The 102051-nt window shown below is 36.5% G+C and overlaps 1 protein-coding gene across 1 annotated transcript; it reads right to left on the reverse strand.

Annotated features, from left to right (window-relative positions):
• Window positions 1–18840: 18840 nt before the first annotated feature.
• On the reverse strand, window positions 18841–101799 carry RSU1 (Ras suppressor protein 1). Its single transcript, XM_014059613.2, has 9 exons — window positions 101685–101799; window positions 99325–99460; window positions 90150–90200; window positions 75213–75333; window positions 74307–74425; window positions 71553–71635; window positions 70936–71050; window positions 57664–57796; window positions 18841–19314 (listed from the first exon to the last, which is right to left on the reverse strand). The coding sequence occupies exons 2-9, from the start codon at window positions 99431–99433 to the stop codon at window positions 19212–19214; spliced, it is 834 nt and encodes a 277-aa protein (XP_013915088.1). The 5' UTR covers window positions 99434–99460; window positions 101685–101799; the 3' UTR covers window positions 18841–19211.
• Between the last annotated feature and the right edge of the window lie 252 nt (window positions 101800–102051).

A 102051-nucleotide genomic window follows, 5' to 3' on the forward strand; every position in this document is an offset into this window, starting at 1 on the left:
CTGGGCAATACCAGTTATAAGATACACAGCTGGTATAGTTAACTGGACACAAGCTGATTTGGACCTTTTGGACCGAAAAACCAGGAAACTAATGACAATGCACTACAGTTTACATCCACGTGGTGATACTGATAGACTGTACCTGCCCCGAAAATCAGGTGGCAGAGGATTATTACAAGTGAAGCAAACAGTTGAAGAAGAAAAACATGCACTGGCTGATTATTTAAAAGAAAGTCAAGAACATCTATTAATCGAAGTAAAGAACAAAAATCTACTGAAGGCCCAACAGACGAAACAAGAATACAGAAAAGATGTGATCAAATCAAGAATGGAAAGTTGGCAGAACAAAGCACTGCATGGCCAATTTCTGGAAAAAATAAAAGATAAAGTGGACAGTGAACAAACTTGGTTATGGTTGACAACAGGTACATTAAAGAAAGAAACAGAGTCACTAATCCTGGCTGCACAAGAACAAGCTATCCGCACAAATGCCATCAAGGCCAAAATCGAAAAATCCTCTGATGATGCCAAATGCAGACTTTGCAAAGAAGCTGATGAAACTGTTGATCACATACTCAGCTGCTGTAAAAAAATCGCGCAGACTGATTATAAATTGCGGCACAATTCAGTAGCACAAATGATCCATTGGAATTTGTGCAAAAATTATAATATCAAAACAGCAAAAAACTGGTAGGAACATCAGCCTGAAAAAGTCACCGAAAATCAGATGGTCAAGATCTTGTGTGATTTCCGTATACAAACCCACAAAATACTGGCGCATAATACACCAGACATCACACTGGTTGAGAAAAATAAGGTCACAATCATAGACATCGCAATACCAGGTGATAGCAGGGTCGCCGAGAAGGAACATGAAAAAAAATCACAAAATACCAGGACTTAAAAATCGAAATTCAACGACTATGGCACAAACCAGCAGTGGTAATTCCAGTGGTAATTGGCACACTGGGTGCTATTCCAAAAGCACTGGAATTACATTTAAAACAGTTAAAAATTGACAAAATCACCATCAGTCAAATGCAAAAAGCCGCACTGCTTGGATCTGCACGCATATTAAGAAAATACGTTATGACGTCCTAGGCCCCTGGGTGGGGCCCGACTAGTAACCAATGCCAAATCCGGCGAAACAACTGGCCGCTGTGATACAATTGTATAATAATAATATCATCATCATCATCATCTGCATATCCCAGATTGTTGGTAAGAACGAGATAGGTAGACAAAAATGGCAAACCCAGTCTGGACATCTGGCTGGCTGTGTGATAATCAATAATAATAATTAATAAATCATCACAATCATCATTACCATCATCATCTGGAATAATTGATTGGACTCAGCTAAAACTTGATAACTTAGATTGAAAGACAAGAAAACTAATGACAATGTACCATGCTCTGCACCCAAAAAGTGATGCTGATTGATGGTACTTACCAAGATCTCAGAGTGACAGAGATCTCTTAAGAGCCTCTGTAGGGGCTTGAAAGGGAAATCTCTTGAAAGAGAAACCTCTTTAAAACAACAAGATAGACTAATGAAACTATTGAAAGAAACAACGGGGCTTCAGGTTTTTAACTAGAAAAGGAAGCCTATGCACAGTCACTACCTGAAGAACACTGAAGGAAAGATAGATACAAAGCTAACATGGAACTGATTGAGATCAAGAGTGCTGAAGAAAGAAACTGAAGGTTTCATTTTGGCTGCTCAAGAACAAGCCCTGCAGATCAATTCCATGAAAGCAAACATTCAACATGTCAGCAACAAATGTCACTTGTACATGAAAGGTAAAACAGTGGATCACCTTCTCAGTGGCTGCAGCAAAATCTCACAAACTATTTACAACATCATGATCAAAATTGCAAAATCATGGAGACAGGAGCTAAAGTTGCAATGGTACGATGTGCCATACTTTGATACTTTTGCCACTGGATGAGGGATATTGTTAAATAAATGATTGATAATTATAATAATGTAATATTTGTATTGACATGATAAAAGGGAAATTGGATATAAATTGTAAACAGTGATTAAGAAAGGAGGTCTAGAAACTTTGTTATTAAACATAATTAATTTTTATTTAGAAAGTATCATAAAGATGTAATGTTGCTGGATGATATTGAAATAGATAATGGAATGCCATCATGTGGTTTGGTTTAAATTTTGGAATATTTCATATAAAGGGACATAAAAACAATTATATGAAGATTGAGGTATATGAGGTGATGACTATGGAAAGGATGCACGAAAGCTCTGTAACCAATTGACACACTCTTTACAATTTGTAATGGAAGATATTTTTGTGATGTTTGTTGTGTTTTGTCTATTTGTGTTTATTCAAAAATAAAAAAAATATTAATAAAAAATGCAAAATCATACATTGGAAGCTTTGTCTGTAGTTTGGGTTCAAATGAAGCAAAAGTCACTGGGAGCACTAAATTAACAAAGTTCTTGAAAATGAGCAACTCAAGATCCTAAGACACTTTTGGATCCAAACATATGGACATCTGGCCCAAAACATACCTGACATCTCTATTGTGGAAAAGAAAAAAAGTTTGGTTTATTGATATTGCAATACCAGGTGATGCATGAATTGAAGAGAAACAGTTAGAAAAAATAAAAAAAATGTTGTGATTTGAAAATTGAAGTTGAGCGACTATGGAGGAAGAAATCAATGGTTGTACCAATAGTAATAGGAGCCCTTGGAGCAATACCCAAATGGTTGCCTAGATTCAGGAAATGTTGAACTTATTAGACCTGAAATTCCTGACTCTGTAAAAAGCACCATATTCAGAGCTGTCAATATACTGAGACACTATCTTAATAGTTCTTAGGTCCTTGGTTAGGATTTGAATTGTTAGTTTTTTTTACCAGTCTGATTGTGAATCAAAGATTGAAGATGAAATCTATAACAACAGCAGCAGCAGCAACAACAACAACAACAACAAATATTCTGGTAAATATAAAATACAGTGGTTAGCAAAGCACAATACTCCCTAGATGGCAACTATAGAACCCCAACAAAAATATGTGTGTTTGGGGGGGGGGAGTTAAAATGACTAACAAATACAAGATTTCCTAATCTTGTGAGATGTTCATGCTTTGCTGAGATCTCATGGGAGTTTGATGAATAGTCATAAAGCCTCATGTGAATACAGAATTTTCATAGGTAATTGGTCAGGTTGTCAGGGTTTGAACTCTCAATTTGGTAGATTTAGTAACCTGGTGAGATATGAAGTATCCTTTTTTTTTTAAATGATATATTCTAGCACTGGATCATATCAAAGAAAGTCACTTGCTACTTGAATTCTGGATCAGGCCAAAATCATTTTATATGGGATTGCCTTCTGAGATGTATTGGAAACTTTAATTGATAGGGAACTTGAATTCTGACTTATTGACCTCTATTACATTGAAAATTCTGTTGCCACCGTAATTGCCAAATGGAAATAGAAGTGGAAGTCAAGCATCTTTTAATACCTAATTGGTATTGGATCAAATATCTGAAGTTCTTCCTTTCATGAAGTTCAATTCATGAACTGAAAAGATCTCAGGAAGCCTTTCAGCTATAAGTATTATGTATTTACAAAGCAAAAGCCTTCAGAATGATTATGTTTTTATCCTAGAATTCCATCCCAAAGGAAATTCAGCCCCGGCCAACTCTTCCTGGTGCCAGAGTTCAATATTTTTAAATATATGGACATCTGAAAATAATTGTAACTTGCTGAGATAGATACATCTTCTCTTATTAAAATGGATTCAATTGCTGTGGGGGAGGGAAATTGTGTATGTTACACATTTATTGTATGCAAGGGTTGTGACCCAAGCTTCCCCAAAAAGCCTGAGGCAGAGTCCTGGTTTTGACAAAACCTCTTTTATTAAACAAATGTGAATTCTTCTCATTCACATTCAGCAACAGTCTGTCAAGGGAGCATTTATGACTACAGACCTTATCTATCTTGGAAAGCTGCCATGTATATATTTTCCAAATGAGGTGCCCTGCAAGGAAAGACTGGGCACAGAGTCTCTGAGATTCACGGACAGATCTTCATACTCCTGAAATGAATCTAATGACCAAACACAATTGTTTCCTGCAAAAGCCTACTCCCCTTTCGCTCCTCTTTTATTTCTTATGGGAGGGACCAATCACCTTCCATCTGTGACTTTATCCCAACTCTACCCTGATTTCTAAGTTATTCTTTTCTTTTGGCAGCTCTGCGCATGCACACACTGGGAACAGACTCTAGCTGTTCCTCTGCCTCACTGCTGTCTAGCTCCGTAGGCACCTGATCACTGTCAGACGGCCTTGGCCCACTCTCTGCCTCTGATGTAGAGTTCTCACCGAGCCTTTCCCAGCCTCCAGGTGTCAGCATTCCAAATATCATGCAGAATTAAATCAGAGTCAAGGCAGAGCTATCCTTAAAGTTCCAATTTAATAAGACAGACGTGTTGGCAATGGCTGTGGAATCCCAAATCTGAAAACTTCCTGGGATTCCACCCAGTTGAAAGTTCATGATCTTATCCCCACACCCATAAATCCATCACATGGTCCAATCTTCTTCAGCCATGCTGGCATCTCCACCCAACTGGTTCCGGTCAGTGCAGAGGTGAGGAGACAAAAGATGACTTTGGGCTTCTAGAAAAGAATGACAACAACACATTCCACAATTCTACTCCTTTCTATTCCCCCCTCCCAACTACTATACTAATGAAACAGCATAATGAAATAATAGAAAGTGTGGCAGCCCAAAGATCCTAAAAGGAACATAACTACAGGCCTGACACCAGGATTGGCCCATACTCCTCTCCAACCTCCTCACTGTCCGATTCTGCTGCCACCTCCGCTGGCTGCTGGTGGGCCACAACAGCAAGTATGTAAAATATCACTCTAATTGTCAATGATGTGAGGGAAGGAGTTTGCATTATTGAAATTACAAAACCTCCAATTAGTCTCGTATGAGATTCTGCACAATTTTTTGTTCTCCTCTTCCTGACAAATATAGGGCAGTGTTTCTCAGTGGGAACAAAAGCGTTTAGCCACAATACACAAAAGCTAGTTGCAGAATTATAATGTGAAATGTGGCTATCCAAATGAAGGGAACCTCCGCTTTGTTATTCTGAGAGGCTGTTAGCTACAGTATTCTCATGTGTCAGTATTCACATCCCAGAGCAAAATATAAGGGCTCTTTTGAGCTGATATATAATCCTAGAAATCAACAGAAAATCACATTAGAAGGAATTTTTATCTGTTCCCTTTTCCAGTCTCATGCCAATAAAATTCAGGTCAGCGGCATCTTGCTATGATTCTTTTTGTTATTGTTATAGTTGTTATGCATGACTATGTTAATATTCTGTTTCCTAGTGAGCTTAAAGGAGAACCTCACACCTTATTGTGAATATGGTGGACAGAAATGTCAAATCATGCTCCCGTTTGTGGATTTTTAAAAAAGGGCAAAATTAAATGCTCTAATTGACTACTTGCTTGTTTTTAAATAAGGCTGCGAACTGTACTGCCTGCTACCTTAATTAAACTTAATGTAGAACTGCCCTTTCATAAAATGACAGGCACAGGAAAAATAAGTTTGTATATTTATATAATGGAGATCAGAGAAACTAGTTTTGTACAAGTGGAAGGCAGGGGTTTAAAAAACAGGATATGGAACTGGTGAGTGTGCTGATGGACCCAGACCTATATCGGATTCACTCTGGGTCCCTCCTCCCCCCGCAGCAATTCTGGCAGGTAGCACATGACCTTCGAGATCACTGTAGCTTTTTGTAGTTTGATTTTACAGTTCCCAGCCCACCCCCACCCCCACGTAGCCATTTTGGGGCTATCTTGTACCTCAGGGTGGACAGTGTGCAATCCTGTGTAACACACATCCTTCAGATGTTTTCGTCACTGTTTTTAGAGTTCACTCTAGCAGATATTGCTGAAAACAAGTGATGGCACAAATTCCCAACATTTTCACATAGGAAAAAAAAGAGAGAGAGAAACCTATTGTAAGATGAAAACAGGTCTGGCAGTGTTTAAAATAAAAGGAGAAACTCTAAATTCTGTTGGGCTAAGCAGCTTTACATGCACATCAAAAGGTTAATTGTAGCAGCTAATAGTTTGTTCATATGTGTAAGGCCTCTGATGGTTGTGAGGTTCTGGAAGATTCTTTTGATCTGGCTCTTTTGTTGTTCCTTTTTATTGCTCCTTTCTTTTCCTCTTCCTGGCATGATTACATAGAATAATATCTTTTTTGTCCCATTTGTTTATAAACTTTGACAGTAAATAAACTGAAATGTAAGTAGTTTATATGAAGATGGTGTAATTCTTTACCCAGGCAAATGTTTCAAGAAGGAAGAGAGAAAGATCAGAAGAGAAATAAAGACAAAAAGCGAGTGAGACAAAAAAGTGAGACCAGTTGTACTCACAAGAGTGTTTAGTTTCTGTTTTTTATCATGTTTTTGCTGCACCAATTAACTGATACCACACAAAAAATTCCTACTATATTGAAACATTCTGCACCTGACACATTAGTTCAACTCTTGCTTTCCCCAGAGGCTGAGAAAGTATGGCCCATCATCAAAACTAATATCAGTCCTTGGACAAGGTTTCTCCTTCTTGTTGGACTGTTACCCTGAGGAGAGCCAGCAAGGTGTCAATCTAGGATCTACTCCATTCTCAACATAGAAATTCCTGAATGACTTTGGACCATATATCCATCCATATGGTAAACTCACAAACTAGACTGTGTTGTTTCTCTGTGTCATTTAACATTGGTGTCCATATACATAATTGTGTATTTATTTATTTCACCATGTTCATGTTGTGTATATTAGAGATGGAGAGTCTTTGAGAGCTGTATGCAATGAAATTTCATTTTAATATATGCTGATTAGTGTTCATTCAAAGTGACAATAAAGTTAGTATTCTATTCTATTGTATTCTATTCTATTCTACTCTACTTTCCTCTACTCTACTCTACTCTCTTCTATTCTCTTCAAAGAACTACTTCAGAATGTTTTGTTATGAGGAAAAATGGGCAAAACGAATGCTACGTAGATATTTTTTTTGCTCCTAAATGAAAAGTTGGATACAAATCTAACCAATCATATACATTCAAAATTTCAGAGAGTCAGTTTTGTTAGAGATATTAGACTGGGAGCAGGTCAACCCAAATTATAGTGCCCTTTCAGGTACAAAAGCTCCACTCTGAAAATAACCTTGGGTGACAGGAAAGAGTCATAGCCAGGAGAATGGTCAGATAAGAGACAGCTTAGCCCACTGAAGGAATGGAAAGCATCTCAAAGGGATCCACCCTACTTACTTGGATTGCAATAGCAATGGAGAGAAAAGTATTTTCAGATTTGCAAGATTCTTTTAATGTAACTTTACAATGAAGTAGAGCTAGTACTTTGGGAGGTGCTCCTTTGGACCACCTTTGGACTCCTTGCAAGAATGATCACAGCATAGCTACTCTCCATTGCTGTGGGGGAAAATGAGAGCATTTTGATGCTGCCTTGAGCTGTACAAAAGGTCAGGTGCAAATCAAACAAATTAAAAAAAAACAGCTGGCTTCATTATGCATCCTTAAAAATATTTCTTGTGTTTCTCTTTAAAAGCAATGTACGGTAGCTCTTTCTCTGTTGCAGGTATGCATAAGCTGCATGGCTTATCTTGCTCTGCCTGCAGATTGTTTCCTGCTTAGAAAAGATTCAGCCAACTGCTCTTGGTAATATGTCTACTCTGCTTGACAATTAACCTTTAGGGAGACTTCCCTCTGCAGCCTGCCCCCCTGATTTAAGGCCACTGCCTTGTCAGTAGTTCTCCCTGCTGTCATGGCCAACTGATCCCTAAGCCTGCTAAAATTTATCTACCCATGAAATGTGGAGGGAATGATTGGGGAAGCAAAGTAAAGGGCTGTTTCTTAAGATGGGAGTGGAAGCTTTAGGTGGTATGAGGTCATCAGAAACACAAAACTATTGGATATTTGGGTTGGGGCTGAGTTTAAAAGTGGCAAAAATTTGGGACCAATCTAGAGCTAGGTCATACTGATTTAATTTAGGCATGTCATTTTACAACATTGCTATCAACTGGAGTTATTGGGTAATCCAAATGATGTAATTACAACAATTATGTGATTATGGATATATTTTTATATATTGATAGAAACTTAATGTATGATGAAAATTCAGGCCACATGATGTAGATTGGCTTGAATGGATTCCCTTTTATTCAAACAACCATTAATTACAAGATTTCCAGAAGCATTAATGGATTTTTTTTTGTGCTAAATGTGACCTGTTGGGGCTTAGTAATGTGTCTAAATCAATGTTTATGGCTTGTTCAACAAATAATGTTTTTGGAACTTGCTGGACAAAAGCTGATATTGATGTAAGACAAGGACTGGTATGGGAATCTTGACTTTGATGGTGATCACCACAGTCATCTGATCTGACTGTGGCTGTATTGTGTGCAAATCACAGATCTGCAAAAAAAAAATCGAGAGATGTTTGGGTTATTCCACATAATCTTTATGTTTTTTGGTGCGCTGAATCCGAAAATGGCTTCCATTTTGTCATAGGACATCATGTTTCCTGATAATTTAGGTAATTTTGTTAAATAAGGCAATATCTCAAAATAAATGGAAATAGACTTATAAAATTAAAGTTTTATTATAATATTTTCAGGAAAATCCTTTTTTGAACTGAAATGAGCTCACCTACACACACTAAACTCGATTCTTCTTCCATGTGAGGCTCCTCTTTGTGCATTTGCTTGTGAGTAGCATCTGGAATGTCTCTCTCAAGCATCCAATAGTAGTCTGCCATCATTGTAATGCTCCATTTTCCCTGGTATCTCTTTTCCATCTCTTTAATGTCTGGTGGAATCATTCACCTTGTTCCTCACTCACAGCTCCCAAATTTTCAGGAAAGTAGTCAAGGTGGGACTGGAGGAAATGTACTTTCAAACTCATCAGGCAACCTAAAGCTTGGAATGCTTTCAGTATTCTTCCAGTGATCTTTTTGTAGTGAAGATCTTTGTTATTGCCCAAAAAGTTCTGTACAACTTCTTTAAATGCAATCCCCCCTTCTTTTTGAGGATCTGTCATGGTATTGACAAACTCTTGATCAACTATAACCCTTTGTAATGTCTGATCCAACGAACATACCTTCCTTCAATTTTGCCTCTGACAGGCATGAAAACTTGGTGACCAAGTATTTGAAGCATTCTCCATCTCTTGGAAATGATTTTACGAATTGCTTCATCAATCCCAATTTTATGTGGAGAGGTGGTAGAAGAACTTTATGGGAAGGTACCAAAGTTTCTTGGAGGACATTTTTTTTCACTGACTGTTAGCACCCTCGGCTGCCAACTCTTCTTGGTCCAGTGATTTTGTCGGTCTTGACTGTCCCATAGACACAGAAAACAAGGGTATTTGGCATACCCAGCTTGTTGCCCGAGCAGCATGCACAAGACCTTCAAGTCCCCACACACTTGCCAACCATGGTTTTCATATTTACGAAAGAACCAATTCCAAGTTCTCGTAGGTTTCCTTCAAGTGTACGGAATGACCTACAGGTATGGAAGCATAAAAACTATTGTGGAGTAAAACTGCTTTGAGACTTCTTTTTGAAGAATCTATAAAAAGACACCATTGCTCTGAATCATATTGGATTTTAAATTGACCCATCAGACCTTCAACATCAATGCAATAAACCAACTTGTCTTCCTGGCGAAGTAAGGAACGAACTGGTATATCTGTGCCATGGGGGATGGGACGAATTGCTGAGTGAAGATTGGGGTATGAAATGGAATGCTTCCATTTGGAATTAAACCCTTTCACATCGAATGAACAAAAGTAACAGTTGTCGCTACGGTTCTTTTGCTCTTGCTATACCATAGGAATCCCATAACGGAAAGATTTTTTCTTACCCTTGAACCAGTTTCGGAGGTCCTCAACACACCTTTGCACACTTTATGAGGCACCCAAACTTTATCTTGAACTCCAATTTTTAGTCCAAAGTATGCAAAGTATACTTTTTTCACAAAGTCTGTAATATTCTGCTGTTGCTTCAACACTGTATATTCACCACAGAAGAAACAGAAACTGTCTGGCGAATTAATACACTTTCGTGGAGCCATAACATAACGGTTGAAGAATGATGAGCTAACATGAATTGTGATGAAAAAGTGTGAACAGCCTAGAATCAAGAACCTGATGATGATTCATGCACAAGTGTAGCATGCAGGAGAGAGCAGCTCTGTATCTGTACACAAGACATCACAGTGCTGGCCAGGCCCCTGCACTGACCGGAGATGCTGCTATGTGCCCTGTGTCTCCCTCCCACTGGATTCTTCAGGAAAGATTAACCCCTTCTATCATTAGAAGCACAGACTTAAAACTTGCTTAGCTTATGTATATATTGCTGACCATCAGATTTACAGTGCTATATTTTATTTACATAACTCGGATAAACTTTTCAAAGTTTTTTTTTGCATTTTATACCTTAAATGCACTTATGTGAATTAATTAATAGTAATTTGGACTTTACATTTGGTTAAAAACCCATAATATAAAAAATACCAAAAGTAAAAAAATTATAAATTTGAAGACAATTTTACATGTTGTGGCAAATCATGATGTCTAGGAGTTTTTTCAATATTTTATTTGTTTTCAGCACACCAAAATACATGGAAATTAGATGAAAATAATCAAACAGCTTTTTAGTCGCAGACTTGTGTTTATTAGAATCAGATTCAAGCAAACTCTGGAGCACAAGTTCCAAACATTTGCTCTAAGACAAACATTAGCCCTTTCCAGGTATTTTGGTAGTAATGACCTTTTGTGTGTGGGAGCATTCTCATGTTAGTGCAGGCATTTTTGTACCAAATCTGAATGGCCCCACAAGGTATGGAGTTTGGGGTGCTTTTGCTTGGAATAAAGGAGGGGTGGTCCAATAATATCAAAAATACATAAATGCATCCATGGCATTCATAATGTAGAAAGGCATAAGATTTTTGCTTCCTGTTTCCAGTGATAGGACTTGAGGTCATCTATTGAAATTAAATGCAAAGAGATTCGGGATCAATAGAGAGAAATACTTTTTTCCAACAACTCATAGTATTTTCTTCTTTCTATTTTTTAAATAGTAGAAATTGCAAGCTACTTAGTCACTCTTGTATTTGAGTGACATCTAAGCCCAAGTGATGAAATCAGTAATAAATCAATAAATGAATTAAAGAGTTAACATTTAAAATTGCCTGTCAGGAGCAGTGGTAATGGCAGCCAACTGGGAATGACAGTTTCATGAAGGATAAGATTGTTGGTGACTAATAATATTGATTGTTGTTTAGCATGTGCTAGATTATAGGCAATACACTTTAAATATATCGGGGAATGCTTTTGAACTTTCCAAGTATATCCAATTGGCTACTAAGCATCACTGAATGCCAGACTAGATGTGCCAAGGGTCTGGAAATTTGTCCAGCAACATCTGCAATGCTTTCTTGTATTAGGAGTACATTTGGTAGCTGACCACTCATGGAATTTGTTGCATCTGTCAGATTTTATTATTTTACCCTCCAAAGATGTAAGATTCTCACTTGGTTAATGCTTTGCATACTTATAGTAGGAATGATCTCTATGTAGCATTGTAGAACTAAGCATGCTAATCATTATGAACATGGGACATAGAGAACCTTTTGTTGGGACCTAAAAAAACTGACACTGGGACACTGAATATTTAAGCTTAGAAAATCTGGTATCTAAAAAAATGAAGATACCAAGAACATCTGAAATAGACAAAAACACATTGCCAAATGAGTTTCCCTTTCACCTCTGTGTTTAATGGATTTTAACAGAGTTTAAGTGTCTTTTCTTGATAGCTTCTTCTAGATGTTAGAACCTAGATTACTGATTCTGAACTCAGGCACGTTTAGTCATGAAAACTCATCATTGCTTATAGAGCTCAACTGCTCTATTGAGGATTCCAAACAATAACGTTTAAACAGGGCAAGGGCTTTATACAGCTTTATTTGTACAATAAATGAAGTTAAAATACTTTCAAAAAGATGGTGAGAGAAGCTTATGAGAACTTTCCTCCACTTTAATGTATCTTAGGATGCAATTCTGTAGATCAAAGCTAATATAGAAAAGAAATTAGAACTAACTGGCAATTATTTTTATCCCTGATTTATTTCAAAATATTAAATTCAGATTGATATAAAAAAATCACTTGAAATTAACTGTATTGCTCCTGGAACACCATATTCAATTTCTTCATCACTTGATAATCCTTAGCATTTCGATCATGCTAAACATATAGGATATAATATTTGATTGAAGTGTATTTCAATATATATTAAAATGCTATAAAGAAATATAAAAACTATCCATTTATTAATTATAGCATTAGAGTATAAAGTTTTTATTTTAATTTTTAAATAATTTATTAATATTGCATTTTGTCCAAATCTCAAAGATACTATTTCTTTTTTTTTAAATCTTTCTATCTCCTAGGCTTTATTTGGTAATTTAGTCCAGTGCGCCCAAGACTTATCCCCACCCACTAAATAAATTATAAAATCTCTTTTGCAAAATTTTCCCAAATCCCATGATTTTTTGGAGGGGCATGAGACAAAGATGTTTAAGACATTATGATATAAACCTTATGATAAAATAACTGTGGTGGCACAGTGGTTTGGATGCACTACTGCAGGTTAATTGTGCCCACTGTCAGGAGTTCAATCCTGACCGATTGAAGATTGACTCAGCCTCCATCCTTCCGAGGTTATTAAAATGAGAATCCAGATTGTTAGGGGCAATATGCTGACTCAGTAAACTGCTTAGCAAGGGCTGTAAAGCACCATGAAGTATATAAGTGCTACTGCTATTGCTATATTAATTGCATGAGAATTTCAATATTGCCATGCAAACACACAAAAACCTTAAATCTTGCCAAAAAAAAAATCAACCTGTCAATGATTTTTTATGTTTGTTTTATTTTGAGAGGAAGCTCATTGTTGCTTCTGAGATGGTTGAATGAAGTCTGTTGTTTATTTTATAGTTTAGCTATAGTATATATGCCAGCCCAATAAATATACACAGCTCTCCAAGATTCCATTAGTTGCTGTCTTCTTCAGTAGAGGGTCTCTGCTTTAACTTCCTCGATTGTAACTGATTTACCTACCTTGCCTACTCAGCCTTGACCACCTACTCTTAAGAGACTCAAGTGTCTATAGAAATACATGTCTCAGTAATTGATTGTGTCAAAATTGGCTTTTCTGGTTGTTTTCCCCCCCTGAATACTAAAGAAGAGGGTGGAAAACATGGATGTGAATGATCCTTGCCTTATAGGAGGAGGAGAGTTCTAACATTTGCATTCACATTCAAGCTGCTGATGCTCGCTATTTAGTTATGGAATATAATGGATTTAAACTTGATTGCTAGAAAAGTTGATATCAAATGTACATTATGGTTTCTGAGAATATTTTTAATTGAAAGAACTATCTTAATATGACCAAAGCATTAACCCGTTGTGTTAAAGGACCAAATTCATAGAAGTTTGATACCACCTAAGGGTTAATACTAGGCTCAATCAAGATTTTTTTAAGATTAGCCAATAAAAAGTATCCGCAAATACAATTATGTAGGCAAATGATGTAGTTGGATGTTGTTCAGCCTTAGACCTTCATATTTTGACAGCATTTCAAAATGACTCTTCAGTGGTGTGCCTGTCCTCCTTGAAAGGCTTGGCTGATTAATTGTCACACAAGAAAGTTAGTGATGCACAACACTGTCATCTGCATGAGCTTAATTTGAGCAGTAGCTCAGTGAAACTTTTAAACACCAGGGTTCAACTCTGGAAAATATAAAAGTATAAAACTCATCAAAATATTGCTCAGCCTGTGCTGAAAGCTTTTCTTTTGATACAATGAAGCATCCCACTCATTTCTACCAAAAATGGCCCAAAGTTAGAAGAAAGGACATTTAGGCAAAGGCATTAAGATATATAATCAATAAAAAAACACCAACACATTAGAGGAACAATTCTTATTTGGTTCAAGAGGGAACTATATTTATCACATGGCAGCCATGATTCAGTGGTAGAATATATGCTTATATAAAGTTCATTCTTTAGCAGTGAAATCAAAAGCTTAGGTAGCAGATGATAAGAAATACCTTATCCAGGCAAACTTGGAAGTCAAGTTTGATGTCAACCAAGAAATTGGAAGATACTAGAGTGATTCAACATAAAGCAGATGCAAGTGATATTTAAGTTCAAGAACTGTTCCTGTTTTCCAAGAAATAAATTTTAGGGAAAAAATAAAGAATTCATGAAAGCCAAACTGAGTTCAGTCAATGTTGCCAAAGTTGGGAAACACTGCTATAAGAAGATCCTTTTGCTAGAAAATAGTTTGGTGATAAATTTTGAGAACGCGAAAATTTTTATATACATGCTCCCTCCCATATTTGGGCAGATTAGGAAGGACCTCATGTCCCTCTCTGTTTTAGATATAGACAACAAGATGGGTATTAAGGAGCAAGATAAATCTACACATGGATATGCAACACTTAAGTCAAAATAGATGCCCTTAGGAAATAATGGGAGTGAACATAGCAGACACTATAATGATATAAAAATGTAAAATGAGATGTCATTAACCAGATTTTTTTTTAGCTTAGTGTGTTGTGTTGACCCATCTGTTATATCATTTACAGTAGAATTTTGTAACAGTTTTATGTGTTTTATAATATTTTATAAATATTTGAAGAATATTTTCTTCAAAGATATTTGTTATGTAGCTGCTTCTGATATTATGTTGAATGGACAGATACAAGAGTAAGGAAAAAATAAATAAATTCTTGCTGATTTCCCCAGGACCTACTTTTGTGCTTCAGGTGAATTCTTGGCTGTTATTGGTATGTTGTGCGAATTTAAAGAAGAAAATCAGACGAGGTTTCATATCGGCTATTTTACTTTCTGTTCCAACTACCAGAAACATACCCAGGGCAAATGAAGGATAAATATTACATTTTGGATGTCTCCCCAGCTTCCCATTCTAATAATGCATAAAATATAGACCTCCTGACAATTAAGTTGTTGTAAAGGCTCCAGTGTTAAGTCAAATATTTGATTTTTGTGTCCACATTTAAAATAGATTACTATTGAGCTCCAGATTCATGAGCTACATATTAAATAGTTGCAATCCTCTTAATGAACAGTAAATAAAATTCTTTTAAAAAGCTAATAAGGTCTAGGAAGTAAGGGGGGAGAGGGCAAGGCAGGCAATGTTTTATGACTGTAAGTTGCATTAATTTTTTTTAAATGTTGGCCAACAGAGGGCAGAAGACAGGATAGAGAAACAATGACACCATCAGATGGTTGAGCTGAAAGTATCAGTGCTTTCTGTATTTTCAACGTGAGTGAGCAACACTTCTTTTTCTGTTTAAGATACATAATATTGAAATATTTATTTAAAATATTTTAAAATTCTGGTACGCTAATTTTAAAAATGCTGCACTTCTAGATCCGCTTGGAACAGCATTGATGCAGGAAGAGAGAAGGAAGAAAGAAACCTAGCTGAGACCATAAGAGGCCAAGCTTGGAAAAGTGAGCACCTCAACTTTAACTGCCGTGGATCATCTGCAATCTGTGTCTTTTTAATACTATTGTGAGCCCTTTTGACTTTAAATTTTAATTTAATGTTAGCTTCCTTGAGCTTTTTTCTATATGTATGTATGTTGTATGTATGTATATATCAGAGGTGGCTTGCCAATTTCTATACTACCGGTTCAGACCTGTGCGATGCTTCTGCGCATGCACAGAAGTGCTTGGACAGGTGGGCAGAGCCTCCCGCCACCGCTACAACCGGTTCAGCCTACCCGGGCTGAACCGGGAGCAACCCATTTCTGGTATGTATGTACGTATTTCTGGGAACTTTTGAAGTTAGGTTACATATGCCAAAGTTTGTGAATAAGGTCTGGAAAACAGCACTTCTCTATCATCTTGCATGCAGATACACCAAGCAGAAACAACCAAGAGCCCCATAGGCTGCATGTGGGGCCTTGTAATCTCTTTTTACTGCCTTCGAGATTTACATTTCTATAGTTCATTCAAAGACTGCCACAGCAAATTTCACCAGAAAAAAATACATTTTTTTTAAAACTGAAAAGGGATTAAGTTCTGCAATTGTCATTTAAGGCTCCATGATAGGGTGAATCTCAATCAATTAGCCATTGATGTTGAGTCAAAAGCCCCTCTGCCAATCTTTGGGGATTCTTACTGACTGTAAGTAGGTTGTCCTCATTCCAGATCTTGGGCAGCACATCAGGGACTCTTGTCTGGAGAACATCTACTTATCTTCTGGTCATAACTTCTGGCTTTCTTTCAGCTATAGATGAGTCTGTGGATTTGTGTGCCACTTTCCAAGAAGATGCTGGGATTTATGTTTCTTAAGGTAGATCCAGGTGAGACATGGAGAGAGATTCAACGTAAAGTATAAAAACATAAAATATTAAATAACTCAGGCCCTGATGACCCAAATAATTGTCTTTGGGTATCTATGATGAAGGATATAATATGCTGTGTCATGGTTTGCAGCAGCGGTGAAATCCTCCGATATCTGCTAACGGTTCGGTGAGTCTGCTGACATGTGTGCATGTGCACCTGAAGTGCACCCATGCAGCACTAAAAAAGAAACATTTTGAAGCTTTCCAAGTCGGCAAAGATAAGTAGAGCAGCGACGGGGGGGGGGGGAATCTGCTGTGCCACGTGACATATTAACTAGAAAGCAGGAAATCCGATGATTCTAGATAATATAAATCATGCATCACAACTGATCGTCACCCAGCTGTTCGTCAGAAATATTGGTTCACACCAACCGGTAGCATTTTTTACTACCAGTTCAGGCAAACCGGTCCGAAATCTGTAGCATTTCACCGGTGGATTGCAGGATGCCAGGAAGCAGCTAGATATTTTATTTACCTTTTAAAAAAATATTTTCATGGAGTTTTTTCTACAGTGGCCTTCCTGTATAATATTTCAGGTCCCAACCCTGATACCGTTTAGGAACATTTTTATAACTTCCACCTGCCTTTCATGCCTAACTTTTTTGGGGGGGGGGGGGTTTGTTTTAACAGTTTCTGGCTTACCTTAAATTCCATTTTATTTAAGTTTCTGTAATGACAGTATATCATTTTGGGATTTTTCTAAATAAGTTGCAGTATATTAAGTAAATACTATAATAAAGACAAATTGTTCAATTCTACTCTAGTGTGCCCAGAAGGGGCATGTTTTTTCAGTCAAGCCTATTGAATTGTGAAGTTCAGTTCTTGGGAAATTATCCTCTTTTCTCTGTTACCCATTAACAATTTGTAAAGGGAATCATGCACTTCACATCTGATGGAAGAAACATGTAAAGACTACTTTTCCTTAATGACCAGTTCCCATTTCTTCTTGTAAATCATTAGTCTTTTCTTTTTTAACCTTTTAAGTATGCCCTGTTAATATTTTGTAAGAGCACTTAGGGCTTCCAAGAAGTAGATGCTGGTTTAGTCTACCTATTTTTAAACAAATGGTCATGTACATTTTCACTGTAATTAACGTGGTTATCCCCAAGGTGCTTCAAGTCTGTTTTCTACCTCCCCCTCACCTCATTTTTTTCAGAGTAAAGAATCAAATTATTTGTCTTTTGTTTTTCTGCTAACAAATAGCCCTATGCACATCTACATGCAGTCTTTTGACAGGGTATTGGGTTTGTTATTGGTTCCGCCACAACATATGAACAAATGTTCAACTGGAAAAAGGCACAAGAAAGCTTGGGGGGGGGGAATTCACATTAATATTCGCTTTATGAATACATTCAGCCACCACCTGTTTTAGCTGTTGTACTCCTATGAATTGAAACTCTGTACTTTCATGTATTTTTATATTTTCTTTATCATTAAAGGTAGAAAATAGGTAGAGAAAGATATTATTTCTCATCAAAAAGGGGGTTGTTTAATCAACTACAGTTTCTAAATTTTGATAAGCTTTAAGTAACTACAGATACTTTCTTTGGCAACTAATTTAGCGGAAACCTTCAAACAAATTCTCTCCCCACAACCTCCCCAAGGAAAGGAAATACTATTAGGATCCTCTCTTATTTTGCTGCATTGAAGGAATGCTTTAAGTCAGGAAGTTTCTTCCAGAAATTACTTCTAAGATAGCTTTCTGGTGTTCATCTAGCTATAGGAAAGAAGGAATTGGGAGCTGAATCATAAGGAAAGAATATATCAATTTTTTTAAAAAGGAAGCTGAAATAATTTCTAATACCAAAAACTCTATGTCGAGGGTGCCAAGGTTGGTAACTTTAAGACCAATGGGCTTCAACTCCCAGAATTCTCCAGCTAGGATTATTCAAATCACCAAGGTTGGACACCCGGCTGTATATTTCTACTGATTTAGAAAATATGCTTGTTAACTAAAAATGAAATCAGTGTTTTTTCCCAGCTGACATGTTGGAAAAGAAAATATTGAAAATATTGAAAGGGACTCCCTTAATCCTACAACAATCCTATAAGATTGGGTCTGGATTCATTATATTTGCCAGCATGTACTAAGGACTGTGATTCATAAGTATCTTTTCCTATGGCAAGAGTGGGGAAAAGTAGCTTGTTTTTTTCATAGGATATTGACATCTGGGTTTTCAACTCAAGAATAGAGCCAAAAGATTTGAAAGCAAACTAGTGAAACTGTAATTCTGCCTGGGAAGAACTACTGGTACTTCCAGAGTTTTACAATGCTTTAGATTGGCTAATAAACAGTAAAAATCACAGGTTCTTCCAAAATCATTTTTTAAAGCTGTATTTATTAATAACAGATAACAAAATATGAATAATACATTGTGTGATGCAGCAATAAAATGTAGCCAGCTGTGGGAATTAATTATTTTTTAAAGAAGCATTTTACACATATGTAGTCAGAATAGATTAAGTTGTTTTTGGTTAATAAAATGTCTGTATAATTTAAGCAATAGTTGGTTAATAATTCTAACAATGGATTAACTATCTTAGATAATTTGCACTTTTCTGGTTCCTGTAGATATAAAAAGGCATTTATTTCTTTTTCTTTATAAAACAACAGTTTCCTAAGATAAAAACATAACAATTTAGGCACATGCAAAAGAAAGAATGTAAGAAGGATGGCATATGCTGATGCTTTATTTATTCTTGGCTGCTAGAGGTTTACGGCTGATCTTTTTGGACTTGTCATTGTTCTTTTTTGGAGGTTCGGGGTTTGCCTGCATGTGTCTTCCATAAAGGCTGCAAAGAGATTACACAAATCACACCGTTAGCCCTATCAGTAACTCAGCGCTTTCAACCCAGCATGGAAAACATTTTGTCTAATAATGTCATTTTTTAATGAAAAGCAATTCACCCAGTTTTGAAATTCCCTATAACATACAAATCTTGAAATATATATATTTGCATCAGAGCTGGGAGGAAAAAGGAGACAGCAAAACAACAGGGAAGGCAAAATAAGAAAAACTTAAAGTCTTAAAGGTTTGGAGACACTGACAAAAATTGGATTAAACTAATAAGACAGAATGGCGATATCAAGGAAAGTGAGCTTGCAGTCTAACTGGAATACTCAAGGGCTTGATAAAGTGACACCAAGCAATAGTGCCAGCTTCTCACACATGATGGATTGCTGGAAAAGAGCTACCAACACATCAATGCCACATTAATACAGACCCCCTGATTAAATGTTGACGAAGTATCCTGCAATTAAGATTGCTGGCACTCACAAGAAAGCTAAATAGACTCTAAGCCTGAAAGGATTTACACCGAACACCAGAGAGCAATTAATGGATAATTTATGAGTAATTCCTACTTAAACTAAAATTAAAAGCCTTCAAAACAAACAGGATGCAAATGTAAGACTTGCTCTGTTGACAAAGTGTCTTTTAGAGGTTGTTTGAGGTGTCAAGAGAGAAAGGGTTCTCTAAACTTTTTTACTTGGACAACAGCCATACCAATCATAAAATATGGTAACAAAGGCAAGCAAAATCTGGTATCTGTTATATATCATACATATGCCACCAAGCTCAGCATATTCAACCTTCAAAACAAATGTTTATATTGACACTCAGAGAGGATAATACTTGGAAACCTTAATAAGGTAGATTCATACATACCATATGTGTGTTTCATCCAATTAGTTCAGTAGATTTTGATTAAATTTAAGGAAACAGAAAGGGCCTATTCTGACAATTCCTTCCCTAAAGGGTGGTGTCTATCTTGTTGAACATGACTTCTTACTCACATCACTTAGGAAAAAGGTAAAAGAAATTGCTCAATATATAAGTGATAAGTTCTTGAGATGTAAGGTTTAAAAACTGTACTGAACTTCCTAAATCAGAAAGGTGCAAAAGGAGGATATCCCAATGCCTTTTCCAATCTGTCATTCACTGGTTATGTGTGGCTTCTAGAATTCTGAAAGGCCATATCCCAATCATTTGCAAAGGAGGTGTTGGGGAAGGCAATGTTACCAAACCTGTTATATATTAAGGAGATACATATATGGCAATGGCACATAAACTTATATACTACCCCATAGTGCTTTAAAGCACTCTCTGGTTGGTTTACAAAGTCAGCATCTTACCCTCAACAATTGTTTTATATTTTACCAAACTTGGAAGGATGGAAGGTTGAGTCAACCTTGAGTCATGCTAGTATCAAACTCCAGGCTGCAGATAGTTTGCCTGCAGTACTGCATTCTAACCACTATGCCACCAGATGCATGTTTGCATCTGCATCCATCCATCCATCCGTCCGTCCGTCCATCCATCATCCACCCATCCAGTAGTCCTCAATTTAAGGCAGCTTGTGATCCAAATTCCATTGGCAATTCTTAAATGAGTCACCCCAGATTTTAGGGCCTTTTTGTATGATTCTTAAGCGAATCATTTCAGTTATTAAGAGCCACTGTAACTTTAAACAGTTGCTAAATGAACAGTTGTTAAATTGAGGACTATCGATATATGATTCTCAATGGTTGCAAGGCACAACTCTAACGACTCTTAGTCAATTTCTGACCAAGATCTAGATCTAGTTTTGGATTCTGAAGCAAAACTAATCGAAGTATAAAAGTTCAGTTCTCACTGTGATACAGTTTCTGTCCCAAGCTTCTCTTCTATCATGTCACAAAATTGAAAAAAGATATTAATAATTTAACAAAGGGACTCCGTAGCCAGACCTATTTGCAATTTCAGAATACAAAATATAGCTTCCTTTCGGTGATTTTGTTGGAAAAAGATGATTATTGAATAGCAATGATAACATGGCTGCAACAATGAAAACGTCCTTAAAATGACATGGCAGAATAATGCCAAAAGTAATTGTTTATAGTGTGTGGGTGCATTAACTACATTGCACTAATAATGTATTAGATCTTTACACTACAGAAACACAAACATGGAAAAAAATCGGCTTTTCCTGAACACAGGTAGAAGTGGGAGCCCCCCACCTACGTTGGTGAATTGAATTTCTACTGATAAGAAGTTTTTGACAACTTAAACATAATCTGCTTTCCTGTAACTTTTTTGCTCATATTATGCATGGCAATTTTTATGTAGTATGTCTTCAAGTCCTTGAAAGAGAGGCTAGCATATCTTTGCTTTATCCTTTCTTCTGAAAGCTACAAAACAGGCAGGTCCCTCAGCATTTCTTTGTAAGACTTAGAATCTGTTCATCTGGATTCATTCTTTATGGATTCATTCCTCAGAGGGCAAGACCGAAAGTTCAAGATTAAAACTAGAAGGAAACTGGTTCAGAAAGGACATCTACGCTATTAGACAACAGAATGAGACTGACAAATGAAGTCACAAGCGAAGGATGGTCATCTTTTAGGGTGCTCTAGTGAATCTTGCATTGAGCTAAGGAGGTTGAATGAGATAATGATCTCTGACGCCTTTTTCAACTTTGTGAATCTAATATTTGTGACCCTTCTTTACATCTGTTCTTTTTTTTTTTTAATCTTACAATTTGTTGCCCGTGCATAGTAATGTCTAATAAAACTGTATGCAGAATATAGTGGAACTTATACACCCAATGAATCAGAAATTATTAGAGCTGTTCAAATCCTTTAAAACAGGTGCTTTGGAATGATAGCAATGAATACAAAGCACCTCTTTTTGAATTATTAAAGCAGCCTTGTCATTTTACAGACTCAAGTGGAAACTATTCCTGGCTGATTGTACGTGTCGGTCTCCAGTGGCTGTGCATACACATGCAGACAGAGAAACCGCTACCGGTGGTTTATGTATGCACAAGGAAGGTGAGCATGCAAGGAAACTGCTAGGAAATCTTTGAAGCATTTTGTGTGTGTGTGTGGAATATGTGCACAGATTTAGAGATCATACATCTATTGATGAAGCCTAAAACTGCATTTGCCTTTTCAGCAGTCTTATCATTGTGCTGACTCATATTCAGCTTGTGATCCAATACATTTTCAAAATGCTTTTCAAGTGCACCATTTCCAAATCTTTAGAAGCAGGAATTCTCTGTGGAGTTAGGACCCACCTATAGATTTCCCAGACAAGAAACTAAAAAGATATTGGTGCTATAATTGCAACTGAAAATTGGCAGAATCTTTCTAAATCACTAGAAAGTGATATGCAGATTTCTTATTAAGGCAATGGGTACACTGTTTTCCAGATTTTAACATGAATCTGAAAATATGTTTTTTTTACAAATAAGCATCTTGATTAAATAAGTTTTTTCTAGCTTTTTTATCTTGGTTATAGAAGTGGTAATAAATGCATACTTGCTGAGAAGTCTGCTACTGGATGAAATATGCAAATCTTTATTTTATTTTTTTAAAGGTACCTAGTTCGCTAAAGAAGCTTGTTGTATTCTCTTTCCTGCCCCACTGAGAGTAACAAATGAGGGTACTCTGGCTGCAACAGCAAAACTAACAATAAGGGAGAAAGATGCTCATTAAACTTCATCATTCTGTCCACTTTAATGATGCCTTTACTTAATAAAAATTCCCTGAACAGTTGCAGGGGTATTAGGCAAGGCCTTTGGTTATGTATCAGAGGTCTGAGCTGTCAGTGGCAAAGATGCAGTTCAGGAGCTGCATTCCCAAGAGGACAGGGCAAATACAACCTCCTTGTAATAAATGCAGAGAGAATCAATAACTGCAGCTTGGAACATTACTTAAGCATTTAAGGAAATAGGTGATCTGTCTAAATTAAAGTATGAAGTGCTAAATGCTACAATTTAAAACATAAATCACCATATTTGAAACTCTCACACGTTTCAGCTATAAATCTTGTTATTTGTGCTTGTAACTTTTACGTGGTATAAAAGGAGTGGGAAATATGGAAAATACCTTGAATGAATTTTCCCTTCCTCTCCACTTAAATCTTTTGCTAAACGCAGCAACAGCCACCAGCTATGTTCTCTAACATAATAGAATAAAGAGAAACAGTGACCCATCCAACATCTGTACAAATTCATTTGATATGCCAGAGACAATGTGTGATATGTTTATGCCTGGATTTGTTTCATCTGTCTGAATGCACAAGTGTGTTATTAACTATCTGATAACATATTTATTTTAGGTTATGAAGATCCGGCAGTCCATTAGAAACAGCAGCCTTAAATTCTCAAAATTCACTTCGCAGGGATGTTTTAATGAATGTTTAGAATAATACAACTATGTGGTGCAAAAATATTTGTAGTAAATAATAATCAAACCCATGCATTTCTGCAGGAACTCATGATTCTCCCTGACCATTTTATAAGCCCAACAATTCTGTTAGCTAGATTAGGTTGAATGAAAGTGGAAGGGCTGGTGAGTCTCATGGTTGAACAGGGATTTAAAGCGGCTTTTCCCTGATCCAAGTCCAACATTCAAACCAGAAAAGCTCATTATCTTTCACTTATACTAGAAAAATGATGGGCAATAAAAAAGTAAGTGCTAAAGGATATGGATGCACAATCATTTTCTCTCTTGTTATCTTTCTGCTCTGAGTAAATTATTTGGAAGTAGCTCATCTCTTTTTCATTTTCCTTCCTTACCAATTGATAATCCCTTTAAATCATTCATGGGTGATTTAGTTATTATCCCTTTATTTACTCTTTAATCACTTATGAACTGGATATCATGGGCACTCTGGATCTCTGTAAAGATAATAAATCTATGAAAAGGACCCACTTCTGGTAGATGATTGATCCTGAAAGCTTTGTGAGAGTGTGAGAAATCTCCTAATGATTTGGCAGGCAGTTCTGATTTGAACCTGTTGCTTTTTTGGCATAAGGATGTAACCTAAGCTCTAACTGAGATTGCCCCAATAAGGATCTGCTCCCTGTTTTCAGAAGTGTTATGAAAAACAAAACATACGAGAAGATGCATAGAAATGATACTGGCATAACATCAACAATGAATATAACTGAGGACCGGGGAATATGTCCTACACAATAGAGAGCAAATCATGCAAACATCTTTATTCTTAGTACATTTGCAGATTTCTGCTCAAGGTGTTCCACAATGACCCTTCTGAGGAAGAATTGGCCTGTAAGGCCACTGTTATTTTATCCCCTCAAATTACTCAAGATTAAAAGAATACATTGCTTTGTAATTTAAGCACTGCAAACCAACATTCTCAAATCAGAACTGCCTGTCAAATCATCCCCAGTGGATGCAAGGTTTTTAATCACTTTTGAGTTTAATATTTTGTACTGTCTCTTTAAGATTAAAAAAAGAACATTTACAATTTACAAGCCTAGAAGTCACTGGCTGAGCTTTCCTTCAATCTGTTTAAAAGAAATGAAACTACCTCTTCAGTTTTATAAGGTATTTATTTATTTTGTAACTTTTTGCAAAAGAGAGGAAAGGAATGACTTTAGATTTTAAAGTTGTTTCCAAACAGTTTAAATACTAAGGCTTGGTGAAACTGATTTAAGGAAAGATTTTGAAATGAATTAGAAAGAGAAAACCCTGGGAAAAAATTCGGCTACTTTAAAGGAAATTTTTGATCTATGAGTGAATGTAGTGATTGAACTTCTTAAAACTTTACTGGAACAAAATATGGTTATTGAAGATGAACATAGCACTTTGAAGACAACCGAAATGGACTTTAAAGGAGACTTAAAATTACAACTTACAAGAAAGAGATGGAAATAGTGGATCTACAGTGGATCTGGATGATCATTGAAAAATCAAGAGATACACAAATAATATACCCCAAGAACAATGCGAACTATCCTTTTGAATTAAAAAAGATTTACTGAAGTTACTTCATGAAAAGTACAGTATAAATGGACTTTGATAAAAATGATAAGTTCAACAAAAGAAACCAGACAAAAGAGGAATTGAATTTTTATCTATGGGATTTAAGAATCGTTGGGAGGAAGAAGGGGAGGGAGAATCACAAAAATAATTGCTATTGTTGATTAGGTTGAATGCTTATCTGGATTGGATCGCTTCTCTTTTCGCAATGTTCAATGATGTAGTTGATTAGTTTGTAATATTTATGTTTCTACACTTTGGATATCTAAATAATGGCTTATTATTTCTGGTAATATTTAATAACTTTAATTATTATTATAGTTCATTCCAGTCAATCAGATGTTTAGACTGGATTTAGTGTTTTTATCCACCTATCAAGTCCTTCCTATGGACCTGAAATAGGTGGTATTATTATTATTATTATTATTATTATTATTAATATCAGCTGCTCTTTCTCAGATTTTTTTTGAGCAATCAAACTCTCCTTTTTAAAGCAGTGAGACACTTTTATGATATAACTGTTCCAAAAATCTAAAGGGCATTAACTTTAGTATTCTGCAATGCACTTCCCACAATACTTTTGGAGGGTCAGTACAAAAAAATACTAGATGAGCAGAGATTATTGTGATTCTGTGAACAAGGGCTAATTAGAATTACAGCTCATGATCAGTTATACTGCATCTTCTATAAGGATTCATGGACTCACTTTATAATACCTCATCTAATAAAATACTGCAAAATCTCTTTTATGTACAACTGCTGTTATCAGATCAGTACGAAGTAGTTTCTTTGAATATGGTCAAATTTTGTTATATTGTATGTAAAATTAGGCAGACTCTAGCCATCCACTGATAATGTATCACTAATCATAATATATTATTGTCTGTTGTTATTATTATTGTTGCTGTTGTTGCTTTATTTGTAATGTTGGTCTGTGATTATAATCAAAACTGAATTGAATTGGAATAGGTATTATTATGGTTCATTGCATAATTAGCCAGATCTTTAGTGTAGCATTTTTATCCCACTCATCAATTGTTACGAGGGGTTTTAAACTGTATAGAAAGGGAGATTATATCTCTCTCTTGTTAAGTATTTTTGTTAATTTTTATTGGACCTTTGTTGAGCAATAAGACAGCCGAAGGTTTAGACATGAGTTTATAGAAAATAGGATGGGATATGGAATGACGTATCTGGTTATAATTTAAGAGACAGCACTAAATTGTTAATGTGGAATATGCTTGCTGGGACTGAAGGGGAAAATTTTCTTATTATTATCTTTTTTGAGGGGAGATTTTTTTTTCTTTCTTTCTTCCTAGGTTTATTTCTTACTTACTGTTAGTATTAATGCTTAATAAATTAATTATACAGATACAGAAATTTTCTTTTTTTCTTTTCTAATGGCAAAAAAAGGATCACAGATTTAACAACGTATTGTATTTTAGAAGGAATTTATACCTTTTATTGCATTCTCATGAACGCCACTAAACAACGCAAAGCTGAAAATGAAAAATGTAAGTTACCTTTATCAACCTAAAAAGGAGATAGTCAAGTGTAATCCGAGTCAGGCTCCAATCCTTTGGTAATTTTCCTTTCCAATCTTAAATCCACATTTTAATTGGCTTGCCCCACTTTTTGTTTTTGTAAAAGCCGAAGATTATAAAGGGAGTTATTGACAGATTTCCCTATTTAGCACACACCTCCATTATTAGCTAATGTGAACATCGAGCTCCTTCCCTTCAGATACCCAGTATAAGATTGTGTCAAAGTAACATAGATGGTGGGGTGTGGCTTTCAAAACAAAGTTATATGATATTAATTACAGGGCAATGTAGGTAACAGAGAAGCATCAGCAATTTTTCATAGCTATTACCAATGTAAACAAGGTGGACTGGGAGTCCATGTTGGTGAATGTCACTTCCTGTAATGAATACACATCAGTTAAGTTTCTCTCTCTTTCTCTCTCTCTCACACACACCCCTCTCCATTATTTTTATTACAACCCTCCCCCCTTATTTCTTATATTTTAAAATGGCATTGTAGATCAATCCTCCAGCTAATTAGTTCCTTGTTTTAACTGCTTGGAGATAATCATGTACTAAAGATGTATAGAGTGCCAAGTAGGACACTGTCAATTAATGGGGGTGGGGGAGCACCCAATTAAATGAGAGTATAATGAACTGTAATAACATTGAAACAAGAGGACCCTGAATTCCTGCAACAGGATTAAAGATCCTTGGGGTTGCATCCCAGCCAAAGAAATTCTTCCCAAGGTCCAGTGATTTCAGGTTGAGTCCTATAGGATCACAGGAGGAGAAGGGAGTCTTTTCAGTCCCTTCATTGTAGAATTCTGTGTTTGCAAAGTATAGATGCTATCTTTGTTTGTTTTAATGTTTAACAGCATACTACAAAGTTCCTTATAATAGCCCTCCATGCCTTCCAGCAATGAACTCTAGTCACTTGCTGGCTATTCACAAATTATGTACAAAATATAGATTACAGGAAAAATAGCAGTCTACATCAGGATGCATTTTTTATTAACTTGACGTGCTCGTCTGTTACATTCAAGATACATGAAATTTCAATCGTCTCCCCCCCCCCCCCAATTTTCTATACAGCTCTATAGAAGTAGCCCTCAGCATGTGACCAGTGATCATTCAAAAGTTATGATGGACCTCCCTGGGATACTTACAACTCTATTCTGAAGTTCTGAACTCCCCCTGCAGCCACTTGGCTTCATTTCAGGTGTTGAGCAACTGACCTGTATTTATGACTGTTTGCAGCATCTTACAGTCACGTAAGTATGTTTTATGGCTTTTTTTTTTTTTTTTTGCTGAAAACTGGCATTTATTTTCAGTTTTCCATGACCATGGTTGTTACTTTACAACCACAACATTCAGTTAATGACCCCTCCAAGGTTGTAAAATTGGGTCACTTACATGAATGATTCATTTTATGACCATCACAACTTAATGGGCAGGCTCCATTATGGTAGTAAGTCAAGAGCTATCTGTAGTAAGGCTAATTATAGATGTAGGTTGTGGTTGCTTTTTAAAATGTATATATTTATTTATCAAATTTCTACACATTCAACCCATCTAATCTGATTATGGGTGGTTTAGTATTGCAGGACCAATTAATCCAATTAATCACCAGTTGGGTGATTGGGAGAATATGCTTGAAATTCCTCACTTCCTTAATGTGCTTTTTCTTCTCTACTGATATCTCTGCACTCTGAAACAGCCTTCCTATCAAAATTTGTTCAGCTCTTCTTTACTGTTGTACTTTAGCAAAAGTTATTTAAAAAACAGGTTATTTTATAAAGTTCCAAACATTTATGTTTAAGTTGGGTTCATATTTAATTTTTATAACATGTGCTTCATTGTATTTTTATTGCATTATACATGGTAAATGGCATGTATATGTCTAATAAATAAATATATGAAATGAAATGGCCATTAAACTAAGTAACAATGACCCTTCCATGGTGAAAGGAAGTCCTTGACTACTGTTAAAGGGAATAATTACTTTGGTGTTTGTACTGAAATCAAAACATGATGAGATTGAATAAACAAAAGGAAGAAAACCATTCCGGAAGCTTTCAGAATTGATCTAATGTGGGCAATACATAGCAGATGAGTCATCCATGGTACCTGGCCCATTTTTGGAGCCTCCGAAGAATGTTTAAAATATAGTGAGATTTTTCTTTTCAATAAAGCAAGGAGAAATACATATAAGAGTGTTAATTTCTTCTCTTACATTTTAACTGCTCAAAATTTTTCTTTATAAGTTAAAATTTAGGTCAGAAATGCACTTCTGTGACAGAATACAGATGTAAATGTAAGAATCCAAATCACAGTTCCTGTCTACAACTGCATCATAATGGGCTAGATCAGTGTTTCTCAACCTTGGCAACTTGAAGATGTCTGGACTTCAACTCCCAGAATTCCCCAGCCAGCATTCGCTGGGTGGGGAATTCTGGGAGTTGAAGTCCAGACATCTTCAAGGTTGAGAAACACTGAGCTAGATTGTGAAGATTGGAGGGGATAACTGGATTAACTGGATTTTGTTGTTCAGACAAAATATAGAATAAGAGAAAATCAAAACCTTTTTCTTTTTTTGATGGACCGCTAAGACAGCCTTTTAGCCGCTGTGATTTTAAGTTTCTTTGAATTAAAAACCAGGCAAACACCTATTTATCTACTAATTAGGAATAACAGAATGTATATTGAAGCCCAATTCATTCAGATTAAAAAGCCTGCCTTAGGATCTCTCTGCAAATAATTTTTCACTTACATGATGGAATCTGCCCATTATAGTAATAAGCTATGATAGTTGTAAAATGGGTCACCCAATTTTATTATCTTCTTTTGAGGTGTTTGTTAAAACCTGGCTGTTCCGACAGGCCTGGGGCTAAAGAGCTTTCGCCCCCCCCCTCGAATGGTATGATTGTTGTGTGCTTTTAAATTGTGTATTGTTCTGTTCGTCTTTTTTTATTCCTTATCTGTACCCCCTCCCTTGACTTGGATTGTGAGCCGCCCTGAGTCCCCTTAGGGGAAAAGGGCGGAATAGAAATATAATAAATTCAATTCAATTCAATTCAATTCAAATGTCATGGTCATAAAGCAACACTATAGTAATCAAGCAAATCAATGGTCAGCTTTTTTAAAAATCAGAGCTAAATGCCATTTATTTTTTAGAAAAAAATAATACAAAACATAATCACGTGATTGCAGGATTTCAAGTAGCCATCAATGCAAGTTGGTTGCTGAGCATATAAAATACAGTCATGTAAAATCCTTGGGGAAAAGGGCAGTAATCATAACTTCGGATCTGGGTCATAAGAATCCCTGGAGAGGTCTTTGTAACTTCAAATGGTCCCTAAGCAAGTGGTCATAAGTCAAGGACTACCTGTATACTTCTCAAGATAGCTACCAAAAACATTTTGATCTGATAGAACAATGTAATTAAGTACGTAACAGAAATTATAAGTGCAAGTTCTACAAATTGTAAATATGTAATTGATGCAATGTTTTAAAAACTGTAATTAGCCACAACAAGTTATCATTTCTTACAAAGATATACTGTTCATTTATGCAGTTACTAAAATGTATTACATCTAATTCCCTCGGTTAAATGCTTTAAGAATCATTGGCTATAGTTTAATACTGACATCCTTGGAAGTTTTTGTGATGCTATTGATTGGTTGTATAAATTGAAGCTGCAGTATATTAGGGTTAAAGAAATGTTCGCTTATGCATTCAAAGAAAATCTATGCACATAAGTGTATAGGAATAGCAAATGCTTCTCATATTTCTGCCAACATATCTAACTAATCATAAAAGAAAGAAAGAAAATGATCTTTGATGCATCCATTTGCTGATGGATGATCAGAGGGAATGGAAACTGAAGCATGAAATCTTAATCCTGAAGACATTTTCATCTGCAGCCAAATCACCAGGGAAGGAATCAAACAACTTTATTCTGCAAAGTTTGTGACAACACTGTTGACTTGGCACTGCTTTTTTTCTTAGTTTATCTTTCTGTCGATGCTCAAATATTTATTGCTGAACTGTAGTTCACATTGACATCCCTGTTATACCAGGTCATGTTTTATTTCAGCATGAATTAAAGCAATAATATTTTCCAGCTATAATTTTGAAGCGTGCCATTCTATCTATACAACCTCACCAAAGGAAGTTTAGTACCAATCGTGTTCCCTACAATGAGATTTTACACTGAATGTCTGTAATGCTTGTAAAATGTCCTACTGGAAATTGAAAGAAACTTCCCTGGCTAAAAACAATTTCTAAGCCTAGATGAAGAAATACCCACAATATATTCACAAGCAGTAAGATATAGGAAGCTGCTTTCTATGGTCACTTACATTTATTGTTAGACAATTAGCAGAGAAAGGGAATATGGCCTACAGATATCTGAAGAGATGTTTTGCTCCGTATTAGAGATATATAGGAAAAAAGAGATTTGTGTGTTGAATCTCTAGACAGGAGTCTTCAACCTGGATCAGTACTGTCTGTAGCCTGATAGGAAGTGGGCTGCACAACGCCCACTGGAGGTGAACAGTGAAACGCCCACTGGAGGTGAACAGCAAAACCAAAACCATCCCCTCCCCTGGTCCATGGAAAAAATTGTCTTCCACAAAATCATTTGAGTGGTGGGCGAAAAGTAAAACCAAAAACATCCCCTCATCTGTAGAAAAATTGTCCCCCACAAAACCAGTTGAGTGTCGAGTAAGTGAGCGAAACTACTCCCTCCCCCCCAAATCTGTCTAAAAACTGTCTTCTACGACACTGATATCTGGTGCCAAAAAGTTGGGGACTGCTCTAGAGGGCGACACAACAAGAAGTTTATACATATAGTGTGTACATGCATCCCTAGCAGGGTATGGAAAGTGTGTAGCAGGGTATGGAAAGTGTGTAGATCTGTGTCTTAAGCAGGGGAGAGGAGTATTTTAGGAAAGACTGAAGATATGGAGAAAGAGTTTTATAGAGTGAGTTGTAGTATTTTGGGCATTGAAAAACTGTTGTGATTCAAAGATATTGGGAATATGTGATCTGCCCTAGGGAAACTGGTTGCATCTATGTGTTGGTGTAGGATAGGGGTGTCAATTTCATTGAGTGCCCGCATCAGCATTGTGTTGGACCTCAGAAGGCAGGGGGCATGGCCAAGAGCATGGCCAGGATGGGTGTGACAGCACTCTGGATGCAAAGGTTAATTACAAAATGTGGGCTTTGCTTTGTGACATCCAGAACCAGTGAGCAAGGGGTGTGAACTGCAGAGAAAATACATTTTTGTTTGGTTATGAAAAAATAACCCTGATTGAACTTTTTATTGATAGTCACATGAACTTCTTTTGTTCACCTGCATGCCAAAGAACGGAGCTGGAAAGTAGGTTAGTGAGGGGATTGTGTTTGCTGCAGGACTTTGGAAGAGGTCCATTTTCCCTAGTAGAGGCACTGTGGGTTGGTGCTTTGCTATTTTCAGGCTGGATCCATGGGCAAGATCTAAGCATCCTGCAGGCCTTGAGTTTGACATGCTAGTGTAGGAGCTACACATACCAAGAGATGTAAGTGCATGGTTTGAACAAAAACCTTTTCACTGGAATTTCATGTCATGAAAATGGTTCTTTTTAAGCAGGCATATTTTTAAGCAGGTTGGTCTGGCCCATCTTTTAGTCTGTGGCCTGAAAACGATTTTTTGCTCTTATTTAAATGTTAAGTCTGAACCAAGCTTTCATCACTCTTATGAAGCCAGAAGAGCTTTCAAATAAACATTTGATGCAGTTTACAAAAAAAAAAAGCATAACAACAGTATCAGTGGTTCCTAACACCACATATGCTTAGTTATTTATTAAATGCAAATTTGTTAGCATTGCCTGCGGTCTTCCTATATTTTTATCATGTTCACCAAGTTAAAGTTTTAGCATAATTATATTATCTCTGACAAATGAAATAATTAACTATTTAATATCTAGAAATCCAAAAATAGTATAACATTCCTCAGAGTAAAGTTCTATAAACAAATCTGGAACTTAATGGTTTTTTTATAGTGGCCAAGTTCATGCTCAGCATCATAATATCCAGTGGTCAAGATAGTTTCCTTTCCAAATACAGACAGACAGACACATGATAGATAGATAGAGATAGATGATAGATAGACAGATATAGATAGATAGATAGATAGAATAACTTCATTGTCACTTTGAATGCACACTAATCGGCATAGATTAAAATGAAATTTCATTGCATACAACTTTCAATGGGTTACCATCTCCAATATACACTACATAAACAGATTAAATAAATAAATAAATACAAAATTATGCATATACCCACATATATTATATGGTTCAAAGAAACAACACAGTCAAGTTTGGGTGTATACCAGAGGTAGGTTCCTACCAGTTCGCACCTATTCAGTAGAACCGGTTCGTCAAATCTACCGAACCGGTTAGAAGAGGTTCCACCAGTGGGACCTGGAAAGCAGGCCACACCAACAGAAGAGGTTCCAAAAATTTTTGAAACCCACCACTGGTCCTTGGATATGATTATTCTACACTATCAGGCTCATATTTATAAAACTCAGTGCCTCTGTGAAAGGTAAGGATGACTACTGCGTTTGTGGTGCAATCAGAACATTGCGTGTGTTGAAGTTGTTTTAATGCAAACCAAAGATGCCTTTTAAAAAACAAGTTTACATCATATTCTTATGCATGCCAGTGCTGGGTGTGAGGTAATTTAAGGTGGTTCTGACAAGTGTCGTTGGTATCTTCATATCCAGTCACATGGGCGGCAAGCCACTCCCATCCGGTCACATGGGTGGCAAGCCACTCCCACAAAGGAGGCCACACCCACAGAGTAGGTTCAAACAATTTTTGAAACCCACCACTGGTGTATACATGTACATAGCAAAAAAAATAAATAAATCCTGCAAGTTTATCAGATTAATGTCATGGGGAACAAAACTGCTACAGAATCTGGTAATCCTGCTAGAAATAACCTCCCCATTGTGAGGAGGGAGAATGATTTGCAAGTGAATGAAAATTGTGTGGAAAAGTAGGCTGCCTAGCAGAATTGTGCTGTGGGGCCTCCATTTGCTTCCCATTTCAGCCCATTACTGTCAGTCTGGTAGAGCTGCCAATAAGACTGCAAACTTGACATAGCTTGGGAGGAGTTCTGTATTTGGCATTTGGCAGCCATTGGAAACAGTTCAGCAACCAAATGAAAGAAGGTGTTTCTTCCTTCAGAAGGAACAGATGGTCCAAATGAAGTATAGCAGCACAGCAAGACAAAACACAATGCAAAAAAGAAAAAGGAAGAACTCTACATGCTGACTATTAACAGAAAGCAAAAGGAAATCTCAAAGAGGGGGCTTAGGACAGGTTTGAGAAGGAAAGCTTGATATGTACTAATTTTTTCATAGAATCTAGTATGTATGAAGTTGTAAGAGCAATAGGTAATAATAGTGGTAAAGTAATAGTAATTGACTTCTAACCATATATAATATAAACTCTGTGATAGTAAATGAAGAGTAATAATGTATTATAATAGTAATTATTACTGTAATAGCATTAGACATATCAATGGAATTTAAGAAGCAATCATATATCACTTTTATGCTTGTTTTTACAAAATTAAACATCCCTCCAAGAGATATAAAGAAACCACTTATCTAGCGATTTTGTGCTTTCTTGAGTCTGTGTCAATATAATTAGGTACAGTTTAAAAACAGGTACCCTGACACCTTTGCATGATTGCATGCAACACATCATGAGAAACCTGACTGAATGGTCACACATTTTATGCAGTATGAAGTAATATATATTACTTATTCTCCTTACCACTAAACTAAAGCAGTAAAATAGTGTATTGGGAAGGAAAGAACACCTGTAAATTGCTCATTTGTCAAGTTCGTATCTGATGCTTTCTAGATAATGTAGATACTTCCCATAGTGACCAGATAAATTTCTAGTGTCAATATTGCTGAATGTTGCTTCTATTTATATTTTCAACTGACAGAATATTCAAAGCTGACAAATGTGGCAGAACCGAAAAATTATTAAATGCTTCTATTTACAGCCAATAGTGATAATTGGTTTTTGCTACTCATAAACCAAAAGACTAGAGTTGTAAATATGCAGGCAAAGTAGAAGCAGCATAACATAGGAATTTCAGACAACAGTTTACACACACACACACAGTCACTCAGGCACACACGCACACACTATTCCACAACAAAAATCAAAGCAATATGGTCTTCAAAGAATAATCCATCAGAGACTCAAAGCAAAATGGACACTCTTTTTATCATCCCCAAGAACAGAGAAGGTAGGGTGACCATTCTGATGTTTTTAGTGAAAGAATGTTGTTATCACAAGGAAATCACCTAATGGCAACACTGGATATCAAGAATGCTATTGTTGCTCCCCCCTCCCCCTATGTTTGGTGATAGCATTAGATGCAACATCTAATTTCTGTTTTCAGGATTAGATAATTATAACAATTATCTGGAAAGAAATGTTGCAGAAGATGATACAGCCACCTATTCCAAAAATATGATGACCAAATGACTTTGCTATCCCTAAAATGAACGTTAGTGAATGTTCTTAAACTAATTAAACTTAACCAACCTAGGTTAATAGTAGCATCATCAGCCTATTTCATGGGTTGACAAACAGATATTTCTGCTCTGACGAATACCTAAAAATGACTCAAATTGATTGTGTTGTTTTCTTCCCCCTCTGAAAACCTCCTTTGCAGATTTCATGAACACCAAGATGGTTAAATTATATTGATTTCAGAAGAATTTACATTGCATTACCTTATATTATACCCATACAATACTCTGCAATCAGCGTTGCATCCAAAATAAAGCTTATTTATTGAAGAGGCAAATGCAATGTCTTATAGCTGAGTTATTTGTGCTATTGTTTCTAACACCCGCAATTCAGACACACTAGGTCTGTCTGTCTATGATCTATCTATCTAAGATACCACTTTTCATGCTTTCTAAAGCAACTTTGAATAGCTTAGACAATAATAAAAATAGCAATATAAAGCAATTATAAATGTAAAAAAGAGTTAAAATTACAGGATTAAATACATATTAAAAAAACATAGGCTAAAATGGAGAGGAAGTGGTGCCTTTCCTGACACTGCACCAACCACCCCTAATCTAAAGTGCTGACCTTAGGGCCACATGGCAACCAGCAGAGCAAGTTCTTAAGGCCTCTTCAGAATGGCAGAAAGGTTGAGGAAGGCCTCACCTTCAGCAGCAGGATGTTCAAAAGGGCATGGATCATAGCAGAAAAGGCCCTTCTCTTATACACGTCACCCAAAATTCTAGGTTGATCAGGTCTCCTGTAGGCCCATTCTGCTGGAACAAGTGGGTTCGGCCAATTCCAGTGGGGCATGGCAATTCCTCAGATATCCTGGACCCAACCATTTAACTTTCTTTTGACTACACTCTTGATTCATTTGTCAGAGGATATGTGTTTCACAAATAAATTTTCAGTCTGGCTTTGCACAATTCTATGACTTCCTATACCCGTGATGGCGAACCATGCGTGCCACAGGTGCAATGCCCCCATGGCCCACTTTTGGTGCCAGGAGGCTTCAGGGAGGCCTATTAGGCCCAAAATGGGACGAGGGAGAATCACGTGCATGCGTGGGAAGGAGCACAGGAGGTCGTGCGTAGATGTGCGGGGGGGGGGATTGCATTATGTGTGTAGGCAAGCATGCGTGATTCCAGCACACAAGGAGAAAAAGGTTAGCCATCACTGTCTATTCTGTACTAAGATTAAAATATAGATTCCTTGTTTTGAATATAGAATATGCTCTATGTACCTAGGTACTAATTATTTGCAAAAATATTTGTTTCTTAGCTCAACTCACTATGTCATTCATTCAAATGACATGGTTAATCAAAATTTGGCTTATCTGATATGTGAACTGATCTATGTAGATTTTAGATCTAAGCTTTCTTAGTTGGGTGATGGTTGGTGGGACAAGATTGACCACTCTTCATCAAAAAAATTATTTGGCTATATCGTATCACATTTTTCCAAAAGAACTTTAAACTGTGGTGAAAAATAATGATGGAGATTTCAAGGAACTTTACATAAGGATTTGTGCATTTTATTAGTAATTGATTACGCAGTATTAAATCTGTCAATGAAAATTCAGAAAGAACCCAGACTCATAAAATTCATGGCTTTTATTTTCTATATACTAATGCAAAGGGTATGGAAAATAAACAAAACAAACTTGAGCTCACACTACAGGAAGGCAAATATGATTTAAAAGCATAACTGAGACCTATTGGGATGATTCTCATTATGTGACTACAGCAAAAAATATGTTACAACAAAACTGAAGAAATAGAAAAATAAGTTTGTTAAAAAGGCCTACTTCTGCATAGAAATACAGGGAATGAATTAGGTGGCACTGTTGAAAGCATAAAAGTTTAATAATATGAACAATTGACTAATATCAGTATTCTTGTTGGTTACAACCAGTGGTGGTTGCAGGTGGTACGCCCCGGTACGGGCATACCGGATCCTGCCTGGAGTACCGGATACCGGTATGGTGCTTCGGCAATTGGTGCTTTATGGTGTTGGCACTTCTGCGTACGTGCATGGCATGTAAGGCGCCTGCGCAAAGCTCCATGGAGCAGCTGGAGCATTGCGGACACTTGCGGAAGAGTCATTTGATGCTAGAATGCATGTGCGCGCAGCACGCGTGCATGTGGGTAACTCTGGGGCTGTTCCAAACGTACCGGTTGGAATGGAATCTGGAACCCACCGCTGGTTACAACTAGCAATCATTTAAGTAAAGACAAAGTGTGGATAATCATGTCTAAAAATAAATTATATATTTTTAAAAAGCATAAAATAGTACTAATCGACAACTTTTGTTGCCCCAATCAGGGAAATTTTACTTATCCCATCCTTTGACTAAATTTCCAAAAGACTGCCTTGCTCATTAAAGGATCAGGATTCTAGCTAGAATTTAATAGAAATATAATCAATCAATAGCTCCTCAATCTAGGATGAGTTATTTTTTTCAAGTGTCAGTTAAAGTGGGTGTTAGTTTTGTTGGTTGTGTCAAATGTCCATTAATGATTTTTAAGTAAGTTTGGAAAACAGGTGAAGTCAAGAGGAACAGGATAAATTTGTTTCTACTTTCTTCCAAAAGCCAGAAAAAGAGACAATTAGCAAAAGAGGGAAAGCCAGAACTAGATTAGTCAATCTGAGTTTTCTAAAGCTCAAGATAAACATCTAGGATGGTTTATATTAATGTGGAAAATTAGGCAGTGGGAGTCTGCATGAAGTCTACATAGATTAGACTGGAATTTAAAAAAAAACAAGGGGGAAAACATTGGCAAATCACATCTGTGTAGGTGCCAAGACAGAAAATAAAAAAGATATTTCTAGGCAATTGCTCTTTATTAACTAAGATTATAATTTCATTAGTAATAATGATATAGACATATCTTGCTTTCAGTAAAAAATCTGAAAGCCTGACTGGCACTTGGGCTGGATAGCATGTCTATTATCTGAATCCACAGCTTGCTTGAAAACTACACCAAATATCAAGAATGTCACAACATGAAAAAAACCTAATACAATCCTTACTTGTGTAAACAAGAGGTATAGAATCAAAATCATATGAAGTATTAGTATATGTACTAGCATATGTGCTAGTTGTTCCCGACTTTAGGGGGCAGTGTTTATTTCTGTTTGAAAGCTGAAGAGCCAGCGCTGTCTGAAGATGTTTCTGTGGTCATGTGGCTGGTATGACTCAATGTCGAAGGCGCATAGAGCACTATTACCTTCCCACCAAAGTAGTCCCTATTTTTCTACTTGCATTTTTACATGCTTTTGAATTGTCAGGTTGGCAGAACTAATGGAAGTTCAAATGGGACAAATAATGGAAGCTCACTCCGTTACGCGGCGCTAGGGATTTGAACTGCCAAACTGCCGACCTTTCTGATTAGCTCAGTATCTTAGCCACTGAACCACCACATCCCTGAAGTATTAGCACCACTTTACAAAGCCTTAGTAAGGCCACATCTGGAAAACTGTATCCAGTTTTGGTCAACCACATTAAAAAAATATGTTGAAACTTTGGAAAAAGTGCAAAGAAGAGCAACTAAGATGATTAAAGGACTGGAGACTAAAACATATGAAGAACACTTGCAGGATTTGGAATTGGCTAGTCTTGAGAAAAGTGGGGACATGGTAGCAGTATTCTAGTATTTGAGAGGCTGCCACAATGAGGAGGGAGTCAATTTATTTTCCAAACCATGGGAGTGCAGGGCAAGAAACAATGGATGGAAACTAATCAAGGAGAGAGGCAACCTAGCATTAAGGAGAAACTTCTAACAGTGAAGACAATTAACCAGTGGAACAGCTTGCATTCAGAAATTGTGGATGCTTCATCATTGGAGGTTTTTAAGAAGAGACTGGACAGGCACTTTTCTGAAATGGGTCTCCTGCTTGAGCAGGCGGCTGGACTAGGAGACCTCCAAGGTTCCTTCCAGCTCTATTCTGATTCAAGCTGAGAAGAACAATAATAATTAACTTGAGGCTAAAATATAAATCTTTTAAGAAAAGACCATGGAATGGAGTGTCAGAATGATTGGAAATAATAAAGTATGGAATAAAGTTGCTGGCAACATGCTATCATCAGAAACAAAATGGCCACAACATATTCCCATAGATCTCAACACCTGATTCTAGTCTCTGTCCTGCAAAAGAGCTAATACAAAAATAAGCTATAAAAGATACCAATTATAAAAGGAATATTCTTGTGGACAATACATTTTTGAGAGCATAGAAGTTCTTAATTAATGGACAGATTTTTTTAAAAATCTCAGTATATATGCTGTTTCTCAAATATTGAAATTTAATATGTGACAGAAAGACTGATAAAGCCTATGGGATCAGCTGATTACAGATTCTCCATGCTAATATTTGTGGGCACAAATAACATTCGGAGACTTCAGCTTGTCCAGAATGCAGCCGCGCGAGCGATTGTGGGTCCACCCTGGTCCACCCACGTTACACCTATCCTCCGCGAGCTGCACTGGCTGCCTATTGGTCTTCGGATACGCTTCAAGGTGCTAGTCATCACTTATAAAGCCCTTCATGGTATTGGACCTGGATACTTGAGAGACTGCCTGCTGCCAATTACCTCCAACAGACCTATTAGATCCTACAGACTAGGCCTCCTCCGAATTCCATCTACCGGCCAATGACGATTGGCTACCACCCGGAGGAGGGCCTTCTCTGTGGCTGCTCCGGCCCTCTGGAATGAGCTCCCCATGGAGATTCGGACCCTCACCACCCTTCAGGCTTTCCGCAAAGCCCTTAGAATCTGGCCATTCCGACAGGCCTGGGGCTGACAAGTTTCTGTCCCCGCTCGAATTGTGTGGTTGTTGATTGTTTTTAAATTGTTGTTGTTGTTTGTCTGTTGTTTTCCTCCTGTTTGTATCCCCCCCCTTACTTTGGTTTGTGAGCCACCCTGAGTCCCTCTGGGAATAGGGTGGCATAGAAATGCAATAAATCAAATCAAATCAAATCAAACATTGTCAGGAATGTTCTTGAGATTATTAAAAATGATGTTTTTGCTTTGGAGAAAAGAGTGAAACACATTGTGGACTTTGAAGGTAAAATGTAAATAACTTCCAGTTGTAATGTTGGTACAAACAAGAGAGATTTTTCAATAGTAGTAGTAACTTCAGGAAGAGGGATACTTCACAGGTGTACAATTCATTTTACTAAGGAAGGAGAGTACATTTTTAGCTGACAGATGGCTAACCTAGTCAATAGTTCAAAAGTTGGGAGTTATAAGATCATTGGTTAGTAAACTGGCATAGGATGGATTGTACACCAGCTGAAGCTCTGCTTTGGGGTATTAGAAAGCTAGTATCTGTGTATGCGCACAAAATACATTGCTTCAAACACTTTTTTATTTTTCAAACTTTGTAATTGGAAAATTGGCAAATAAAACTATTTTTGGGGATTTGTTCATATTTAACTAATCTGCCAAAAATTCTATGGGGTGCATACCACAAAGAATTAAAATATAATATACAGATGAAAATAATAAAAATATACAGATATTATAATTGCTGGTATTACAAAGCACCTGACATGGAAATTGTCACTAGAAAGAGAACTGTATCATTTTGAATATATTTCTAATTAATTCTCAGTTAACTGATAAATGACATAAAATATAAAAGGAGAAAATACAAAATATTAAATTAACTGAAAAACTTCCCATGGTACAAAATTAAGTTTCAGCAACCCACAGGCAGAAAAGTGCTTCTTCCTGAGATATATTTTCACTGATCTATAAAGACTGAACTATACTTCCTAACAAACAAGTTAATAAATTGACTGGTATTTTAAACTTGTCAAGAAAATAATTCAGCAAGACCTTTTATGAATTGAGCATAATTCAAGTTTATTTGCAGCTCTGAAACAAAAGAATAAAATACTGACATAATAAAGCCGGTGTTGCAACACCGGTGAACAGCTCAACAAATTAAATAGTAGTAATTAGCAGACATGCAAATTGAAAGCATGCTGGATAATCTCCAAATTTTCATTCTGAAAATGAACAAGGCTATGCTTAGCTCACTATATCAACATCCCCTTACGTTGCCCTCCAGATGAGCTTTCACTTCAAAATCCATCACCCTTATACGTCAGAGTATGGGAGTTATACTTCACTACATCTGGAGAACAGGCTAGAGAAGGCAAGATTCTGCCAAGTTTCACAAATAAGCTTTTACTATTTTGATTATATTAGTATCCTTTCATTTCAATTTTTGATTGCTCATGAATTTACTGTTCAAAGTGCAGGAAAGTGATGTGTGGGTGAAAATTTATTTCTGAAATTACGGACTGACAACTCTAAACAAATAAACTTGACATTTCTACCATGTCAGAGTTCATCAGGATTTTTGTTCTACAATTTGTGAAGTACAGTAATAGTAAAGAACGCAACAATGATTGGGTTAACAAGGCATGCTCTACTCTGAGAAAATAATTATTTTAGCTTGTTTTAAGTCTCTTTTCTCCCTGCTCTAAATAAAACACATTCAGATAACCAATTTTAGCGGTTCAGGATAATATAATTCATGAAACTAGTTAAAAAAGCCTAACATTCTTTACCTTATTAAGATTTGTTAGAAAATGTTATTAGAGAGATTCAGAATTGGCAGGAAAAAAATTCTCATTTTTATTTTTATTTACAAAGGACATAATTAAACTCTAGAATGTTTTTCAGTGCTAGTGATGCCGATCCATTTGGATGGCTTGGGAAAGGGACTATACAGCATTATATAAAAAGCTACTGAGGCTGGAAAGGGCCGTAAGTTTCAGAACTTCAATACTGTATTTCACATGGAGACCAATACAGTCACTATCTGCTGATGGAATGACATCGGTGTATGGAACAAATACCACTGATTCCACACACCAATCGAAGAACTTAACTGTAAACTTTTAATGCCATTCCTCATATAATAATATTAGCTGAACAGCACCTATTTCTTTCTTTTTTTAAAGAAATATTATATAGCAAAATGAATTTGTGTGTAATGTTGCTGAATTTCATTTCCCACCAAATCCTGTATGGCAGTGGGTCTCAACCTTCCTAATGCCGCGACCCTTTAATAGAGTTCCTCATGTTGTGGTGACCCCAACCATACAACTGTTTTATGTTTTCCGTATTTTTTTCAAAAATATGTGTTTTCTGATGGTTCTAGGCGACGCTTGTGAAAGGGTCGTTTGATCTCCAAAGGGGTCCCGACCCACAGGTTGAGAAGCACTACTGTATGGCTAAAAGCAAGGGTATGAGAGTGAATGATATTTAGTACAGGCAGTGCTCAATTTATGATGATGATGACTAAGACCAGAGTTTCTGTTGTTAATTGAGTCATGTCCAATTTTATGACTTTCACTATAGTTGTTGAGCCATTGACTCTTTATCAGAAGCCTCACAGAAGATCACATATGACAATCATATGATTCCAGGATATTGCAACTATTATAAATATATACCAGTTGCCAAGCACCCAAATGTGACTGGAGATTCTGTAACCATCGTTAAGTGTGAGAACCGGATGCAAGTCAACATTCTGCTTTACTGTTGTAAGTTTGAATGGTTGTAAGTCAAGGACCCTCCTGTAACACATATGCATTGTGCACCTGTTAGACATTGGGCTTGATAACTGGCCATTTTTTCTTTTATAACAATGAGTTATAAAAGGATTTCCCCCCCTTTGCACGTGAATTCAAGCAAATTTTCTCCTAATTCTGTCAGACAGCTATTTTCCAAACAGCAAAATCATCTAAGCATAACTGCTGGATGCATGCTACACTTCAAATATACTTAGATCATCTAGTAGCCATACATGTATACATAAAATTCTGTGCAGTATTAAGAAACAAATCCTTTAGCCTTTATATTTTTATAATTTCTGCACCAAAATGTGTACAATATACACATTTCTCATAAATGATTGTTTTCTGTGACATATTATACCATAGGAAATGCTTAGATCCCATACATTACAAAAACATGTAAATTCTATATAGCTTCAGTTCTAAAGGGACTGCCTTTCTGTGCTCAGGAGACCATTCTGCCAGAATGATAAGCTGAAAAGCAAAATATAAATGTCAAGAGCACATATTTAGTTGATTGAGAATACATAGAGAAAAGCAACTGTATTAATCTCTTGTCTCTTGACTGGAAACTCTGTACATAGATTTCTATTTATTTTAAAGACAGTTGCATGTATTTATCTAACTAGTTACATCAGATTTTAATCTGATTAGAAATGACTTCATGGAAATCAAAGGGGCTATGAATAGAACATATGTTTGAAGCACCACCTACTACAATCAGAGCATTTTGTGAACTTCAATTCCCAATAATCTTAAAAAATGGTCCTATTGGTTAAGGAATTCTAGGAATTGAAGTCCACACACTGGAGGGTATATAGGCTGAAAAAAGTTGATTCAAGGATTCCACATTACCATATTAATTATGCATGTCCTAATTAGAAAGAACATGATAAAGTGAATTAGTAACAAATTCTTCTGGACTCAAAGTTATTTGAGTTCAGTATACCATGTTCTAACTAGCAAAAGAAAAAATCATTTTGAATGCATAACTGCAAAAATGGGTTGATTATTTTGTTTCACAATCTGAGAACAGTAGTGAAATAAGCACTTTTTAAATAAAAAAACAGAATTCTGCTCTTTAAAATTATACAGTCAGTTACGTTTTTGCAAACCAGCAAAAAAATATTCTCTTGTAACATTTAAAATCTTTCTACATATTTGCTTATTTTTGATGCTTACTTTGTTATTTGTATTACAGTCTACAGAACTTCTTTTTTTATTTTATTAGACATACACATACATATGCACATCCCAGGACAGGCATGTTTTATGGCTCACTGAAAATGCCACTGGATTTTTCACCCATGGATTAGTTGAAAATTTACATGATTTTCATTACAATGATAAAGTGGTCAAGATAATATATTGGCTCAAGAGACATGAACTGCATAGTTCATCCAAGCAGCAGCCAGTTATGAATATTTTTAATAAATATGGAATGATGATATTCTGTCACATAAAATAGCTAGTCAGTGGTAAACCTGCAATACATTCTCATCTATAACATTCCAAGTCTCAGAATTAAATAATCATGTCTATGAATACATGCACACATTTTTAATATCTATATTTTGCACCAGTTTTTTATTCATTTAGATTACCATAGACTTTTAGCTATACTATCAATCTACAATAAACAAATAAACAAACAAATCTAAATCTACATGTGATACATGCTCACTTGTAATTCCTATTTTTATTTTACAGGCATGTTTTATAATGTGAAAACACTTTGTCCATAGTATCTAAATTTTGTCTTGTTTCCAAGACAATAGGATCAAATTATACTTTGTTCCACCTACAAAAAATAAAAAGTGACATTTAGGAAAGTATGGCAATAGAAATAAATAGCTACATAAGCTGGAAACTCATTAGTTGTTAAATATTAATCTATTGCAATATGTATAAATAGTAAAATTAAATATGCCCTTGACTTGCATAATTTCTAGTTAATATATTCATTCCCAGGACCCTTATCTTTTGCCATTATCTCCTCCTTTTTTCAATTTCCTAATTTATCCTACAGTAGTAGTACCATGTTTTCCCAAAAATAAGACAGGGTCTTAATTCTCTTTTGACCCAAGAAATAAGCACTTGGCCTTATTTTTGGGATGTCTTATTATTTTTTAGGTGCAGGTGGTGGCGAGTGTGGTCATCTCATGGCTGCTGCTGTGTTGCAATATTTTCAGGGAGGGTTTATTTCAGGGGAGGGCTTATTTAGCACATGCGTTCAAAAGCCCTATTAGACATATTGTCTGAGAAGGTCTTATTTTCAGGGAAACATAATAATAATAAAACCTTATTTATTTATACCTAACTATTAATACCTAGAATACTGGCATCAACCCTTATTAACTATCAGTGCCAGTCAATAATATTTGTGTTAAATTTTTAAATGTTCATTTGACTGAGTTTCATGTTTAATGAATAAAAGTTTATAATAATACAGTTAGAAAAAAATAATAAAATATTGTGATTTGCAAATTGAAATTGAGTGACTATGGAAGAAGAAATCAATGGTTGTATCAATAGTAATAGGAAGCTATTGTAGCAATACCCAAAGGGTTACCTAGATATATGGAAATTTTGAATTTATTAGATCTGACTCTGCAAAAAAACCACCATACTTTGACCTGCTTGATAACTCAGACGCTAATTTAATAGTTCTTAGGTCCTTGGTTAGGGCTTGAATGGTTAAGGGCTTTACCAGTTTCAGACTGTGAATCGAATTGAGGATTAAATCTTAAATAATAATACAAAAATGCCAAACCCAGTCTGAACATCTGGCTGACTGTGAGACTAACCATAATAATGATACGATCTGAAGGACAGTGAAGAAGATGCATTGAATCTAGTACACCAGGAAGCTTTACTGAGTACTGGAGAGACCAAAATGCCTCGAAGAAAGACCAGATGAATTAGTAAAAAGACAGAGCAGAGCAAAGCAAAGTATTACATGGACAATACATTAAAAAGCAGGCAAAGAAGATAACAAGAACCAGCAGTGGCAAAGAGCAGAAAAAATGAAAGAAAAATAGCCCAAAACCAAGTCTTTAGAACAAATGCATACAAAGCCAGAATTGAGAAGAGATCATGATATCCCACCTTTGCAAAGAAGTTGAAGAAACAGTAAGCCACCAATTAGCGTCTGAAAGAAAATTGCCATCTGGCCAACTACGTAAACGACCATAATAATTTTCTATAGTCTACCACTGAAGTACTTACCAGGCCTGAGCTTAGTTAGCTTTCAAGCCCAGACAAGGTTGATCAGGTTACTGTTCAAATCTTACAATGTTAATTTAAAAATGTGCCACAGCATCTCTCACCAATGGTTGTAGAATGTATTGGGAAGTTGGAAAAGATCCCAGTAGTGGACACTGGAACTATGCTGTCACCAAGTAATTGCATTATTATGTCCATGAAATCATTAAGTCAAATTCAACTTGAAGCAGAATTCTTCTCATATACTTCATGTTAAATAATTAGATTAACAGCGTATTTGGTTAAGAGATGGACCATTTGTGGCCTTCTACTTGTTACAGTGGCTCGGTGGCTAAGACATTGAGCTTGTCGATCAGAAGGTTGGCGGTTCAGATGTCAGAGAGGACTCACTTTTAGTTCTGGCATTTGTTTTAGCCTAGTCTATAGAGTGACCGTAAACCTTCACAGAATACAGGTCTTAAAAGGTAAAAAAAAGGTTAGCTATTTTTCTGGGTGAACATAGTATAATTATCAACACTGAATGAAAGTCAACATGCTGTATTTTGGAGACTTGGCTTGTACGTAGGAGCAATTGGTCCAGGTATACAGACATTATTTTAAATATATATTCTGACACTGATCACCTTAAATAATATATAAACAAAGTTGCCAATAGCAACAATCACTGCAAAATATGACTGACTAACATATAGTCCTAAATGATTCTTCACAGGCTACTTTGTTTCACTATTAAGATGCTACTTGTTTTTCTTGATTTATCAGATAATAAATTTTTGATGACTAGGGAAGTCCAATAAAATTCTTCCAGTGCTGACGCCATGATTAATAAGTCTGAGGAATTGAAACTGTCAGGAATTCATATGTTAAAGTTGAAATTACTGCCAAATATGTATTAGAGCTTCCATAATAAACAGAATAAAAAGAGGGCTCATTTGACAATATTATTTTGCACATATTTATTTTATACAGTTTTACCATCAAGCTCCTCATTGTGAAATCTGATATAACTTTTTCCACTTTAAGCAAACATTCAGGTAGAACTATGAGGAAATGCTGTAACACAAATAATATTCAGAAGTTAGTTAGAAAACTAAGGGGGAGTATTTAAAATGATATATTTCTCTGGCGAGAACTGCATCCTATCAAACATTTTCTGAAAATAAATTATAGTAGTATTTATACTTGAAATCCAGTAGGTTATAACAGAAGATCTGCTTACTCAAGATCACTTGAAAGTCAGTAGGAATATACACAACTAAGAGTTTTTCCATATTGTGAAGACCTTTCTGATTCTACTTAAAGCTTGTCTGATAAATGTCTTATAAATCCTATAAACCAATGGGAAAAATCCAGCAGGAGAGAGAGAGAGACAGACATTCTTGACCCTCTGAATATTAGAATGCTGGGAACATCTGCTTTCACCAAAAAATAAATAGGAAACAAAACCAAACATCTTTTGTATTCTTCCAGTTCATATAGAAGCAGAGAGACTGGTGGATTATAATACATCATGGATTATGTTCCAATGGGTAGTGTGAAGGTACTGTAGTATGAAAAAATTAAAGCTTCATAAGATAACTTCATTGACAAAATATATTGCAGTAATTTAATTTACTAAAGGAAGGAACTTAGTTCCTTTATGTTTAGTTGCCTGAAGGAAGAAACTTATGACCATCCAAATCAGATAGGATACCACCACCAGATAATATGGACAATGGATCACATATAATGGATTATATAGTATTTTTGTACTATAAAAGCAACAAACCTACAGTTGCAGCACAAATTTCCCCATCAGCAGTGAACTGCTTAAGATATACAGGGTAGCTTTTAAGACAGATACCTTCAAATAGAGCATGACTCTCAATGACTCCATAGACATGTCTTCCTCAGTGATATCTTCCATTTTTTTAGCCTAGTCCACCACCTAGGCCTTCTTAGATGGTCTCTCACTCAGCAATAAATGCTTTTAAATTAGAAGCATCTGCTTTGTTTTTAATGTTTCAAAGTTTGAATAGATTTGTGAATTATCTCATTAAAGAGAGAAAGAAAAAGTCAGTGTTTTTGGCAGTAATACTGAAGCAGTTTGCCATTGCTTCTTGCTGGGAAGTTCAACCTACAATCTGTACTTCAGTCCTGATATTTCATGGTGGTTGATCACCCAAGTACTTTTGAGGCCAGTCTCTGCTCAGGGTTATGAACCCAGATAAAAGTATAGCCAATTTTCTTGGTGTTTTGTAAAATACACACTTATTAGAGTTTGTTTTTTGAAACAGTTGATTGGGTCAAGAGAGCATAATTTCAATGGGTAGTAAGAGTTTGGTACAAAAATTTAACTAGAGGAGACATGGTGACACAATGGTTGGTAAAATGAGGACCCAGATTGTTTTGGCAGCAATATACTGACATTGTAAATTGCTCAGAGAATGCACCATGAAGTGGTATATTAATTGCTATTGCTATTAAAAATGAAATAAGTGTTGGAAGAATTGGGACACATTTATATATTTTGCATTACCACAAAACAAGCAAGTCTTCAAATTCTTTGAAAACTGATCAATCATTCTGCCATGAATTTCTATTAGTGCAGATTTGGGAGTTTCTCACTGAGGAATCCTTGATCAAAGCAAATTGTGGCTAGCATTTATTCCCCATCAAAATAAGTCTGCTGAGAGATATATGAGGGGAGCTATTTAACTTTCTGTGAGAACTAGCTGAGGGGAGTCTTTTCCAACTTTATCTAATCTCTTTAACGCCTTGTGTGTTTAAGCCAGTGAGATTCTTCATTTTTACAGCACTCTTCTAGTCTCCATCTTGTTTGGATACATACATACATACATACATACATACATACATACATACATACATACATACATACATACATACTGTTCAATTACATCTATTCTCAGACACTTCCTGGACAGGTTTGTGCAGGTTTTTTTCAAAAGTGGTTTGCCATTGCCTCCTTCCTAGGACTGAGAGAAAGCAACTGGCTTAAGGTCCCCAGGTGGCTTTGTGCCCAAAGCACTAGAACTCACAATCTCCTAGTTTCTAGCCTGATGCCTTAACAATTACATCAAACTAATGTTGGCAAAATATTATTATTATGAGAAGTCAATTTTTAGGTAAAAATGAAAACATTATGCTGGAGTGGTATTAACATGTGATGAATTTTAAGAACTTACTAGTAAAAAATAATATTAGCTTATTTTGCTTAAAATATCTAAAAAATTAAATATTACAGCATAAAAGGACATACACCCTTACACTGAATGTCTATCATTGATAAATCAGATGTTCTCAAATGTATAGAAACATCCTGAAAAGAAAGTAACTTGGTTTTCCTATTTTTCAAATTAAAATGTAGTTGGACAGCATTTAAATAATTAGTCAAAGTTTCTGATTTCATATTATTACGTCTGCTGTACTACCCATACACTTTTACTACACAGTAGCATGAAAATAGTTATTTTAGACTTTAAGTAGCATCTGTTCACTAAAATAAAATTAAGGATTTAGCTAAATTGCAAATTAGTCAAGTTAATTTGAAATAATATCCACTTAACCTCTACACTAGATAAAAGGTTCACAATGCAAGAATGACTTCTCAATTACCAGTTAGCTCTCAACAGCCAAGTACACAAATTGCCTGGGATAACATAAAAGTCTTGCACAATATGAAGCTTGAAATAAGAAACTGGAGCTCAATAAAAATCCAGCATATAATAAAACAAGATATTACTGTATAGAGAATAGAAACTGCAGAGTGTTCTTTTATATAAAAATGCTGCTTTTTAATTTATGTCTCAAGTAGAATGTAAGCAATGTACATAGTAACTCATCTTGCCCACTGTAAATATGATGAACCATCCAAGTGGTTTTGAAATTATAATGGGGTTAAGAATGTCACAATTTTTAGTACTGTCCTTCCTTAGCTTAGTTTTGAACTGTTCCATTTCCAGCATAGTGTGTGGGAAAGACCTTGGGAGAAGGGGGAAGAAATGCTAAAGAACAATCAGATTAGAGGGGCCAATGCATGCAATTGCATAAGGGGAAGAGAAAGAAACTAATAAAGAAGCCCTCTAACTTATCAGAATGTAAAAGAGACATGAAAGATTCGTACTTTTAAGACTTTTTAAGATTCTGTTAATGTAGCCTTACAATAAAGTAGAAATAGAGCACCTGTTCTTATGTGGATTACAGGTAGCCCTCGATTTATAACCATTCATTTAGCAACCATTTGAAGATATAACAACACATTAAAAAATTACTAGCAGTCCTTATACTTCAACTATTATAGAACCTCCAGTAACATGATCAAAATCCGTGCACATGGCATGTATTTATGATGGTTGCAGCATCCTGGGGACATATGATAGCCATTTGATAACCTTCCTAGACAGTTTCCAACAAGTAAAGTTAATGACGGAAGTCAGATCTGCTTAACGACTCATGATTCACTTAACAATTTCAGTAATTAGCTTAATTCTGTGGCAAAAATAGTCATAAAATTGATTGTGACTTACTTAAACAACTGCCTTCCTTAGCAATTCTGATTCCGCTTGTCTACCTATACATAGGAAGGCTGCATCAATTAACTGTTATCGCATAGTGCATTGACTCACATCAACAACAGAATGCTAACTAGTTAAACACCAAGATAAATGTTTCATTTCCTGTGAAAGGATTTAATTCTATGATGGACATTCTGTGAAATGCAATGCCATTTTCAAGATTTCAGGAGTCCCCATGATTTTATTCCTGCCATTGAAAAATAAAATTTGGGAGAAATGTACAGGCATGTTTTGTGTAGGTGTCTCTATCTCTCAGATTTAAAAAACAAAAAGCATTTCACTCTTCACTCTACATACCTCAGTGGCCCACAAGGGTCAAAAAAATAATTTAAAAGGCCCGTGCTGATCTAATCAATCAAGCACTGACAGATTCAAATGATCAAACATCTGTATCACTTGAAGTAAATCATAATCTGACTAGAATGAGAATTGGAGCCCAATTATATCTGGAAGATCAAGTATCCCTCAATACAATCTTAAGATTTCTTTTGTGTAATGACATGATGTCACCAAGGAGACTTCTTTTGAGAGAAAACCATTATTGCAGATATTGTCATCAATTTTCCTTCTTTCTAATATAGAACTTTTTGTAGACGATCCCCGTATTAGTACAGAACAGTGTTAACCATTCTGAATAATCTAAAGGGAGATATAAAAGCAGTATGTAACTTCAAACAGGGCATTAAATATTAAATATGTTCTGAAAAATTTGGGTTCCCTCAATTTTTTTTAGATATCACTAAGTAATTCTTTCTGGAGTTCAGGACTGACTTATTATAAAACAGACTCTATTCCTTAAACAACATTTGGCAGTGATATATTTCCCCTAGAAGCATCCACCTGAGAGAACAAGCCCTTGGCACAGTATATTTCTATCCCAACATTTTAGAAATTTCTTATTTGGATGAAAACAAAAGACTATGTACAAGACATGAATCAAAGGTAACATATAACCATTTTTAAAACCACTTATTTTCTGAAATTCGGATCCTAAATAATTTTGTCTCAAAATGGCACAAACCAAGACTTTTTACTTTCAGATTCACACAATTCTGGTAATGTAGTCTTATAATAAAGTAGAATTAGCTTATCTTGTCCAATTTCCTATTTAGCCCACCTGAAAAGTTCTCTTTCACTTATTAAATATTAAAATTCATTTGTCATATTAAAATCATCTGACATCACATGAAGAAGCTGAGAAGATAACCCAACTATTGCAGCAATATTTAAAATGCTGTATTTCTTGCCACAATATACACACACACTATCTCATATTTCTTACTGAATTTAAGAAACTGGATTCAAAGTGTATTAGCCCTTTCTCAGTGATAAAACTAATCAATTCAGTAGCTTTCTATTTGCAGTTAAAGGTCACTCTAGGTTCCATTGATCATTACTTAGGAAGGTAATTCTCCCTACACTGTACCTTCACAGATGACATTCCCATTCTTGTAAACAGGGAGGAAGAGTACAAGATGGAAGTAGTGTTGGACTATAGATACAAAGCGCCTTCTGATGTTGGTCAATGTTGGCATTCTGAGGACTGGCCATTTTTCAAACATGGAACTGAATTGCTCTGGTTTACAAGGTTAATTCTAGAAGTTAATTCCACAATGATAATGAAGCAAAACACTTCTTAAGAACTGCATGAAGTGAAATGACAAGGTCACTGAAGGAAACAACACCTCTCAAAGCAAGTGTGAAAAAATTGTATGTTTAGTATAACAGTTACACAGAAAAAAGCAAAAGAGTGAAAAATAGTGCAACCACTGTAATAAAAACTTTAGCTGAGATGAAGATAGTGACTTCAAAATCAGGACCATAAATTAGATCATTGAAATAGTATGTTGTTCAGAAAAAATAGCTCTGTACGTAGTGAAATAATCAGGACAGCATAATTAATATGCACAACATATTTAGAAATTTTCCTCTTGTTTCATGAAGTCTAACCACTAAGGCCAATCCTTAACATTACTTCATTCTTATCACATTAAAAGCTTACCACCAGATTACTAATTACATTATACCAATTTTGAATAGTGTTTCAGGAATGCAATTATTCAAAGGAATTTAATTTGCTGTTTTGTTTTAAACATTTATGTCTATGTGCACTTGCTGAGTACATGATAACCAATAAAGTCTACTATTCATCATGTCTTTGTTGCTATCTTAGACATACACGATCCCTGGAGAATTATACTTCAAATATAAAAGGTTACTTTGAAAGGTGACTAGGAGCACAATAAAAACTATACAGTTAATACTTTCAATGGAAAGGCTTTAGCATCATGGCTTAGAAGAAGGAGAAAGGTCTGATCTTTCTCCTGAGGGAGGAATGAGATTAAATTAAATATAGGCATCCTAGGAAGTATTTTTTCCTAATGTGCAGCCTTCAAGATGGATCAGAATACAACTCTCAGTTTTCCCAACCACATATATTGGCTGTATTTTGGGGAAGGTACATCCATTTTGTTATGGATTTGAAGAATGCATCTCTCTTCTCTGTATCTTTTCCATTACACTTCCTTTCCGTATCTTTTCGGTTTATCAGCTTGCTAACCAGATGTATCACTTTAAAATGCAATGAATAAATAAGCAAGTAAAAACAACATTGGATTATATGGAACATCTAAATAATATCTCTAGCCTCTAAGAACTAAACCCAAACTTAAGTCAACAAAAAGATAAAAGAAATACACTATGGTTTGTTGTTTCAAATGAAAGAATTGCTTTAACACAATGTGGTATACTATCAAAAGTAATATACTGTATTTTAATGGAATATGTATTCATATTAGCTTTAGAATTTCAAATCAGAGTTAGTCTAGAATGATTATTTATTAAGTGTTTATTTTAAGGACAACCATAAAAAGTAACCTTTTCTTTTTTTCTTGTATATTCTCACATAACACTTTCCTTTTTAATATAATCAAAGTTCCCTAAATTATTATCTGATACTCAAAAAACAAAAACAAAAGACCAACAACAACCTTTCTGCATATAGAAAGAGCTTAGAGTTACTTCTGTCCCAAAATTTCTGACCCTGAAACTACCTGGAAGAGAACCTAACTTGTCTTAAAAGGACATCTCTCAAAACTACATTGCATCAAAAATTCTTATCCATTAAGGATCCATTACATTCTCTGGCTAATTACAACTTCTTAACTATTAAGACAATGGCTCAGTGCAATATTACTGGATTTACATCTCATTTAAGACAGCCAGACATTTTTTTATGGTTTCATCATAATTCCTAACATATGGTGGTTGCAATTGACATATACTCTAATCCATGGAAAGGTAATTCATTCACTACTGAAGGCCTCATTGAAAATGCATCATGTACCAGAAGGTGAAAGCTTATTTCAATAATTTATGCACTTTAATTCCCTTTCTAAGCTATGGCACTTCCAAACACAGAGCTGATATACTACTCTCAAATACCTTCTGTTTTCGTAATATGTGTCAAACAAACAACATTCTAGGACAACTTGTGAATCTATTTTATATGTACAAATTATCAATAATCAGTGAGATAATCAATAACTGGTAGGAATGTAAATATCACATAAATCTACTTGGGTAAATAGGTAGATACTGGGGAAGATAGGATTGATGACAGGAAATAGGAGATGTTTTGATCCAGGCTGATACTACCAAAGATTCTACTCCATCAGAAAAAGGTAACATTGGTTGGAAGAGACTCACATCTAAATAATGTTCTTAGGACATAATTAAGCTTTACTTATATAATTTGTTTATGCCAGTGTGGAGACATATTTATTCCACTAACACTATTAGCTGGATGGGTAGAAATGGGCCCTTAAATGTAAACAGGAAACATATTCAGTAACTGGATTAGGTCTGTTCTGGATGTGTCTATAACACCTTTGAAAATAAAACAGGACTTAAAATGTTCCTTATATTCTACTTGAATTTTCCTTTTAGAATATTCAGGAAATAGTCTCCTCCAATCACAACATCAATTACACTGATGTATCTCACCCACATGTAAAAGATACTCCAACTTTTGCACTACTCACTACTACCAGAATTTTCTTTCTTTTGCCTTCTGCTAATCCCATTTTTATGTTACCATAAACGAGACATGTCAAACACAAGGCCCATGGGCCAAATCCAGCCCATTATGTGGTTAGACTTGGCCCACAGGACCGCTCTGTAAACAGTGAGGTGCTGCCCTGCCCCATCCCCTGAGTATACACATGAAGCGGCATGTACGCTGAGCCTGATGTCCCTGGGAACCGTCTTGTCCTGCAGATTGCCTATATTCTGAGTGCTTCCCTTTCACCCAGAACGTCAGTGCTTGCTGCCTCCTGTGCACATGCCATGGGGTGGGGCTGAGGCAGTGAGGTGGATCTAAGGCTGATTGCATTTAGGCCTGATGGCCAGCACATTATAAAGTACACCAGCTTGCGCTCACACTAACGCCTTTATGCCCCATTCACCAGTATGGCTTCGCTGCCTGCAAGGCTCCCTTTCATCAGGACCGTCCCTGCATAGGAAAGTCACAGCCGGTGGTGGCATGACCACAGGCAGCGCTGACAATCTCTCCCCCTCCCCTCGTCCCTTCCTGAGTGCAGAGGAAGGAAGGAAGGAAGGAAGGAAGGAAGGAAAGGGTAGGAATAGGAGCAGTAAGAGTGTGAAATGGAGGTGGAGGGGGAAGAGAGGAAGGAGAAGGGGGATGAGGAGAAGGAAAAGGAGACGGAAGGAAGGAGGAGGAAAGGAAAGGGACAGAAGGGTGGGGGAGAAGGAGAAAGAAGGGAGGAAGAGGCAAAGAAGAAAGAGAAGAAAGAAGGGAGGATGTGAGGAAAGTCCTGCCTCAGCACTGGACACCAGCAGCCCTGCTGCCCTTTTGCCATCCCCTTGCCCCGTTTTCTCCTGGTGCTCTCCCATCCCATAGCTGAGGAAACTTTGGTTACAAACCTGGGTCTCCTCTCAAGGAGAGGGAGTGGGCCTCTCTCTGACCCACTTTTTCCTCCCACACCCGCCATGAGCAACCTAGCCAAGGAAAGTGAGCCCAGCAGCAGTCACTTCAAGGAAGATGTAAGAGCAGCTGGGTGCTTTCTTGGGGAAGTGGAGCTGGGCTGGGTTGTGGGATCCCAGTGCTCTGGGAGCTCGAGGGCCGAGCTGGGTGCTTGCCATCCACTGCCCAGAGCTCCAGGCAGCCTGCGCCGCATCCTCGGTAGTTTCTAAGTCAAAGTTAAGCAAACCGTGGAGAAAATAACCATATTTTCTTGAAAATAAGACAGGGTCTTATTTTCTTTTGATCCCTGAATAAGCACTTGGCCTTATTTTTGGGGAGGTCTTTTCAGGAGGTGATGAGTGTGGTCACCTCATGGCTGCTGCTCTGTTGTAATATTTTCGGAGAGGGCTTATTTTCAGGGAAAGGCTTATTTTAGCGAATGGGCTAAAAAGCTCTATTGGGCTTATTATCTGAGGAGTTCTTATTTTCAGGGAAATTGTAGCAACTTTTAATTTCCTCCCAGTTTCCCCACTGTGTTTCCTTAGGGGACTCTGGTGGGGAGCAGAATTTTTCCTTCCTCCCTCCCCCCCCCTCCGTGAGTGATTGTGAGACTGGCTGGGAAACTAATGGAATATTGCAAATGAAGACCACAAAAATCCAACAGGACCAGAAGCAACTTTCAACTTCCTACTGTTTTTTTCATTGATGTTGCTGGTGGAAAGCTAGCAGGGAGTATCATTCCTTTCCTTCTTCACTTCCACTTTGCTGAGGGAAGGGGAACTGTTTGCCACTTTTCTGGAGTGGAAAGAACAAAGGGAGTGGAATCCTAGGAAAACTGTACCTGATTCCCACCATAGCATGACCTCAAGGCCCTTTCTATACTGAGAGGAAGAGGGCTTGCAGACATTTGAGTTGATATCTCAAAATTTTCTTACTGTCCAGCATTATTAAAAGATTTCAAATTTCAGCCTCAATCCAAAGCAGACAATGGTTGCTCATATGTCAAAATTTGTTGCCAGCCAATTGGATGTAAGTAACAGAAGAAGTGGGAAGACGGTGAACATATGGTGCTCCCATCTTCTCTTGAGCCACATAACATATGGATTTCTGGAAAGTATAGTTGCAAGACATGATGGTGTTTAAATGCTATGACTTGCCCAAATTTCATTCCTCTGGGATTCATGGATCGCAACATTCTGTAAGTTACTCTATTGGAGTTAACTTGGTTCAAAAATTGTTGCCCTATACCTTCCACTTTTGGCCAAGTGAAGGTTACAAACAATAATTCAATAGTATATAATGTTCTATTTACTTAATGTTTATTTAAGGCATATATTTACTGATATACAGTAATATGCAACACAACATTGGCAAAATTCTTCTATTTTTTTTCCTAATTCAGAATCTATTTATAAAACTTTTAGAATAGAATAACAGAATTAGGACGACTTTGGAGGAATTTTAGTCCAAAAACTTGCTTAGGTAGGAAACCCTATACCATTTCAGACAAATGGTTATCCAATTTTACAGTTTTGTTGAATCATATGAAGAGTTCAATTGAAATACACTGCAATTTTGTTTAGACAAAATGTAGGCCAGAAGGAATAAATACATATGAAAAACCTCCTGCGTTGCCACAATCACATATTAGGGTAAACAAAAGCATTAAAACAATAATTATGGTGGCTTCAAATGATGAGAACTGTAACACTATATCCTGAAGACATTAGAATGGGAAAATTAATTTACATTTAGAGAAATGTTGACTCTTTGGTTTATGAGGAGATGAATTGCAGAACAAAATGCCCTAATAAATATCAGAGCAGGGAACCATGGAACAAAACATATGCAAAAATGCAATACTCACTATTTGTATGTTTCTGAACGAATATATTCAAACACATGAGAAACACCCAATTGGAATTGATCTGCAATAGGAGTCACCCATGGATTATTTTCTGCTTTGAAGACTTGCTTTTGACCAGTCAAATCCAAGTTTCCTGAAAAAATTAAAACAGGAATTTAATATTGTTGAAGAACAGTTGCCACCTGATTACAAAAAGAATATTTTAATACTACTCAGGAAGAAGAAAAGAATAAGAAGAGACACAGGAGCAAGGTAGTGATGGGATTCATTTTTTTTTTACTACTGGCTCTGTGGGTGTGGCATGGCTTGGTGGGCATGGCAGAGGAAGGATACTGTACAATTTCCATTCCGTCCCCACTCCAGGGGAAGGTTACTGCAGAGAATTGATGAGGGTGGGGCCAGTCAGAAGTAGTATTTACCGGTTCTCCGAACTATTCAAAATTACTGGTTCTCTAGAACTGGTCAGAACCTGCTGAATACTACCTCTGCAGCAAGGGCAGTAGAGGTATGCAAAATCCTATATACTGAGTAGATCAATATGTGACCTAGAAGAGAGGTGTGAAAATCTATTAGTCTAAAAGTTAATATACAGTTTCCTTGGATTTCTCTGCAATCTTATAGGAAGTAACCAGAAGACTCCCAGCACTAGATTATTCAGCACATTTCACTGTATGAAGGATTAGACAGACCTGGAATGATCTAGTCATAACACCTGATAAATTAGTTCTGGGGAAGAGAGATCATCTTGAGAGGTGTGTGGGCTGTGTTGGAAATTTCTGCAAATTGTAGATTCATTATCTTTGCCCTTAAGGTTTGAAATTGAACCTTCCTCTACAGTCCTGAAGGGACAGATATCAAATCTTGTGATACTCTTATGTTTTTTACAAAAAAAATAATTTGAAATGCTGAGTTAAGCACAGTCCAGCCTCTAAAAACATCTTTTGTTTGCTAGATAGACATATGAAAGATAGACATCTTAGTATATTGTCATAAAATTCATATGCTCATGAATATGAAATTTTAGTCTCTATCTCTGTCTTTTAGAGCCTTTTAAACTTGAAAACCAACCTAAAAGACATCTAAAACCTAAAACCATCTTTGTCTTTCGGGCCATCCAAGTATTGTGACTTCCGTGAAAATACTTGCATGTGATCTGAAACAGAAAAATTTATTTGAGAGGAGATAAGCTGAGGATAACTACCATGTGAGAGATGAGGTGAGTCAGGTTGATAACATGTTGTTTTAGAAGTGGGCCCCAGTCTTTGAAACACTTCACCTCTTGAGACAGGTAAGCCCTCAACATCTGCTGCTGCGTTTACTCTTTGCCAACTACATACACCCATTCTCCTGCCTAGCAGCGGCTACCCTTGAATCATGGCATTAGCAACCTTTCCTACTTGGCATGAACCATCTCCAGCCAAGCACAACAATGCTTGTGCTGATCACCCACATAGCTTCCCATGTCCATACACTTTGCACTCAACAGCAGCAACTTACCTGCCTGCTAGCTTGCTTGAGAACAACCAGGGGCTTACTTAACGCACAATCCTCATTTAATTATATGGACTGGGATTGCAATTATATGACTGATGCAGTCACGTGACATTGCACTTCGTAATCATATTACTTAGGGATTGAAATTACAGTCTCAATTACCATAGTTAAGTGAGGGTTATCTGTAAAGCAGGTAACAGACACATCTTACCAAAGAAGGTATTACACAATTACAAGTAATTCTGGAAAGATTGCTATGAAATATATAATAACTATATGATAGGTATGAAAATCTAAAAATGATGTTAGGATTTCAGTAGGAACACATGTAAAGAAGTTTTCTTTCATCTACTGTAGTAGGCTTGCATGAAGATGCTAGGAAGAAGAGGTCCGAGACCATGATAGAAGCATAAGCAACATGATGGCCATGGCTTCATAGCACCCCTCAGATGTTAAAAGTATTTATATTTAAATAGGTACAATTGGCAAACTTACTGAGATTTCAAGCAAGATTTCAAAACAGAATGCTCTGTGTCATCTTAAAACAGATTATTAAATAATAACACAATACAAAGAAGAAATAAAATGTGTCACATCTTTGGCCAATATTTTGGAAAAATTTAAGTTCCAGCCAAAATGTAAGTATTTATCCAAGCAATGTAGCAAGATATGATATGTGCCTGATAAAATTAGATATATCTTCCAATTCCATAGTGGATATAATACTTGAAAAATGTTTAATATATTTGTCATTTTCCTTAATGTGTCAATAAGTATAAGAATGACTTAATATATATTTCAAAATAGATTCCTAAATTTTATATATTGATCTAGGGTTTTATAGCTAACACCAATTCCATGGTTATGAGCATCTGAACTAATAGTCTGTGGTCTAATGAGCTATTATTTCTGAGGTTGAAAGTTAATACAATGGATAAAGATGCCTTGACACACTTTCCAGACTGATAGTTATTCTGCCAGTGAGATCAGACAAGTAATTTAATACAGCAATAAAAACATTATATATCTGTACATCTAAGAACAAATCACCCCCAGTAGGAAAGATGAAAATGTTATAGACAGAAATGGATTCAAAGAGTAAAAACATAACATAAAAGGTATCTTACAAGTCAACAAGAAAAATTCAAGAAATGATTCTAGAAAGAGTGCAGAGAAGAGCAACAAAGATGATTAGGGGACTCGAGACTAAAACATATGAAGAACGGTTGCAGGAACTGGGTATGTCTAGTTTAATGGAAAGAAGGTCTAGGGGAGACATGATAGCAATGTTCCAATATCTCAGGGGTTGCCACAAAGAAGAGGGAACCAAGCTATTCTCCAAAGCACCTGAGGGTAGGACAAGAAGCAATGGGTGCAAATTAATCAAGGAGAGAAGCAACTTAGAACTGAGGAGAAATTTCCTGACAGTTCGAACAGACAGTTAGACAATTAGAACAAGCCTCCAGAAGTTGTAAATGCTCCAACACTAGAAGTTTTTAAGAAGATGTTGGATAACCATTTGTCTGAAGTGGTGTAGGGTTTCCTGCCTAAGCAGGGATTAGACTAGAAGACCTACAAGGTCCCTTTTATTATATTATATCAGCGAAGGATTGCATAAGATCACTTTTATCATCAGAAGTTTATCACATACAGAGCGAATACTTTTGGCAATATAGTGTACCTCTAAGTTACAGATAGATACAAATTAGAGCTACAAAACCAGTACTAATATTCAATTAAAGGAACATAAAAGGTATGTTTTTACTTATGTTGATGATCACGTCTGTCAAATCCCAATTTTATTTTAATATCCTTGGTGTACAATATATTCTTATGTAAGTATTCAGTATCATTTTTTTGATTCCCCACATAGCTTCAAATCATCTTTCTATAACAAGTGGAATATTTTTCCACTTTGCTTTGACAGTTGATATCCAAATTTTATTTTATTCAGGATATGAATGAGATTTATTACTGAGATCATAAGTAGCAATGGAGATAATGAATACCCTTGAAAAAATTGTTTCTTAGTGTTCATATTTCTAATTTTTACTTACCATCAAAATTATCTTCCATTTTTCTATAGAATTTTTTAAAACAAATTCTGGATGTCTGCTCTAATGCCACTTAGTTTATGTATCTACTTATGTAAGTGATAAAATCCTTTTTATTATCTATCCAAGCTCTTTTTGTAAACTGGTTTACCTTGCACATTTTACCATCATTTCATCAATCAATAATCTCATTAATTCTGATTTTTTGATCATGTGGATACAATTTTTGAATATGTAACTTCAACTTGTACTTGCAAATAAACCAATTAGTTGTTTGAATATTGTTGGAAGTGAAGAATTTATTTGTAATATAATGCAAAAATAAATGACAATAGTAGAATTTTAAAAATACTGTTTTTCCAATTTTTCATTTTGAAGCACTTTATTAAATAGAGTGGTCAGTTTTTCAATGAAGTTATGCTTGCACCGTATTCTCCAAATACTGTGCATCCCATGCCCCCCTTCCCTAGATTTCCTATGCTTGCACATGCCCTGAAACCTCTTCCCCTGTGCTTGCACGCATCCTGGACCTTCCACCTCTGGCCTCCTTGTGTTCATGCAGCACCCTGCCTTTCTTTCGTCTTTCTGAGGCCGCTCAAACAGTATACCATATACACCACATGCCCTCCTTCCCCAGCCTTCCTACATTTATACCCTATACAAGTGATGGCTAACCTTTTTGTCATTGCATGCCGAAAGGGTGTGCACGCAACACCACACCCATGTGTCCATACTCATAATGCAATGCGTGCACAACCCTCTGTACACTCCCCACTCATGCGTGCACACTCCCCCACTCATGTTTGTGCATGCTCCCGCTCATGAGCCCAACCCCCCCCCCCTCACCCATTTTTTGCTTCCAGATTGGTGGAGGAGACTTTCCAGGCCCAAAACAGTGTGCGAGGGGTTGTGTCCCCCACGCCCCATTTTGGGCCTGGAAGGCCTCCTGCACCAACCTGGAAGCCAAAACAGAGTGCATGAATGCCACGCATATTCCCAAAATGCCATGTGAGCACTCGCCGCATGTACCCGCCACATACACTCCACCACCTGCACGTGTGGCAGAGACCTGAAGACCAGCTGATTGGCAGGAGGCATGCGTGCATACGCAGTGGAGCTGGACTGGGGCAACAGCTGGCATGCCCGCAGAGAGGGCTCTGTGTGGCACCTGTGGCACGCATGCCATAGGTTCGCCAACATGGCCCTATACCCTCCTTTCCTGGCCTTCCTTTGTTTGCAGGCCCTTTGCATCCTCCTTCCCAATATTTCCTATGGAAGGCACACTGTACCTTCTGTCCTCAGCCATTCCATCACCAACTCATGGGTGGCATCCTGTATTCCTTAGTTGGGACTCCTGCCACTTCCTGGTTAACAACCCTCATATCTTAGGTTACGATAACAGAATACCCTATATTGCCATCAAGTGATGCAGTCACATGGCAACGATTATTAGAAAGCACTGGAAAATGCCTTATGATCAGTGGTTAGAATGCAGTCTAACTCTTGTATTTGTATTTGTATTTGTATTTTATTATTTGTATGCCGCCCTTCTCCGGGAGGACTCAGGGTGGAGAACAATTCAAGGGGGAAAAAGGGGAACATAAAAAGACAAAATACAAATAATAAAAGTAGACAACGGTCGCACAACCATACATGTCGAGAGGGGAGGGAACTCATCACCCCCAGGCCTGCCGGCAAAGCATTTAACAAATGTCTTGCTTAGCAATAGAAATTTTGGGCTCAATTTTGGTCATAGGTTAAGCACTACCTGTAATGCTCTTCTGCCAGATATCCAAGTATCCGATCTTTTCTTAAGAAGTAATATGTAGGAAGCAATTCAGTCTCCCAACAGTCCCAAGAACACCCATAGTTCACCCTATCTCCTTTATTAGAGACTGCAAAAGTATTTCTGTTTTAACAAGGATCAGGCAGTGGGATTAAGCACTATGAGTAAGAGAACCTAATAAGCAAAAGGCGGGGTTGTCTAAATCTATGCTAGCTAGTTCAAACAAGAGCTGGGGAAGCAAGCCAGTAGTATGATTAGTGGTAACCCTCTGACCAAAGCTGCTACGAAAATCATATTTCATTCAAAGGCTTATTCTGCAATTGCATATTGGATTTTTCTATTTTATTACCTGTAGAAAAGAACCACATAAGTTGTCTAAAAGCCACTCACACAGTAACCACGACTTACAATTCAGCAAGCGCTATGTTACATCTGGGATAAAAATCAGCCTGCTGCAATTGCACAACGTAAGTAAAATTCATACTTCAAAAATTTCATCTGGGAAGAGCACATGATTCTTATTCTGCACTGGTTGAAAATACTAAATCAGACATGCACATATAGTTTGACATTCTCACTGGTTAAATACAGTACTTCAAATGAATTGCTGAACTATTCTTTTTGTATATAAAATTTTTTATTTTTTCATTTTCATAACATATAACCACATGTATACTATTACATAGCCAACATCGTTTATATTATTAAATGTTTACATCAATTTCTCTTACCATCAACTCCCAAAAACAATTAAACAATTATTGGCTCTTCTGCTTGCCATACTCCATAATTGTATCTTATTCATCACTTTCTTCTCCCTCTCTCCTCCTCCTCCCTACCTCCTTTCTTTCCTCTGCCATCCTTCTCTTCTCTACTTCCCCTTCCTCTCTCCTTCTCTCTCCTCTTTCCACTCCTTTCTCTCCTCCTCTTCCCTTCCACCCTCTCTTCTACCCCTCTCTTCTTCCCTTACCTCTCTCCTCTACTTCACACTCTTCATCTTATTTACTTGGTGTATTCCAGCTTCTGAGCAAGCTCCATTTTATGTTGGTGGTATTTATAATTCCTTTTCAATATACATATTTAACTTTAAGATATATCTTTCTCCTTTTTTTAAAAGAGAGGAAAAAAAGTATACGTGCATATATAGTAATTGTGTTTTTAACCAACCAACCACCCCCAGCCTATTTTTGGCCAATATGTAGACTTGGTTACAATTCCCAGCTATTCTCATCATCATTATATTTATATAATTATGCAACCTTACACACACCAAATTTGTGATTCTGTCTTTAAATCTCAGTAATTTCCTATTGTAAGTATATTTCATGTTCCTTCTCTATTTTTCCATATCTTGGCTTAGGTTACCCTTAATTGTCTTTAAATAACAAACCTTACTCTTCAATGTTAATTACAATTCCCTCAATCTACTATATAGAATAACAAGCAGTACACATCTCACTTTGTTCATCATCTTAGGAGTTTTATATAGGTCCATGTTTCATATATTTTAACCCATGCTTGTTGTCCTTCCATTGTCATATTCAATCAATTAGCAACTCAGTTTAATTATCAGGTATAAAAGTGAATCATACACCTCACCTCTGCTTTATGATCTCCCCATATTCCATATATTTTAACCTTTATTTTATTATCTTTCCATTATCATGTTCAAACAGTTAGCAACTCGATTTTATTGCCATGTTTAGGAGTAAACCACATACGTCAGCTTTATATTTCCCCATATAACAATTTCTAATTGTATGAATTTTTCCTAGTAAGTCTTTTGTCCCAGTTCTCTATTCCTGTCTTCTCCCTTTTCTTTGTTTTGACACATCCACTCTCTTCAATTTTCTTCAAGCCACTGTCACACCCAAAGAAATCTTTTATATTTCCTTTTGTTGGGGCGTAACCCCCTTTTCAGTTTTCCCTATGCCACTGTCAACCTCCATAAGGTCTTTTGTCTGCTTTTTATTTCCTTTTGTTGGGACACATTCCACCCCCCCTTTCAATTTTCCCTATTCCACTGTGAACCCAATGAAGTTTTCTGTCTGATTTTATTTGCCGCTGTTTCTACCCATTCATTATCCCTACCCCTTTCTTCCTTCACTTCTTTCTTCAGTTACTGCTCTTCTGAATTCAAAATTCTATTTAGACTTGATTTTAATGATTTATGCATATTTTTTATAATTTCATGTAGTTCTTTAAATTCCCACCTTTCCATAATGTCCAGTTCCAAAGCTACAGTTAATTATACAGTTCTTATTTCAGAGTTCTGGTCCACCTTAAATTTAGCTAGCTCAGCTGGTGTGAAGAAGAGCATCAGGAGCCATCTTAATCTTTTGTTCTTCCTTAATGCCCAGTTCCAAAATTGCAGTTAGTTATAGAGTTCAAAATACGCATCTTTCTGAGATGCTTAAAGATTTATTAAAAAAAATAAAGATATCTTTAAAGATGCTGTCATCTTGCACTCAAAAGAGGAATGGATTTCTCCCAACTTTGTCAATCAACGGTTTTTAAAATATGAAATTCCATAGGATAGCTTGAGAAATACAGCCATTCTACTTTGAATGTTTGTTTATGTAGCCACCTTTGGACGGAAAGTAACTTTGTATGCAGCAATCCAGAAAAACAGTAAAGTATGGTGATTATAAGTATGAGTATGGATTTGCCCACTCAATCACTTCAGGATTAATATTTGTACATTTATTTTATTGATGTAGCACTAAAATTATATATCTCAACATTTACATTGGTAAACATAAAAAAAATGTTAAAAATTAGAGCAGAGTTTTCCAAAAATTAAGAAAACTGTTTGACATTTTATTCGTACATTACCAGATTTTAAATAGAAAGAGGGAAGCATTCATTAAACACCAGCTGACTATAAAACAATTTAAAATGTGTGTGGAAAAAATTCAAATCAGTTGAAAAGCGTTCAAAAACTTGAAAACAAAACCCTAATTCCATTCTTTAATTCAGATATGTGAATTATTCTTTCTAATTTTATTTATTCCTTAGGTATCCTGCCCTTTTTTCAGATACTCAAACATATTCAACATTCCCTTTTGTAGCTGTAACTCTGTAGCTGTAACTAAGTCAGTAATCTTCTGTGGAGAGGGTCTTCCCATTCTAAGTCCAATACTGAATCATATAGGCAAAGATTCTGGTTACTTCAAATCTGATTCTAGTACCAGCAAAAAAAAAAAAAATTCTTTAAAAAAGCCCCTGTCCATTGAGAAAAAAAACTATACTATTTGAGCCAGGTTTTAAAGAATTAAAGTAGTAACATATTTAAAATAAGAGTCTTCATTGAAATATTTTTAAAATATTACAATATTTGGGTTATTATTCCATTAACACTTTTCTCTCAATTGCCCTTTCTTTATTCTGTTTCTTTGTCCTTAAAAAGATCCTCCCATATTATTATACTTTTCTGTCACAGATGACAGAAACTTAAATTCAAGTGCTTTTTTTTTACTTTAGCAGAAAGGATATATTCTCCTTCAATACTATGAAGAACGAAATTAATTTTATTTTCCTATTTAGATATAAATACTTCCAGATCCAATTTTATTAAAGGCTAATCATGGGATAACCCCACTGAACAGAATGTTCAGTTATAGCCAACTATGATTTTCTTCAGCTTTGCTATATGCTTTAAAAGCTTAGCTTTTATTACTCTGAGATCACGTGCCTTGTTTCCCAAAGAAAAGAAGAAAGGCCTTAGACATGACAGAATCCACTGAGGATGTATTGATATGCAAGTCCTTCTGACAGGGATGAATTTCTCATAAGAGCAAGGTGGACAGCAAGCTTCACTGGCACTTGTGAAGAAAATACTATATCCAATGTGTTGGGAGAGAGAGGCAAAAAAAAAAAGAGCTAAATAATCCCACATTCAAAGTATTTCCAACAAATGCTGGTCTCAACTGATATTAGCAAATCTGCTTAAATTTAGATTAGAAATTATTCTGGAACACTCATTCCTCCTTGTGAATATAGTTTTCTCTTTTGTCAAGCATTTCTCAAAAATTAGTAAACTGACATGCAAAGAATATCATGACTAGCATTCCCATCAAAGCAAACTTTACGGATGATCCTGTCTTCTTAACATAAGGATAAAATGAATTCCCTGTACTTTTTTCAGACCACTATAAGACAAACAAGATGCTGTTACAGGATCTTGTTATAGGAGTTTAGTCCTTTCTTTTGTGTTTGATGATGACCAGGCTGATTTTATGTTACGGAAGAATCACCAGTGTCAAATGACAGACACTGTTTAAGTTATACATCTTAAATGATTTAGTTTCCAGACTCCAGAAATCCCAATATATCACAGCCACATGATAAATGCAGCATATTTTTTAATGCAAAAGCTGAACAAAAAGTAGCTTCCTCTCTCCATTCTTGTTACCCAAAATACCTTACTTTCTTTGTTTTATTCTTCTTCCTTTTCCTCCTCTTGACATTTTGTTAAATCATTTGTTTCTATATATAAAACAAGGCATGCAATAAAACCTACACTCATCAGTTTTTAGATATGATTATTTTTGCACATCCACAAAATTTGTTACAGCAGTGCAACTTCATTTCATTATTTCATCGATGGTTGTGTTTTTTCTGATGACTCTGCACCATTTTCTAACCATTAATGAGTCCCTTACTTAGGGCTACTATGCATTTTGCTGAAATTTTTAAATAGCATTGCACACAGGCAAGCTAAAGCAATGCACTTTAAGGTATGTCCTACAGATTTTGACAACTGTATCTGATTGTTTCAGCTCTACCTCCCTCTTTGTTTTCCTAAAGCAATACTCCAAATCTTAAACAATTAGTGTGTAGATGTTTGTATGTATGTGTGTGTGTGTGTGTGTGTGTGTGTGTGTAGTATTTGTGCTGGTAAATAAATAAAGGGAGACTGGTATAGATCTATTTCAAGCTATTTAGCTCTCATCAGCTAGCGAATCCCAGTAAGGGTATTCGAATCCCAGTAAGGGTATGGCTAGCTGATGAGAGCTAAATAGATTGAAATAGATCTATACTAGTCTCCCTTTATTTATTTATCAGCACAAATACTACACAAATGTAACAAAGGCAACAGTAAAATATTGGGCTTTCTGTCTGGATGGTCTCTTGTAACGAGCCGATGGACAGAGAATGGAAGCAGTTAGCTTCCTCCCATAATTGGGGCATACCAGGGGTTGTGACTTTAAATATATATATTCAGCTGATAAGGAGGAGGACCTGTGGCTTAATGGCTAAGACGTCTGCCTAAGATGTAATATAGCACAGGTTCGAATCCCAGTAAGGGTATGGCTAGCTGATGAGAGCTAAATAGCTTGAAATAGATCTATACTAGTCTCCCTTTATTTATTTATCAGCACAAATATAACACACACACACACACACATTTGAGGTATGTATATACAAACAAACATAGACACATACATACACATTTCATAAATTTAGTGCTTTGTGACATTTCATGTAACTGGTTGCAATATTTTAGTTGCAGTAAATCATTAGATGTCTTCAACTTCAGTACACAACTTTAAAATCCTGGATATCTGAATACCAACTTCAATGTTTACATGGGAGGGCTTATTTTACAAGGCTGTATGAAGCAGCTCCACCCGAAGGCACTGACAGTTCAAACTATGACAGCAGTCTAATTTACTTGGAGTCAGAAAATCATATTGCTCTTCTGATGCATCAAATATAAGCACTGAAGTGGGCCAATTCAATTCATTTTACTGCTTTGCCGTGCATGCATAGAAGCCCCTTTTAGCGTGTTGATCAAAACTGTGAAACGGTACCTTATTAGTTGAAGCTGAAGCCGTACTACCAAGGGCATTTTGACCAAGATTTTATCAAGCTGAAGTACTCCTCTGAAGCTCTGAAAAGCTTTATTTATCATGATTTTCAAAACTATGTTTCAAAAAAACTATATCCTATGTAGCCTAAGGTCTACCAAGTGTGGTGAACTTCAATTTCAGCTCTAGAAAAGTTAGTTAGAAGGGATGGATAGTTCAGCAATTCCTTTTTATTTATTTAACAAATCTTATATGACTTTACATGTCCACGGTGACTCCATGCAGCTTACAGAAATAATAATGCCGAATACGAAATCCACATATCCCTGGTGACAACAATCAAGCCAAGTATTTGATGGGCTCCATATCATCCTCAGATTCACTTGCAAACCCATGCTTTCAAAGCTTTTTGAAAGAGTGTCCAAGTGGGGGCAGTCTTATTTTCGTAGGCTAATGTTCCACTGGGAGGGAGCCATCCCTTAGAAGGCTCTTTTATTTCATCCATTATTCAATAGTTCATTACATCATATTGATAAACGAACAACATAGTTTAAATCTTAATCTCCTGCCTAGGTCAATGATACATGATGGGTACAAGGAATATTCAGAATTCAAAACAAAAATAACTTATTAAGATTTGTCTTTGATTCGTGGCATAACTTAACTTACCGTAAGTGTAAATCCAGTTTTAACCAATTCTAAATGATTGTAAGAGTTTAGTCGATTGAAAAAAGGGGGGAAATATGTATTTTAAAATTCCAAGGTACAATACTATCTACCTCGCATACAGAAAGTGATTGGGAACACAGCATCTCTTTCATATTTATTAAATCACATATATCTTTTTTTCAATTCCTGGTCAGTCTGAAAAAAAAGATGCTACTGCTCCAGTGAACTTTATCATTAAACAGAGTGTCATTGATATAACTCTTAAATCAGCAGTATCTTTTTTGAGATTCACAAAAAAACCTGAAAAATGCTTAAAGAAAAATTGAAAGGAACACCATAAATGCAAGGTACAAATTATTCTTCCCAATCATTTTCTATGCCAATTGACATAGAAATTGACTCTAACTCTATTGGTAATCCTTAACTTTTGATTACTTGTTTAACAATGGTTCAAAATTATTATGGTGTTGGAAAAAGTGTTTTACAATCTGTACTTACTCTTACAGCTATTGCTCATTTCCACAGTCACATGTTTGAAATTTGGGCACTTGTCAGCTCACATTATAACCAGCTGCAATGTTCTACTTCCGTGATGGGGAAACTAGGGCATGCATGCCACAGGTGGCACACGGAGACATATTTGCCGGCATGGCAGCCCTCAGCTCTGGCATACATGTGCGTGCTGGCCAGCTGACTTTTGGCCTTTCGGAGGGCCAGGAAAGGCCGTTTTCGCCCTCCCCAGGCTTCAAGAAAGCCTCTGGAGCGGGCAAAAAACAGGCCCAACATTGGGTCTGTTTTTCGCCCTCCCCAATCGCCGGATTGTTTCTGAACTTCTGGTTGGCTATTGGGCCCATTTCCCCCTCCTCCCCAAGCTCCAGAGGCCTTCCTGAAGCCTGGGGAGGGTGAAAAACAGACCCAACTGGTTGATTCATTTCCACTTTCGAGAGGGGTCCCCAGGGGGCCAGGGGAGGCCATTTTCACCCTCCCCAAGATTCAGGAAAGCCTCCAAAACCTGGGGAGGGCAAAACCCCACCGCATGTGGGAGAGGGTCGCACAAGCATACACAATTTTGGCACACATTTAGAAAAAAGTTAGCCATCACTTTTCTACGTGATCGTGATTAATGACTCCTTTTTTGGTTAATTTCTAACAAAAAACACCTCCATTGGGGAAGCGGAACTTTTTATCATAAAATTGAGTCTGGTCATGTGATGACTCACTTTATATCCTTTGGCTTCCCAACTTTGACCCTCCCTCAAACTTCTATGCTACCCATAGAAGTTGCAACAATTTTTATTAAACTTTGCTGCTGAATACTCCCTATGAATTTAATAAAACCAGAGGAAAGAACAAGATGAGAAGCAGCAATAATTGATTTGAAATATAAAACTATCCAAAACTATACATTTTCCAGAACTCTTTGGCTATTTAGACTTCAACTAAGTACCAAACTTACCTAGTTCTGGAGGCAATACTGTAAGACGGTTTCCTTGGATATGAAGTTCTTTAAGTTGTGTGAGTTCCCCAATTTCTTTTGGGAGTGATATCAAGTCATTATCCCTAAAGCTAAGCTTTACGAAAAGGAAAATAGTTAAGAGTTAATCAGAGACACAAACAATCTGCCTATACAAAATACACTCAAACACGAGATACTGCATATGTACAACACGCTAAGCTTAGTTAGACTTAACTGGTTGAACTGAATAATTTATCATGTAGCATAAATCCCGACTGCTCAAATTATTATTTAATGTATATATAATACTAGAAAACAGGTTAATTTAGTAAGGATATTAAGCCTGTTACAGGATGAAGTTATCAGATCAATTCTCAGCTGAAAAGAAGTAGACCAAGGCTTGTCAGAAACTAGCTCTTTTTCTTTTTGCTATTTCACTCCACCCATCCTTCCGAAGTATGCATAAGTACTTTCTGATTAAAAATAGACAATACAGGTGTTGATGCTAACTCCTATAAACTCCCATGACTTCTTGCAAATTGATTTGATTCTACTCAAACTAGGACTGCAAAAATAAATTGATCCCCCCCCCCCAAGAATTTAGATAAATTACTTACTATCTGCAACTTTGTGAGCTTCCCAATATCTGGTGGCAGGGTTTCAAAATCGTTGTCACTTAGATAGAGTGCACGCAGGGTGGCTGCAAATTAAACAGTAATATATAAACAGGGTGGCATACAACTCGACCATTTGAGACCTGATCAATGAAAATGTGTCAGGTTTGATTAATAACCCTGACTTGGTGAAAAGCCTTTGACATATCCAAGGCTCACAATAATAACAAGCAGGTCAAACTTAGATTTACTGGCTTATGTACTATTGCTCTGCTCAGGAAAACATCTATATCCAAAAGGGCCGACATAATTAAAAAATTCTACTACATTGCTCTCTGGCAGGTTGTAGCACGCCACTACAATACTAACTTGTCAAGACGGAAACTATCCAAGCTTATTATTAACTGTTATTCAAATTAGCATCCATAATCTCCCTTAAAAGGTTATTTTGTATACATCTGTTAGATTTGTGAAACAAGAAGCTGTAACATCTTAAAAAAAAATAGACTAGGATATTATTTCTCAAATATGCAGAAATAATCAGCGGGACACAATTCCCCTCCCCAGATGTGGAAGGAGCCCTCAAGAGAGAGAAATGGAAAAGAATGAAGGCAAATTGAAGCCTCCAAGAGCATTTTTACAGAGTGTTTCTTCAGTTAAAATACAATAAAACAATGTTATGAGTTAGTTAGCTCTCAAAAATTATTTGGGTAAAATTTGTGGGTTGAGTTTAGGGGAAGGCTGTGCATATATTGCTAAATACTGTTTCAGCTCATTAGCACACACATTCATTAATTGGATGTATTTCTTGATTGAGGCTTGTGGAAATATAGTCCCCCTAGTGGCAAGCATTGCTTCCCCACTAATTAGCCAACAATTATTATTTTATTATTATTATGATATTAACTAATCAACAACATGCCATTTACAACAATTTTTATTATATTAGAATATTTGCAATATAGGACAGTATTGTCAGCAATATTGTTGCAATGTTTTATGTGCTTAAATTAAGTTAATTAGTAATATTGTAACACAATCACTAATACTTTATCTTCTTCTTGGGGAAAAAACAAGTTGTTTTTTTCCTGACCAGATTTTTTGACAAAACGTTTGGTGAAATTGTAAAATATGAAATGTTGAGAATTGGTGCATGGAACACACACAAATAAAAAACTGTTTATGCATCATAAAAATCTCTTTACTTCCACAATGAAAACAGAAAGTTGAACCATTTTAAGAGAACAAAGATTTAAATAATTTGGGTTAGTTGTAGATTTTTCATTCTGCCCCCTAGTTCTTATACAAATTGTATGGTTCTAGAAATATTTCAATCATTCCAGTCATGGGGCCCTAAGAAAACCCTTAATGGAACATTAATAAGACATTAGACATTTGAAATGTCTAAGCACGTTCGAAAAAACAGTAATCATATTCAAAACTGAGCAGATTATACCACTCATGCTTAGGAAAGAGCAAAGTTTATTTTAGTTTCTCATTTTCAAGCTTCAAATTGTTCCATTCCATTTCTATTCCAAACTGTGATATATTTTTTTAATTATCAGGCCTACACAAAATTTTCTATATATTGAATATAGAGTTTTGCAATAATATTTTAATTTTTTAAAATTATTTTGAAGAGTTTCTTAATTTCTGGTTAGGGGAAGCTAGTTTGGGACTATGATTAGACATAGCACTGTGCCTTAATCCTCCATCCTAAATTCAGTATAAATTGAAATTATAGTGTTTCATCACTGTTTTTCAAAGAAAAAAGCTTCTTTTGATCTGTGTGGGCTGATTTCTTTGTGAATCATAGATTTCAAATTCTAACCCTAACCCTGTGATTTCTCTGAAAGCCATATCAGAAATGATATGCTTAGCAAATGGCACTTTCAAAAATTAACTTAATATTCTTGTATATCTATCTTTACGTCTCCGCTTCCCCTGTCTGCCTCCTTAAAAACATATATGCACCTACTGTGTTTTTCGGATTATTATTTGCAGAGCTTTGGGAGGCTTGTAGAGTGCTCCTGGGGTTTCGGGGGGGGGAGAGCAAAAAACAGCCCCTTTTTTGCTCATTTTTGCCTTCCCCAGCCCCCAGGAGCACTTTGCAAGCCTCCCAAGCCCTCTCAATGTCCCTTTTTGCAAAGGGGGCGGGATTTCGTTAAGGCAAAAATGCTGTATTCAGTGTATAAGACGCACCCAGATTTTCACCCTCTTTTTTGGGGGGGGTGCGTCTTATACTCCGAAAAGTATGGTATCCAGAAAAAAAAAAGCATCACTGAGCCTTGATGAAGTGAATGCATTTGTCTGATGATACCAATTGTCAATAGAGAACATGATATTTATAAGATATATAACTAAGAGTTATTAAAAGAAAGTAAATCACAACTTGGTTGCCAGCTAGCATTCCTTGACACAAACAACAGCTCCTGTAATGGTCTCAACAGAGTACTGCATTTCCCAAATTTCATTTTACAAATGGTGAATAAAATTCAAGGAAATATGACTGAAGCGCAGCTTATCAAGCACACCTGTTTGTCCATTTATTCCACAAATATCAGGTGACTATAGATCAAAAGATACAAATCGCCAAGCTATGTAGAAATATTCAAGAGGACTCGCAGGAGGAGACATATATCTTAAACATTCTTTTTAGGACAGTCTTTCTCAAATAAATCAGTTAGAGAAAGCAAAGCAACTTTTCAAGATGATTAAAGTTTTATTTTTATTTTTAAAAAAAATACTATTTCTTACTTAGATAGAAGAAGTTTCCAGGCAGGGACTTTTCATTTAAATTATTGTAAGTCAAATCAAGAACTTCCAGAGATGGCAAAGAGCCAAATCCTCGGGGCAAATTGTTGAGCCTGTTCATCCTAAAAATGAATGCAGGTTTTTAAATTGGCATTATTTTTGATACATAAGAAATAGTGACATTTTACATGGTATATATAGTCTGTATCAGTATTACTATATTTTAAAATCCATATGGAGTATCTTTTCAATAATACCTTGCACAATCCTAAACAAAGAAGCTAACAATACTATAATAAAAACCCTGATCAAATACCAAAAGGCAGGAAGAATTATATAAAAAGTCAAATTAATAAATGGGCATCCTTAAAAAAATATCAAAATCTTAAGTGGGTTTGATAGACTTTCAAGATGGATGTCAGCTCTTCACAAGATCAGGAAATTGAAGTGGTTAAGGAAAGGTGCTTTAATTTAACAGGGTATTGTAATCGTATCCTTACATCCGTCAAACCACAAGTACTTCAGTCTATACCTAACACAAACAAAGTGAATCTTTTTCTCATGCTTACTCAGAATTGGAAGTGTAATTTCTATTTTATTTCCATTCTGGGAAACACAATTTTATTTTTCATATTGATACAAAAGGTTGAATGATTTGCTATTTGAAAGAAACAATGTTTTAGTTCTATTTATTTCAAGATAAAATTGCTGGTCATGAATAATATTTGGTAAATATTTTTCAAAACAACTAACTAATTAATAATTTTGTCCAACTATATCTTATAAAGAGTCTTTCAGTCTGGTACCTTCTAGATTGTTGAGATTATACTTCTCAGAATTCCCAGCCAGCATTAGATTGGGAAAGGCAATTAAACAAAGTTAAAACAACTGGCCACAATTTCTACTTACCCAAGATTTAAGTGTTTCAGCTTCTGAAGGCTGCTGATCTGAGTTGGCAGTTCCTCAATCTGATTGTTGAAAAAATTGAGTACTTCTAAATTCCTCAGATCTGCAATATTTGGTGACACAGCTGCAAAAAGAAAGAAAACAACATCAAAAGCAAGATAGACACACAAATCACATCAACCCATCAATGGAAATGTTTAAATCATACAATACAGCATGTAGTACAATGCAGTAGGCATACAATAACAGAATCAGTTAATACTAGATATGTTGTCATTTTAAGGGGAAATTTGCCCTTGATAGCTTCTGATACTTGGCTTCACCTGTACAGTGGTGGGTTCTGGATCCCGGTGCAACCGGTATGGTACAACGGAGCCCAACATCAATCACATGAAAGCACACAGCACGAGTGCGTGCATGCGTCCTTACCTCCTGTGATGCTCTGCGACACCTCCGCAATGCTCCAGCTGCTTGGCGGAGTGTCGCACAGGTGCCGTACACTCCATGCGCATGCGCAGAAGCGGCAAAGAGTTTAAATACCAGTAAGAGCTCGGGGGGGGGGGGGAGGAGCACCAAATCAGAACAGTATCCAGTGGTCCCAGCAGGCACCGTGTCATAACCCACCATTCCACCTGTAGGTCCTCAAGTGATTTTTTTGTACTAATCACAGCATAAACATGCTCTGGCAGCATAGTGTAATATTTGGTTTGCTCCCAGCATTAAAACAGTTTTAAGCCATCATTAGTTGCATCTGTTTTATTTTCAGTAATTTTATATCACTTGGATCAATCGTGACTTATGACAATTCATATCTATTTTACTACTAAAACTTTCCTGTTTCTCTGCTTGTAATTTTCAATTACCCAAAATTCTGAATCATAGTACAACCATTTTTAATCAAGGTATCTTAAATGCAGTAACTTAAAGAATGTGTACAAAATCCTGGACCTTTATTTCTGGATTTGAAATTTCAAGCATTTTAAGATAAATTGTATATGCAAAGTTGTGGTCATTACAATACTGTTGCAAGTGCTATAGTCATATGATTGTGATTTTAGAAGCCAGCAGGAGTTACTCCCATTTCGATTACATTTTTGCTTATCCTCAAGTCGTTCAGTTAATCTATTTAGGTAAGTAAATATCTCTGAATAGAGGTCATGGCTATCTAACAAAACATAAAAATGCACAAACAGCAAGAAAATACAGAACAAAAACAGGATGAAAAAAAAATTGCTCTGAGAATCATTAATTCTATTAAATTCTGAATGGCTTATTCTAATAAAACAGTTTTCACTAACTAGCAGAAGACTGGAAAAGAGGGGAGGCAGGAGACAAGATATTTTAAAGGACAAGGATTGTATTTCGGGCCCAGGCTTCCTGAATTCTTGTGTGGACCCTCAATGACCCCTTTCTGCAAGCAAACAAGAATTGGACAGATTCTACCTGAGGCATCCAAGAGCGTGTTACAGTGATCTAGTCATGTGGTGATGAACATGTGAGTCTCAGTTACCAAGACTTCTTGGTCTATCTAGAACTCAAGTGATACATATATCAAATATGAAGCTAATATTAGTGAGTAAAAATGTTGATGGTTTTAGGTCTTATCATAGTTCAGGACAGCTAACACTATAACAGAGTAGTTTATAACTCTTTTTTAGTCAATTTAACCTTTAATGAGTACACCAGAATTTAGACTTCAAAAATGGCAGAGGCAGGGCAACTCTACAATTAATCCCATTAATTCCCAACATAAACTTAAGCAACTTGGACATTTACTTCTGCAATACTTCAAACTACAAATTGGTAGCATCTATAAGAGGGATTCTGAGGGCATGCACTCCTGCAGTCTCCAGCTACGTACCTCTGTTGTCACTAACATGCCTTCTAAATCTCTTAATGTCTGAGTAGGCTTTAGCTTCATGATGAATCAACAATGTTTATGAACGAGCACCTGTATTGAATTTTTTTTACCTGGCAGCTGTTATTTCATTAAGGATATATGTAAAGGAAACATTCCATTCTATCATCTTTTGAAATACCAACAGCTTTTGGCTTATCCTTAAGTGCTATCACTTATCCTGCTCCATCAAACTACCAGAACTACTACTATCTCAGCTGGTGTTCTAAGAACTGGAACCTTAGCATGCTTCTATTTCCTTTAACATTTGGTGTTTCAGAATTTAATCTTGGGGAGTGACTTTATTTCTCCTGTAGATAATACAACTATAATACTAACATTGGATGTTCAAAATGATATGCATTTGGTCTAAATTCAAATTTAAAATTCAGTTAAATTTAATCTTCATTTAAACTTTGACTATTAACTTAAAATAAATAATACACTGATCAAGCCAGATCATTTTTGAGGCAATTCCGAAGACGATACTATTATGATCAATACTCACAAAAAAGGTTACATCAGATTAGCATCAAATCAATGTCTAGCTATTATCCAGAAATATAAAAAAGCCCTGATGCATGATATGAATACTACAGTTCAGATAAAGATTTAAATTCTCTATTGGTTTAATTTTCTCTTTTATTTATTAAAGCAAAATCTAAGCAAGCAAATAATATTTATGGATTGGTAGGTGATCACAAATGATAACACTTTCTCCTGTATTGTCATACTTCAGAATTAAAGTAGAAGCATATTTGGATAAATTGTAGCAGCAGATAACAGAATCTTGAAGCAGAGGCCAGACAGACTTGGACCTGAGTAGTATCTTGATGAAAAACTTCCACAGAATATCAAGCTGTAGGCTAAGGAAAGTTGAAAAACCAGCCTGGAGAGAACAAGTTGCACTATGTAGTAATGAGAAGTTTTAACTTAATTTGAAGGAGACCTTACTTTTTTTTTGGGGGGGGGGAGATATCTGAAAGCATAAAGGCATATATTCTTTTGCTAGAGATGAAAGTTATGAATATGAGATTTCTATTTGCTGGTGTTGAAAGGTAAGTTACAACTATACTCCACTAAAATCTGCACCCATATCACCTGAGGATCTAAGAGTCCTGGTGATTCTGTCCAAATATTTTTTTTCTGCCTTCTGGCTAAGATGGTAAGAAATAAGAGATAAAGCAGTAGTATTATCAGTTGTTATTCCTTACCATTACTTATCAACTAGAACTTAAGACATACTGATGTTGAATTTGGAGCCAATAAGATTAAGATTAAGATTTAGTTTATTTGTATGCCGCCCTTCTCCGGGAGGGACTCAGGGCGGCGAACAACTCAAAAGGGGAAAAGGGGATACAAACACAATACACGTAATTAAAATACACAAGAGTCATACAGCCATACAAGTCGAGAGGGGAGGGGAACTCATCAACCCCAGGCCTGCTGGCACAGCCAGGTTTTGACAGCTTTCCGGAAGGCCTGGAGAGAGGTGAGGGTCCGAATCTCCGTGGGGAGTTCATTCCAAAGGGCCGGAGCTGCTACAGAGAAGGCCCTCCCCCAGGTGGTAGCCAGATGGCATTGGCTAGTAGACGGAACCCGGAGGAGGCCGACCCTGTGCGATCTAACGGGTCTATGGGAGGTAATTGGCAGCAGGCGGTCTCTCAAGTACCCAGGTCCAATACCATGAAGGGCTTTATAAGTTACGACTAGCACTTTGAAGCGTATCCGGAGACCGATCGGTAGCCAGTGCAGCTCGCGGAGGATAGATGTAACGTGGGTGTACCGAGGTGCACCCACAATCACTCGCGCGGCTGCATTCTGGACGAGTTGTAGTCTCCGAATACTCTTCAAAGGCTGCCCCATGTAGAGCGCATTGCAGTAGTCCAGTCTTGAGGTCACGATAATTAAAAATATTAGTAATATTAGTAAATATTAGTAATTAAAAATAATTACTATTGATAATCTAACTTTCCTTGAATTTGTTTTTTAAAAACTATTACACTTACAATAATTACATCTGTGCTATTAATTTTATACTGACACCCCCCACCAAAAAATAAAATCTTTACACTTTCATCTCATTCAATAGACATACATTTTAATACGGGAGAGTGGGATCTCTGTCTACAATTTTCATATCATTTGTACTTGTTAAAATTCTACCAAGACAGAACTGTTTGTGTTTATTAGACAGGGCAAGATGGCAAGCTAATTACATTGGTTCTTAAAGTAACTCTGGAGAGGGGCATGCTTCCCAGAAAAGATTTGATTCAAGTCTCAGAAGTTGTTTTTGACTTTCCCGTGAAGAGCAGGTGAAGTGTGGTCAGGAGACATTTTGCCCATCATAGGCTGATCTCCTTACATGGGTCAAAATCACCCAGCAACAATAGCTCATATCCTCACTTAGTTGTACTACACAGAGTTGTTGTGGGTCTTTCGCTTTTGAGAAATACACGAGGCATGAGTAAGTTTCTCAGTAGCAATATTTTGTTCGGAGGTATAGAGGGCAAAACCCTATTGGTGTTTCATAAATGAAACCAGTGGGAGTATTCAAATTTTTTTACTACCGGTTCTGTGGGCATGGCTTGGTGGGCGTAACATGGCCTGGTGAGCATGGCAGGGGAAGGATACTGCAAAATCTCCATTCGCTCTGGATCAGCTTGGACTTGGGAGACAGAGAATAGATAAGGGCAGGGTCAGGCAGAGGTGGTATTTACAGTACCTGTTCTCCGAACTACTCAAAATTTCCGCTACTGGTTCTCCAGAACTGGTGAGAACCTGCTGAATACCACCTCTGAATGAAACGCTAAAAAGTGCTGTCTCGGTGGGAGTTTAGCTCTTAGGGTAATTTGAGTATTAGGGCATCTTTGTGAGCTTCACACCCCCCCCCGCTTTTTATTTAATAGTTTTCTATAAAAGTCTGTGCTGTACTATTTCTTTGTTATAATCCTGTTGTATCCTATTCAGAGTCTTTATTGATTAGGACAGAGTATAGAAGACAGACAGACAGAAGATATAGACAGGAAATTTGGAAACCATTGAGATCCGATTTTTAAAAGAAATTGTCTACCATAATTATTTTATACATTAGCAGGCACAACAAAAGCAATCTAGTCAAGAATACATCCAAGGGGAAATTAGATAAAATTCTAAACTTCAAATTCCTTGTGCTTAAAAATAATTAATAATCAGTATGGACACAACAAACTTAATTAAAACAATGATGCAAGGAGATTTTTAAACCCTCTACTATGTTCCCAAAGAAAATTCACTGTCAGGCTACTAGCTGTTTTGTTCGTACAGCTAGCAGCAGATTCAAAGGGGATATTTTTTGCTATTCTGTGATTCATGACAAAGGAGAAAAGCATTAATCTAAGTCTTGTTTTATATCATCCTGGGAAATAAAATATAATTTAGAAATCTTTTAAATAAATAAAATACAATGACCCATATATATTGTCTGTAATCTGTGCCAAGAATACAAAATACAGAAAAAGGAAAAGGCTCTGAGAAAATTTTTGCTATAGTCCAAGAACAAAATAAACAAAAAAGTTTCACTTTTCTTGGTTTCTTCAGATACTTGTATTTTTGACAAGATAAAAGATTATTTTGCTGTCCTCACTAAATCAGTCCACTTCGTTAATCTAACGGCATACTTCCATATTAAGCTACCTTAGTTTATATCAAAATTTTAAGCCATTTTTCTCCAAATAAAAACTATAGTTCCAATAAATCACGCTAATTTAAATATAAAGTTTTAACTTAAGCTTCAGTATTAACTATTAAGTTAATATAAAATATTTCTGTATCTTCCAGGATTATGCGCCACCAAGTTCGTTGTTGACTCTTAACAACCAAATAGATTTACTCCATTACTTATGAAGTATTTTAAACTACTACTTATAATTAATATGTTCTTAGAGGTTTACAAGTCACTGCTCCCTATTTTTGGATAAAAAAAATCCAGAATCTGACAGGATCAAATCAGTGAAAACTTTTAGAACAATGTTGTTATTTGAATCATGCCTTGGGTTGTGTTTTCATAAGGACAGCTAAATTAATGTAATATGGTATGATATAATGATATGATATGATATGATACGATATAATAGTGTGTTATAAGTCACAGAGACTTAAAAAATAAAATATTATTATAGGACATATCTGGGATTATACCCTTTATATTGTGACAATATATTTTATAAATTGCATTGTTACCAGTACTTCCTCTAAAATTCTAATACTTTTTAAACACCTGCCTTCACATCATCACTCAAGAGTGATTTTAAAATTAAAACTCAAGTATTTTAAAATTAACATCCATGATTCAGCCCAAAGTTATCCACTGTTGTGTATATTATTCTGAAATATATAAAGGCCTACCATATAAAATGTCAAAAATTTTGTATTTTTGAAAAAGCATTATTGCTTAATAATCTTATTATTATTAACCAATATTTGAGTTGGTTCCAAACAGATATTTCACAATTAAGAGGCCATCTTTATTTGTTTAAGTAAGAGTGTTTACAAATCACCTTTTTTGGACAGAACATGATTCACAGAGCTAAAGGGGGGGGGGAGACTTTGAACAAATATGAAAAGAACATAATCAGAACACCACCTAGGGAGGAAAACACATACCAAAATGAATATTAAATATCTATAGGCAGCAGAAAATATGTGATTTAAAAACAGAAAGTGGGCCCAAAGCCAATTTTGCAGAATTTTTTCACTTTCACATTTCTTCAAAATGGTGTCCAAATAAATTATGTATGCGATAGCATGGATGTATGGCTACATTAAAAAGTTCCAATTCTATTTCTTTCACCTACTACTGATTCCTTGTTGCATACCTGCATATGTAAAAAGAGAAATTATATTGATGCAAAATCAATCACTATAAAATTGCGAAATTAATTATATAACTTCTACTATTTAAAGATGATACAGAGAGAATTTGGCCATTTTTCTCCATGTGAAAAAAGGCTATGAAAGTTAAAAAAAGGTTCACCTTGTTCCTCACAAATATTTCTGTAACAAATGCAGTTACCCACTCACAAGTTTTCTAAGTGTCCAAGTCAAAGTGTAAAAATATATCTCAGCAGTGACCTCCACTGGATAAATTATGCAATGCTTTGTTTTTTACACTGCAATCAGAACTTAGAAGAAACAAAGGAGAATTGCCTTCTAAAATGTATTTATTAACCTCATTTCACTTTTAATCTTAATAAATTTGTAGATTGGATGTATTAGATATTTAATAATATCAAACTATCTCAAGTGCTCAATTAAAAGTTATTTCTAAATAAGAAATAAATATATAATCCCATTTGTAAACTTATACTGCATTTACCAGTGAAAAATAATGCAAAGAAAGGAGTTATTTTGCCCCCTACAGATATTTTTATTTAATCCTCTTTTTATTGTTGTTGTTGCTTTTTTTGCAAATTGGTATGTTATGTGCCTAATTTATCAGTACAAAAATGTATCAGTAGATGCAACTAGAAAATGTAAATTAGGGAAACTGTGTTATTAAGCATAACATAAATTCAAAATGCAAGAATTATCAATTTATAATTAGAGTCAAAGCAACTGTACATTGTTTCTGAGAAACAGGTCGCTTATTCAGCAACTGTTCTAAGTTATGATGGCTGTGAACACGGGGGACTTACGACAGGTCCTTAGAGTTAAGGCTGTTGCAGTCATGTGATTGCCATTTGTGCCTTCATGGAAAGTCAATGGGAAACCTGGCTGGCAGGAAGTTGGAAATGATGATCACCTGACTGCAGGATGCTAACATGTGGGATTCGCCCAACAATAGCAACTGGAATGGCTTTCACATAATACCACACACTATATCCATATCACTTGGCAACCAAATTCTCATTTTTAAGCACCATCAGTAAGTGTGAGCTATTAAATAGCAAATAGAAAATAGCCTGAAAAAAGCTATTTTTCAATTAAAAGCATTTAAATAATAAATACAAAAGGTTTCTGACATTAAATAATACAGAAAAAAATGCATATAAACAAAAATAATTCTGGATCAATAGAACACTTCATGCAGTTGAAAGAAAGAGAAGAAAAAATATTAATTTTGCTTGTAGTTTGACTTTTTGAGAATCTTAGAACCACATTTCAAGTTCATCAATTTAGGGAAGATTACATTATTTCATTCCAATAACATGATGTAATTTTGGATTAATTTTATAGCATGGAACAATATTTACAGTATTACTAAAAGTTACAGTCTTCCGAATAACTAAAGTTCACTAAACACCTCGTATTCTGTTTATCTATATTGATCATTTCTGTATATGTGAATTTTGCAGTCTTTACTTTCTTGCACCACAGATGCATATAGTGACTTTTCTCAGTTCCTCTGTCAATGAAGAGTTAGGAATGTCTAGTCCCCCTACCTGACACAAGATCTTATATCATTTTGGACAAATGGTTGTCCAATCTTTTCTTGAAAAACTTCAGGGATGAAGCATTCACAATCTTGGGACGCAAGCTGTACCATTGATTAATTGCTCTTACTGTCAGGAAATTTCTCCTTAGTTCCAGGTAGGATTTCTTTGACGAGCTTCCACTTATTGTCCTATCATCAAGTACTTGGAAAACAGGTCATCTCCTCTTCTTTGTATAGCCCCTCAAGTACCAGAAGACTGCTATCATATCACCCCAGTCCTTCTCTTCATTAGGCTAGATATCATTTCCTTAACTACTCATTGTACGGTTTAGCTTCCAGACCCCTTATCACCTTTGCACTCTTTCTAGGATATCAATATCTTTTTTTTATCATGGTGACCAGAACTGGATGCAGTATTCACACTGTAGTCTAGCGATACTAACCTTACATGATTTTGATACTATTCCTCTGTTGAGGAAGAATAGGATTGCATTGGCTTCTTTGATAGTTGCAGTACATACTGGTTTATATCTAAGTGGTTGTCCACTAGGAAACCTAGATCTCTCTCTTAGTTACTGCTCTTGGCAGTATATACTTTATATCCCTATATACCACCTATTATATACCTGTGCATTTTCTTGCCTACATGTAAGATCTTACTTTCTCACCAATAAATTGCATTTTGTTGGATAGGGCCCAGTGTTAAAGACTAGTGAGATCATTCTCCCCCCCCTTTTATTAAAAAACATGTAAAATACGCACGCACACACACAAAACTTAGACGTACACCACATTTACACAATACAATATGAACAGGAAATTTCTGTTCTTTCTAATAGCAATTCTATATCTTGAGTCTATCTTCTAAAGTGTTAGCAATTATCTCTAGCTTGGAATCACCCATAAATTTGATGAGTTCCACTTCTATCCTTCATTTAGATCACTTATGAAGATGTTGAAGAGTACTTTTGACCACCAGTTGTCGGCTGTGACCAGGGGGGCATTTGCCCAGGTCCGCCTGGTCCGTCAGTTGCGGCCCTACCTAAACCGGGAGGCTCTCGCAACAGTCACTCGAGCCCTTGTGATCTCTAGGCTGGAATACTGCAATGGGCTCTACATGGGGTTGCCCTTGAAGTGCATCTGGCGACTGCAGTTAGTCCAGAATGCAGCCGCGCGAGTGATAGTGGGCACACCGCGGTTCGCCCACGTTACACCCATCCTCCGCGAGCTGCACTGGCTACCTGTCGATCTCCGGGTGCGCTTCAGGGTACTGATGACCACCTTTAAAGCACTCCATGGTAGTGGATCTGGGTACTTGAGAGACCGCCTTCTGCCGATCACCTCCCTACGACCGATTAGATCGCACAGACTGGGCCTCCTCCGAATCCCATCCGCCAGTCAATGCCGACTGGCGACTACACGGAGGAGAGCCTTTTCTGTTGCAGCTCCGACCCTGTGGAACGACCTCCCCGTCGAGATCCGTACCCTCACCACCATCCAGACCTTCCGCGCAGCCCTCAAGACCTGGCTCTCCCATCAGGCCTGGGGATAGGTTCCCAATTTACCCGCCCGAGTGTTGACTGTTGAATGAAAGTTGTGTTTTATTATTTTCTTCTGTTCACACATTGTTTGTCTTTTGATATTGCACCCCCTTCCCTGTGATTGTAAGCCGCCCTGAGTCCCCTCAGGGAAAAGGGCGGCCTATAAATCCTAATAAAATGTCTAAATGTCTAAAAAAATGTCTATTGAGCCCAAAACAGAATCTTGAGGTAATGTACTGAATGATTCCTTCCATATAGATGTAGCTCCATTGAGAATTACACAATGAGTGTAGTTGGTCAGCCAACTGTGAATCCATCTGCTGATGGTACTTTCTATCTCACAAAAAGTGGGATGCTGAAGTCCAAGTATACTATATCCACAGCATTTCCCCGGTCCACTAATTTAGTCTCTTTATCAAAGAAGGCAGTAATGTTTTTCTGGCATGACCTGTTCTTAACAAACTGGTACTAGCTTTTACCAACTACCTTTTGTTCATTTCTAGGTGTTCATAAATCTGCTGCTTATTTATCTATTCCAGGATTTTTCTGTCTATTGACGTCAAGCTGATTAGTCTGTAGTTTCCTAGATCCACTTTCTTCCTGTTTTTGAAAATTGGAACTACATCACCTCTTTTCCAGTCCTCTGGCAGTTCTCCCGTGCTCCAGGAGCTTTGAAAGACTTCTTTCAGTGGTTCCAAGATCACGTCTGCCAACTCTTTCAGACAATGTGGAATGTAATCCATCTGGTCCTGGAGATTTGAACTCATCTAGAATGGACATTTCTTACCAATTTCTTGCCTATTTTCTGTGTTCCTGTTCCCTTAGTTGTTTTTCATAGGTTGGACTAGGTTTGTATGTGACTATAGCTGCAAAGAGGGAATTGAAAAGTTCTTCTTTCTTTCTGCTCTCCATCACTTTCTTGCCATCTTCATCCATTAATGGATCCATCATTTCTGAGCAAACCAAAATCTGCTAGATTCATTTTGTAGTCCTCCCCAAGGAATGATCCTAACAAGAGTCAAGTGTCTGAGAGGCTCTGCTACTATCTGGCATGTTGTTTTTGACATGTGTGTGAAGCTGCCCCTTTATCTGCCCCAACTTTACCCATGTTGAAAGGTTCCCTTCTTCAGATTCTACAAGATTCTCTCTCACCAGGTCTCCCTGTCATCTGTTGTCAGATGGAGATGAGAAAAGGAATTTGTGAGCCTTTGTTCTAATTGCCAGAAGGCTGCAGCAACTTTCTTTGTGCTTGAAAAGTTTAAAACTTTACTGAGATTTACTTTGCAGCTTGTCTCAAGAAATTCAACCAAGAAATAGTGAACTGTGCACGTGCCTGGATATCATCGGCACACAGCCATAAATCATCAACACACTGAATCACCACTGCTTCTGAAGTCTGCAACCAAAGTATATCTAGGCTTCTCCCCCAATAAACAAAACGAGGAATGCAAAACAAAACCTCCTCTACAACCCAGCAGAAAGCGGAGAAGCGATAAAAAAGAGAAACAATTATAGACACCTCATTAGTGGCTGTTTTTCCAGCAGCCGATAATCTTAACTTTAATTCAACAATTGCAATCCTTTTTGCTTCTTGTCCAAGAGGGTGCTGCTTAAGAGAGGGCAGTTTTTGTCTCTCTTCCAGGTGGGATGATTCAGTCTTTTAATTCAACTTTCTGGAACTGCATTCACGCTCTGCCGCAACACCATAAAATATCCTAACCAGCACCCCATTCTCAGCTCAGAGCCCCACTATTCCAACATGGAGCATTTTCAATGCTAAAACTGCTAATAAAATGTTTCTCCCACATTTTTATTCTAATATGGGGGAGGGGGGAGGAGACAAGAATTGTTTTGTGCACGCGCACACACACACAAACACACACACACACACTGCCTAAGCACTGTTTTACATTTCTTTCTTTGCCTAGGGGTAGTTTAGGCAATTTTATTGCGTGTGATAATAGGAAAAAGGCAGCTTGAACAGACAGTGGGAGTTCAGTTTTCTATTCGACAGAAGAGGATTCTCACTACTCCTCCAAAGTCAAATTCCCCTTTGCTTTCAGGATACCTTTGGTCTTTGCTCAGATGACCTCCAGGGGTGGCTGAGAATTGGAAGAAGGACACATTCCCTTGACAAACTTCCCTAGCCAAAGACTTTTAGGCATAAATTGTTGTCTTATGCGTACTTCTATAATACACAGAAAAGGGACGCGGTGGCTCAGGACTAAGACACTGAGCTTGTTGATAAGAAAGGTCGGCAGTTCAGCGGTTCAAATCCCTAGCGCTGCATGACAAAGTGAGCTCCTGTTACTTGTCCCAGTTTCTTCCAATCGAGCAGTTCGAAAGCACGTAAAAAATGCAAGTAGAAAAATAGGGACTACCTTTGGTGGGAAGACAACAGCATTCCATGCGCCTTTGGCATTTAGTCATACCGGCCACATGACGATGGAGACATCTTCAGAGAGTGCTGGCTTTTTGGCTTTAAAACAGAGATTAGCACCACCCCCTAGGGTCGGGAAGCACATGTGCAAGGGGAACCTTTGCCTTTACCTATAGAACACAGGTATACCTAACTCTGACAGGTTTATGGATAGAAATGTAAAAAAAGACATGCTGGGAACAAATAAAATGGTGAAGTGTAGCAGAACCTGAAAGCAAGAAGCTATGACTTATTGTAGTGATAAAGCTTGCTGGTTTTTGTCAGGCTGCAAACACTAACTGTGGAAAACACTGGACATCTGCTTACCTTTCATGAATAATTTACCACCCTAGAAAATAGACATATTTACTATAAACAGTGGAACAACAAAGCAAGCATGCTCATTTATAAGCCAGAAAACTAGTATGAGATGCTAATATGACCTTAGTGAAGCTTATCAAATGTCACTGACATTGTTTTCCCAAGTCATTTTGATAACAATCTGCTCAGACAATTAATTGTATCTTTTTAAGGGATTAGGTCAAGAATGCCAAATGTGACAAATAAGAAAACTGAAATCCAGTTTTTTAGTAATGGTAAGACACACTATTTATTTTTATTTATTGTTTAGCTGGATTGCAGTCTGTCTTGCAACATTTTTTCCTATGTGCCTCACAAGAAGTTTCAAAAGTATGGCTTAGAATGAAATATATTTAAGCACTGAAAAGCACAACTAATTCCATCAGATGACAAGTGAATGACTTATATTTGATCCTGTTTGTGAGATTACCAGCTTGAGGACCCTTATAGAATGGAAATAGGGCATATGTAATAAATTCACTTACACTATTGAATAATTTATAGCGCAGGACTGGGAAACTCACAGACAGCATATGACCTCAGCATTTCATCTGTGGTCCTCCCACACCTAGGGTCTATGGTGAATCTGCTGAAAGTAGTTGCAAAATGTTTCTTTTTAGCAATGAACAGAAAGTTTCTTTGAGGCATGCCCTGCTTATTCCAGCCTCAATATCTCTTTATCATGTGGAAACCATTATTTCCAGAGATCTCCCCTTCAGAGCAGGGGGAGAATTGCATATCCTGCTATAATATTTCCTACCCAATACACTTTTGATAATGTTTTCCACATCAACAATGTGAAAATGGAAATATTCCTTCCATTCAAGTATCTCCTTGTTTTGGAAAGTGAAAAAATATATCACACAATCAACCGTTACATAATCCCATTAGACTCTCACCCTTTTTCTAAATCAAACAAAATATACCTTTCTCTAAAGCTCATGTGTTTATGTGTACTACTTACTTTGAAAGCACTGATGAACAGATGCTCCCCTGTATATAATATACACAAATACAATATGACTTCTTGCAGCAGAGAAGCCTTCCTTTAAACCATAAAATGGTACATCACTGTACATCCAAAGACTTCTGTATTATCCTGAACCATGCCCTGTTTAATTGTATATATGTATAGAAAGGAAGATGACACTGGAAGATTGTTCTTGCATGTGCAGAACAGAAAATCAAGATGGCGCCACCGAACATAGAACCGGTTCAGGCGCATGTCCAGTTGAGTCACTACCTACTTGGCCAAACCGGTAGGAACATACCTCTGGACATTACCTAAGTTCTCAGGCTGTAAAGATTAATGTGGGAGAATTGTACTTTCAGATTTGCATGATGCTATTAATGTAGTTTTACAACAAACTAAAATTATTTTATCTGGTTCCTTGTTTGGTCTACCTGGTAAAGCTGTCAAATAACATCAAAATAATATGCACAAGTACTTCTAGGTAAGGCTTGATGGCAACGACAGAGATTATAATTCTGCAGAAAACTGAACACTTGGGGCCCATTTATACCATAATATAATTAAAAGTGTTTTACGTATGTGCGTGCATATACACATCAACTTCAACAGTTTAAGTTTTTTAAAATAACATTTTAAAATGTTTGTATACAATATAAAATTGTATACACACATACAGATACAGTATTTAGAAATTTATAACATTCACTATAGATGCAATGTTTAAATAACATACAAAAATAATCCACTAATCATAGGATTTCTAAGTTAGAAATTTAAGGTTCAAGTACTAATAAAACAATACTACTAATAGTCTCAAAATTCATTATATATAAGTATGTAATACAGATATGAAAATATATTCAACAAACTATACAATTTAGAAGCCATTACAAGCTATTCAAACAAACAAACAATACATGAAACATATTAGACCACTTTGGAACTAATCTGCCAACCTACCAGGTTAGACATGGAAAAGTAGCAAATTGTAGGAGGATAAGATTATCTTCAGTATCCTTCTCATTTAGTGGATACAGGAAAGGTTCCCTCAGTGCAAAAATTAGGACTATATAACATTAATTGCAAAGGAAAAATGATTTCTGCAATATGCTGATAAATATTTTTGCTATTTCAGTGTTGACAACATTATTTGAATGAAATTGCTATTATTCCTGCCAATAAAATGTTGAACAGAAATAAAATTCTATAAAATGGCTTGGAAACATTCAACAATACACTTACAAAATCTGTAATATTTAACCGTGTTCAAATCAATTAATTTCCAGGAATTCATTTACATCAAGGAAGAAAGGAAATATGCATAAATGTACTTACAGGTGAGCTTGTTGTGACTGAGAACCAGCTGTGTGATATGAGACAGACTGACTGTAAAGAAAAAGAAAAAGAAAGAATGAATAAATAGCCCACATTCTAATTACAAAGCAGAAAGTACGTAAATAGCAGGTTGGAAGTTATTCTTACATAGTTTCCTAGCAAGATTTACATATAAAACATTGTATACTTTCCCTAAAGACCTAGTTAGTGAGATAGGCTTGAGTACCATAAGTCTATACCCTGTTTCCCTGAATATAAAACCTCCTCGGATAAAAAGCCCAATCGGGCTTTTGAGAGCATGCGCTAAACTAAACTCTGCCCCAAAAATACGCCCTCTCCAAAAATATTGCAACAGAGCAGAAGCCATGAGGTGACCATATTCGCCACTTCCTGCACCTCAAAAATAATAAGACCACCACAAAAATAAGGCCAAGTGCTTATATTGGGGGGTCAAAAGAAAATAAGAAATTATTTTTGGGGAAACACGGTAACACTTTTCATAGAACTATGCTTTGCAAAATATCATTTTAAAATTTTGAATTATGACTCATCACATAAGCAATATCTGACTTTTATTGTATTAGGTATCGTTTTAAAAACATACTTAATTAAAATGCTCTATAGATACTGTATATATTTGTAAATGTTCTGTATAGGTTTGTATATGATTTATTTCATATTAAAGTTCAACTAAGTAAAAAAAAATAGATTGGCTACATTTCAAAGACTCAATTGGTTCACAAAGAATAAACTCAATCAACTTAAACATAGCAATAATTATCTAACCTTCAGAGGAAGTACGTATTTGTGTTGGACTCCGGGGAAGAGAGATGAAGGGGAAAACAGTAATAATAGTGAGAAAGAACAAAGTAGCTGATGGTGAGTTACCTATGTATTTATAAAGCAACTTAAAAACTAATTAAATATAATTAACTAATTAAATACAGGATGCTTTAATATGCTCATATACTTAAGCAGGGATCAATTAATGTTAACTTGACATCTGTGCCATTCAAGATACTGCCAACAGGTTGTAAAAGAATAAATTTTCATTATCTATTGCATTATATACATTAGAAAACTATTTTGCATTCTTGGCAACTTAAAACATTTTTGAAGACAGAATGTGCATGCTTGGAGAAAAATATTTCCCACCAATTCTTAATTAAATGATTAACCCCTAAGACTAAAAATAGAATAACAGGAAGATTGAAGGATTATAAGGAAGAAAAAAATGTAATTGGAATTACTGAAAAAATTATTTAATAAGTAAATTCTAATAAACTGTTCCTTCAGATCCACAAGATGGCACTCTAGCTTGGTTTTTAATTCAGTACATAACATTGAGAAAGGAATACTGTCACAGTAAATCTCATGTAGTTTGGGGGGGGGGATCAGAGGGGAAATGACATATTTCCATCTTTTTTTAAAAAAAAAGTATTAGCTGAAGTCCATGGCAAGTTGTTTTAATTTTTTTAAAAAATGTGGCAGCTGCTGCACACTGCTGGCTCATATGTAAATGGTTGTCTACTAGGACTCCAAGATCCCTCTCACAGTTACTATCATTAGGCAAACGTACCACCTATACTGTACAGTTATTCTCTGCTATTTAAAAGAAGATACAATAACACTGGGCCTCTTCAGATCAAGCATTTATTTTAAAAATGTTCATTTTGTTAAGCTGTCTAGAACAGTAATAAAGCAGTCTTTAAAAAGTAAGTCTAATAATTGGAACAGTCTTTAAAAAGTAAGTCTAATAATTGGAACATTCTACAGGCATTTAGAGTTAGTAAACTTACGAGTTTCTCCTTGCAGCAAACAGCCTGATTAGCACAAGGAGAAAAAAAATCTGCCTCCCAGCAATTTGCCTCTTTCTGCTACCGCTTCAGGTGAACCGATCTGAACCAACTGAATACCACCTCTGAACATTAGGCTTCACAGTATGATCAAACTATACCTTACTGTATAACAACATTTTGAAAGTGTCATTCCAAATCTGACTACCTTCCTAAGAGTTAAAAAATGTTTCTATCCTCTTTGTTTACAAAGGTTTTATTTTTTTCAAAATCATGTCCCTGACTCTATATATCACCTTTTCTGCTATCTCTTTTGATACTGCACATCATGTCAAAATAACAAGCATATATTATTAAAAGTTGGGTTATTTTAGTTATTAGATAATTTGGAATACATATTTATTTAGTATTTTTGTTAAATAAGGATGGGAATGGTTATAATTATTTGTATACTCGTTGTGTAAGGGAAGGAGAATCTATAGTTTGTTGGTTGGTTTATTCATTTTTCAGCATTCAGCTGGGGTTGATTCTTTATGTTCAATGTTCAATATATTTTACATTTGGCTTTTTTCCTCCTTTCCCTTTTTTAATGCACAATTTTTTTTTCTTTTTTTAATTGTTAGTGAAAAAAAGAAAGTCATTTTTCTGTTTTCTCTATTCTGTATTTTATAAACAAAAATAAATATGTTAAAAAAATGAGCAGTACTCATTTCAAAACTCAATTACTGAAATTAATTTTTAAAAAAAGATCAGCATATACTAGCCGTGGATATATGAGTCCCTTGCCATAGTGGCTGAGGATAATAGAGATAGCATTCTACTGAGGAATATTTTCTCTGTTATCCACAGCCACAATGGCAAGAGATAATGGACCTACAGTTTAACATTGGGCTGTATGAGAAGGATTCATTAGCTTTTTTTCTTTTTAAAAGTCCTCAAATGATTGCAGTTAAAACCTTCTGAGGTTACAAAGCCACATAAGGCTTTGATAAAAAAAAAAGTGGTTACCCAAAGTACAGCAAACAGAAATAAGATTAAGACTCAGGATATGCATTTGTCACATGGTTGTCTTAAAAAAAGAAAGGAACTGCATTAATAGGGAACTTGCCTAGATGGGGCATAAAACTCTTACTTCCAAACTGAATCTGTTTTCCAATCAAATTAGATCTATATTTTAAAATGGTAGATATAGCATCCATTAACTATTCTGTAGTAATTTAGACACAAGAATTATTTTTTAAAAACTAGCCAATGTTTTTATACAAATGCAATTATTTATTTATTTTTAAATAGCATCCTTTGCTGTTGAGACTTGTGTAAAAAGTTTGTCAGGGAAGTGTGCCATAGAAGACTTACCTTTTATTTATGTACTTGGTTTATTTAATTTACATCATCTATTATTCTATTTGATCATAAGTCATAGAATTCAATTTAAAGGAGGCCTGTGACGGCCTCTGCTTTGCTGCTGCTTCGGCTGCCATTGAAACGGGGAGGGGGGGGCATGGTATTTGGGAGGGGACTAACTGTTGTGCTGGAGGAAGATTCTGGAGTTTGAACTGTCCACCTTACTGGGCATGTGGAGGAGGTTTCCCGCCAAGGCCAACGGCACCGGCATTCCATCCTGGTGATGCCTTTCGAAGTTATTTCACACCTGACACTTGGGAGAATTATGATTGGACTGCAATTGGGATGCCAAGGGGAGGGGAATGAATTATACAATATATTATTCGCTTTCGCGCCTAAATAATCAGACTTCGCTTTGCTACGCTTCTGTTCATTTATAATTAGTAAAAGTACACTTGATTTCTATCAATGGAGTCTTGTGGTTTTCTTTCCTGATTATCCAATGAAGAAGTGCTGACATTTAAGGGAAGTCTCACAATACACCCCACCAGGAGTTTCAATCTACCGTGGGGGATGTACTCACAAGAAAAAAAAAAGAGAATATCGTTGCATGCGAGCGATGAAGAGGAGACTTAAGGGGCAACTGCAGAACCATCTTTAACTGAAAGGCTGGCTGGCCTAAGAGTTGAAGAGCCTACTGTTCGCCCTCGATGGGACTTTGGGTGTTGGGCAAAAAGAGGACTCTGAAGAATTGGATGCAGGAGTCACCCGAAGGAGACTGAAAAAGAAACCAGCTGAATGGGAGGAAGCTGGGGTCGAGGATTACAGATTGTCCCAAGCAAAACGGCTCCTTGAGGAAGCTATGTCTGAGCAGAAGACCCGTGTGAGAGCGATGGAAAGGGAGCAAACGGAGGAATTTGAACAAAGGTACTCCATGCATAGATTAAGGGAAGAAGTGCTGACAAGGCCTTAATTTTTCTTAGTATTAAGCAAACTGATGAAAGAAAAAATATATACATACACAATTGAATATATATACAAAATATCACACACACATATTTAAACACTGCATTTTTGTTGCTATTTATCCCAATTCTCATAAGTAATCATGTTATTAATCAGTGTTTGTTTTATTGTAAATTGTCATTTTTTTTCCATTTAGTGAGATTTAATAGCTTCACATGCTACAGGAAATTGAATTATGCATTTTTACAATCCAATATGTAATCTACAATCCACATGTGACACCCATGACCTATTTAGTTTTACTTAAAAAGCAGCAGCCAATTATGCATTGGAACTAATAATTTGCATGATATAGAAAATCATGCAATCTAACCTTCATTTTCAATGTGAATATTTTATATACTTTTGCCCCTAGAAATAATGTTTTAAATTATGCTGAAATAATCAGTATAATCTTATACATTCTCATTCAGATATAACATCTACTGAATTAATGGCAGTGATTTTCATATCTATATATCTATATCTATATCTATATCTATATCTATATCTATATATCTATCTATCTATCTATATATAGATATATATACACACACACATACACACACACACATATACACACACATAAACACACACACAGAGAGAGAGAGACACATGTTGTGGCCCAGCAAGAGCCGTTGGAGCTGCCATTAGACTCCGACAGCAAGGGGCCCTATGAGTTGGCTCTGGAGGATGTGGAGGACCCTGGAAAGGGTTCCGACTCCGAGCAAGGCACAGAGAGGCTGGTTGGCCACTGGGAGGCACCTGAGCCTTGGACCAGTGGGGAGGAGACAAGGGAGAGTGAGCCGGAGAGTGAGTTATTCCTGGATGCACGCTTTCGAAGAGCTACTAGGCATCAGGAACAATTACGCAATTACAGGAGGTAATTGCGCTCAGCTGGTGGTCATTAGGCTCCTCTCCAGACTATAAAAAGCTACTTGTGCACACGCCCCTCTTTGCAGAAGTCAACACAGAATCGAATGTCGGAGAACTTTGTGTGAGCTTGGCAGGCTGGATTGCTGCCAAGCCTTATCTGTGTTTATTGCCGCCCAAGCTTCTCTGTGTTGGGTTGCTGTCAAGGACATGTTTGTCTGTTAATTAAATGCTATAATATATCTCTGGTTCGGAGTATGCTTTGGTGTGGAACGAGGAGGGTCAGAATGTATGTATGTATGTATGTATGTATGTATGTATGTATGTATGTATGTATGTATGTATGTGTTTGTGTGTATGTATGTATACATACATACACACAAACACATACATAAATTGCACATTCTGTGTTAAGATACTAACATCTTAATAACAATTTTTAAATGTCAGGCAGAATGGATTTCTTGGAAACAGTCTTAAAAGTTGTGTTTGGTAATTTTTTTCTTTTGTCTCTTTCCTGCCTTAAAATTGCAACAGTAATTAAACCATTGGAAAACAATCTAAGCCAGGGGTGTCAAACTTGCATTGTCATAGCAGTCATGTGACATATTGGGACTTCCCCCCCCTTCGCTAAACCGTAGCGTGGGTTGGGCCAGCTGTTGGACTTGATAGCCTTGAACCAAGCATTGTAATTTTTGCTGTTTCTTCTGCTCAAGTTGAAGATACCCATACCTGAAAACAAATCAGTATATTCTGCTTTAGGATTTCTCTTTAAACATCTGAGAAATTTTGATGTTGTTTTAATTCTCTCTTGATTGAAAAGAGTTAACTCTTTTTCCATGTGGTCTAGATATTGGTTACAACTACTATCTAATTAACCAAATACCACAATGGGAGCTGAAGTGCAGCAGCTGCCTAATAAGCTACTTTATACTGAAATAATAAATAATTTAAACATCTTTGGCATTATTAAACAATATTATAATTTCTGATTGGATAATTTAATGTTTCAAACAAAGGGAACTCCTGAGACAGGTGTTACGACTTCACTAATGTCACATCATGAAAAAGAAAGCTTCTTACAGCAGTACTGAATTAATTATAAGATAATTAGCATAAAGTTAAAATTTGTCTGTCTCTGAAGATTCAGGGATAGGTTACTAATACACAAAAGACATTTTTCATCCTGATTTTCTAAAATTAGGAAAATCATTACTAATTTATGTAATCTTCACAGAATATACTATGAAATAATATTAAAGAATAGTCTTAGACAATAGTATTTTTCAGTCCTTTAATCCTTAGCCAATAGAAATAAAATATGAAATTATTCTGTCAAGAAACTAATGCATTCCTGTCCTTTAGAACAGTGTTTCTCCACCTTGGTGACTTTAAGTTCTGTGGATTTCAACTACCTAGGGAATTCTGGGAGTTGAAGTCCACAGGACTTAAAAGTCGCCAAGGTTGAGAAACACTGGAAGGTAGCAACAAATCAGATTATAGGTAGTTCTTGACTTACAAACATTTGTTTAGTGATAATTCAAAATTACAATGGCACTTTAAAAAGTGACTTATCATTTTTCACGCTTACGACCAGAACATTATCTCCATTGTCACATGATCACAATTGGCAACTGGCACACTTGGCAACTGGCATATCTCTATGACAGTTGCAGTGTCTCAGGATCATGTGATCACCTTTTGTGACTTTCTGACAAGCAAAAACAATGGGTAAGCCAGATTCATTAAGAACCATATAACTAACAACTGCAGTAATTAACAACTGTGGCAAAAAAAAGGTCATAAAATGAGCAAAATTCACTTAACAATCATCTTGCTAAACAACAAAAATTCTGGGCTCAATTGGGGTCGTAAGTGGAGCACTGTCTGTACTGTTTATATGAACATATAAACATGAACTATCAGAAAATCATACATTGATATTTTATTGTATGACATGTCCTACCTTTCATTCTGAGACAACATGTATATTTGAGTTTTCGTCAGAAAGCTTTCGTTAATGTCATTTTGTGAAGAACACTATACTACAGTGATGGTTAACCTTTTTCTCTTCGGGTGCCAAAAGCACATGCGCACCCGCATCCCCATAGGTTAATGCCCCCCCCTGCTGCCCTGCGCATGCACATACAGCTTTCTTGGAGCCTGGGGAGGGCAAACATGGCCTTCCCCACCACCCAGAGGCCCTCTGGAAGCTGGAAAAAGCCAATTTCCTGACTTCCAGGTTGCCAGCTGGGCGTTTTTTCTGCCTCCTAAGGGAAGGAGAGCACGCAAACCGGAAGTGTGAATTTCCAATTTGTGTGTTGGGCGGTTTTTCTCCCTCAAGAGGCTTCAGGAGGCTTCCCTGAAGCCTCTAGAAAACGAAAAAACCGCCCAACGCACAAACCGGAAGTCCGTTCCCGAACTTCCAGTTTGCACATTGGGCAGTTTTTCGCTCTCCAGAGGCTTCAGGAGAGTCAGGAGGCTTTCCTGAAGCCTTCAGACAATTTAGGAGGAATCCCTGAAGTCTCTGGAGGGTGAAAAACGGCCAAAAATCAAGGGCGAATATCAGCTGGCTAGTGTGCACATGCACGTTGGAGCTGATAAGGCAAAGCCTCGTGTGCCCTCAAAAATGGCTTCGTGTACCACAGGTTCAGAATTCTGGCTACAGTACTTTAATCAATTGGATTTTTTTTCAGGTCATCTAATAATTTAAAATATTGGGATCTCAAAATTCTTGAACTACTTTTGTAAGTCATATAAAAAACGTTCCTTTCTCTCATACCATTCTCCACAAATTTATGATAACTGACTCATTTAAAAGGTAAATTGGGGGGTGGTGGTGTCAACTTTCATATCCAGATGTTAGAGTACAGCCAAAAGACAAAGTCAGCAACAGAATGGCAGCCAAGAGAGCACAAAAAGCATTGCTCTAAATATATATAAACAGAACTACAAAATATGGGGTAACGCAAAGAATGTGTGGGTTTTTTTTTAATTCTGTTGTGAATCACAAACAACTTCCAATAGTGTATGCTAACTGATAAAAAAGCATCAGACAGGAGAATAGTTCCTCTTTCATATCTTGTTGTTTAGGGAGCAAGTTATACAAAGGCTGTACTGGAAACGTCTGTTTACACAACATTATCAGAGTTGTTTATAGTTTATAGGGAGTTTATAGTTAAGACTGAAAAAAATAGCTCCGATGAAGTTATTTCTATCCAGTGATATCATATTAATATTTTTTTTACAAGTACTCAATTAAGTGCATAGCCAGTATGTACTAAGCAGAGCCAAACTATGCTTAAGGAGAATGTTGATGGAAGGGAAAAAGTCCTCTAACTCAACTTAATAATATGGATTTATACAGACTTTTTAGACTAAGGTGTGAAATCTTTTATGAGGCTGTCAGTCAAACTATGCATCATTTCTCACTATAAAACTAATATGGAAAAAGATGCTTGATGGTTTTCAGGAAAGTAATAGGTATGAGCTGTGGCCTTCAGGTTGTGAATCTTTGAATTGTTAAAAAAAAATAATCAAACAGATATGTATGGAATGAAATCATAGACCTAATTAGTTTGATGCATTGTTTCCCTTAATTGCCAACCAGATGTCCTTGGAAAATCACAAGCAAGGCAATGCAAAAAATCTTATTTTCCTATTTTTCTGGAAGCCAGAATCTGGGCACATGTTGCCTTGAATCTTAGAAGAAGTATAAAATCATAACAACTATTATGACTATCATTCACAGCAGTAAATATTTATCTACATACAAAGCATTCATATAAATATCAAACTAATTGTTATGCCTTCTGCAGTTAATATATACTTGCTGCCATATGACACTTGGGACCTATAAGTAAAGTAATTTGTTTATTTATACCGCATGTTGAATTCCTGGACAAATTAAGTTTTGAAACTTAAGACTTCCTAGTTCTTTGCTATTGTGCAATAATAGCTCTTGAGACTGATTTATAAAAAGTGTGATCAAGAGGCAAAACAATAAGATGAAACTATTATTCAAATGTATTAGACAATCAAAACATTTTTCAACATTATCCTTGGAAGATAATCTGCACTTTACCTATCAATCCTTATTTATGCCTGCAGAAGTTATTAAACTTGCACTAAGATGAAAGAAGCAGCAAAATACTCACATAATCCAGGTATATCCACCATGTTTGATATGCCACGCTCACACATGTCCACTTCCAATATATTTTTTTCCCTACTTTCCTCTACAATCTTTTTCAGGGATTTCGACATGGTTTAAACTGAAACAAACAGGGTACACTGTAGAATAAAAAAAATATAGTAATCACAACCAGCAAGCAGACATTTTTACAGTTAATTCCAATTGCTTACCCCAAAAATGTGCAAGATTTTCCATGCTGAAAATTGCATTTGAAAAAAGCAAAATAAATTTAATTTAATAAAACTTTAAGTATGAGTCTATTAATTACATATGCATATTTATGTCTTATTCATTTAATAAGTCCCTTCTCTGATTAAACTGTAATTTAAAAAATAGTAGCAAAGTTGAGAAGTTGCATCCAAGGTTGCATATCTTGGAGCCTCTTTTCTCAGGTACTAAAAAGCAAAATGTACTAAAAAAACAATATACATTTTTTTCTCTAATCATGTTTTATTTAAGTAATCAATGCAATTTACCTAACTTTTAAAGTTGTCAAAGTACTTTAAATTTGTTTGCCTGAATGTACAGATTATAGATGAATGGCTACAAATCACAATGAGAGACCATCTGCTTTCCATAAAACTGAGCTCCCTCCATTTGCAATTAAAGTATCAAATAACAAGTGATGGAATCTACAAATGTACAATCAAATTCCAGAGTTTTCAGGTTTTCTCCAAAACATCCATTTTTTCTGCTGTGTTTCAATAGCAACTGTCCAGAATAGGAAATAGGAACGTATAGTCAGGCAAATACGATTTAGTCTATAAGGCACAATAATCAAAATATGGTTTAATGTGATATAGGGTCCCAGATTCTGACAGGTTCTGGAGAACCAGTAGCAGAAATTTTGAGTAGTTGGGAGAACCGGCAAACACCACTTCTGGCCCCAGAGTGGGGAGGGAATGGGGAATGGGGATGGGCTCTGCCATGCCCATCAAGCCACAGCCACAGAATTGGTAGTAATTTTTTTTGAATTTCACCACTGGCCCCCGTCATGTGATATTTGCACTTAGCCCTGATAGTGAGTGGACATATTTGTTGAGAGTGGGATGGCAAACAGGATTTAATGTATGTATTATTTTTAGGTGGGGAATAAACCTGAGTTAGGTTTAATGAAAGTAGCTACTTTGAAGAAATGTCTTAAACCTATCTGGGAGCCACTCAAGCATCCCTTATAAAAGCCGAGGTGGCGCAGTGGTTAGGGTGCAGTACTGCAGGCCACTTCAGCTGACGGTTATCTGCAGTTCAGCGGTTCTAATCTCACCGGCTGAAGGTTGACTCAGCCTTCCATCCTTCTGAGGTGGGTGAAATGAGGACCCAGACTGTGGGGGCGATATGCTGACTCTGTAAACCGCTTAGAGAGGGCTGAAAGCCCTATGAAGCGGTATATAAGTCTAACTGCTATTGCTATTGCTAAAAGTGGATGTAACTTTTCTGTCTTCTGGGACAACTCACATCCGTTTTGATTTCATCTCTTCCAGGAAACAACAGCCAATATCCAATCCATGGGACAGAAATAGTTAGAGAAAGAAGAAAAGAGAGAGGGGGGAAAAGGAAGGATTGCTGGAAGAAGTGAAATCTCAGGCTGAGAAGCATTTATAAGAGAGCATGGACATATATATTTTTTATTTATTTATTTCATCAGGCATGAATTAGATAACAGATGTAAATCTAAACATGATCATGAATGCATGAAATGAAGATGAAAACAAGGGAATATTAGGACAGGGATGGTAGGCACTTATGCACCCCCCTTAAAGACCTCTTAGGAATGGGGTGAGGTCGACGGTAGGCAATCTAAAGTTAAAGTTTGGGGAAGAAACCAGAGTGTCAGGCATTAACCACTCTGTTGCTGAAGTCGTATTTTCTGCAATCAAGTTTGGAGCAGTTTGCATGTTAAGCCTCATCAATAAATGCACACCATACACCAACACATAAAAGGAGAGCATCACTAAAGCCATACCTGTGGCCATGATCTGTCCTATCATTACCAGGAAAAGGGAAAAACATGGAAACTAACTTTACCCCAAAGAAAAAAGAGGCAATATGTATGTAAGTCAGGACTTTTTAAAGAATGGTGCAAAACCCTAGGCAGAAACCCATAGATTAAAATCTTTCTTTCTCATCACAACAGCCATCATGGGGACAACTCTACCTGTTGAATACTGCCTGCTTATCACTGCTTGCTCTCTTGAAAAGAATTGTTTCTTGGGCGAGGCGACCGTTTCATGCTTCAAAGCGGCCAAAGCAACACAAGACATTTCTCCAAAGGGGTGAAAGATGCTACGGTTTATAGGAGATGGGGGAGGCAGGGAAACTCACCGAGAAGAGTGACCGGGAGATCGGAGACACCAGGCGTACGGAAGCAGAGCAGCCCCCGGACTTCAGTGCACACACCCTGCACAAGGTCCGCCTCCCGCCGTCGGGTCCCGTCATTGCCTTCCTTGAAGTGCGCAGGCGCTTCGATACCCGGCGCCCGAAAAGGAGGGGGCTCGGGGGATCCGGCCACGCTCCGCTCCAAGTAAGGCGAATTGCCTGAGTGAGCGAAAGGCCCGCCCATCCCTCGGAATATGCGGCCGGCGGCTACCCAATCCCAAAGTTCCTTTGCCTTTGGGCGACGGCTATTGGTGGGAAGATCTCAAAAGCGGCCAAATGAGTTGGGGAAACGAGCGCCCTGCAGTTCTGCAGT

This window comes from Thamnophis sirtalis, unplaced genomic scaffold, assembly GCF_051295495.1.
Source record: "Thamnophis sirtalis isolate CommonGarterSnake01/CBP01778 unplaced genomic scaffold, rThaSir2_p1.2 scaffold_4, whole genome shotgun sequence".
Classification (NCBI taxonomy): domain Eukaryota; kingdom Metazoa; phylum Chordata; class Lepidosauria; order Squamata; family Natricidae; genus Thamnophis; species Thamnophis sirtalis.

What these genes read in the sequence shown, in the direction of transcription:
- RSU1 (XM_014059613.2), bottom strand. Translation starts at nt 99,433, where the DNA reads ATGTCGAAATCCCTGAAAAAGATTGTAGAGGAAAGTAGGGAAAAAAAT. An exon ending in TGGAAACTTCTTCTATCTAA is followed by an intron (nt 71,636 to 74,306) that starts GTAAGAAATAGT and finishes TTTAATTTGCAG; the next exon opens with CCACCCTGCGTGCACTCTAT. An exon ending in AGTATTGCCTCCAGAACTAG is followed by an intron (nt 57,797 to 70,935) that starts GTAAGTTTGGTA and finishes TAATTTTTTCAG; the next exon opens with GAAACTTGGATTTGACTGGT.